Source organism: Scardinius erythrophthalmus (assembly GCF_964197995.2).
Source record: "Scardinius erythrophthalmus genome assembly, chromosome: 25".
Taxonomy (NCBI): Eukaryota; Metazoa; Chordata; class Actinopteri; order Cypriniformes; family Leuciscidae; genus Scardinius; species Scardinius erythrophthalmus.
In genome coordinates this window covers 30,319,954-30,464,132 of record NC_138245.1, presented here as the reverse complement: position 1 = coordinate 30,464,132, position 144,179 = coordinate 30,319,954, and the positions used below count along the sequence as shown (strand labels likewise).

Here is a 144,179-nt window from a genome sequence, read left to right as displayed (position 1 = left end):
TGTATACTACAAGCATACAGCTTACTACAATACTACTGCATACTACAAGCATACTGCTTACTACAATAACTCTGCATACTACATGCATAGTGCTTACTACAATACTACTGCATACTACAAGCATACTGCTTACTACAATAATACTGCATACTACAAGCATACTGCTTACTACAATACTACTGCATACTACATGCATACTACTTACTACAATACTACTGCATACTACAAGCATACTGCTTACTACAATAATACTGCATGCTACATGCATACTGTATACTACAAGCATACAGCTTACTGCACTACTACTGCATACTACAAGCATACTGCTTACTATTTTTTAGACTGTATGCGAAACAAAACAGTATGCAGTACGTAATGATAAATGTTTCAGTATGTTGTCACATGACCTCACTTCAGCGCATGATTAATTCAGTGAATGTCCAGTTGGCATCTCATAATAAAAATTTAATAATTAAAATTAAATATCTGTTCCAATTTCTGTAAAGTGTATTAAATGTATAAAAAAGTGAAAAATAAAATAAAAATCAATTTATTTAAAAAAAATAGAACATACTTATATTAATAATAATAATTATTATTAATTTCTAGAGAGCTGTGTTTTGCAGAGAAGATGATTCAGAATGATGGAAGCAAATTTTTATAATAATAAATAAAAGTGTAATTTAAAAATATCACAAGTATAATTAAAACATTATTATTATTATTATTAGTAGTTTCTAGAGGGCAGGGTTTTAGAGGGAATGAGAGCTAAAGTTATGGAGGTGGGGTAGTTATAATAATAATCAGTACAAAATCATAAATATAACTATAATAATAATAATAATAAGTATTATTATTATTACTATTATTTTTATTATTATTATTAGTGTAAGTTAGCAACACATCTAAAATCACTCATAGCATCTTTAACCTTTGGAAGTCTGACCCAAAGAGTGAGAGGTTAAATATTACTGGTGATATCAGTCCTGGATTATTCATCACAAATCAATCTGAGAGCATTGCATTGTGGGATAAACTACATCACTGAACATGAACAACACATTTTGCACACGAGCAGAAGTAGGTACTAGGTGTGAACAGAAAATTCACATAATAAACATGTATACTGCAGAAATATTAATAGTAAAGTATAGTAACATCACACCCCATACAAACACACACACACACACACACACACACACACAGAAGTTTGTGTCTCATCTAAACAGCTGACTGAAGCATGACATCATCATGACTCCTGGTGATGTCATCACCGCGCGCTGACAAACACACAGTCACACACTGAGAACACTCAGCACTTTTAAGGAGTCACAACACATCTAAAACACACTGATGGACGCGTTTCTGATAGAAAGACAATTCATATTCAGTAATATTATCAGATGCTATTCGATGAGACCTGAATAATGATACCATTGTCTTATGTAGAGCTGCTTCATAGCTGAAATTAAAACAGTGTAACAAATAACCAGACCTCTAGTTATAAGTTCAAATAAAATAGAGAAGAAATCAGAACATTCAGGAATATTGTGGTCTAATAGCAGTATATACACACACAGATGCTCATGCAGGCCAGCAGGGGGCAGAGCACTGAAGATAATGGTGTTACAAAGCAAGTTTGCACTCTAGTTATGCGTCACTTCCAGCTGAAATTGCAACTACAATTGCAAAGTCAATTGTAAATTAGTAAAATAATAAAATGGCTTTTAACGAGACTCAAACTTTTATAACAGACATTATATAACAGCTACACAAACATGATCCGGTTGAAAAATCGAAATCACAAATGATCAACACAGTCATATGAGTAAATGATCATCTCTGCATGCAGAACACGCGCTGATTAGACAGATTCTGTCCTGATCCTGTGATTTAAGGCCAGATTTCACCACAAACAGTGTTTGACGCCACACACTGATCATCCTGACTAATGATTCCTGAGCCTGTGATTCAGAAAATCGGCTGAAACCAAAGTGCAAAAACACATGTGACCTTTGACATAAAAAGTGACTGTGGCTTAAGAAACTGATGCCGTATTAAAGTCTGTAAGGAAGATCAACTACATAATCCTCATTAAGACCGAACGAGAGGAATGTGAGAAAAATTGTTACATAACCAAACGTTTTTCAATATTTATGGTGTAGCTCACAGAAAACTGATGGCAGACGAAAATATGGTTTTCGTTTTAGATTTAGTTATCAATAATAATCCTGATCTGACTAAAGATGCAAACGTAACAACAATAATGCATGATCTATAAACACTTCATTTATATAATACAGCATTTTTTATCATTACATTAATGAGAATTTGAAGATTAAATCTGCTTAATTGTCATGAAAACAGCCATAATGAAAAATAAAATAAAATAATGCAATGGTCCTAAATATAGTTTCCTTTAATTCAAAATATAATTTCATCATTTGATTTTGTGGTGAATCACCCAAACGCTTCCTTATCTGCATGTGTGCAGATGTTACAGTGCATTAACACATCAAAGAAAGTGATCTTACTCCCTCCTTTAAGGCAAAAACACACACAATATCTGATCAGCAATTCTCATTTCCCAGCCAAATTATTCTCTAACCTACTTTTAAAGTGTTTCACATGAAGTGACGAGTAGTTTGACCGACCAGAGGTAAAAAAAAAGTGTCCTATTTCAGCGGTGTGTCCAATCCAAAGCCGCTTATTTTTGCGCAGTAAGTGTGTGCGTGTGGGCTGAGTCCCACACACACTTTCACTCTTACGAAAAGCACACAAGACGCTGTAAACACACGCTCTCTTTCCTGAAACAGCGCAGAAAGACCATATTAAACTGCACAAACCTCCGTTAGATTTCATGGTGTCGGACATCTAATGCTGAGGTTGATGCCCGTCTCTGTCTGATTCACAAGCACAGGCGTCTATTCACCGCAGGCATGTTAATTGGCAGCTGAGAAATGCAGGACAAAAGCAACATTCAGCTGAAAACACAAACATCGGAGGAAACTGAGGCTCATTTTCTCTTCATTACAGTCACTGTTTATGAAGCACGAGACAAACTAATCGATTTTACTAACTATTGTTTTAAAACGGATTTTATTTCTGTGTTTGAAAAGTCAAGCATCACTACTAGTGCTAATTTTAATGCTAATAACTTTAGAGTTTAACTCGACTTGCATCTGGTATGAAGATCTGTCTCAGTTCATTAAATAGAATTGTTTGTGCCACTTTCGCTCATGGTGAAAACTATACATGAATTATTAAAATTTAATTGAAGATATTCATGACCAATTTTTCCAAATTCAATCTAAAACTACATTTCTATTAACTTGATTAAACAAAAAAAAACTTTTCAAGAACATTAGTAATTTCCTCAGACGAGTAGAAATTTGGCAATCCACTTGAGTTATTAAATTTGATAATGGATACTTAAAATATATTCAAGATTTAAAATTCTAAAACTAAATTTGGATTAATTTGAATAAAAAAACATTTTCACATTTTCTGAGAGAAGTAGAACTATTGCAATCCTATAAAATATCTAACCACAAGTGTGAAATGTTCAATTTGCATTATGTTAAGAATGTGTCTAGTCATCTTTTTGATCTAAAACTAGAAAAGTTTATGCAACTGACTTTAATAAAAGTTATGACCTTCAAGAAAAAAAATGAGATGATTAACTTGTAATACTAGTGTAAGCGGGTTATGCAACAGACGGTCAGAAATGCATGTGACCTGAGAAGCAATCACAGTATATTAGGGGATTTGTGCAAACTTTGCTGTGCATTTTTATTTTGTGCATTATATAAGTCACTACACTGATGCATGTTATGTTCGTCACAAAATCCGAGACCGTCCCCTCAAAGACAGAAACCTGATCACTAGTGGTCACATTTGAGATGTAAATCCCAGGTGTAAATGGTGCCAAAGGTGATAACGGGGCCATTTTCCTCTGAAAAGCCTGAATGTGAGAGCTGTGAACGCTATCAGAAACTCCCTAAACGTGAAGAAAAACACATCCCAGGACCCTGAAGTCGTGTGAAAGTAAGAGTATCAAATATTGAGTTGATGATCATGAATACTTCAGAGCACCTCAGATACCTGAGACGTGAAACTCACATGAACTGAGCCAGCAAACGAGCCGTTAAAACAGCATTAATACGCTAACGATGTTGATCCCAAGTAGCAGAGCTGAGGAAACATCCAGCTTAAGAGACACGAGATGAGCTCAAGACGTTCAGAAGATGCTAAAACTCGCACCTGAATAGAAACGAGGGTGACTATCGGACGAAACCCTGAAACATGCATTAGATCACAGAAACAAACCCTTGCAAACATCTTTAATGCACACTGGTAAACACACCCGGCGCTGCTGAACTAAATGCAGTAATGTTCATGAGATCTTACCGTCCCCTGCTGTCATGACGGAGGCTTGATTTGAAGAAGTGAAGCTCTGCTGTGTCTTGTGACTGAACACACACACACACACACACACTGCATCCGCAGCGACTCCCTCTCTACTGACCTCGCTCACATTTAAAGGAATAGTTCACACAAAAATTAAAAAAGTCTGTCAAATCTGTTATCTGAGCATGAATGACAATGACATCTCAGAACTTTGATGGAGTGAAAGAGCATCAGTGATTTAAAAAGTCTGTTTACAACAAGGACTGATAACTATTATGTTTAAGATTTAGCCTAGTATTAAATATCATTCTAAATATAAAAGAATAGGAGAGTTCACGCCACAACTATAACGATAACGGCAGAGAGGAACGACATGTTGGAATCACTTTCAGACTTTTTTTATAGATTCATTGACAATCTATCAAAAATCCATCGAGCATTTAAAGCGGCAGACGGCAAAACTGCAGAATATAATATATAATATAAAATAATTCAATAAATAAATGAAATCTCTTCTTCACAGAAAAGCATCATATGATTTCAGAACACTCTGAGTATAGTGCATGAGTCAAATGGAGTAACTTTATGATGCTTTTATTGTGTTTTTGTCCATTTTGGAGTCAGAATAAATCAACATCCATTTTCACTGTATGGAAAACAGCAGCTCAGACTTTCTGGTAAATAAAAATCAAAATACATATTCTTGAGAAGCAAAACGACATTAGATATTGAGTCTTGTTTTCTTAAAAATGCATCAAAATGAAGTGAGTTTATGCTTTATGCTGTAGACTGATTTTAATGTGAAGGACTCTATGTGACGTTTACGCCTGAGAGCCTCTCTTCCATTCAATGACACATGAAATGAACGAATGCTTATATAATGTTCAGGATAATATTCTGAAAGAGCCGTTCTGTACTGTAATGTTAATGTGTGTCATGGATTCATTCAAGCCAGATCTATATAGTCTATAGTCTCTAATAGGCCGTTACCTCAGAAATCTGATCACAAGAGGTCACATTTGAGATGTAAATCCCAGGTGTAAACGAGGCCAAAGGTGATAACGGGAACATTTTCCTCTTGAACAGCCTGAATCAAAATATAATCAAACTATCATAACAGTGTAATTTTAATGAGCTCGTCTGTCGACATGATGCCGGTGAATCTCAGATCTGCTGTAAACACACACATCACTATGATCAGATGCTTTCTGAACTGATGCTTTCTCATTTCTGTGTGTTTATTTAGTTATTGAGAGGAAAGATCAGCACATATTTACATATTCATCTAAAGACGCTCTCAGCAGTGGACGGCGTCGGGATGTTCGTTAACAGTATATCACTGCAAAGCTATTTACTAATTATTTTTACCCCTAAGAGAAGTACGAAAAACTAAGTGCTGCTGCAGTTCACTTAACGGCCACCGGTGTCACTAATAACACGGGTTTCTGAATTCTACATATAGCCCCTTTAAACCATAAACTCACTTCATTTTGCTTCAAGTAAATATATCTTGATTTAAGATTGTACTGGAAAACAAAACAAAAATACTGATGTGTATAAACGAAATACTGTTCAGGACGCGGCTCGTGTCTGTGATGGTTTGTATTCGGCTGAGGTCTCTTTGAAGTGTGTTTTGTTTTCAGGGGCCGCTGTGTGTCTGTAATGCCGTTAACCTTTAAAAAGGCCTGGAAATAAATGCCGATGGCATGTTTGGCCTTTTATTGTAATTCAGAGAGCAGTGAATGTTCAAAACCATAACGAACACATTTATACAGCATTGATGGGTGACACTGATTGTGAATATGAGCCGTACAGCTGCATAATACATCAAAATTACACAACCCGGAGATTCGGGACAAAGCGCTCCCTTTATAATCACTGAAGCTGTCAATCACTTACGTTCAGCGCCTGCTTACTCAGATCTATCTGAATCTCTTATTTACATTATGTTTACACTTTGTTGGCAATATTTGCAAGCATGAAGAACACTAAAGCACGCACCAACAAAAACTTACTAACAAAAACTAACTTAAACGCCTCTGATTGGCTATTGCGTTCATGCACTCAACAGATACGTCTGTGATTGGCTACAATGATCACCACATCAAAAGCATGTTGTAAAAAGAAACCGTTGACGCTCTTCACACATACACACCGGAGCGTTTGCCTATCAGCGGGTAACAAATATACCCGGTACTGCAGAAATGCTGACCTTGTCACATATTTAAAATTTCAGTATCCCGGTAGTAGATTTGACAACCCTATTTAGGACTATTCAGATGCTTGATTTTCACCTAACAGATGATAAAACACTAGGGCTGAGTAAAAAAAAAATCGATTTCCCGATTTTAATCGATTCTCATTTTTACGAACCGAAATCGACTCTTAAATCCCAAGAATCGATTAGTCATCCTGTTTTCAGTTGATGAATGAATAAGACATTTTAGCGCGCATCCCATCCAATAAATCGCAATAATCTTTGTGCTTTGTAACTATTGATATGAAACAAAGTCTCAGATTTGAACTTACGTCCATTTTCTTACGAAATTCAAAAACATAAATACGGTTTTGGCGCTGTGGCGTGAGATCGCTCTTGCTCAGCTCTAGAGAAGCACATGATCTTCTCTTCCGCATTAATAACACCAGTTACCGCGTGAAATAAACATGAGTGAGCATCTGAAAGTGTGTTAAAAGATAGAGTACAACTTATCGAAGTCCGTATCATGTGACATGAAATCAGTGTTTCAACCGTGGAAAGACGTCAGTAAAACAGCTTGTAAACAATGTCATGCATCGTCACATTTACCTCAGAAAAACCAGATCCAGTGACCATAAACTCGTTAGTCAGCGAGAAAAATTAACTCTAGAGAGGAGCATTCTGCTAAATATACGCACCATATTACATATTCATTATAATTTTTAATGTTCTTCAATATTTAATGCATGTTTGAATAAATCTGGCAAGTTTTTATGACAGCCACCATTTAAATGTTTATATTTCATATAACTTTATTATTATAAAAATAAATAAAAGTGTAATTTAAGTGTTTGTATACAAATCAGTTCATTTTTACCTTCAATATTATAGTGAATGAAGCCTAGAAGGCTACAACTGACTCGTTAGTTTACAGCATTAGTTAAGAGATTTGTTTTCCTTGAGGAAATTTTTCATGTATTGTACCTGATATCCAAAATAATCAATATCGAATCGAATCGGAATTGAATTGCAAGCTTGTGAATCAAAATCGAATCGATTTGTGAAATTTGTGTCAATACCCAGCCCTATAAAACAGGTTTAAAAAAACCAGACTCATGGAAGTGTAAAATACTGCTGTGTCACGACACTCTCATGCACAAACACGAGCAGTTTCTTCAATGTTAGTCTATCTCAGCCTAATGCACTAAACCAGGGTGCAAAAATAGGATGACTGACACGAAACACTGTGGGTGCTTGACACTTTTGAAACAGTCATCACTTCTGCCATTTATATGCTTTAGATTGAATCTGTCTCTAAATGCATATGGATGTATTTTTTCATATGCGTAATGTACTGTAGAAAGGGAAAACGCATTCCTGTTTTGTAAACTGTGCAATGCTGATGGGCGAAGTCTTTCCACATTCCACCGTCTCGAACGAAACCAAAACCACGGTCACAAAACACACACACAAAATCACACGCACAATGAAACTGGGGCAGCGAGGAAACAATAGCTGAACAATGGGAACAATCTCTCCAGCGAGCAATTCACACACACACACACGCACACACACACATAGAAGAAACCTCAGTTAATGTCCCAGTAAGTTCACATAGCACCTGAACACACTTTCATCCCTTTCATTTAAAGCCGACAGCATCTGTTCCTGCTCGCACATACATCACATCGAACACCAGATCACTCACCCGTGGACAGGATCATGTTCCCAGACCTCTGGACTTCATCAAACCTGCTGAAAATCACATTCAACCTGAACAAAACAAACAGGAGATGCTTAATCCAAGGTTGAACACATTATAAAAATTATTATTCAAACACAAATACACACTAACACTCCAAAATAAATCATAAAGGGATAAATAATTATTATACATTTTTAATAAATTAAATAAATCAATTGAAGAACATGTGTTTTGTAAAATGTTATGCAATGATTTTAATAATAGTTATATCTATATATCTAATAATAATCCAGCTTTTGATGTTGTTTATGTGTCTATGTGGTGTTTTTAATATGCTTTAAGATAAACCATGTGTAAATTCATAAGTCGACACATAAGTCAACGCCCGTTTCCTACTGTCACAAATATGTGACCAATCCCGTCACAAGGGGGCGGGGCTTTTCTCCACTTTCTATGACGATCGATGCTGATGTTTAGAAGACAGCTGTGTTCAAACATTTATGGCTAAATTTACATTAACATTAACATTAACACTTGGCATTGTGTCGCGTTTACTACAGTTGAGCGAGTGGATCAGGTAATCTGAGCTGCTGTGAGTGAGTGGAGGCGGGGCTAATTTGCATATTCATGAGTCCGCGTATACTAAACGAAGGGTGTCGAGTTACATTCAAGCTATTTTAATGCATGAAGAAATTTTTTTCACAGGAAAAAAAACACTTGAATATGTAATTTTGATTATCAAAGATGAGTTTTAAGGGATGGAGGACTGTAATGTGGTTTTATTACCGTGACTGTGGCAGTCCCTTTTTCCCCAGATCCATCCTCACTCTCTCTCCCACGTGTCTGTAAATCTCCACCAGACAGTTCATCGCTCCGTCTCGCACCTGAGGAGGAACGTATTTATTTATTCATTTAGAAGAAATTCATTTACCAAAAAAAAAAAACAGTATATTGCAAAAAAACAGAATAAAAACAAACGCCACATAGAGACACTGATCTTCCTATAACTATGTTAAAAAAACTGCTTAATGCACAGTATACAGCCCATGATTTTTTTTAATATAATGTGAAATAAGAGTCCTTTGTGGTAAATAATCACTGAATCCTCTCAACATAAACATACTGAATCAAACAAGCACAATATGTGACCACAAAACCAGTCACATGGGTCAATTTTTGAAATTGAGATTTATACATCATATACAAGCTGAATAAATAAGCTTTCCATTGATGTATGGTTTGTTAGGATAGGACAATATTTGGTCGAGATACTACTATTGATAATCTGGAATCTGAGGGTGTAAAAAAATCAAAACATTGAGAAAATCTCCTTTAAAGTTGTGCATTTATGTTCACGATTGTGCTGCATTCACTCACAAAAATACATGTTTTATATATTTACGGTAGGAAATTTACAAAATATCTTCATGGGACACGATCTTTACTTAATATCCTCATGATTTTTGGCATAAAAGAAAAATATAGAATTTTGACCCATACAATGTATTGTTGGTTATTGCCACAGATAAACCCGTGCGACTCGAGACTGGTGACGTGATCCAGGGTCACATATATCACACAAACAGCAGTTTTAGTCGTTCATCACTGTCACCATCACTGTGAACAGCAGCAGGACTGAAGGAAGCCATCGGCTGCAGAGTTAACGTTAACCTTCCTTGTCTGGGGGTGGATTGGGATGCTCAATGAACGTGTAGTGAGAACAGCCCTGCTAACACCTAACCAACACATCTCGCATCACCTGGACTACCCAGTTCAGGCTATGGTGCAATTTTTGGAACCCCTTAAAATATTTTAGTACCAAAAAAAGAAAATGTTTAAATTAAAGCGACAGCGTCCACCTTTCAGTATCTGAGCTTCACACTAACAACTATTTATTCTATACTGAACACATACATGCCATTACATGATCAGCAAATGTAAAAAATAAATAAAAGTAATTGTCAAAAAAACAATATAATAATGTAGTTATTTAGTAACACCCCACAACACAGGAAAACCCCATACATGGGATTTTTAAATAGTCTTTATCATTTCTGATCTATGTTCAAAAGTACTGTTTAATGCACAGTATAGCCCACGATTTTCTTTTTCAAATATTATGTGTAACTGTAAACAATTATGCAATACTAAACAATTGTTCATGACTTCACTATGCTGCATCAAATAATTAAAAAAACAGATGTTTAAATTCGGCCTGTTACAATCATGCATTTTATGCATACAATGAATTGTCATACAAATAATTGCGAATAACTCATTAATTCTGTGTTCATGTCACTTGCAGTGCAAGCCTAACACATTTTTATATATATATATATATAATATAGCAATAAAAAATAATAAAATAGACCTATATGATTTACTTTAATGCTGTGAAAATTAATATTCATATAATATAATATAATTTAAAATAATGTAATATAATAAAATATTATATTATATTATATTATATTATATTATACAGTCTTATTAAACCCGCAAACCTTCATATCCTTGTGAACAGTGTTTTTTTATAATCTTTGGTAAAAATGTGTTTAAAATTTAAATTGAACAATTAATACAGTTATCTAATTATAATTAGATTGAATATCACGATCAGATGACTAATCAGTAATCCAGACAGTCCTAGTTTAAATAGTGAAAGAATAGTTTGTTTATAGTTTATAGTTAGTTTTTTTAAAAAATAGTTTTGCTGCATTGGTCACACTGGAAACATTCATGAAATATAAACATAAAGCTCAAATAAAAAGCCTAAAGTTCAGTGCACAGCATTGCATTGTGGTTTTTCCATATATATCCTTTTTGAAGTAGCATGTAAATATGGTAACCATTCATCAGCAACATGTTATATAATCAAATGAGCATGGCTTTACCATCTCGTAGTCGTCTCAAAGTCAGTTGCAGTCCCTGTGATCACCAGCAGGAGGAGCCATAGACCACGATACTACAATCCCTGCCATCTCATGAAACCGAAAACAGAATAAAAGTCTGTCGATGTGAAGAAAAACACTCTCACCTGACTAGTGGGGTCTCCCAACAAATGACAAATGTGAGGAACAATCTTGCTAAGGGTTAAGCCGTGGGCTCCATATCTACAACACACAAAGGGAAAAGACATTTAAAATAAAATAGAATTTTAAAAAGAAACTAAATCTGATGGATACATACACATTAAGAGTGGAAATAAGGCAAAAGCAAACAGCTTCTCTGGTCCTGTTGTTTTTATGTCTGAAGCCGCCCAGCATTCGGTCCCAAACATACTGCAAAAAATATGTTTTATCAGTTTTAACCACAGTTTAAAAAGAGTTTAACTCTAAAGCAGGACGCAAAGTGTTTCACCTGCGGATTGGCCGCTTGGTCCATGATTTTTAACAGAAGTGACTGTGCTTGATCTCGAACCTGGTCCTTAGAATCACCTAAACGATCGATTAAACTGGGCAGAACTGAGAGAAGAAGAAACAAGACTTTATATCTGAGATTATTAGCATCTGCATTGTTCTGAGAATCAACAAACGTATGAAAATCAGTGGTCAAATGCATATTTTAATACATATTATGAAATTATTCACCTGTTCCTATTTGTGTTTTGAAGCGTTCCTGTAGTCTGGTCACTAGAGCGGACACTATGTCCATTCCCAGCAGAGCCACCTTAAAAAGACAAAACAATATTAATCTAAAAAATAAGATAAGATAAAAGTAGGATATTTTTATAAAAATATCAATAACTTGCATTACAAATGACATTCAGTAACATTTCCACACTGAAAACTCTTTTTTTGTAAGTCAGAGGGTGTATGCAAATTAAAAGAGCAAAGGATTATGGGTAATGCCAACTGTACTGCATTTTAATGTCAGATTATCACAAAAATAAAAGTCCTTTGTGGTAAATAATCACTGAATCCTTTCGACTAAAACATACTGAATCAAACAAACACAATATATCACATAAACAGCAGTTTTTGTCATTCATCACTGTCACCATCACTGTGAACAGCAGCAGGACTGAAGGAAGCCATTGGCTGTATATAATGTACTAACCTTCCTTGTCTGGGGGTGGATTGGGATGTTCAATGAACGTATAGTGAGAACAGCCCTGCTAACACCTAACCAACACATCTCGCATCACCTGGACTACCCAGTTCAGGCTATGGTGCAATTTTTGGAACCCCTTTAAATAATCTGTTATGAAAATATATATTACACAATACAGTTAATAGCACCCTCTAGCGTGCATCTGAACATCTGCACCAAATATATACATTTATTGACCACATGCATGGAAATACATGATCAGCAAATGTATGAAAAAGTTTAAAAACATAATATATTAAATTAATAACAACCACAACACAGGAAAAGCCTCTAATTAGGATTTTTAAAATCATTAATTAATCAAATAAAATAGAATATGTTGTGATTAATGGCACTGAAATGCATTGCATTGTTCACCAGCAATGTGTGCATGTTTTATTAAACTGTTTTGAGATATATACACATTTTAATGAATTTGTTTCTTCTTGAAAATCTTTGAATCTGTGTTTTTTACACATAGATTATAATTATATGCGACTCTATCTAAACTCTGGCGGCCCACCATAGTCTAATCTGTGCCACCACAGTTTCATAATGAACTGAAAGTATTAAAAAAAACTTCTCTAATGTTGTTTTGCGCCATTGCTTTGGTAAAGTATCTATCAAACGAACTAAAAATTGAAAATGCAATATAGCTTTGTGCCCTTTTCAAATCGCAACAGACTGTGATTTAAATAAAGTAACTTTAAGTTTACAGTATGTTTGCGCTGCGTGTTTCAAAGCGTAGTGAACACTTGTGATCCGGTGTTTTCCACATCTCAGAACGGCTCAATCTGCATGTGTTGAATTTAGTGTGTATTCAGTAATGTAGCTGGCACCAGTTATGCTTTATTTACACATTTGCATAATTTCCAACATTTTTGTAGGAAGATGATTACAGCACTTCTCTAGATTTGTAATGAGACGCGTTTTTAAAGGTGTTTTCCCGCCAAAATAAAAGCTCAACTGCAGTTTCCGTCAGAATTCCGTCAAAATAAAAGCTCAAATAAAATAAAAGCTCAATTAAAGTTTCCATCAAAATTCCATCAAAATAAAAGCTCAACTGCATTTTCCGTCAAAATAAAAGCTCAACTAAAGTTTCCATCAAAATTCCGTCAAAATAAAAGCTCAACTGCAGTTTCCATCAAAATAAAAGCTCAACTCCAGTTTCCATCAAAATTCCGTCAAAATAAAAGTTCAAATAAAATAAAAGCTCAATTAAAGTTTCCATCAAAATTCCATCAAAATAAAAGCTCAACTGCAGTTTACGACAAAATTCCGTCAAAATAAAAGCTCAACTGCAGTTTCCATCAAAATTCCGTCAAAATAAAAGCTCAACTGCAGTTTCCATCTAAATAAAAGCTCAACTGCATTTTCCGTCAAAATAAAAGCTCAAATAAAGTTTCCATCAAAATTCCGTCAAAATAAAAGCTCAACTGCAGTTTCCATCAAAATAAAAGCTCAACTCCAGTTTCCATCAAAATTCCATCAAAATAAAAGCTCAAATAAAATAAAAGCTCAATTAAAGTTACCATCAAAATTCCATCAAAATAAATGCTCAACTGCAGTTTACGACAAAATTACGTCAAAATAAAAGCTCAACTGCAGTTTCCATCAAAATTCCGTCAAAATAAAAGCTCAACTGCATTTTCCGTCAAAATAAAAGCTCAACTGCATTTTCCGTCAAAATAAAAGCTCAACTAAAGTTTCCATCGAAATTCCGTCAAAATAAAAGCTCAACTGCAGTTTCCATCAAAATAAAAGTTCAACTAAAGTTTCCATCAAAATTCCATCAAAACAAAAAGCTCAACAACAGTTTCCTTCAAAATAAAAGCTCAAAGGTTTTATCCCTTGCATTTAATTTTAAAATTATTGCATTTAAGAATTTTATCTCTTGCATTTGGAAGCTTTCCGCCACTGTATATTAAAAAAAAAAGGTAATTGCGAATTTTTATATTTTTATCTGGGGTTCATGTCCCCAGACCCCCAAGAGGAACAGAAGTCCATCCCCACAGTCTCACAAAATCCTGTAGGAAACACTGCTATATATAGGGTATCATGAACCAGATGAATGCTTTCCTCACAACATTAAGCAGATTACACACCACATTTAAATAACCACATGGGTTTATTACAACATTAGAATGTTTATTCCATCACATTCGTCCTAACTGTGACTTTGAGCATGTGTGCGGTAAAATAAGATGGCCCGGGTTGCAGTGGGACCCCTCGCTGTCCTCATTACGGAGAGTGGGGTGATTACTCTCGGCTGGGTTTCCAGGCCAGCTGTGGGACGAGCGCTCTGATTGGCTGCGGAGACTCAGGCGTTTGTGAGCTGTTAAACGTTTGCTAAAGGAGTCCAGAGGTGCGAAGAACACAATGTACATTAATTCATTTTTATTAAGAGATTATACTGCATCACAAATCTATCAAACTTAAGACAGAATATCAATTCGATTTATCTAATTAAAATTTATTTTATTCCCCATATGTCTCTGAGAGTGTCCTTACAGTAACATTAGTACAGCAGCGCTGCAATTACAAATTCATCACTCATGCTGAACTACATTCACTGTAGCCACGTCTTCTGATGACTGTGAGAGAAATCCGTGGGATGGATTTCAATATGTGCATTAAAGGGATAGTTCACCCAAAAATAACCTCAAGTTGTTTCAAAGCTGTATGCATTTCTTTCTTCTGCAGAACAGAAACTTGGGCTGCGAAATGGAAAAAGAGGCATCGACATATAAGCTGGCAGAGGCGCTGATTTCACTCTGCAGGTTTTATGAACTTTATGCGTCTGTACGTCAATGACACAGCTGGAGTTCAGGAGAGTACTCCGGATTCACTTTACTTTTGCACAATTGTGCGTCCACACTGAGACCTGAGCCATCGGGAGTGACACAAAACAGCGTACACACAAATGAGAAAATCATCCTCATCTTGACCAACTTAAAGGGATGGTTCTTCGGAGTAAAATCAACCTAGGGTCCTTTGCACCATGACCTCGAGCCAAAAAACCCCTCAGAAGCCTTTTCCCTTGGTCGAACATTATTAAAGTTAGAGCTCATTTAGAGATATCAGCCGAATGGCTTAGTGCAGGCGCTAATGGATCCAAGGTTGTATCTGGTAAATTACTCCACTAATAATGCCCAGAATGGACCAAACTAATACGGTAGTACAAATAGGTTCTGTACTCATAAAACGAGGCATTGGAAAGTTTGTAAGTACATCAGGAGTTTATTTAAATAACACTTGCCTGATGGCTAATGCTATCGCTAAGCCGATGCTAAGCGATGTATAAGGATGTAGTGTGTAACGACACCCAGTTCCAGGAATGCACTAGTATTTTGTTGGTAGGACCAGTTTATAACAATTATTAGTTAACACTAAGTTGTCAACCCTTCGGAAAAAATAATAATTCGTCATTACACTACATCCTTATGCATTTCTTTCTGCCAGGACTTTTACGGGCTTTTCTCAACTCACGGAAGTGACGTCGACGTCCGGGTTAGCAGTAGCATGAGCCGTCAGGCAAGTATTATTTAAATAAACTCCTGATGTACTTACAAACTTTCCAATGCCTCGTTTTACGAGTACAGAACCTATTTGTACTACTGTAGAAGTTTGGTGCCATTCTGGGCATTATTAGTGGGGTAATTTACCAGATACAACCTTGGATCCATTAGTGCCTGCACTAAGCCATTCGGCTGATATCTCTAAATAAGCTCTAACTTTAATAATATTCGAACAAGGGAAAGAAGGCTTCTGGGGGGGGTGTTTGGCTCGAGGTCATGGCGCAAAGGACCCTAGGTTGATTTTACTCCGAACCATCCCTTTAACACAGTCAACACATTTGTCTCATACAAACACACACAATCTCGACTTTAAAACACTCTTCAAGCACTCCTGCCATTGATCATAGAGATACAAAGAAACAAAAGAACACAGATAGCCCTGCCCCCAATCTCACACCATTGGCTGGCTAATCAAATAAACAAAAAATTATCCATCTCCTCCAGTTAGTCAACTGACAAAACCATTAGACAAACATCAGGTTGCAATCACTCTGCTCTTCACACAGTCAGTGAGCTATTTTAATATTCTCAGGCTGAATCATCATCACTCTTCTCCAGAAGGCCCTTGAAGCCCACGCAGATACATGATCTCTCTCGGTGTAGGAAGAAAGTTTAGTAATGTGAGAAGCGCTTACCAACAAAAGAGAAGCTTTCCTGCAGTTTTCTGTCAAAATAAAAGTTTAATGGTCTAACGTTTGAAAAGAAATTAAGACAGTCAGACATTTTATTATTGTAATTCTACAGTGTCAATATAAAAAATAAAATATTGTTTTTAAATAAAATATGTGACCCTGGACCACAAAACCAGTCACATGGGTCAATTTTTTGACATTGAGATTTATTCATCATATGAAAGCTGAATAAATAAGCTTTCCATTGATGTGTGGTTTGTTAGGATAGGACAATATTAGGAAATCTGGAATCTGAGGGTGCAAAAAAATCAAAACATTGAGAAAATCTCCTTTAAAGTTGTTCATTTATGTTCACGATTGTGCTGCATTCACTCATGTTTTATATATTTACAGTAGGAAATTTACAAAATAACTTCATGGAACATGATCTTTACTTAATATCCTAATGATTTTTGGCATAAAAGAAAAATCTATCATTTTGACCCATACAATATATTGTTGGCTATTGCCACAAATATACCCGTGCGACTCGTGACTGGTGATCCAGGGTCACATATAATAAATAAAGCTTAAATAAAGCTTAAATAAAGCCAAAAGTAAATTAATATAATAATAAAAATGACAAGAAAAATTATTTGATATGAAGGGATTTTCTCAAACAAAATTGTTTTCTGGCTAAAGTAATGAGAGTAACGACCATCAGAAAATAAAGCACTGAAAAACTCAAGGACACACTGAAAGCAACAAAAACCTCCAAACGTATTTAGAAGCTTTCTGTAAAACTCCCCAGACAGCGTCTAGACAGCATTTCAGCTTTCCTCCATCAGATCACTGAAATACACACAATGTCAGTAAATTATAAGCATAAACCACGTTTTTCATTTAATACAAACTGCCTGCCATCCAAAAATGCAGTCCTGTGAAATTATAAACCAGAGTTTCCACTCAAACTCAAGCTTCAGAAAAGACAAGCGCAAGCACAGTCCCACTGAACTGTTGAGAACGGGAGTGAGTCGCCCTTCCAGAAATGATAACAAATGCCTTTATCATCCTCAGCAATCATTTCCACCGATACAACACACAGCAATTCAATTCTGCAACAATGCTATGCAACTCCAATGCAACCTGAGACTATATCATAGTCGTCGTGCACACTTATAAAACATGTATAAAGGAACATGCATCAACCAAGGATGCAAAATAATGTTTAGGGAATTACAGTCTCTGCTCAGCTTCTGATGGGAAAAGGCTTTCAGCAAATTCACTTTCTCCCAAAATTAAAAGTTTAATTCATGTTTTTTCAGATAGATATCCATGTTTTTTTAAGCAAAGATTTAAAAATCTGTAATGTACTGTAGGAGCAAATCTAATGTGAACTGGTAACCTGTTCCAGAGTTTAGCAACAGCAAAAGCATGTTCTCCTCTTTGTTTTAAAGGGATGGTTGATGATGATTTGACTTTTCTGACTTTAGTTAGTGTGTAATGTTGCTGTTTGAGCATAATCAACATCTGCAAAGTTACAACGCTCAAAGTTCAAAGCAAAGGGAGATATTTGCTTTTAAAGAAATCGCTTTTTAAGGACTACAACAAACGGCTGGTAGAGACTTCCTCCCGGGTAAGTGACATCACCAACCCTACAATTTACATAAACCCCGCCCTCTGAACACAATCTATAGATTATCATGACAGAATATGCTAATCAATGACTAGAAGATAACTACACATCAGCTTCATAAATTCATCAACTAACCATTCAGAAATGTCCTGTTGCTTCTACATGTTGTCTCTTCTTCTTGAGTCTCTCCATCATTGTCTGACTCCGGTTTGAACATAAAAGGCTAAAAGTTTTTGAAATTTTCAGTGCATGTGTGTGTGAGGTAAAAGGACACAAGCTGTTGAAGCTCCGCCCCCTGTGCCGGGAGCAGCAGCTCATTTGCATTTAAAGGGACAGACACAAAAACGGTGTTTTTGCTCACCCTCAAAAAGTGACAATTTTAACATGCTATATAAAAATATCTGTGGGGTATTTTGAGCTAAAACTTCACACACACACACTGGGGACATCAAATACACATTGAAAAGGAGAAGAGACCGAGATGGGTTATGTAGAGATAGAAGTTCAGATAGATGAGAGGGATATAGATATACCAAACTCTCTCACCTTGAAATTGCTTGCGTTGACCCATGAGGTTGCCAGACTGTCCATCATCCTATCCAGCATGGTCTGATCGTTTTCCAGGTCATGTGACTTCTGTCTGTCCAGAATGTAGTCTATGATTTCCGGTCCAACTTGAAACCGACGTCCGACCTCTTTCTGCGTGACCTGCCCCACTATGTACTCCATGTTGGGCTCCATGACTTCGTCAAGACCGGCCGAGACTCAGGAAGACAACACATAAAAACACAAATACTGGCCTGAAAACAACCTGTGATCTTGTTAATCCAAAGACCGAATCCAAGAAGCCGCAGGAAGAATGAATGTGGGATTGCGGACGGCACCGGTGCAACATGTGTTGATATTATAACCGACGAATCAAACGGTGCTGGTGCAAATCTTTCTGCAGGGAAATCGTGTCAAACGGCCAGTCCATCATCGTAACGAAGTCCAGTTCCTCGTCTCAGGGTCAAGTTCTGCAATGCAAATTAAAATAGTTATTTATTCACAGGTCAAGTATTATAAAAAGTCTATCCAAAAACTTAATGATCAGTTTAAATCTATAAACCTTACTGTATCATCTCAATTAATGGACAAATTTAATCTTATTATCTTTATAAATTAAACAATAAATGATATGACATGGTTTCTTTAATACTTTAATACTGTTTTTTTATGATAAAAGATGTATGAATGTACAAATGTAAGAATAAATGGTTACACTTTATTTTACAGTAAGTTGTCCTTGTTACAGTGTTATTATACATTTAAGTACTGAGTAATAATATTTAACTGCATGTACTTTCCATAGGGTTTTGGCGTTTGGTTTAGGGTTAGTTGCATGTAATTAGTTATTAGATTACCATGGCTTGCTATTAAGTTTTTTTGCTCAGCAGAGACTGTGGCTAGCGGCTAGTTTCCAAAGTTACGAGCCACTCAGCATTTTCACTGGTCACAATTTTGACATCGATACCATGGGGAAAACTGCCATATATATTTTTTTGTATTATCTCATGATTTGGCAGCAGGTTTATTAGGCTGCTGTCACTTTAAGACCTGACGCACGTATCCATTATACTGTTACACATGCGTTTTTTTTTCTCAACTGTTTATGTTCACTTAAAACACAACTGACTGTGTTTACGTGAATACTCGCCAAGACCAGCATTTTGACATTATTTTGTGTGTATTTGACTGTTTAAGCGCATCAAGCAGCGAAAACAAACTCAATTTAACACTGAGAGGCGGCTTTATGTGTGCACACTTTGGGTATGTGCGAAAAATCTGCAGGAATGAGTAAAATTATGCGCAATAATCACAGCGTGTACAAATAACAAGTTCACATGATACACAGCCATCTTCTAACCGTATACATACTGGGAACTATATTCTCAGAAGGCGAAGCACTGCTACTTCTGCGTAGTGATTTACTCCAACTATTCTCAGGCGCTGCGAGCAAATCACTCCGCAGAAGTAGCAGTGCTTCGCCTTCTGAGAATATAGTTCCCAGTTTGTGTACTGTTAGAAGACCGGCTGTGTGTCATGTGACCTTGTTATTCGTACACGCTGTGACTATACAAATCACAACATGTAAATAGGAAAATGTAGGCGTTATTTTGTCATTTATTGGGAGCAGTATGCTAGCTGGAGCCATTTACCTCCAGTCTTTGTGCTAAGCTAGGCTAGCGGTGGGTGCGTCAGACAGAGTTACGGCACGCACGGAGAAGAGAAGGGTATGTGTGGACTTATCTAAATCTGGGAGATACGGTGAATAAGCTAAAGTCCCAAAGTGTTACCGAATAAACATGATGAACTGAGGGTAGGGGAACGTTAGAATAATGTTAGAATAACATTCTACAAACCAAAAATCAACATTCTATTTCTTTTAAGAAAACTTTCTAGGCTAACCAACAACACACCTCAAAAAAGAACGTTCTGGGAAACAAAAATTGTTAGCTGGGAATATAGCTACTTTTATTTTTCATTCTTGTTCTGTTCTTATTATCGTTAAACTGAAAGGATTTGTTGTGGGGAGAGAGGAACTAAAGCACCCTGTGTTTAGTGTTTATAATGTTTAATAAAATGCAACATACGTGAATTATGTTTTTTTCTCTATATATATATATATATAAATTGTTATCATCCCTGTAATAGGCTCAACCTTTCTTTTATTTGTCCTATGGTAAACACAATGATCAACTTATATGTAAACGCACAGTATTAGGCCTACTTTGAATTTTCAAATAACACAAAGTGCAATGGCAGTAATACTTTGTAATTACCATATTCAAACACCTTGATATTTATGACATTTTATGATATGATAACGCGGTATTTGCCATGGTAATTTCTTGTAAGTGATTCAAATGCAAAAGATGTCACATGCATCATGATGTGTCACGTGAGAACATAGATGTACCCTATATTTGAAGACATTAGCAGTCACAGTTCACCATTAAGCATTAATGAAGCAGCTGTTGTGATTGCTAACCTAACTTTAGCAGTGTTTAATTTCACCGAGCAGTTGTTTAGCAGCTGTCTGGCTAACAGATCTCAGTATAAACAGGACGGGCTGCATGACACTTACATGCTAAACAAACCCCGGGCCTTTCAGGGAGAACTCAACGAGTATTACGCGCTAAAAAACGATAAAAAAAACATACGGATAAAACATTAGCGACACTAGCAAGCGTCTGGATATCGTTGCTTGGTAACGGTGAAGAATGTTGGTTGTTATTAGTGCACGAGGCCCAAAAAGACGATGTTTACAACACGCGCGCGACCTTACATATTTTAAAATATAAAAACTTCACGTGCATTTTTTTACACACAAAATATAACAAGTGCATGCAAAAATATTCTTAACTGATATATTTAACCTGCTTAAACATCATTCAAATAAAATGCATTTACCTGCCAAGCAAAACCGAATAAGATATTAATACATGTTGCTAATATTAGTATGCATAATGTATATAGTAAACAGCATATAGATATATAAGTATCTATATAATGCAAGTGCATTTTTCACTTGTTTATGTTAAAATAAGTTCCAGAAGAAAACATTTGGTTTTAATGATGTGTAGATATTTTACTGGAGAAAAGATACAATAAGACATTTTGCATATCTTTATATGACTAACAAAAAAGTACCTTGGTTTTTCCCATGTCATTTTTTTAAGTAGCATAAATGCCACACAGAATTTCACTCGTTTAAATTATATTTTCTAATTTCCTTCTTGTTGCACGTGCATTCTTTCACATGGCATCAACTCATAGTTAAACTATATACTAGATTAATATAGTACAGTATTAATTGTACAGTAAAAGGTTTGGGGGTGACTTTTAAAAATGCAAAAGGAAGACCAACCCAACTGAGTGTACAGAATGACTAATGAATAAATTAATGCAAACAATGATCGAGATGGAAAGAAACAAGATGCAACTACAATGTCACAGTATAGCTAATGTTTGTTTTGCATGCATGCATGACAGTAAGAATGTATCCAGTGTGACATATGCTGTTGAATATTACTCTATGCATCAACTACTTCCCCTGATATTGCATGCAAAGCCAATGCTGAGTCAGAACGCAACTAGTGATAAAGGCTGTGAAAAGCTCGTTTGATAACGGACGTACCTGGCATATCTCGCTCTAAACCCTCTACATGGGAACCGTTTCCCGTGGGTTCTGGGTTGATCATCAGTTGATATTTGGAAGGAAACAGCAGAAATCTCCGCCCATTGTGCGGCTTCAAACATCAAGATGACACTGCGCATGCGCCAGATGCAGCCGAGATAGAGCGCCATCTGCTGTCTGATGAACTCAAAAATCTGCCAGTATGGCAAGCCATTTTGACATTTATTCATTCGCAGGATATGAACTCTTGATATCGACTATTCAGTTCTTGATATAAACAATTGAATTGCTACTAGTAAAAAATTTCACTTTTTATATCAATAATTTGATTGTCACTAGTGACAATGTTAATTTCTGATATCTGTAATGTGATTGTTACCATTAAGAAAAGTATTTTAGACATCTGAAATGACTCTCCTAATTATTGATATCAGAAATACATTTTCAGATATCAAAAATAACAGATGTAACATGGTGAAATACATTTACAGATATCAAGAATGAACATTTCAACTAGTGAAAATTGAGTTCTTGAAATCAGGAATTTATACATATTTTTATTTATATTATTTATACTTATGAATATTATATTTTACTAGTAAGAATTGTATTTCTGATATGTGAAATTAGAATTTCAACTAGAAAGAAAGAAATTCTTGACATCAACAATTGAATTCGAATGGCAGTCTATGGTGACATTTAGCTAGTGAAAATACAATTACAGATATCAAGAATTATAGTTTTTACTAGTTGAAATGTAATTCTTGATATCAACAATTCGTATTTCAGTAAGAGATGACGTCATTGTTGATATCAAGAATTAACATTTTTACTAGTGGAAATGTAATTCCTGATATCAAAAATTGCCATTAGTAGAAATCTAATTCCTGATGTCAATAATTAGCATTGTAACTAGTGTATAATTGTTGATATCAGGAGTTCATATCAGGGGCATGTTTTCACAGGATTGTAAATGTAACACAAATTTTTGTTCATTAATATTTATTAATATTAAGCATTTAGTAATTTATTTGTAATAAACCCTTTAAGTGGGCAATTTTAAAAGTGTTAGGACTATTTATGCTAAATTATGTTTTTTAAAACATATGCGCAGAGTGTGACATCATGATGTGTGTGCGTGTTTGTGTGTCGCCAGTGTTGTGTAAGGTAGCACTAGGCAGGTTTTTTGTGTTAATTTCTATTTCCTGTTGCTGTGCAGGCTCTTTTATTGTATATGACAGTGTAAACAGCCCAATAACCCTTTTATTTAAAGGCTTAATTTATGTCCAGTAGACCGGTCTGTTGCATTACGATTGAAGTATCAATAATGTCAAAAATGTGATGTCCAGTCAAGTTCGGGTGCATGTATGCTATTAAATAAGTGTTCTCATCGACACGCTTGTTGTGATTCGCTGAGTTTTGACGAGTTTTATAGACTTGGCATTGTTTCTTATTCAAAAGTGGTGAACCCCGAAATGAATAAATGTTAAATCGGCTTGCCATACTCCTTGCGTTTTCATTTTTATTTAAATAAATTATGAAATGCAGACTACCCAAATGCTTGTTAAAAATACATTTTCACCAACGTCAAGTAAAAAGTATAAAGTTTTATATCATGTTTGGCGCTCAACAACAGATGTTCATCATGTGTTCACGCGTTATGTATTTTACTCCTCCCATCATCATTATCCTCCTCCGACGACACACACGAATCCAAACGCGCTTTGATAACATGTCGTTTGGCATTGAATGCTGATTAAGTATTATTAAGTTATTATCGAAATATGCGTTATATTCTGTCTAAATCGTTGTCAAAAGGGAGAAAACAAGAACTGAAATGTCAAATGAAAGAACTGTCTGACTTCCTGAAGTGACTGTGACTCCTGCTGCTCGCGCTCAGGTGAGTTTATCAAGTTTCATAAATAATAAAAGTCACATAACGACGAGAAACTAATTTCATATTATTTTAGGGCATAACATGTAATTTCTGTTTTCATATATGCAAACCATCAGAATGTTGCCTGTTCCTCAAATATAGTAGCCTATAAAATAAAATATTGATCATACTTTTAACAAATATCCATACAAATTATTTTGTCATACCAAATATATTTCCTTGAAAAAAGTAATACATTTTTCTGTGATTTCATTACAGTTCATTACATCAAAATGTAATGCTTAAAATGTATGTTTCTGATGTCACCTTCTCCCTTTACACATCAGCTCAAGAATAACTTATGCAATTGTATATTGTTTATTTGAAAGAATTAAATTAAAGGATGACTATCCTTCTATTGTTGTTCAACTGGTTGAGGTAGATTTGGGACTTGTAAGTAATGCAATAGTTTTTAGAGAGAGTAATTAGTACAGTAATCAAATTACACTGTTAAAGATGTAAATAGTAACTTATCCAACACTATCTATTAATAAATATATAATTTTATTCCCCTCTTGGCTTATTTGTCAAGTGTCTGGAAACATTTGAATCAGATTATCAGTGATAAAGCACAAATACTCGTCTTTTCTTTATCAAACTGACTCTTCCTGCTGAATGATTTCTTCCTTTTGCCTCATTTTCATTGACTTTGCTTTGATTGAAAACTGATAAACCCCATTACCACTTCACTACATTTGTCACGCTTTAGTAAGACAGAATCATGGTCTATGTTGTATAAAGGTTGATCTTTTGTGTAACTGTATAAAGGTTGATCTTTTGTGTAACTGCTTGCATGGCAGAATCTCTCCGTCTTGTGGTCTGCACGGTTTTGCTTGAGCTGCAGAATCTTGGCACACAGATAAAGAGTCATAATGCAGTGTGTCCTATTTAGGGACGCTGCATGGGTGGATGTTACACTAAGGCCTATTTTTTTTTTCCAGTAGAAACAGTTCTGACCTCTTTCTTATGCCGCCATACCTGGTCACTGACAGCTTTCAGAAGTCATCTTGGTTTCTGTCTGTCTGTGAAGATTCACTGTTCATGCATGTGCAAACATGCGCTCGTGACTGAACATATGGATTAAAATAACTGCAGTCCCTTATTGTACGAGTAGCACTAATGCGTTATGTCAACTGTACTCTTCTCCACATGCTCTGTTTTACAAACATGTCACATGTAGACTCTTAAAATGGAGTCGGTATTTAACCAGTATACATACTTAAAATGCATACTCCTTGTTTGCCTACAACAAGAGTTTAATGTGAGCGTGGGAGTCAGGAGGACAAAACCTTGTTAGGCTTTTTTTCATCCAAAACAAAGAATTTCTAGAATACACTATGAACTTCTGTTATGATTCTTTAATTGGGTTTTTGTGTTGTTGCGCACACTGATCGGTTGTTGCAATTGAAAGTCAAGCATGTTTTGTTATATTTCACAGATAAAACAACAGCATAGGAATGTGGAGTGATAGAAAGCAGAATAAATGATTTTTTATTTATTAATTAATATTCATTCATTAAATCTCAAAACTATGAACCCCCAAAGGTTGGCATTGTGCTGAAAAAATTTTTGCACTTTGTGTAAAAACACTAAGAACCTGGAAGACCTTTGGGAAAATATAGGGCTGTGTCTAAAATCACACCCTATACCCTCATTCACTATTCCCTACATTAGTCCACTAATATAGAAGGAGTGAATGAAAACGAGGAGTGCTTGTTGTTTAATAGTCATTTGAAACTTAGCAATCTGGCAGCTCCAGTAGTATAAAAAGATTGATCTTGAACTCTGTCTTGTATAAACCTTATTTAAACAATTTAACAATCCATTAAAAAGGAATTTATACTTGTATGAAATTACGCTGTACCCACATTGGACCAGCGGTTTGGAAAATGAATCTTCTGACCATCGACTCTCACAGTGCATTATGGGTATTCTCTTGCCGTTGAGTGTACACCGGTTGTACACACAGTATAGCGGTGAATTGTGGGATTGAATGAGTGCACTATGGTTTCGGATACCACAAATGGCTGTTCCCTCAAATAGTGCCCTATTTAAGGCTATAGGGGGCAGTTTTGGACACAACCCTTGGAAACGGGAATAATTTTAGTTGTAAGAACACCTTTGATGGGGACTAAATGAGCTCCTACTTCAGAGTCAGGTCTAACCTAACACGACAAGACCTACCAGTGATGTAAGTGTACGCTGATTGACCGAATGCATTCGAAACACCGACACCCGCCATTAAAAAAAAAAGCGGTGTAAACATAATTTACATATACGAACTCCACGAACATGGAAAACCGCGATAGATGGACCGACGCCAAGGTCCAGGCACTTCTTAACCTTCATGCTATGGAGTTGTTGCATGCTACGTCGCTTTCTGAAGGCTTACGTCAGTTCAGAGTTCATACTGACCAGGAAAATGGCCCTAAGAGAACATTTAAGCTAGTTCGTCCGAAATGGCATACTCTCTTCTTGAGTAGGAACTATTTAGAACAAGTGATTACTTTGCGACCACTAAAAAAGTTTGTTCTATATAGTATGAATGTGTGTAGCATGAATATAATCTGGACGTACTACATTTGCCATATTGCCATTATCATGTGACCTGTCACTGCCATTCACAAATCATCTCCCAAGGCCTCATGGGATAGTAAAGTGTCCATCGTATACTAGGTCATCCAGGTACTTTTTAGCCTACTGTTTTATGAGTACTGCGAATCTTCTTTTGTTACACACTGTTTTTCGCCTACTATATAGTAGGGAAGTGTGCGATTTTGGCTGCAGCCACAGATTTGTCGAATCATACGTCATCAATAGCGGTTTACTTCCGTGATTTAGTATGATACCAGAGTTCACATGAACCGTACCCCAGTCCACCCTTTTTATGCATTCACATCATCCAAACGAACCGAACTCCAAAAGTCCTAGTGAAAGCACCCTATAACAACCCGGTGCGAAAGATAATAGGGACACTACACTGTAAAAAGCACAGATGAGACGTAAAAGTTCCTGACTCTCTGTGGTCTCCATAAATCCCATGGCACTTCTCATAAATAATGGCTTGCAAAACTATTGCATTCCCCTGAGAAACTTTACATTAGCTCGCAAGACATTCAATATTATTTCCATCACGAAAGATTTGTGAGTGAACGCAAAAGCATTGACATACAAATTTTCCTCCCATCTCATATTTTTTCCATCACCATGTTCCATTATAGCCTGGAAATCCAGACCTAAATCTGAGAGATTAATGGTCTGGCATCGACTAATGAAAATCGGCCGGCTCGAGGGGCGGCACCAAGCATGCATTTGAAAATCTCACTGCACGCAATTGGATAACACTACGACCAATCACAACAAGCCCCATATGCTTAGCTACCAGCGGAGCTAACTGGTAGATTAGACTTTTGCCGTATCCGTTCGGCAAAACAGCAAAAACGCCCTTCTTGCAAAGGAACGATTCGAGCACCGTCTTCTGTTCCTCTTTTAGATAAAAAGCCAACTAACTCGTTCATTGTAGCGGCCAAAGCCGTTTCACACAACTGGTGTTCATCCATAGCCATCTTGCAATGTTTACTAATGACTTCGACGTCACAGCGCTGTCGTCATCTCGCCTCTGGCCCGCCTATATCAGATAACCCGATGTGATTGGTGCAAGCGCATAGTTAAAGGGGTGGTTGATTATGATTTGACTTTTCTAACTTTAGTTAGTGTGTAATGTTGCTGTTTGAGCATAAACAACATCTGCAAAGTTACAACGCTCAAAGTTCAAAGCAAAGGGAGATATTTCCTTTTAAAGAAATCGCTTTTTAAGGACTACAACAAACGGCTGGTAGAGACTACACCACATTCCTCCCGGGTTAGTGACATCACCAACCCTACAATTTACATAAACCCCGCCCTCTGAACACGATTTATAGATTATCAAGACAGAATATGCTAATCAATGACTAGAAGATAACTACACATCAGCTTCATAAATTCATCAACTAACCATTCAGAAATGTCCTGTTGCTTCTACATGTTGTCTCTTCTTCTTGAGTCTCTCCATCATTGTCTGACTCCGGTTTGAATTTCCAGTGCATGTGTGTGTGAGGTAAAAGGACACAAGCTGTTGAAGCTCCGCCCCCTGTGCCGGGAGCAGCTGCTCATTTGCATTTAAAGGAACACACACAAAAACGGTGCGTTTTTGCTCACCCTCAAAAAGTGACAACTTTAACATGCTATATAAAAATATCTGTGGGGTATTTAGAGCTAAAACTTCACATACACACTCTGGGGAGATCAGAGAGACGCCAGAGTAAACTCGCTGAGCAAATTCAACTTGCGCTCTCGCGAGAACTTCCAGGGTAGTTCCGTTTGGAGCTCCGCACAAAACCACAGAAGAAATTAATGTGCTGTTTCTCATCTTTTATACAGACACCTGACCCACATGGCCCATCAGTACTCGTCTCTAAACTGTCCAGAGGAGAATGACGAAACCACGAGTGGAGATTTTGAGTCAGACCTGCACCCAGACGTCACCAATAACCGTTCCACAACCATGCAGATTATTCACCAGCATAACGCCGAGAGTTACGCTCACTCTTCAGCGTACGCCCATCAGACGCCCTTCCCCAGCTGGGACGATCACAAGGACTGGTTGTCCTCGGGTTCTCCTCACAGTCTTCCCTCCTGTCTTCCCTCTGCGATCTATCACACACTCTCAGAGAACAGCTCGTTTTTTCCCAGCAGGCCTCACTCTCTTCCAGGCAGTTGTAGCCCGAGTCTAGAGCATCCAGGATCTTTGCATTCGTTTCCTCCGTCTGTGAACACACACCACTATCCCTCACCCTCGAACCCCGGCGCTTACATGCAGTGTTGTGGTCAGTGTCGCCCTCCTCCACGTCACATGACCCCCGTTCATCATCACTGCGGCTCCAGACCGGGACATCAGCTGCCCTTCAGACCCTCAGGTGCGTTACAGGAGAAACTTAATATAGCGTTCGAAAGTTTGGGGTTGCTTTTATTCAGTAAGGATGCATTATGACAGTAAAGACATTTATAATGTAACAAAAGATGGTAACACTTAATTTTACAGTGTCCTTGTTACAGGTACTTACCGTAGCAATAACAGTAAATTATGCATAATTACATGCAAATAACTCTCAACCAAATCCTAATCCTACCCTAACCCTATAGTAAGTACAAGTAGTTGCTTAATGTTACTCTATACTTAAATATATAATTACATAACAAATTTGCAATTGCGTCAAATCATCATATTAGAGTGATTTCTGAAGGATCATGTGACACTGAAGACTGGAGTAATGATGCTGAAAAATTCAGCTTTGATCACAGGAATAAATTACATTTTACTATATATTCACATAGAAAACAGCTATTTTAAATTGTAATAATATTTCACTGTTTTACTGTATTTTTTATCAAATAAATGCAGCCTTTGTGAGCAGAAGAGACTTCTTTCAAAAACATAAAATATTACAGACCCCAAACCTTTGAATGGAAGTATTCCTCAACTGAAAGGTTTAAATGCAGCACTTTGTTAATCAAAGATGCCTTTTTTGTTGTTTTTATAGGGTTCTTGAGTTAGTATATGGTTCTTTTGGAGGTTAAAATATTGAAAATATGGCCTAATTGAAAATATAGGTTCTCCAGATGCATATTTTGATTTCTGGATAGTTTTCTAAAAAAAACTATGGATTACTAAAGCAAGCTGTAAAATGTGTTTGTTCTAATTGAGAGAAATGGAAAGAAATATGCTCCACTCATCATACTCACCTCTATGTTGTTCCAAAACTATATGACTTTCTTTCTTCTTTGGCCTTAAACTGAAAGTAAAAGCTGTTCAAAGTGCACAAAAAAGGGACAAAATGTTGATGCAGTTGAGTATGAGAACTTGCCATGTTGCATTTGTTCATGTGACACTATCAAACCTGACACAAGGCATCTAAATGCAATCATTTTGAATTGAACACAAGCGTTCATGTACAAAAACTGCCTAATAAGTGGGTCAGAAAAACAATGTTTTTTTTTTTTTTTGGATTTATTTGACAATAAAAGTTCAAACAAGTACAATCAAGCCCAAAAGACTAATTCATACACATTTTAAAAAACTGTCGAGGATATACACAATAAAGCCAAAGGCTTAAATGGCGAGTCATGGTGAGTAAATGACAGACTGACTGTACACGTTCATTCAACCATGAACTCTCAGAATCACTGCTATATGAGTGTATTCTATATGTCTACATTTTTGTTTGCTTTTATTTACAGGTCTGATGCAGTACAGACAAGTGGATACACGAAGTGGATATTCTGAAAAGTGAGTCCTGCCTATATCACAACAACCGAACACGTATGGTCCAGTCTTAAGAAAAGACATTGCTTTCAAATCAGAATTAATTCACAATTAATTTGCATTTCTTACGACTGCGAGTTTATCTCAAAAAGTCAGAATGGCAAGTTTTTGGAATTGCAAGAATTCAGAGTTTATATCAGGGTTGTCGAAAGTGCCTGTACTTCGGTACTGAAATTTAAAAAATGTGAGTATTCTGCAAAATCTGCAGTATTAGTAGGTAGTACCGATTACTGGGTGTATTTGTTACCCACCGATAAACACGGCTTTCAAAAGCTTCCGTGTGTACGGGCCAGGATTTGCTGTTAAAAACGGAAGACGTGATCAATGGAACGTAAAAAAAGCACACGTTTTTTATGAAGTTTAACCTTTAGCGCCGTGTGTTAGATCGCTGTGTCGTGCGAGAGATGCAGCAAAAGACGCGAGACCCGAGCACAACGGTTAAAGATGACCAACTAGCGTGTTTACATGGAAAAACAATGGAAAAGTAGTGCATTGAAATGGAAAAACACTTTCTGTGTGAATGCGTCAATGGTTTCTATTTACAACATGTTTTTAAAGTGATGATCATTGTAGCCAATCACAGGCGTATCTGTTGAGTGTGTGAACGCAGTGGCCAATCAGAGGCGTTTTAGTGTCAGAATCCACTCAAAAAACTGAATAGACCTGTCACTTGTTCTATGTAATATGTAGGTTTCTTTAAAATAATTTTATTACAAATTTTTCAATTGATCTTTTATAAACATTGTTTACTTATAAACATTTGAAGGCTAGATGCTGTTGTAGGCTATTATGTACTTATAAGTATTATCATCATCATCATAAATAACTAATTAATATTTTTCTTTTCAAATACAAAAAAAAAAAAGAGTAAAATGGTTCCAACAATGTTTGCAATGGTATTGAAATTGGTACTAAGAACCGCAATTCTACAAGCAATTCTGACTTTTTTTATTAGAATTATGAGATATAAATTCACAATTGTGAGATATATATATATCAACTAATGAAGCTTTCAAATTGTAAAAGTTTACAATCATGTCAATCTACTCATGCAGTGTTTGCTGAGGTGTAACTTCTGTATGTGTGTGTCTTCAGTGGTCATGCATCTCTGAACCCCAGACAGGCCAGTCAGTGTATCACACACCTGTCACAGGAACAGAGTGAGTTCTACTTCCTGTCAACACAACCAAATGACCTAGAATAACGGAAATACAGCCAGGTTAAATGCTGAAGCCTCACATTAGCACGTGTGCTCCTGTGTTTCGCTCTTTCACACGTGTGCAGTTTATTCTTCCCCACACAGGGAAAGTGTTTGTCACATACGAGGCCGACAGTGAAGAGCATCTGAAGGAGATCATTAAGTTTGTGGCTTTGCTCAGGAACAACGGCTTTGACACGCATGTACAGCGATAATCATTTAAAAACACAGTTTTCCAATGAATCTAGATATAGTTAAAGTGGGTTTGGACTGATTCTTGAGTCTTTGTGCACACAGATCGATGTTTTTGAGCAACAGCTGAACTGCATCAGTAAGATCGACTGCATGGAGAGATATCTCAACGAGGTAAATATACAAACACAGGAAGTGACATCATCAGTGGCGTCATTTAAACACCTACAATTATTGTCTCTCTCTCTCTCTCTCTGCAGAAAGATTACCTAATCATCATCATCATCAGCTTGAGGTATTACGAGACAATATCAGGCATTAATATCAATATGGACAGTGACGAGAGAATGTCAAACACAGTGTACATCCACAAACAGGTCAGAAAATAACGTTCACCCATAAAAATATATACGCTCTCCTCCACAACCTGCGAACAATCACAGCTGATTCCTGTAGATTAACGTGAGCATGCACTGTGATAAAGCACGAATGCATTGAGCACACAAACATTGATTGCATTAAAATAATATTAATTATTATTATTATTAATATTTTTGCTGATTCCAAGTTTAGTGTGAGCATGCAGTGTGATATTTAATAAGCACAAACATACATTGCACAGAGAAATAGTCAATGCATTCAAATAATAATAATAATAATAGCAATGATAATAATTATTATTATTATTGGTACTTTTGCTGATTCCAGTGGAGTTTAATGTGAGCATGCAATGTGATATTTTAATAATTACAAATGCACACACAAATATTGAATGCATTAAAATAATAACAATAAAAAAACTTTAATTTAATGATTAAATTAAATTATTTTAAAAGATGCTCTTAAGATCTGGAAGAAATATTTCACTGAGGTCATTACAATGCATTCTGGGTGTGCGTGAGCTGTGAAGAATACATGTGACAAAACAAGCCTGACAACATAATCGCGAGGGTTTGGTGAAGGGAGTGTGTTGCTCTGCTTTTGTCTGTTAAACACACTATACTAATATTTGTGTTCGATTCCCTCCATCAGCTGCAAAGCGAATTCATTCAGAACGGCTGCAGGAACTACAGGTTCATTCCTATTCTGTTCCCAGGGGCTAAAAAGGTTTGTGAAGTTCAACAGGTGCAGCTTACACCCGAAGCATTTCAGCAAATCAAAGCATGTTTGTAAGCCTCTTGTGCACTGAACCGGTTATAGTCCCACACGGGTTCTCTACTCTTCACCGTCTAATAGACTCACGAAGCAAAATATCAATGCAGCTTCTATTTGCAAACATAGCAAGGTTTCTCTGGACTGACACAAGACCTGTTGTCTTCTCGTCCTCAGAGTTACGTTCCCGCCTGGCTGCAGAACACACACGTCTACAGCTGGCCGACAGATCGGGACGATATTCTCCGCAGGTTAATGCGTTTGGAGAAATACAAACCTCCTCCGATCGGCCCTCTGCCGACGATAGTCTCGGTTCCCCTGAGTTAGAGCCGGAGACGAGAGCTTCCACGCTTCAGTCGCATACTTCTGTAACATACTAGTGTTTCTGTAGGACGCAGTGTGGATAGTGTGTACCTGGATGACCTGATGCACTCGACTTTACATTTCCACCATGATAAGTTAACTGGAACACATATGAGCCAAGATTATTAAAGGATTAGTTCACTTTCAAAAAAAAAATGTGCTGATAAATTACTCACCCCGATGTCATCCAAGATATCCATGTGTTTATATCTTCAGGTGAAAAAAATTTAAGGTTTTTGAGTCAAGTCATCTTCATTTATATAGCGCTTTTAACAATGTAGATTGTTTCAAAGCAGCTTTACAGAGATAAGCGTATAATTTAAGGTAACAGAGATTGTTTTGTCTTTATAGCGGTTCTTTAATAAAGTTATTTTCCAGCTAAAGTTAGTTTTGATTGATTCACTTCCGTCGCAACGATCATTAGTTATTAAATTAGAGACCACTAAGACGACACCATTCTCTCTACACAGACTTTAAGCGCGATCCTGTGAGAAATGCTGATGGCGCTCACATGCGCATCAAGAATTAATTCTATAGTTATGCGCATTTGAATATATTTTCGCAGGTTTGTAATTCCCTACAAACCAAGCCTTAAACTACTTGTCCGGCTTTAAAAAAATGTATACAGAATTTTATCACTTCGGGGTAGATACGCGAAACCGAAATTATCCCGACGACGCTTTATCTGTAGAGTGGTAAAGGGATCCTCCATAGGGAGAGGCTAGTTGGCACTTCAGCACTGCGTTATCATCGGGTCCAGGTGAAGGTCCTTCGTCAGATCTGGATACGGCCTGGATCCGAGGAATGTTGAGGAAAACATTCCAGGATTTTTCTACATAGAATGGACTTCAATGGCAACCAACTATACCAATGTTCAAAGAAGGTTCAAATGTCCGTCTCAGTGCAGCTTCAAAGTCTCTACACGATCCCAGTCGAGAAATAAGGGTCTTATCTAGCAAAAATGTCGGTCATTTTCTTTAAAATAAATAAATATATATATATATATACTTTTTAACCACAAATGCCCGTCTTGTACCATCTCTGAGATGCGCCACGTATTACGTCATCACGTTGGAAAGGTCACAAAAAAATAATAATAATAATAAATTATAACAAAGATGTCGGACGATTTTGAAGTTGGAGGAGAAAATGAGATAACATTTTTTGCTCTTCCCTACCTTTCTGAACTGGAGTACGCAACAAATAAGATGTGATGCGTGACCTTTCCAGCGTGATGACGCAATGCGTGGCGCATCTCAGAGATGATACACGACGAGCATTTGTGGTTAAAAAGTATATCATTTAAATTTCTTTTTTAGAAAATGACTGATTGTTTGGCGAGATAAGACCCTTATTTCTCGACTGGGATCGTGTAGAGACTTTGAAGCTGCATTGAGACGGACATTTGAACCTTCTTTGAACATTGGAATAGTTGGTTGCCATTGAAGTCCATTCTGTGGAGAAAAATCCTGGAATGTTTCCCTGTTTTCCTTGATTTATTTTCGACTGAAGAAAGAAAGACATGGATATCTTGGATGACATCGGGGTGAGTAAATTATCAGCAAAGTGAACTAATCCTTTAACATGTTTTTTGATTTATTTGATTATATATTATTTGAAAGATTAGTATAACAATTTTACTTCAAAAATGATAACTAGACGCCACTCACGTGACAATGTAGCATACTACTGTTTGAAATGTTTATCATTGCATACTGTATCCTTATCCTATATTTTATTAACGTTCTTTGGTAACACTTTACAATAAGGTCTCATTTTTAAACATTATTTAATGCATTATTTAACATGACCTTACTATAAGCAATATATTTTGATAGCATTTAATAATCTTTGCTAAAGGCATAGTTCACGTTAAAATGAAAATTTAGTCATAATTTACTCACCCTGGTGTTGTTCTTATGTGGTATGTTAAGCTGTCATATTAAGAGTTTTTCTATTAAACTGTGACCTGTAAAAGTTACTGTACAAAGAAACGCAGTAGAAGATTATTCTCTCTATTTTATAATAATAATAATCATCAGATGTTTTGGTACTTTAACATTCTTCTGCATTGAATACATAAATATATGCACATTTATGTATAGTGCTAAAGTTCTCAATTTTCAAAACGTTTTTATAGAATTCATATATTAACAAAAGTACAAAAGCATTTAACTCGCTGTGTCTTTTAAGTCATGTATCATTTTCATTGTACTTTGTGCAATATTTTTTTAATTAAAGAGTGTAATAAAATAATGCAATGACAATACTATTTATTAATAATATTTTTTATTATTATAACACCCTCAGTTTTATGTGCTGAACTGGAGTAGCAGTTGGACATTAATATCTGTAACAGATGCAGTGTTTCTTTAACAATGACAATATTCATGTTTCAATACAAGAGAGAAAAAAATATCACCATTGTTGATCAAAACTAACATTAACATTGAATGAATAAATAAGGACAAATCACATAAACTTAGTGTTGGAACGCTCACTATCATATTTACAGCGGATTAGGATTAGTGTTTGGATTATTTTTTCCATTTTGACCTTTAGCGTTGTGATATATTATTTAATAAACAAATATAATAAACTCACAAAAAAACTGACATACAAACGAAACAAACTTCATCTGCACACCTCGTGTCCTGTATAGCAGCTTTTGCTTCGAAAACACAGTAAAACCTGTCATAATGTCTTTGCATTTTCAATGCAAATCATCAGCTTGATCATCGGCTTACAGTAGTGCACGTTAAATATAAATATGGCAAAAGCAGCTGTAAAAAAAAATCAACAAAACAACAACAGAGGAAACCAACACTCATATCTACACTCCATCCTGTTTTGGCCACATGAACATGTGAGTTTAGTAACAACAGGATTGTGACGGTTCACTTTGTTCAGGTTCTGCTAGTTGAACATGATGGATTCAGGATCCTGGTTCATCATTTGTGCCATGTGACGCAGAACATCCTTCTTAGTAATGATTCCAAGCAAACGTCTGATGTAAGAGAAACAGTAGTTTAGTCATCAACCGTTTTATCTGATTAGAGATAGCTCATGCTTTTTAAGGTGATTTTATCACACCTGTTTTCATGCTAGCCTGATTTAATCTGTCAAAATGCATTTCAGCTTTAAGCCAGGAAGCTGAACAACATCATGTATATATAGTTTATATGACATGTAATAGTTTATATAGGTTATAATGACATATACACACTACTTTTCAAAAGTTTTGGGTTGGTAAGTTTTTTTTTAAAGAAATCTCTTCTGCTCACCAAGGCTGCTTTTATTTGATCATAAATACAGTAAAAAAGTGAAATATTATTACAATTTTAAATATCTGTATTCTATGTGAATATATAGTAAAGTGTAATTTATTCCAGTGATCAAAGCTGAATGTTCAGCATCATTACTCCAGTCTTCAGTGTCACATGATCCTTCAGAAATCACTCTAATATGATGATTTGATGCTCAAGAAACACTTCTGATAATGTTGAAAGCAGATTAATAATTTTGTGGAAACAGTGATACATTTGATTTTTCAGGATTCTTTGATTAATGGAAATGTTCAAAAGAACATCATTTATTTGAAACAGAAATCTTTTGTAAGATAAATGTCTTTTAAACACTTTGTGTCTTTGCAGAATAGAAGCATTAACTCCTCCTTTTTTTTTAATCTTAACCCAAAATTTTAAATGGAAGTGTATCAAGGTTTCCACAAAAGTATAACGCAGCGTTTTCAACATTGATAAATAATAATCATAAATGTTTCTAAATCGTCATATTAGAAAGATTTCTGAAGGATCATGTGACACTGAAGACTTTGGAATAGGAATAAATTACATTTCACAGTATATTCACATAGCAAAACTGTGATTTTAAATTGCAATAATATTTTTACTGCATTTTTGATTAAAAAAGGAGAAGAGACTTATTAAAAAGACTCTAATATGATGATTTGATGCTCAAGAAACTCTTCTGATAATGTTGAAAGCAGATTAATATTTTTGTGGAAACCGTGATACATTTGGTTTTTCAGGGTTCTTTGATGAACAGAAAGTTCAAAAGAAATATCTTTACTGTCACTTTTGATCAATTTAATGTGTCCTCACTGAATTAAAGGCTTAATTACTGACCTCAAACTTTTGAAAAGTAATTTATAACATTGCCAAATCAAGTAACTAGTTCATCCTCTAAACTAAAGCAATGGTTGCAACATGATGTCTATTTCTGAGGCAATGAGCTCGGAAGCCCCGCCCACTGCAAAATCTCATTGGCCACGCCTCGTGTATTTGAAAGGGAACCTATTATACCCCTTTTCACAAGATGTAAAATAAGTCTCAGGTGTCCCCAGAATGTGTCTCAAGTTTCAGCTAAAAATACCCCACAGATTTATTCATTAAAGCTTGTCAAATTTGCCCCAATTTGGGTGTGAGCAAAAACACGCCGTTTTTTTTTTTGTGTCCCTTTAAATGCAAATGAGCTGCTGCTCCCGAGCCCCTTTCCAGAAGAGGGCGGAGCCTTTACAGCTCGTGCTTCAGACACTCCAGCAACTACAAAACTGGAGAATCTCACGCAGCCAAAATTGTCAGTAGCATGTTCAGACTCAGAAAGAACTTATAACTTCTAGAATGCAACTAGACGTTTCTGAATGCTTTGTGGATACATTTATGTAGTTATTGTGGAGTTAAGTTGATTAAACTCATTGATTATTAAACGTGGAGTGGGTGGATTTTTTCCATTATAGGCTGGTTGTTTGCTGTGGACACACATCTTTATTCAAACACCTTATAAACGTGAATTTTGCGTAATAGGCCCCCTTTAAAGGGATGGTTCGAAGTAAAATCAACTTAGGGTCCTTTGCGCCATGACCTCGAGCCAAACACCCCCCAGAAGCTTTTTCCCCTTGGTCGAACATTATTAAAGTTAGAGCTTATTTAGAGATATCAGCCGAATGGTTTAGTGCAGGCGCTAATGGATCCAAGGCTATATCTGGTAAATTACCCCACTAATAATGCCCAGAATGGACCCAAACTTCTACAGTCGTACAAATAGGTTCTGTACTCATAAAATGAGGACTTGGAAAGTTTGCAAGTACATCAGGAGTTTATTTAAATAACACTTGCCTGATGGCTTATGTTACTGCTAACTCAATGCTAAGCGATGCATAAGGATGTAGTGTAACGACACCCAGTTCCAGGAATGCACTAATATTTTGTTGGTAGCACCAGTTTATATAACAATTATAAGTTAACACTAAGTTGTCAACACTTCGGAAAAAATAATAATTCGTCGTTACATTACATCCTTATGCATTGCTTTCTGCCAGGACTTTTATGTGCTTTTCCCAAACCACTGAAGTGATGTCGACGTCCAGGTTAGCGGTAACATTAGCCATCATGCAAATGTTATTTAAATAAACTCCTGATGTACTTACAAACTTTCCAATGCCTCGTTTTATGAGTGCAGAACCTATTTGTACTTCTGTAGAAGTTTGGTGCCATTATTAGTGGGGTAATTTACCAGAATACAGCCTTGGATCCATTAGCGCCTGCACTAAACCATCCGGCTGATATCTCTAAATAAGCTCTAACTTTAATAATGTTCGACCAAGGGAAAAAGGCTTCTGGGGGGGGTGTTTGGCTCGAGGTCATGGTGCAAAGGACCCTAGATTGATTTTACTCCGAGTCCGAACCATCCCTTTAAACATCACATATATACGTTCTGAGCAGGAATTGAAATTAACACCCACCAAATGCGGGTAAAAATCAACTGTGGCGAGTAACGCTGTCAAATCACTTATTATGTTTGATGAATGTATGAAATCCAAATTTATAATATACATACACACACACATATGACGTAGTTAATCTGGTTTATTTCTTTTTTCCTTTCTTATTTTTGGCTAGTAGAGTTTCTGAATGGCCGAAGTTAATTTCAAACCCCGGTTCTGAGTTAAACTAATCGAAACATGCATTTTTTTATTATTAGTTGCCTAAAAACAGTTATTCTCACCCGCTGCGTGTGACCAGACACTGGCGGAGACCCAGCTTGCGGAAGATGTCCACCACCGTCTCCATGGGCGTGTGATCGGTGACGGTGAAGGGACTCAGATTCAGGATGCGTCTCAGTTTCAGAGGCTGAGGGTTCGTTGCAGGAATCTGTGGAGCGTCTTCGGTGAAATACACCACAGAGTTACTCACCACACCGTCCTGCTTCTGACGCGCCGTTTCTGAGGAGAGGTCAAGCAGACGGCGATACATTTACGATTATTAACATCATACAGTATTTCATACTAGGACAGAGTATTCGCCACTTACATGTATATCATGTACCATATTCTTTTGTTTCTTGTTTTCATTCTTGTGAAGCAAAAATGCTGATTTTGAAACTGATTCAATGATTTCTCTTGAACCAGAATATTAAAAAAATATTATATTCTTAATGAATATTAATCAAAAATGTGTATTGATCATCAAATCCTCATATTAGAGTGATTTCTGAAGGATCATGTGACACTGAAGACTGGAGTAATGATGCTGAACATTCAGCTTTGATCACAGGAATAAATTATACTTTACTATATATTCACATAGAAAACAGGTAGTTTAAATTGTAATAATATCTCTCTATTTTTACTGTATTTTTTATTAAATAAACAAAGCCTTGGTGAGCAGAATAGACTTCTTTCAAAAGCGTTAAATAATCTTACCGACCCTGAACTTTAGACCGGTAGTGTATATAATTCATTAAATTAACACTAGGTCATTATTAACTAAAACTAAAACCTTTTTTTTTAAGTATCATGAAACAAAATAAAAATTAACTAAAATAAAATATAAAAAAATAGCCTCCAAGGCAACATTTCTCATTTTAGTTAAGTTTAACTTGAAGAACTAAAATAACTAAAACTAATAAAAAAACTGAATCAAAACTATATAGACAGTTAAAAAAAAACACATAAAAAAGTACTAAAATTAAAGAAAAAATATATAATTCAAAATATTAATAAAAACTATAAAAGTAGCCTATATCAATAATACTAAAATAGCACAGATGAACACCAAATGACACAATCATATTAAATGCACCAATATTGCCAATATTATTTAATATAAATGCCAATTATTTTACTTCTTGAATCTACTTAATTACAATGACTGTTTGAAATGATGATTCCTCTGTAATATCACAGCAAATGACACCAAATATTGTAAAAAAGCTAAAAATCAATCATTAAAAACACAATCCATGTAAACAGATGAAGCCCAGTGTCTTTAAGACCTGATATGAACATTATATTTGATTAGTTAAGGTACGTAAACTGAAAAATCAACAAGTGTGCAGCACATTCAAGCCAAAGTAGAGTTCAAACTAAAACAATCGGATATAAAGACACATCAGATTAGGTGATGGAGGAAGCGTAGGCTGGTATTCGTGGTCTTGTGTGCGTGTGTGTCTTACTGATGGCCAGGATAAGATCCCGTCTCTGCACGAAGCCGATGAGTCTCTCAGATTCCCTCGAGACGACCACAGGAAAGCCGTTGTAGTCGGTCTCCTTGATGAGCGTCTCCACGTCCTCCACGGTGGTGCTGTCCTGCGTGAGCACCGACAGCGGAGGCTCGTTTCGGCGCGGGCGCATCACGTCGGTGGCCAGCGTGCGGTGCGTGAACTCGTCCTGGTCCAGGTACGGGTAGCCGTTGAGCTGGATGTGAGCCTCATAAATGCCCTCCTTACCGAAAGCGTCGGCCACCCACTTGCTGGTGACGGCGGCCGCCATCAGAGGAACGATGTACTCCAGACCGCCGGTCAGCTCGAACATGATGACCACAAGAGAGACCGTCATGCGCGTCACGCCGCCTGGACAACAGACAAACACTTCACTTCTACACTTCTGCACTTCCACGGCTCGTGATCTACACTACCGGTCTCGTCTGCTCACCGTGCTCCATTTATTTGATCAAAAATACAGTAAAAAACGAACAAAATTAAAATAGCTGTTTTCTATGTGAATATATAGGAAAGCGTAATTTGTTCCTGTGATCAAAGCTGAATGTTCAGCATCATTACTCCAGTCTTCAGTGTCACATGATCCTTCAGAAATCATTATAATATGATGATTTGCTGCTCAAGAAACACTTCTGATTATTATCAGTGTTGAAAACAGCTTCATATCTTTGTGGAAACTGTGAAACATTTTGTTTTTTAGGATTTTTTGATTAAAGGAAACAGCATATATTTGAAACAGAAATCTTTTGTAACAAATGTCTTTTAAACACTGTCTTTGCTGAATAAAAGCATTAACTCCTTTTTAACCCAAAATTTTAAATGGAAGTGTATCAGGGTTTCCACAAAATTATGACGCAGCTGTTAAACGGTTTTCAACATTGATAATAATCATACATGTTTCTAAATCAGCACATTAGAATGATTTCTGAAGGATCATGTGACACTGAAGACTGGAGTAATGATGCTGAAAATCCAGCTTTGATCACAGGAATAAATTACATTTCACTGTATATTCACATAGAAAACTATGATTTTAAATTGCAATAATATTTTTAAAGCAGAAAATAAAGCAGAAGAGACTTCTTACAAAGACATTACAAACACTTTTGACCAGTAGTGTAAATCAGCAAAACTTTCACTCATAAACCACATCTTGATCTGAAGAAATTGTTATGTAATGTCTTACCTAAACATGCAGCGGCGCCGACCATGGCGTATAAACCCGGCGTCACACAATCAGCGCCCGGGCGGCACCAGTTCTTAAATATGATCCAGTCATGATGATGGTACGCCATCTGCTCCACTGCAATGCCCACGATACGCCCAGCGATGGCACCCACCGCCATACTGGGAATGAACAGACCCGAGGGGATCTGAGGGGGAACATCAGGTGACGAGGATGACATTAGTGCTGCTCGGTTATGGCCAAAATCATGACTATTTTGGTAAATATTTAACATGACTCATTGACTTTGGAAAAATCATGCATCTATTGAACTTTAAAGGAGCACTGTAACTTTTGGCCCTCTAACGGATCAAAAACTGCACGCATTTTGCAGAATAACACTGTTTGGTTGCGTGTCGATGAATATGATTCTTTCTCATAACTACAAGAGGGAGAGAGAGGAATTATCATACTGCTCATAAAACATCAGAGATATAACCAGTTTAGATGAAAGGATCTCAAGCTGATTAGCTGAAGATGTTACTGTAGTTTTACCCATTAATAGACACGGTACTTCAATGTATTTGTCATTGAATCAGTCATTCAAGAGATTTGTTCAAAAATGCTGATTCATCCAGTATTGAAACATGTAAAGTATTTATGAGTGAGTCGTTGAATTATTTATGCAAGAGATGTTCAAAAACGCTGATTCATCCAGTATTGAAACGTGAAGTATTTCTGAGTGAGTCATTGAATCATTCATTCAAGAGATTCATTCAAAAACGCTGATTCATCCAGTTTTGAAACATGTTAAGTATTTATGAGTCATTGAATCATTCATTCAAGAGATTTGTTCAAAAACACTGATTCATCCAGTATTGAAACGTTAAGTATTTCTGAGTGAGTCATTGAATCATTCATTCAAGAGATTCATTCAAAAACACTGATTCATCCAGTTTTGAAACATGTTAAGTATTTATGAGTCATTGAATCATTCATTCAAAAGATTTGTTCAAAAACACTGATTCATCCAGTATTGAAACGTTAAGTATTTCTGAGTGAGTCATTGAATCATTCATTCAAGAGATTCATTCAAAAACACTGATTCATCCAGTTTTGAAACATGTTAAGTATTTATGAGTCAATGAATCATTCATTCAAGAGATTTGTTCAGAAACACTGATTCATCCAGTATTGAAACGTTAAGTATTTCTGAGTGAGTCATTGAATCATTCATTCAAGAGATTCATTCAAAAACACTGATTCATCCAGTTTTGAAACATGTTAAGTATTTATGAGTCAATGAATCATTCATTCAAGAGATTTGTTCAGAAACACTGATTCATCCAGTATTGAAACGTTAAGTATTTCTGAGTGAGTCATTGAATCATTCATTCAAGAGATTCATTCAAAAACACTGATTCATCCAGTTTTGAAACATGTTAAGTATTTATGAGTCAATGAATCATTCATTCAAGAGATTTGTTCAAAAACACTGATTCATCCAGTATTGAAACGTTAAGTATTTCTGAGTGAGTCATTGAATCATTCATTCAAGAGATTCATTCAAAAACGCTGATTCATCCAGTTTTGAAACATGTTAAGTATTTATGAGTCATTGAATCATTCATTCAAGAGATTTGTTCAAAAACACTGATTCATCCAGTACTGAAACGTTAAGTATTTCTGAGTGAGTCATTGAATCATTCATTAAAGAGATTCATTCAAAAATGCTGATTCATCCAGTTTTGAAACATGTTAAGTATTTATGAGTGAGTCATTGAATTATTTATTCAAGAGATTTTTTCAAAAACGCTGATTCCTCCAGTATGAGTAAGTGATTGAATCAATCAATCAAACCAATTTCTTTTAAAAATTCATTCTAATTAATTAAACATTTTAAAATAGACTGCTTAATATTTTGTCCGAACCTCTGGTAATTTACATGTTATTTTATTTAGTTGTCTGTTCAGAATCTCTATTTGAAACAAAACGAAAACGTGATTCTCAGTTTTATTTATGTATTACGCATGTAATTGTATTATTGTTTATATATCATGCAGCTCTAAACGCATATAAATAACACCACTGCCTTTGAGACGTGAAAAAGCCATCACCCTCACCTTCATGCCGAATGTGAAGATGGTGATGACGATCTTGAAGACGAGCGCGAGCGTGAGCTGCCAGAGGGCGCTGTAAACGCCAGGCCCGGCGGGTCTGTCCGGGATGTCGTCCACGGGACGGGTCGTGTTGGGATTGTTGATGTAATCGCAGAGTTGTGACGACTCCAGCGCTCCGCAGTCGTTGAACAGCTCTGAGATCAGCTCGCTCGTGCTCCGCCGTGTGTACGGGTTCGGGAACGCCAGGACAGCCGTGATTCCCGTGACCACGATGACCTCCAGCACGGGATACTTGCCCAGTAGTGTGGTCTTCCGGCGCCGGCACCAGGCGATGTTCCCGCGGATGAACAGGGTCCCCCAGAGGCCCCCGAACACACCCAGCAGGATGAAGGGCACCAGCTCCGCCATGTACCAGGGTGTGTGATACTCCACGTAGAACAGGACCAGCCGGTTGTTGCCGAACGGGTTGATGGAGCGCAGAGTGAAGGCCGCCACCAGAGCAGCGAAGAAAGAGCGCCACAGTGTCTTCAGCGGGAAATAATAACTGACCTGCAGACACACAGCATCATGGGTAAACTCTGTGGCATTTCTGTGGATGTACAAGGATGTGTGTGTGTGTTTGTGTGAGTGTGTGTGTCTGAGTGAGTGAGTGTGTGTGTGTGAGTACAGGGGCGTAGCCATCATTTCAAAAGTGAGGGGGACAGAATGTCAAGTGTAATACCAGTTTTTTTTTTTCAGACTTTTGTTGACAGGTTTCTGCTTAATTGGCTTAATATGCTATTTATTTTTAAAGCAATAAAACAGAAAGAACAAAAGAAAGAAAGATGTTCAGTACTTTATATCACACATGCAGGGTTTTTCCTGGCTCCAAACTAGGCGGAGGTGGTAAAACCCTGATCATGTATTTTAATAATAAGATAATAAAATTTGTATTTGGCCATTATATAGCCTACTGTGTTTGTGGGTGGAACTCGGTACCTCTAGGGGGGTCCGGGGGCATGCCCCCCTGGAAGAACTTTTTTAACATTTTAAAGATAAATTCATTAATCTTATACACTTTGAGTCACCCGAATCTGCTGTTAAAAATAAAAAATACACCCGCCATCCGCCCAAACCTATGATATTTATCATCACAATTACAATTATTCAAATTCTCAGTGTTAAGCATGATAATATGGTAAAATGTCACACTGAAGTAGGCTGCTTCTATCTATCTATCTATCTATCTATCTATCTATCTATCTATCTATCTATCTTACTAAACTAAAACTTTCCAATTGAAAACCTTCAAACTTCAAGCTTTTAAAACTACTTCAAACTTTCTGGTTAGGCTTGTTTTTCAAGAGTTTTTTTGTCATGTTTGTCATCATGTATACGTTACAACGCTGCCTGATTCAAGCAGGCTGTTAATGCATTAAAATACAAATTCAGCATTAACAATCACCATGTTTATTCTAATTTGAAGAGCTTTGATAACATCTGTGAAAATAAAAGACATTACGAATAAAAAAAGATTGAAAATAAGTGCACGTTTCGCGGGTAGTGAATATTTTTAGTAGTAAACTTGTTAATTATTCAACAAGAGAAATATTCATCATTGTGCAACCCAATTCGGATACCACATGACAACTTACTTACAGTGCTTGACTTTTTTGTGAAAAAGGAGTGAAGAGTTTTTTTGCCGTTTTGAACTTATTGCAAGTTTGCGACGATCTCTATGAAAAAAATGGATTGGGCGCGGCCGCGCGGGTGCGAGCATGGGCGTGTCGTGATGCGCGAGTGACTGATTACCATGAAAACATGAAAGTCACGTATGTAGATAGACTATCCTTGACTCTTTGGATTTTAAATCTCGATGTATAGGCTATACACACCCGCGAAAACCTCAGCTTGTCGTGGACACACTTGCCCTATGAAAAAGTGCGGGGGACGAATTTACATTTTATAAAAAGACACGTCCCCCGCGTAATCTACGCCCATGTGTGAGTATATGTCTGAGCAAGTGTGTGCATGTGTGTGACAGTGTGGGTGTGTGTGACTGTGTGTGTGTGTGTGTGTGTGTGTGTGTGTGTGTGTGTGTGTGTGTGTGTGTGTGTGTGTGTGTGTGTGTGCGTGTATGTGTGAGACAGTGTGTGTGTGTGTGTGTGTGTGTGTGTGTGTGTGTGTGTGTGTGTGTGTGTGTGTGTGTGTGTGTGAGAGAGAGAGAGTGTCTGAGATAGTGTGTGTGTGTGTGTGTGTATGTGTGTGTGTGTGTGTGTGTGTGTACACCTCCTCCAGGCTGAAAAGCACTCCTCCGATTGGAGCTCCAAATGCTACAGACACTCCCGCCGCCGCGGCCGCAGACAAAACCTGGAACACACAAACACAAGCAGAGGATTTCAGGAGATCATATCTCACATCAGTAACATGTGTTCTGTCCTGCAGATCTGCGCACCTCTCTGCGCTTGCCCTCGTTCTTGCTGTATTTGGAGAACAGGCTGCAGAACAGATTCCCACAGCAACAGGCGACGTGAACGAGCGGCCCTTCCTTCCCCAGACTGAGGCCGGACGACACGGCTAGCACTAGCGTCACCGTCTTTATGAGCAGCGTCCACTTCCCCAGATACCCTCGGATGATGAACCCACTCAAGATCGTCTTGATCTGCACACACAAACACACACAAACACACACATGGACATCTAGATGAATACAATGGTGCGTTCAAGTCATCTCATGAAGGTCGTATTTACGAGTTGAACGCACATGAACGCCTCCACAATGATGTAAATACCAGTGGATTTTCTTTAAAGGTTTTTAGCAGTGATATTGTCAGGCTTTTCTATTTACAGTGAAGTTAACTTCCTGCACAGAATATGATGGCATTTTAATATAACAATATAGTAACAATAAAGCAGTGGCTTCAAAAACTAATTAAAGGGGTGGTTGATTATGATTTGACTTTTCTGACTTTAGTTAGTGTGTAATGTTGCTGTTTGAGCATAAACAACATCTGCAAAATTACAACGCTCAAAGTTCAAAGCAAAGGGAGATATTTGCTTTTAAAGAAATCGCTTTTTAAGGACTACAACAAACGGCTGGTAGAGACTACACCACATTCCTCCCGGATTAGTGACATCACCAACCCTAGAATTTACATAAACCCCGCCCCCTGAACACGATTTATAGATTATCAAGACAGAATATGCTAATCAATGACTAGAAGATAACTACACATCAGCTTCATAAATTCATCAACTAACCATTCAGAAATGTCCTGTTGCTTCTACATGTTGTCACTTCTTCTTGAGTGCTAAAAGTTTTGAAATTTTCAGTGCATGTGTGTGTGTGAGGTAAAAGGACACAATCTCATGAAGCTCCGCCCCCTGTGCCGGGAGCAGCAGCTCATTTGCATTTAAAGGGACAGACACAAAAACGATGCGTTTTTGCTCACCCTCAAAAAGTGACAATTTTAACATGCTATATAAAAATATCTGTGGGGTATTTTGAGCTAAACTTCACACACACACTCTGGGGACATCAGAGACTTATTTTACATCTTGTGAATAGGGCATTATACCACCTCTTTAAAAACATAAACAAGCAAGGCACACCTGATGCACATTTCTTTGTTCTTCATTTTCTAGAACTAAAGTTTAAGAACCTTGCTGTATCTTTGTGTAATTAATTAAGAGAAAGTAAACCACCATCTTACTCTGAGAAAGTGACTTGAACGCTCAATAACAGCTCATTTGCATAAGCTGCGCTCAGTTTGTGTACCTCAGGTATTCCTGATCCGCAGGCGTACGGCGCGAACACTCGCACCAGAGACACGGCCAGGAAGGAGAAGAAGAGCGCCCACAACACGTACAGGAAGTAGTTCAGCATGTACACTCCAGCGCCCTGAGCACACAATTACACAGAGATACGTATAAGAGAATATGAAGATGATTACAAACTTGGGTTGTGTCTGAAATTGCTCACTATACCCTTAGATAGGGCACTATTTGAGGAAACAGCAATTGCACCGCAATAACAAAACGTACAACCCTTGTACACTCAATGGCTAGAGAATACCCATAATGCACTGTGATAGTCACACGCCGAATGGGTCCGAACTCACTCACTCGATTTCATTCACTCCCTAAAAGTGAACTGTATTAATGAACTAATGTGGAGAATAGTGAATGAGGGTATAGGGGGCGATTTCAAACACAGCCGAGGACTGCACGATACGAGAGGAAAATAGAATTGAGATTGATAAATAAGTGCCACATAATTTGATAAATTTTTTTGTGATTAAATGTCAATATGGCTATAATAATAGCAAAAATAATAAAATAAAATAATAAAAATCATAAAAAATGATATATATATGTAATAAAAAATATTTATATTTATTTTTTAATTGTTATTTATATTTATACAAAAAATAATAAGATATAATTAATAATAAATATATCAGTATTAGAATTTACAAAATAAAAATCTGAAACAATATTTAATATTTATTTTTCAGATAAAAATTGCGATTGCGATTTGAAAAATAAAAGTTTTTGTTTTATTTACAAAATAAAAATGTTAAACAAAATAAGAAAATAAAAATATTTAAACTTTGTAAATATTATAACTTATTATAACAGTAAAATAAAAAAATCTAGTATTTAAGAAAAATAATATAATTAAATAATATGTTATTTATATAATAATAACAATAATCATAATTACAGTGCAACTTTATTTTGAGAACAGTGCAACTTTTATCTTTATTTAATTTCATTAAGCCACATGCAGCCTTGGGATAAATGCAAAAAGAATCATTGCTTAAGAATGAGTTTTAACTCATCCCTCACTCTACCTCAGTGTATCCCGTCATCAGTTCAGCCCACTTCTGCCACTGAGGACATTTGTCTCTGTCGGCGAAGGTCGTCTCGTTCGACGTCCAGCAACACTGCTCATGACTGTACCAGAACGCAGACAAACACACTCCTTCCTTCAGATCCGTCATCCAATCCACAGCCAGATCAATCACTCCGGCCAGCGTGCCTGCGTTAGACGAGACACACATGTTGAAAGTTAAGTGTTTTGGCCAGTGATGTCATCATAAGTGGGCGTGTCTCTTCACCTGACAGCAGGCCAATCAGAAGCATCACCAGCCATCCTGACCAGGCGTCCAGCAAACTCTTGATCAGCTCCCAGATGGACTCTTTACTCTTACTGGTGATCTGCAAACACACACAAAACCTGATGATTAACTGATTAATCAAATGCACGTTCAGTTATTGGTCCGGGAACATTAACAAAAATAGGAAGATACAGGATTTTTTGAGTTTAGAGGCTAAAATTCATTCAACATCCTAATTTATGGCATAGTAAGGATACAATAAGAGTCTGAAACCAACATTCAAAACCCCTGCTGCAAAAATAGAAATTGTGTATCACAATATCAGCGTCTGTCAGGGTGTTTTACCTTCCGGTGTCTGTCCGTGTCTCGGGATTTTTCTCTCAGCCAGTCGATGGTGTGAAAGTCCTCATAAGTGCCGACGTCTGGGAACGGCTCGTCCAGGAAGTCCATCAGGTTCCCGGCGCCGTTCATCTCCTCGGTGGGAGTCGCACTGCTGGTGCCTGCGCAGAACAACCAGATTATCAAGACTTATATTAGCAAACAAACACTCAACCTGGACCTTCACTCATCCAACTTCACGAGGTGCATTCTGGGATGCTACTGAAGGAATATGTACTTCATATGAGAAAACATTTATATACATTAGGAACAATTAATATATATTTTTTATAGATATGCATAAGTGTTTATTTAACATAAAATAAAACATTTATGAAAGTAAATATTGCAGTATATATTGCAACAACATGCAGCTGAAGAAATGCATATTCTTATAAAATACTGTAGCAGTACTATAGTACAGTAATGGCATTAATATATATATATATATGCCATTACTGTATATATATTAGTGCTGTCAAATAGATTAATCCCATCTAACGTAAAAGTTTGTATTTATATAAAATACTAATATATATATATATATACACACACACAAACATATATGTCTGCACAAAGATATAAATATATATGTGTGTGTGTGAGTGTGTGTATACACATACTATTTAATGTATAAATAAATATAATATATACACATATATTATATAAACACAAAGTATATTTGGTTACACTTTATTTTAAGGTGTCATTGTTACAGTGTAACTAGACATTTAAGTACTGAGTAATATTAAGCAACTACATGCACTTACTATAGGGTTAGTATTAGGATTATGGTTTGTAACATATGTAACAATGACACTGTAAAATAAAGTGTTACCGTATATATTTATATATTAATGAATGCTACCATGGTACATGTCGAGGTCTAGTTTTTGCAGTGTCGTTTAATAGTCATATGTTCCAGCAGAGGTTTAGCTGTATAATATTTGGGTTGGTCACAATGGACCTTTATTCACGCACGCAGAGGCCTGACAGTAATATCCCTCAGATGTCACAGGTGGTGTGACTGCGGAATGTTAAAACACACATGCTTGAATAAACTAAACAGAATTAAAGACCCTGCATGCATCAGAATACACCCATAATAACAACACGGATGTCTCACACACAGAGCAGGTGCACGATGATTCTGATCATACAAACATGAATCTCACCATCTGCCTCCGCCATGTCGCTGTACGTGTACTTAGATCAGAGATGCAGTGATGGTTTGAGGTGTTTATCCATCATAACATCAGATTAATCTGATGCAGCAGGACGGCGACATACAGTGATGACGTCACGGCGTCTATACAGCCAGCGCTCACTGCGCCTGCGCGAACGTCAGCGCGGCGCAACGACTGCGCAGAGACACAAGACAGGCGCTAGCAGATCCTCTATTAAACTGTATTCATATCTAAAGATGCTTTCTGATATGTTGCACAGTAGAAATCAAGTATCAAATATCAGAATTAAATCCAGCCGTCACAAACGACTGTAATTGGTCGATCATGATCCGCGCTGAGAAAAGTAACATGCACCATGTGACCACAACATAGGCCACAACAGTGGTTAGTGTCCTACATATCTTTATCTTAGCTACAGTTATTATTGTTACTACAGTAAACGTGTGTTGACTTGGTATTAACCATAATGTCCTTACAGAAGAATATATAGAATATAAATATATAGAAAGACTCCGAAAGCCAGTAAACTGGAGTGTGTATGATATAAATATGCGTGTTTGAAGCGCTTTTTTATTTTCAAAATGACATTTTGGAAGGTAAAGAACAATTCATTTTGCAAATCATTTTATTTGGAAAATACTATATACTACATAAGAAGAAACCAAAACCTTTTACATACTAAACAAACTAAAAACAATAAAAGCATTAAAACACCGAAAGTCACAAGCTTTATTTCTTCTGCTCCTTTATTTCAGATTTTTCAGATTCTTACTATTTATGACATTAATATTTTTTCAAATATGTGTTTTCGTTTATAATATATAGGCCTATATTTAAGTTAAGGGAATATTCCTGACCATTTTAAAACTCATTTTAAAGTGTAAGTGTAGCTGAGAAATGCAGGCGAAGACGAGGATCTAAACGCAGGGGGATTTAATAAAGTCACACAAAACACAGAACTCAAAGAACAAAGGAACAAAACCAGGGGAATCACAGAGACAGAGGCAACACAAGTGAAACACAAGGGCTTTAAATCCACAGGGACAAACAAGCTTTTAAGTAATGAGGAAACAAGATACACTTGGGAACAATCATGAACTGATCAAAAGGAAAAACTACAAAGGACTACAAAACCACAAAACAGGAAACACTAACAGTCCACACAAGACAAGGGGAACACAAAACAGCAATCATGACAGAAAGTCAATTGTCATTTAACTCATCAATTTTCATTTTTTCATCCTCCTAAATTTCTATCTGTTTTTTTCATTTCTATACATACATTTTTATTTATTTATTTGTTTGTTTGTTTTATCATTATTATTTTTGGAAATTAAATGTTGTTTCGGTGGAGCTTTTCCTTACAGGTTTTCCTCCTCTATTCTGCGCTGTATATTAATTGTTTATTTTAAAATAAACTTATTAGACCAAGAACATGAATTAGGTAAATGTAATCAACTCTCTAAATGTCTCTCACTGGCAAAGTGTGCATTGAATTAAACATGAGGTATAATATCATCTTTCTTACATTCACTTTCTCTCTTCAGTGTTTTAAAATATAAAAGCAGACTATGGAAATTTACATTGCTGCTGGTTTTCAAGTATTTGTATGAACATTGTCTTTCTTATAAATTACCTCATACTAGGGGTGGTTTGCCATAATATATGGCAAAAATATCACATCACGATTTTTTTCACGATTCTTTATCAAATTGGTTGTACTATTTTGCAAGTGACTGAGCATTACAGCCACACTAATGTCCCTATTTTAAAAACAAAGCCTTACAAGGTAACAACATATTAAATAAAAAAGAATGGCAGACATTAGGCCAAAGTGGCGAAGATAAAAATCTTTGTCATTATTTTCTCTGTTATTAAAAAAATAAGAACAAAGATACACATTACGAAACACAATTTATACAAATAAAATAAACAGAGCTTTATTTTTTCAGCTACAGTAGGTGTATTTAGCAGTGAAGAAAGTAATTAAATTAACAAATATAAAAATAAAACACTACATAGACTTCACTGTATAAATTATACATTGATTCTTATTAAAGCTACTATATTAAAGTTCTCAGTCAGTGAGTGATTTTCTCTTTGTGTTTTAAAGGGATAGTTCCCCTCAAAATGAAAATTTTCATAATTTACTCTCTCAAGTTGTTTTAAACACGAGTTTCTTTCTTCTGTTGAAAATAAAAGTTATTTTGGAGAATGTGGGTTTCCAAACATGTTGCTGTATTTTCCTACTATGGAAGTCAATGGGGACCAACATCTGTTTGGTTACCCACATTCTTCAAAATATTTTCTTTTACAAAAATACTAAATAAAAAGCATTATCAAACTAAAATATAGTAAAAATTACAATACATGACACGCGACGGTTTATTAATAAACTAATATGACCTTATTGTAAAGTGTTACCAAATGAATGATGTACTAATATAATCCAATCCACTCAAATCATTAGAGGTCAGTGACTTATTATCAGTGCAAAACAGAGTGTGTGTTTTCATTTGATCTGCACATGTGAATGATGTTGTTGTGCTGAGAGAGAGAGAGAGAGAGAGAGAGAGAGAGAGAGAGAGAGAGAGCGCTTCTGCCCACCCGACGCGAGAGATGACGCGCGGCGACTCCTCAGCAAACACTCATGCCACTCCTCAGTCACTGACTACTAGAGGAAGAGGAGGAGGAGGAGGAGAGGTGGTCATGGACCCCGGAGTGTGTGTTCTGGAGCTGCTGGGTGTGTGTTTGTCGCTGGCCGCCTGCTTGTGTTCGCTCCTCACCACCGCCATGCCCCGCTGGCTCACGCTCTCCACGGAGCTCCTGCCCACGGAGAGCTTCGAGCTGGGGTTGTGGGGAACATGTGTGGTGCAGGATCTCGGGGTCACCGAGTGCCGGCCGTACGACAGTCTGCTGGGTCTCCCTCCTGATATTCGCCTCGCCAGAATCCTGATGTGCGCGACGGTGGCTGCAGGTTTAATCGGCCTGTCCTTCTCCATCCCGGGCATCCACCTGGTGAACAGCTGCAGACGCACGGAGAACTTCGGGGCCAAGCGGACCCTGAAAATGCTCGGTGGGATCTTTGGCTTGATTGCAGGAGTGCTCGGGCTCGTGCCCGTGTCGTACGTGGCGCACCTGACGGTCCTGCGCTTCTTCGACGAGAGCGTGCCGAGCGTGGTCCCGCGCTGGGAGTTTGGAGACGCGCTCTTCTTCGGGTGGACCGCTGGGTGTTTGCATGTGGTGGCTGGCTTCTTGTTGGTCACCTCTTGCTGGTATCTGCGAGAGGAAACATGCCCACTACACCAGTCTATCCCGCTAAACAGAGCGCGCATTACGCGTCCGGAACGGTCTCCATCACGCAGGAGGACAGAGTATGTGTGAGAGATTAAACCTCTGGCCCGTCAAACACACAGTTTTGCTTCAACTAATGTTTTGCTGCACTGGTAATTATTCAATGGTCTCGATTGATCAGATATATGTGAGTTGATTGTAAATAAATGCTGCTACTTTCTGTTATTATTTTTTTTTTCAGATTGGTAACCCTTTACAATAAGGTCCTATTATTCAATAACATCAACTAACAATTGCTAAAGTATTTATTAATCTTTGTTAATGCTAGTTAATGGAAAAAAAATAGTTCGTGTCAGCTCAGGTCTATTAAATATAATATTAACTTTTGATTTTAATAATGTATTAGTAAATGTTATAATTAACATAATTCATGTTAAATGCAGTTAAAACGGAACCTTATTGTAAAGTGTTACCCTTAATTATGATTATAAATCATCAGTACTGTTGCAAGCTATTTATGAATCATGTTATAAGCTCTTTTGACACCCAGATCTGCACATGTGAATATGATTCTAATGAGAAACAGTTTACTAATCGTGAAAATGAAATATGCAAACTTTCCAAGAAAGTGCACTTTTATGACTATGAGGTCATTTATATATATCAAGACAATTTTATGCTAATTATCCAAATATTGCCAGAAAAACCAGCCTCAAGCTTGTCAGTTTGTCTGTTTTTATATATTTTAAAGCGCTGAAAGAGAGCGAGAGAGTGAGAGATTATATATTGTGTTCTCTGACATGTCAAAGTACCAAAGTTGTGATGATCAGTCAATAAATCACCTTAATGTTTTTGTCATGTGATGTGTGGAGAGATGGAGGTTCTCATTTTTTATTCAACTTTGTGAAATTGGCTTTAATTTATCAGTTTAAAGCAAATGTTTATGACAATATTGCTTGTGAGGTTCATAAATTAAGAAAGAATATTTTAAAATGCTTAATAAGCTAAATTGAGGTACAAAGGTCTGAGACTAGTAGAAAAAATCGCATTAAATTGTATATGTGTATATATATATATATATATATATATATATATATATGAAGAGTTCAGATGCAAAAGCCTCTAAGTGCCATCTGAATTTTCTTCTAGAATGATCATTTTTATCAAGCTCGTATATTTAAGTTCAGTAATTTCACTTAAATTACAATTAATAGGTAATTTGCATTGCCATTTAAGTGAAATTAATTTAAATATTCAAGCTTGATAAAAATGATCATTCTAGAAGAAAATTTCACAATGCACTTAGAGGCTTTTGCATCTGAACTCTTCATATATATATATATATATATATATATATAAACATTTTTCATGTAAATGTTGTATATGTATTCCATTTATATATAATTTCCAAGTTTAAAATAGATTTTCCAAGTTCCTCTCAGACTTTTGAATTCCCCTGCATATATTATCAATATATAAAAATTGTAGTAAAAATATCACATATAATGAGAGATTTATAGACAAACAGATCTAGATTTGATTTATGATGATGAAATGTGCAGAATAATTTCATCTACTTAGAATTACTTTTAATCTCGTTCTGCATAACTTGAAAGAAACAATGTTAACACATGGTGAAAGTGACGAGTGTGTTCAACATGACCCTCCGTTCTCTTCACTGAGACAAAATTGCACTATACATAAGACTACATCATAATATAAAAGATATCCATTTAAGTGTGTGATCTCTGATGTGTGTGTCCTGATTCAAGCCCAGTTCTGCTGGAGGAATGTGTGTTTGATCATGTACTTCTCTTCTGTGTTTGCGTGGATCGGATCTTCTCAGAGGTTCTGCCCGACCCGGGCTCATGCTGTCGGATGAAAGTTCTCATTGTTGTCTTTCCACAATGGACTCATTATAATGTTGCATGCTAATCTTGCCATCTTTTACATACAAAGGTTTGTTCACTATCAGGAGCACATGGTGCCGACGGCTTCATGCCCACTTCCTTTATGATAATGAGCCGTATGGATGAAACACATCCTCCAAGTCATGATCTCTGGAGTGAGAGTAAAGAATTACCAGTGCTATACACTAAAAAAAAAAACATTTGGCCTTAAATTTATTTGAATTACATATACATTTTGCATGTTAAAAAATATCTCTGTGAAACAAATTGAAACAAATTGGATATGATAAATATACAAATCATGGTTTGTGTATTTAAAACACTTTTACTTAACACTATTACGACTGACAAACATCACATTAATGTAGTATTAGATAGTATGATCTCTGTATAATATCAATCTTTAAATGCAAGATATTTAAAGAATACCTAAAGTATTCTTGCATTAGTTCCACTTTAGCACAATCATATATACTTCAGTATATCTTTAGTTGAACCTCAGCACTATTTCTGGATAACTAAAGTACATTAAGTACAAAATTAGTTGTTCCAATTTAGCAGACTTTAAGTATACAAATTTAGTATACCAAAAGGACAATTGCAGGGTATTTATATTAATAAGTACATAAATATTTAAAATACATCACTAGGGCAGATTAACTGTTTACAGTAAGATCTATACATGCATTTAGAAAATAGGGTGAATTTTCATTTCATGCTGACTTTAATGATGGTAATGCTGAATAATTAGGCTTGTGTGACGTGCATTCGAGGTGTACAGTTCATGCATTCCCTGGAAAACGAGTGCAGTGCATCCTTTTTGAGCTACAGGAATCTAAATTATTTGATTTGTGAGCAGAAACCTGGGTTTACTGCTTGTTGTTGGTTCTGACGTGCGTAAGAGAGGCCTTTTGTTCCGCTGCCATCGGTCTTGGCACAATGTGGACCTCAGAAAGAACTGCTTTGGCACAGACTGTACTTCCAGTCTAACAATTAGTGTAGTGATGTTCTGGAGAGCTTTCACGTGCCCTGCCACTGCCATCCTCCGCTCGAGTTCACATGAGCGGGTCTGCAGAGTACGGTGACCGGGAGGGGACATGTTCGGTTCACTTATTTTTGTTGTGGCCACAACATATAAACTCGTGGGAACGTGATATTAAGTCGTGGGAACGTCATAATATCTCGTGGGAACGTCATAATATCTCGTGGGAACGTCATATTAAGTCGTGGCCACGAGATCATTTTGTTGAGGTAACGACATCATTATGTCGTGGCCACGCGATGCAAAGTCGTGGCCTCGAGATCATATGTTGAGGGAACGATATATTTTTCTCGTGGCCACGAGATCATTTTGTTGAGGTAACGACATCATTATGTCGTGGCCACGCGTTGAGGGAGCCACAGCGGCCAATACTGTAACCGTACCATAGACTGGGCTACAGCAGAGATGGAGATGACAGAAGAAATAACATTTTACTTTAAATTAGGAATGTCATATAAAGATATAGTGCGGTCTTTGGCATTAAGACATGCGTACGTTATAAGTGAAAGACACATGAAGCGCATTCTTAGACTTTGTCGCACGCATATTTAGGGACCGTCTCAAAATTACATGCGATATTGGCATAAACATTTCTAACTTCAATAGCATTTGAAGACATTGACTTACAGTCATAAAACCAACTGTACACTGTTCACCCAGGTCTCATGTATGATGCACACCTTTTAGATTTTTGATATTTATGACAATAAACTGCTAAATCATATGCAAATATTGTAGGCCTATTTCACTACTGCCACATACCTGACACCTAGATGAACAATGTAGGCTACAGTTGGTTTTATGACTGTAAGTCATTGTCTTCAAATGCTATTGAGCTTTAAATGTGGTCATATTCTGTATATGATCCCACACAGTAGTGAAATACATAGCATTATTTGCATATGATTTAGCAGTTTACTGTCATACATATAAAAAATATTAAAGGTGTGCATCATACATGAGACCTATATGAACAATGTACAGTTGGTTTTATGACTGTAAGTCACTGTCTTCAAATGCTATTGAGCTTTAAATATTGTCATATTCTGTATATGATCCCATACAGTAGTGAAATACATAGCAATATTTGCATATGATTTAGCAGTTTATGTCATAAATATCAAAAATATTAAAGGTGTGCATCATACATGAGACCTATATGAACAATATACAGTTGGTTTTATGAGTCATTGTCTTCAAATGATATTGAGCTTTAAATATTGTCATATTTTGTGTATGATCCCATACAGTAGAGATGTGAAATAGGCCTACAATATTTGCATATGATTCAGCAGTTTATTGTCATAAATATCAAAAATCTAAAAGGTGTGCATCATACATGAGACCTGGGTGAACAATGTACAATTGGTTTTATGACTGTAAGTCATTGTCTTCAAATGCTATTGAAGTTAGAAACGTTTATGCCAATGTCGCATGTAATTTTGAGACGGTCCCTAAATATGCGTGCGACAAAAAAAGTCTAAGAATGCGCTTATCTTTATAACGTACCCATGTCTTAATGCCAAAGACCGCACTATATCTTTATATGACATTCCTAATTTAAAGTAAAATGTTATTTCTTCTGTCATCTCCATCTCTGCTGTAGCCCAGTCTATGGTACGGTTACAGTATTGGCCGCTGTGGCTCCCTCAACGCGTGGCCACGACATAATGATGTCGTTACCTCAACAAAATGATCTCGTGGCCACGAGAAAAATATATCGTTCCCTCAACATATGATCTTGAGGCCACGACTTTCCATCGCGTGGCCACGACATAATGATGTCGTTACCTCAACAAAATGATCTTGTGGCCACGACTTAATATGACGTTCCCACGAGATATTATGACGTTCCCACGACTTAATATCACGTTCCCACGAGTTTATATGTTGTGGCCACGACAAAAATAAGTGAACCGAACATGTCCCCTCCCGGTCACCGTAGTACAGAGGCCGAGAGGCCGAGAGGTCGAGATGTGAGATCCACACTACCAGACATGGCCCGGCGCCAGCGCCTCGATGACGCACGCTCAGGACTCTCACCATAACTCAAGATCTTCCAGAGTCTTAACCTTAACAACTATAATAATGCTATTTTACAATAAGGTCTCACTTGTTAACATTAATTAACTATAATGGATTAACAATGAGCAATACAGGTGAAACTCGAAAAATTTGAATATCGTGCAAAAGTTAGTGTATTTCAGTAATTCAAATTAAAAGGTGAAACTAATATATTTAGTATAAAATATGCATGATTATACTTTTCAGAGGGCCGACATTTCTGTTTTTTTTTTTTTTTTCAGGTAATATTCGAATTTTCGGAGATTGTGAATTTGGGGTTTTCATAAGCTGTAAGCCTTAATCATCAAAATTATAACTTTTGCACGATATTCTGATTTTTCAAGTTTAACCTGTATATTCTTAAAATTATTTATTAACGTGGTTAATGTTAGTTAGTAAAAATGTTAATGTTAGTTCACAGTGCATTAATGTTAACATATCTTTGATATTAAAAATGTATTAGTATATGAGATTACATTCAGAATAATAAATTCTGTAGAAGTATTGTTCATTGTTTGTTCATGTTAACTAATTTAACTAATTTATTTAACTAATGAAACCTTATTGTAAAGAATTCCTGTAAAGTGCTGCAATAGTAAAGTATAAAAAAAACATAAAAAAAACATGCAACAACAATTAATGACAATGAAATAAAAAAGAGGTTAATGCAAAACTTTCTAAACGAGCTAATTAAGGTTTTTTAATTAAATTTCAATTTGCACATTATCCATCTTAAATAGTGTGCAAAAGTAATATTAGCTTCCATTATCAAACTATGAGGGGAGCGTATGCTTTTTGACCCAACATTATCCACAATCCTTTGCACAATGAAAGGCATTTGTTACTGTTTTTCTTTAAATATAAATTATGAAATAATATTTTTTTTTGAGGTAGTGAAACATGTTAATGGGTTAATGCTTACATGCATTACAACACTAACAGTGCACTGAAAAGGCTATCTGTGACATTAAAACTGCTGTACTTTTTATCACCAAGTAGCTACATACTTTAAGCATTTACCCACAAAAATAAATAAATAAAGTACAGGCCAAAAGTTTGGAAACATTACTATTTTTAATGTTTTTGAAAGAAGTTTCTTCTGCTCATCAAGCCTGCATTTATTTGACCAAAAATACAGAAAAAAAAGTAATATTGTGATATATTATTACAATTTAAAATAATTGGTTTTCAATTTATTATACTGTAAATTATGATTTATTTCTGTGATGCAAAGCTGAATTTTCAGGATCATTACTCCAGTCTATCACATGATCCTTCAGAAATCATTCTAATATGATGATTCATTATCAAAGTTGAAAACAGTTCTGCTGCTTAATATTTTTTCATAACCTGTGATACTTTTTTAGGATACTTTGATGAGCAAAAAGTAAAAAAAAAAAAAGTTTTTAAAAAATAGAAATCTTTTGTAACAACAATATACACTACTGGTCAGTAATTTGGGGTCAGTAATTTTTTTTCTTTCTTTTTTTTGAAATAAATCAATACTTTTATTCAGCAAGAATGTGTTAAATTGATAAAAAGTGGATTTATATTTAATAATGAGATTTATATTATTAGAAAATATTTTTTTATTTTGAATAAATGCAGTTCTTTTTAACCTTTTATTCATCAAATATATTAGGCAGCAGAACTGTTTCCAACACTCATAATAAATCAGAATATTAGAGTGATTTCTAAAGGATCATGTGATAGACTGGAGTAATGATCCTGAAAATTCAGCTTTGCATCACAGGAATAAATTATAATTAAATTAAAAGTATATTCAAATAGAAAACTATTATTTTAAGTTGTAATAATATTTCACAATATTACTGTTTTTTTTTTCTGTATTTTTGATCAAATAAACGCAGCCTTGATATGTATTAGAGACTTCTTTCAAAAATATATAAAAAAGTAATGTTTCCTAACTTTTGACCTGTACTGTATATATATAAAACCTGTTCTCTCAGTGTGGACAAGCTTATGTCTACATGAAGCTTCTTACCCAACAATCACTGTACAAAAAAATCCCTTCAATCACAATGTTCCTGCAGGATCAGGCTAAGAAAGATAAAAGAAATAATCCCCTTAATTCCTTCATTGTCTTGATTATCAGGATTACAGCCGGTCTCATAAGTCCCTGTCCATGCTTTTATCTTCTTTCTACAGTAATGAACCGTGTTTTATAGTCGAACTGGGGTTTAATGCAGTTGTGCTCATGACTTTGGGATTATAATCAGATAATGACTTTATGAATTTCTTCCCTGGAAAATCAAAAGCATCAGAAATACAATTGTAAATGTACAACCTTTGACAATGTTTTATGATTCAGCCTCACCCCTCAAAAACAATGGCAGTGCTTTACAACTATAGAACAACAAGAGCTAAATCTACTTATCATTACATCTAAACCAACAACATGTTTATTAGATCCAATACCCACAAAACTTTCTTACAGAAAGAGTTCGTATGAGAAGAGCCTCTTCTCAACATTATCAACTCGTCTTCTCCAGGTCACGTCCCGAGACTTATTAAGCCTCTCATTAAGAAACCACAACTAGATCCAAATAAACGGGCAAATTACAGACCTATTTCAAATATTCCATTTATGTATAAAATACTTGAAAAAGTCTCCACTCAATTGTGCTCCTTCCTGCAAAATAATATCCATGAAAAAATGCATAGCACAGAAACTGCACTCGTTAAAATTGCAAATGACTTACTTCTAGCTTCTGACTGTCTCTCAACACTATCTTAATCTTAGACCGATAGACACTATAGATCATAAAATACTCTTAGATCGACTACAAAATTACCCTGGTACTCAGGGACAGGCTTTAAGGTATTGTACCGTATCAGACCGTTATCATTTTGTTTATTTGAGCAGTGAATTATCCGCGTTAACCAGTAAATTATGGAGTGCCTCAAGGCTCTGTTTTGGGACCTCTGCTATTTTCAAACATGAAATTAGTTTTTACTGTTATGTCGATGATACTGAGTTATATATTTCATAACGACCAGATGAAATCTCTAAATGATCCACGCTGACAGAGTGTGTTAAAGATATAAAATATTTTCTTCCTTTTCTTCTATTAAATTAATTTAAGACTGAGGTATTACTTATTGGACCAAAAACCTGTACACAGAATCTCTTAGAATAGAATTTTCATAAAAGGATGTACTGTAACTTCATCTTCTTGCTATATAAGACAGCAACTTGTCTTTCAAAAATTATATTTCATACGTGTATTGTGAGTGCTATACACATAAATGTGAGCTGAATAACTGAGAGATCTCTCAAACTGGGAAAAGTACATAAAAAGTATTTTTACTACTTCACATGTGTAACATCAATTATTCCATACTTCAATGTAATTTCAACAAATATTCCTGTAGCTCAAACAGTAGAGCTTGCCGTCAGCAACTCAAATAGTGTTTTGAACAATGAAAGACCCTTTAAACAATTCAAATACATTACACAGAAATGTCTTCTTAATAGGATACATGATGGCACATCCATTTTTGAATCCCTCAGTGCATTACCATGTTAAATCCATTGTTCTTCAGATGGAACCTTCATTTTTGGGGGATTTTTTATTTTATTTGTTATTTGCCTTTAAATGACTAGATTTGATCAATAAATAATAAATAAATAGTAATTCAAGCAAATTCCTCACATTCTTTCAACTTAAATTCAAAATAACACAATTTCATGCATAACCCTTTTAATTCAGTTTAAAATATCTTACATTAAGTGTCTTTGTCGACTCGCTCTTGTGGAAAACAAATAATATAACATGATATTTCACGACTCTTGCCACTAGATGGAGCAAATGAGCTGTTTCCGCTGGGTCCTAAAGTCAGTTTCACTTCAGTACAAATAGACATTATTAAATAATTTTCTTGGCAAACTTTTAGCATTTTTAGTTTGAATTTTGAGCAATTTTAGATTTTTCTATGTGTACTGAACAAGCGTCCCTCGCATTACACTTATTCCTAAGCGGGTCAAATTGACCCACGATTGAAGGATTTGTTACTTTTTTAAAATTTCAACCACAAAACTCCTCGAATCCATTTTGTGTGTGTGTGTGTGTGTGTGTGTGTGTGTGTGTGTGTGTGTGTGTGTGTGTGTGTTTTTGTTTATATTACATTGTGGGAACCAAATGGCCCCACAAGGATAGTAAAACCTGAGATCACCTCCATTGTGGGGACCAGCCAGCGGTCCCCATGAGGGAAATGGTTTAATAAACATACTAAATGATAATTTTTTGAAAATGTAAAAATGCAGAAAGTTTTCTGTGATGGGTAGGTTTAGGGGTAGGGTTGGTGTAAGGGGACAGAATATACAGTTTGTACTGTATAAAAACCATTACGTCTATGGAGAGTCCCCACAAAGATATGTGCGCTTGTTTGTGTGTGTGTGTGTGTGTGTGTGTGTGTGTATTCGTGGTTCAATTGCGACAAAAGTCCTAGGGTTTTGAACCCCTCTGATGAAGACACTCAAATTTTAACATAAAATAATAATAATAATTTTCGGTTCAAAATGACCCGAAGAAAAGGATGAGTTAACTTTTATTCTGCGTTTGGAAAGCTGGATTGTCAATTCCCTGGCGGTTCACACGGGTCCCCGAGGATCCTTCTCCAGGCCACGAGGGCCTCACTTTGGGCTCCAGCACGACCGGGACCCTGTAGGATAGAAACACCACCCCGCTACAGACCAGCAGGGTGGATGCAAAAATCCCTACGATGATCCCGGGTCCGATGTACTGCTTCACAGGAGCGGGAGGCATGAGGAACTCTGCTGGGAATATTATAGTCTGATTGTTTACGACTGAGTGGAGATTCCAGCACACGGGAACGAGCGCAGCAGCTCCGGTGAGGATGAACAGGAACCCGCCGGTGTAAAGCGCCAGTCTGATGGCTTTAAACTTGTTCAGTCCGAAGTAAATATTCCTGAGGCCGTAAACGACGCTAGCGTTTCCAATGAGCCCAAGAATCAGAGCCACTAGCAGGAGCACCTGAGCCGATGCGATCTCTGGCGGCGTGAACGACTCCACCAAACCAATCCTCTGACAGAACATGATCTGATTGTTGGATAAGATCAGAGTATGACTATAAAAACACACTCTCCAAATACCCACCCAAGCCAGACCGGAAGTGATGACTGACAGGTCAGATACTTCCCAAACGCGCCACTCCACCAGCCCGAGGGTCACTATGATGAGAATCCAGCCGACCGTCCCGAGCCAGAAAGCCGCGAACTGGGCATGAGCCGTGTGGACGAGATAAGCCATGCTTTAGACTTCAGATTCAGTCTCTTTAATGTGACAAACATCCATCCTGAAGAGCCTCGTCTTCTCTGAAACCGCTGATGGCTCTTAATGGAGTTCACAGCGACTCAGAGCAGGAAGGAGTGGTGTGGGTTTAACTAACCAATGTCTCCAAGTAACCTGGCAAACAAACCTCACATCCCTCTGAGACAGAGAGAGACAGACAGAGATCTAGTTTAGATCATAAACTTCCTGTTGCTTTGTTTCAGAAAACAAACAGAGAAATCTAATACTTCAGTTCAAGGCCATATGGTATTTTTTGTGACCAAATGCATAGACACTGCATAACACACATTAAAGAGTAATATTTGTACTGTATAGCAATTTAAAATTTAAAATAATAGTTTTTTTTTTAATATATTTTAAAATGTAATTTATTTTTGTAATGCAAAGCTGAATTTTCATCAGCAAGTTCTCCAGTCTTTGGTGTCTTATGATCCTTCAGAAATCATTCTAATATGATGATTTGATACTCAGTTATTATCAATGATGGAAACAGTTGTGCTGTTTAATATATTTTTTTGGAATACTTTTTTCAGGAATCATTGAGTAAAACGTTAACAGCATTTATTCATAAAAACAGCATTTATTCAAAATAAAAACATTTCTAACAATATAAATCATTACCATCACCTTTTATCAATTTAACGCATCCTTGTTGAGTTAAAGTACTAATTTCTTAAAAAAAAAAAGTTATTGTTCCCAAACTTTTGAACGTTAGTGTATATTGTTACAAAAGATTTCTATTCTAAATAAATAGTTCTTTTTAACTTTTTATTCATCAAATAATCCTGAAAAAAGTATCTCAGGTTATAAAAAAAATATTAAGCAGCACAACTGTTTCCAACATTGATCATAAATCATCATATTAGAATGATTTCTGAAGGATCATAAGACACCAAAGACTGGAGTACGTGCTGATGAAAATTCAGCTTTGCATCACAAAAATAAATTACATTTTAAAATATATTGAAAAAGAGAACCATTATTTTAAATTGTAATAATATTTCATAATATTCCTGTTTTATTTTTTTTTAATTTTTTTACTGCAGGCTTGATGAGCATAAGATACTTCTTTCAAAAACATTATAAATAGTAACGTTTCCAAACTTTTGACTGGTACTGTATATATATATATATATATATATATATATAATAGGTTTATTATTTATTTCTCTTTTGTCAAAACTAAATAGTAAATAGTTAACGATGATAAGCCTGGTGTTCAATGAATTATTTACACTGCCGGTCAGACGTCAGAAGTCTCTTCTGCTCACCAAGGCTGAATTTATTTGATCATAAATACAGTAAAAACAGTGAAATATTATTACAATTAAAAATTTCTGTTTTCTGTTAAAATGTAATTTATTCCTGTGATCAAAGCTGAATGTTCAGCATCATTACTCCAGTCTTCAGTGTCACATGATCCTTCAGAAATCACTCTAATATGATGATTTGATGCTCAAGAAACATTTCTGATTATTATCAGTTGAAAACAGTTGCTCATATTTTTGCTTAAACCATGAAACATTTTGTCAAGATTCTTAGATGAATAGAAAGTTCAAAAGAACAGCATTTGTTTTGAAATACAAATCGTTTGTAACATTATAAATGTCTTTACTGTCACTTTTAACTAATTTTAAAACATGGTTCTGAATCTGTGTCAATATGTTTGTGGATATTTTAAAATATATTTTCAATCAATACACATAAAATCGAATTAAAGTTACAAATAAATTATAATGAAAAACTGATGATCGTATTACCATATCAGCACACGTTCCCCTGATCCATGAATCTTTACTTCTTCTTCATGGACGCTCGGCGTTGGACTGGAAACGGTGTAAAACTCCACTTCCTTTAGCTCAGAAATCCAGTGTAAACAAGCCTGTGAATATGTTTCTGTGAATGATTGACCACGGCGCACCAATCATAAAATCAAACCAATGAGGAATTTGAAATCATTTGCATCATATTGGAAAACACAGCGACTCATAAAATCATAAAGTGTGGGTGAGGCTTCAGAATGAGTAATAAAACATTAAACAACTTATTAGTAAGGTACTGTAAATTCAATAAAACTACTGTGAATATGTTTGTGAATAAAACCAAATGGCAAGTGTGATATAAACCAGATCTGTCCATACAAGAACTTAACAGCAAATTTGCAGTATATAAATATTTCTATTTTTATTCCAAATGTATTTCAGCAGAAGTGCACTGAAAGCGCATCTATGATCGGTGTATCACCAGCCTGCAATAAAAGATCCTTCCGGTTAACAGTGAGATTGGAAAGCAGGGATATGGGCCACACATCAAGATGTTACATACGAGATGAGATATTCTGAAGCTCCATTCCTACCAATCATGCTTATTTCATTCAGTAAAAAAAACAAACAGGAAAGTTCAAAACATTTACACTGAAATAAGTCAAATGGTGCGGATCTAGTTGAGAACAAGCAGATCTAACCTTTCTGTTAATAGCACCATTAGCATTCAGTAGCAAAATTGATTAGTTAAACGTAAATACTGGTACAAAAACCTTAATACGGACTAAAAGAGATACTTTTAGACAGCATATCCCTGAAAACGTGAGTGGATATTCAACGCATGAATTCACCATTGCTAAACAAAACTGGAATCGTTTAAAAGTTCAAAGCATTTCTATGACTATCAGAATGATTTGAACATTATAAATCTATCCAATGCACACAAGCAGATCTGAAATCAATGCTCAATATCTGCTGTCTCGAGTCTTGCTGAACCCGTCTCGATCGGGTCAGTATAGAAGTCTCTGGTCCAGCGGTAGACTGTCCTTCAGACATTTGAGCTGCTCTTCCCCCAGTTTGATCTTATCTTCCAGTTTGCGCTGCTCAATAATGAGCGCTGACTTCATTTTGACGAAGTGCCGGTAGTCTGCCAGACGCTCCTCGCTGAGGTGACTGGCCAGAATCTCATAAACCAGACGTTCTCTTCGGTCCAAGTTCTCCTTCAGCTCTTTGGCATCTTCGTGCTGGCGAATCAGCAGTTTGCGTTTCTCGGTCAAAGTGTGCTGAAAGTACAACACATGAGTTTTTATTGTACAAGCATTCTTAAAATGTGTTTCTCTCTCTCTCTCTGGTAGAACTAATGTTATAATGCCCCAATTAAGCTATTCTAAAGATCCTAATTTTTTTTTTTTTTTTGTGGAGGTGTCCTTAAAATAGGTTTAACTGCATCTAAGGTCCAAAAACACTTTATTTGTCTCATAATATACAGTGCTACTGAAGCCCTGAACCGCAACGTAAAGAAATAAATCAATATTCGACTTTATTCTCGAAATATTTCGACTTTATTCTCGACACATTTCGACTTTATTCTCGACACATTTCGACTTTATTCTCGACACATTTCGACTTTATTCTCGACACATTTCGACTTTATTCTCGACACATTTCGACTTTATTCTCGACACATTTCGACTTTATTCTCGACACATTTCGACTTTATTCTCGACACATTTCGACTTTATTCTCGACACATTTCGACTTTATTCTCGACACATTTCGACTTTATTCTCGATATATTTCCACTTTATTCTCGATATATTTCCACTTTATTCTCGATATATTTCCACTTTATTTTTGATATATTTCCACTTTATTCTCGACATATTTCCACTTTATTCTCGATATATTTCCACTTTATTTTTGATATATTTCCACTTTATTCTCGACATATTTCCACTTTATTCTCGATATATTTCCACTTTATTTTTGATATATTTCCACTTTATTCTCGACATATTTCCACTTTATTTTTGATATATTTCCACTTTATTCTCGACATATTTCCACTTTATTCTCGAAATATTTCCACTTTATTCTCGAAATATTTCGACTTTATTCTCAAAATATTCTGACTTTATTCTCGAAATATTTCGACTTTATTCTCGAAATATTTCGACTTTATTCTTGAAATTTTTCTTTTCTTTTTTTACGTTGCGGTTCATGGCTTCCGTACATTGCACATCACTTCTTTTCTCACAGTGTCTGAAACGGTTAGATCAAGGATTCAGTCTCTCTAAACCCGCCTTTCCGAGAGCCTGCTCTGCTCTGATTGGTCAGATGGCCCAGTCTGTTGTGATTGGTCAACCAAATGCTTATTAGCAAATCTGAATTTCAGCTCTTTCGGCTTCCTCAGCACTTGATACACAGTGATAGATCAGTTTGACCGTATCATCAAAGTGGATGAAACAGCGTCTTCTCGACATGAACAACACGAACCAAACTCTTCCAGTGTCAGATACAACTACAGTGATTGAGGGCGGGGCTAAGCAGACGCTGTTCAGCCAATGAAGATCCCAGGCCGGGCATTATGCAAATTAGCAGGAAGTGAGACTGGAATTACTGATGACTCGTTTCAGGCAGTTCAGAATCGTTCTTTCTTTCGGGAGACAAAAACTCCATTCATTGTCCACTTTGTGTTTGTAACCTTTTACATTCACAAACAACTATATTAAACACTACATGAAAGGTCGAAAAAAGCATAATAGGGGGCACTTTTAATAAGGACTAGTTCAGTCAACTTAATAGCTCAAGTTTATTCAATCATATTAAATGCTGAGACTTTAATCTCACGTTCTTTGACAGAAACATTAACATGCATCTAACTGTTACCTTCTCGTCCGCTGACGTTCCCTCCTCCAGGTTATCGAGGGCGTTTTCCACGCGAGCCAGTCGGCCGGACAGAGACAGCAGGAGACTGACCACTTTATCCAGGTCTCCCACGAACATACGAAACTTCTCCAGCTCGTTGGGTTTGCAGATGGTCTGAACGGTGGCTTCAACGTCCTCTCCCAGAGCGTTATTATCCTGAACGTCCTCCTGAAGGCTCTCGCGCGCCTCTCGCAGAACCTGCAGCTTCTTACTTAAGCTGTCAATCAACTCTTGCTGCAGACACACAGACATTACAGAGAAATCAGATCATTTAATCGTCAACTGTCATATTTTACAGATTCATTCCTTCAAAAATGAAGACATAATGCAATTAATGTAATAGTAAAAAAGTACATGAGCTTAAGTTTATTTGTATAGCGCATTCACACACATAATGTGACTTATCTGTGTTTTTTTCTTTCAACAATGCAATTTTGACTTGTTGCTTTGACTCGTTATAATGAGTATATGATGAGAATCATCAATCAGAATGATTACAGCACAACAGGAGTAAAAACCAAGCAACAAAATAATGAATATAACCCTTGTACCTTCTTGTTGGACAGGTCATAATCAAGTTCGTCCTCTGAATCCTGTTCCTCCATGTGCTCCTGCATGTCCTTCATCTTTATGAGGAGCTCTGCTTTAGGTGCGGATGTGCTGTAATATGACGAACTGCTCACCAACGACGCTGACGAAGACAAACTGTCCTCCACCCTGCAGAAATCAAACATTCATGGGTCACTCGAAAGAAACAATCTGTGAAAAATCACCAGGTAAATGCAGTTTAAAAGTTCTCAAACGTAACAGATTTAGAGTGAAGTTTGTACTTGTTATACTTGTGTGTTCATTTGATAATTGAAAATATTGTGTGTGTGTGTGTCAGTAGAGGGCAGTAGTGTACAGGTTTTCACTCTAAAGATAACTGATCTAATGCTTCATGACTCCAATTAGTAAAAGAACAAACACTGCTGATGGCCAAAACATGTACGTATTGCAGCTAATGACGAACAAATGAGAAATGACAAAACAGGAATGTCTCATTTTGCTCCAAAAATTCCCACAAACCTGTGAAGAACATCATCTGGCTCATATTTCACCCCAAAATACAAAAAAAGGGAAAGAAATAAGAAATTACATTTTGAATTAAAAATTAACCTTAGGACTATTACGATTTTTTAAAGCAATTTTTATGACCATTTACCCTTCAGAAAATGCTCATTACCATAATACAAATATGCTAAATAATTAAATTTACATAGCATGAAGAAATTATGTATTATTTAAATCAGCACAAAATGTATTGTATTGAGAATCATCAATCAGAATGATTACAAAAAAACTCAAAAGTTAAGCGTTTAGATGCGTCACAGTAATGATGAGATTTTGCATTTCAGTATTTGAGGAAAAATTTAATGAAAAAGTCCCAATTAAACAATTCTTAAATTGTACCAAAATAGTTTTAATTGATTCAAAATCTAAATGATATTTTCTCTTTTGATTTTCAGGTGAAATGTGACCACGTTTTTGTGTACCGTTAAGTCGCTTTGGATAAAAGCGTCTGCCAAATGCATAAATGTAAATGTAAATGTGCCATTCACGTCTCTATCTCAGACGGTGTACCTCTGCGCTGTGTTTTGGGGAGACGTCTGTTTGTTGAAGGCTTTCCTCCTCTGCTGCACTCCCTCCAGGAGCTGCTCCCCCTGTGGGAATATTCCCTCCATCAGATCCATTGTAGTCTTCATTTTACTCTGATCCAAGATGTCCACCAGACTCTTGTCCTTCCCCATGATATCTCTGGCCAGCTCCTCTCGTTTCAGGTCTTCCTCTGAATGTTCGGTCAAACCGTTGCTTCTCGGCTCTGTGTTGTCTAGTACCGTCTGATGTTCTGTGTTTTTGATGGGATCTGGATGGGCGCAGGCAATAAACAGCGACTTGGATTTCTCTGGAGAATCTAGTTTTTTTAGCTGGCCAGTTTTCGGCACCTCAGGGCTTCCAGATGATTCAACATGTTGCATATAGTTTCTGTTTTCTCTCTCTGAACCGTTTTCTGCACAGACAATCTGTATGGGGACCTTCCGCCCAGCAGTGTTTGGCTCTGATGTTTCCTCTGTCTTACTCCTGCAATAGGGAACAAGTTCATCATAAGTCAAAATGTTTTAGCAGGGAAACTTCCAATAATGATGACCCTAAATGGCAGATTCATAATCCTGACAACAGTCTACTATCCTATCAGTATCTAAAGCCCTATTCGGACTGGACTAGTGTGACATGGAGAGGTGGAGTTAAAGTAATAATTATCAGAGCTTCTCTGTGATTTCAGTCCCGTCCGAATGTGCATCTCAGTAATCATTACGGACAATGTCAGTAAAGATTACAGCGACGTTCACCTTCATTAAAAAGGTCCGGAAAAATTCCCTCAGGTAATACTAATCCCGAAAAATAGACCTGCTGTAAATATGTACGGAAATATTTAGTCATTTCCTGTTTAAAAGTAGTTTTCCGCGTTTTTTCAAGTATGGAGACGCTTTAAAAAGCATCAGTCGCGTTCTAGACGCTGGAACGAGTCTGTGGCAAAACTCAAGTGTTTCACACACACCATTCAGATCAGAAAGAAGATCGAAAGCACTTGTTAGAGGCACGAATCATCTTTTAGTGTTATCTAAGTGCCTATTACCAACATATACAATCTGAAGTGAATTAATACATCGTTCGACCGGACATAACTGTTTTATATATATAAATATAGGTTTTATGTGTTTGCGCACGTGATATTAGGACACAACGTAATACACACATGATAACAGGAGTGACGGCGGTGTGTAAATCGAGTTACTCTCCCACTTCTGCTAGTTTTACTGAGATATCGTATCCCGTGCGAATTGGCCATTAATATTACAGACGTCCTGTGGTAAAATGACATTACTCCATCTACCCTTGTAAAGTTAATCCCGTCCGAATAGGGCTGAATACTTTAGTTACCTGCATGGATCCTTTTTCTGCACAGTTGCAGGCGGCTCATCTGTGAGCTTCTGTGGACAGAACTGAGGAGAAGGAGAACGCGAGCGTGTTCTGCTGGCTGAGGTTACCGGCAGATCAGTGTTCTGCTTGGGAGAGGAACGGCCTAAAAGACGTGGCGTACAAGATAGCGTTCTCTCTGTGTCTGATCTCTGGTCCTCCTCTGGTGCAGGAGTCCGGTGTACGTCTCTCTCCAGATGTTCTGGCGAAGTAATCAGTCTTTGGGGCTCTTGAGTTGGCTCAGGGGAAGAGGTCTGAACCCTAAATTCCTGGGAAGCTCTGGAAGGGAACATGGCATCCGGCTGTGTGGGTTGGGCGGACCTCTGCGGTTCAGAACCTTTGTTTTTAGGAAGCCGTTGCTTTGACATGGGAACCTGGAGATGATTTGAAGAGAGAGTTGCCGGCTGCCTGGTGTCAGGTTTGGGTCTCTGGTTAGAGGCAAGAGGCACAGCAACGCTTTCCAGAACGTTCTGTGTAATGGGCTCGGAGATGTTGAGTGGACTGTGCTCCCTTCCGGATACTCTGTAAAATAGAAATTACAATAAAACTATGCACACTATGTACACATAGGGATGTAACGGTACGTGTATTCGTACCGAACCGTTTCCGTACAGGGCTTTCGGTTCGGTGCACGTGTGTACCGAATGACTGAATGCAATATTTTGTGTGCGGAACATAGGTACATTTTCGTGTTTCCACACGAACATATTAAGTGGGGGAAGTCTCCGCGTTCAGCGCTCAGCGCAAATCCCGCCCTGCAGCTGATTCTAATGTTTTTTCCTATTAGACATTCTCTGGTTTTACCCGTGTTTTACCCGTCGTCACTGTAACAATGAAATAGACTGCAGGGCGAAAAAAAGCTTTTCCGCTTCGTGTGCGCCGCCGCACTCTCCGTTCCGTGGCGTGCGCGCGTGCGTGTGTGTGTGTGTGTCTGTCGACGACCCGCTGCGCTCTCTGCTCAATGTTCGAGTCCGTGTTTGCGCTGCGCGTTCTGCTCTGTCGTTAACGGCCCAAACACTCCAATCATGTACCGATCACGCACTGGAAAAGCAAAGTCCGCTCAAATAAGGTGAAATTTCTCAGTAGTAACTTAGATTTCTGTTTGCTGAGCTGGTATGTCATGCTGGCAACAATGGTAAAATGACCTGCTCTGATCACATGCTCTGGTAATAATAGCTTTGTACTATAGCTTTGGACTATATTTTATTTTGATAATTATTAAAAAAGTGGGAAAAAAAATCTTAAATTGATTATGTTGATTGATTATTGAAAAATAATAATACATTAATATATTTGTTTAATATTATTTTAATATAGGGCTATTTTCTGTTCCTGCACTGTAATCATAGTTATTTATTTATATTTTTCATTATATTTTATTACGTGATATTGGTTTGAGACTGAGAGTATTTTATTTAGTGGAGAACTTTGCAGCAGTATTTTATTTCTTATTCTTTTTTTATTTTATATCTATTTTATTATATTTTATTAAAAAGAGTTTAAAAAAGTGTAAACAACTTGTAAAAAAAAATTATAGTAATAAACAACCTGCAGTTTAATGTTTGCATTTCTTTCCCTTACTGTACCGAAAATAAACCGAACCGTGACTTTAAAACCGAGGTACGTACCGAACCGTGATTTTTGTGTACCGTTACACCCCTATGTACACAGTCAGACAATGAACACATAGGGCCCTATTTTAACGATCTGAAACGCAAGTATCAAATGCGAAACGCAAGTAACTTTGTGGGCGGATCTCAGGCGCTGTTGCTGTTATACCGGTGGGATAAATGACTCGGTGTGAAGTCGCTTCATTACTCATAGGTGTGGTTTGGGCGTAACGTGAAATAAACCAATCAGAGCGACATCTCACATTCCCTTTAAGAGCAGGCGTGCTTGTTCCATGGCGGATTGCTATTATAACGTTGGATTTGCCAGGAGCGGTTCACAGCCGAGGAGACCGGCATTCTCGTCAGGGCCGTAAAACACAGAGAAGTGACATTGGGGATGGAGAAACACACACAGATTAGCTTTGGTTAAACAGGCATATAATAATTTGGGTAAATGTGTAAGCTAGATTTATGCCTATTTTTCACATCTTCATGGACACAACAATGATTTCCCTCGTGTGGTAATATTTTTCCTTGTAATAATATAGCCTATGATTTGCAAAAATGAGAACTTCTGCATCTGTGTAGATGAGAGAATCAAAGTGTATGTGTGTTGTGCACAGGCTACATGATTTGCGCCGGAACACGCCTCCTCTTTTCGCTGAAGTTCATTCCCTAATTTATCGACGTGCGTCTGTGGAGTGAAAAGTCCTCTGTGGCGGGTACAAAAATAGGAATGATACATGCGTTGGTGTACAAAGTCAATTGCACTGGGTGCAAGATAGGGCCCATTCAGTCAAGGCAATCCCCACTCCAATCCAGAAGGGGCGGTGCAGTAATGCAACGATGTTTGCTAACAGCCATTATAGAAAAAAAACGCAGAAGAAGAAGAAACTATCTTTCCACCAACCCAAAACAAGAGTTCAGATGACTCACAATAGCTTGCCAGAAGCCTATACCCTGAGTTTCGATTCATTTCTGTGACACGCTCCACAAACTTCACGGAAAAGAAACCGGGACAGCAGAAATATTTTACAAAAGCAAAATGTTTTGTTTTTATTGTGAGTGTACACAAATAAAAGACCCTTTACAGTTTTGAATGATGTTTCCACTGTTATAATGAGACAAAATGAATCGTGGAATTCTCACTACAGTCCAGTTCTGAAATATGCATGTCCTGGAAATGGGAAGCCTTTGGTGCCGCTCCACTTGCTGTCTCTTCGTGGAGAGGTGGATGTTTCTTGAAAAAACTTACTATTGAACTTTGTGCATCTGCCATTGTCAGAAAATGACATTGTAGGCTAAACACAACACGTTAATCAAACCAATAAGTTGTAGTGCAGCCTTGGTCAACAAATCAACAACTCCTTAATTTTTTATTTTTAAGCAATCAGGAATTGGGGTTGGGGGGGGGGGGGGTTGCAGACATGTAAATGTACCAAACTTATCGAACCGGGACCCCAAAACCGAGGTACATACCGAACTGGGACTTCTGTGTACAGTTACACCCCTAATATGTCTATTATAGGCCCTTACTTGTATCTGAACACTTAGACGAGACAAGAATTCCTAACCTGATACGGGTCTCTTGTTGGCCATTGGCTTCAGGCTGAGATTCCACAGGAGACTTTCTGGGTGGCAGAGGGATTTTCTGAAAGGAATGTGGATCCGTTAACACAGATGCCAAAGATTCTTCTACCTGAAGGACAGACTGGCCTTTCTTAAAGATCATGTTATCATACTTTATCCACTGTGCCAGCAGCAAACACATTACAACTATTACCAAACAATGCATTGTGTATCTAATGAAATGTGGAGAATATTGAATTCTAAATATTTTGAAGGTGATGAATATTTTGATGTCTGGGCACCAAAAACATCATATCAAAACAAATAATCATCTTCTCACCTGTCCGTAGAAGTCAGCAGAAGGGGAGGAACGGGATCTTTCATGAACACACACTGTGCTGTTGGATTCCTCCGAGCCCGAGTCCAGGATGTTTTCAGCTGAACGGTATCTGCCCGTGGTTCTTCTTTCCACCGGCTTTTTCTGCATGTTCCACGTTGCCTCATATTCAGCAAACGTCCCGAGCCGTTGTTGCTCCTCTGCATTAAGGTCAGCGTGGCTCGATTTACTTTGTTTTAAGGGAGCTTGATGGAGGCTTTCACAGTCTCCAGTTAATCTAATCTTTCTCTCATTGTGTTCTTCATTGGGAATGAGCAGTGACTGCTTGGGAATGGGCTTTTGGAGAACTGGTTTGCAGGAACTTTCAAAGAACTTATATCGGTCCACAAAGGACCCAGCTGCTTTATCCTCAACTCCTATTTTATTGATCTTGTCCGGTTCAGAGAAGGAATGTATCTTTTTGTCCACGGGAAACCGTCTACGCCCGCCAATGCGGGTGAGCTGCCCATTAACAGGCCCAGATCTTTTGGGAGGTTGATCCGATGCAGATTCGTTCCCAGGAAGCTCCAGATCCCTCCTCATAAATGATGTGGCCTTCAGAACTTTGGCTTGGGCTTCCTTCAGATGATCTTTGTAAGTGTTGGTGAAGGAACCATCAGAAGACGACGTGGAGGTCTCATTAGACTTCCAGATGTCAGAGTCATCCTCAACTTCACTTGAGCAGGTCAAGGTAGCTGCACTCCTGCTTTTCTGAAGTTGATCCCTCTTCTGTTGGATCTCGTTGCGTAGAGTTGTGGCGTAGCGGTCACTCCTTCTTCCCTGTTTACCACCGATGGCATCAGTTGATTCTTGACCACCTGCTTTGGCTGTTACGGTAACCTTTTCAGCCATCTTGCTCTCTTGGGCCAGAGAATGCAACAAGGGGGTCTTGTGTGGACAGATCTTGAGATCCTGCTTGCTGATCCACGGATTGTCCAGGAGTTGAGTGGACATCTGGTTCTTCTGCTCCATCTGTTTTTTTGGTACGTGCCTGGAAGGCTGTGGCTTAACTCCATCTTTCTTCTTTTGAGTCTCTCTTTCCCCAGAGCTGGACTTTGAAATCACATGATTTGGTACAGGGGACGTGGCTTGAGATGGAGGACTGATGGCCTGTTTGCTGTAACCGTTGGAGCTCTTGTTCTCAGGTAGATTGAGTTGGGGATACTTTGTCTTCACAGGCTTTTGAGAACCAATCAAGCTTCTGTCTGTAGCACCTTGAACAGTTCCCATTTCAGACCTTCGTTCATCTCCTATCCAACCCTGCGTAGATGAGTTCAGGGATGGCTGCTGGGCAGTGATGCAGTAGTAGCGGAAATGAGCCTGGCCCTCATAATTGGGATCCAATGCCATGCTGGTTCTGGCTTTGTTTCGACTGCCAGCGTTGGTGGGTAAATCTTGAAGGCTTCGGTAGTAGCTCCCAACACTCTGGGTATTTGGTGAACTTGTAGCGTTAGGATGCACAGAAAAGGGACTATCATCACTATGCTGTCTCTGATGCTGAAGCTCGTAAGTAAATGGGTTCTGCCCTTGTCTTACATCAGTGCTTGACAGGGAAAAGGGTTTGGAAGGTTTTAGCTTATTTGGGTAGTCTTCAACCGAAAGATACGGCTGGAAGAAGTCCTTCTTTGGAGGTGGGTTGTAGCTGTGTCTCGCTTCAGCATCCAACTGTTGGTCCACAGCTCTGCAGTGAGGTTTCTGTTGTGGATATGCAGATATTCCTTCAGGGAACGATCCCACCAAGCTCTTCTCATGAACTCTGGTGGCTGTGAAACTATCACTACGCAAGGGAGGTGGAGGAGCAGGAGGATCTTGAATAGTGGTCATCTTGCTCTCAGGAATATGCCACACGGGTCTATGGTTGGATCTCCAAGTGGAGGAGAATTTGGAGCTAGCTTGCTCCTCCACACTGGGACTCACTCGTCCCCCGTTGCCCATGGGGATCTGCAGGTATCTGTGGCAGTCATTGGGAATGCCAGGATCATTGGGAACGCCTCTGTAAAAAATACCTTCAGTGGGAGCAACACCCCGAGGTGAACTGTGGTCAGTTGTGCCTGATAAAAACATTGGGTGATCTTCTCCACCATTGGGTTTGCTTGACGGCTGCTCTTTTGAGAAAGCGTGAGATGAGGGCTCTACACTTTCCATATCTCCCACTGAGCTGGACTGGCAGGACACTTGTCGCATATTGGTCTGTCCCCAACAGCTGGTGAATTCTTTTGTGGGTGACCTGGTAAAATACAAAGAAAATAAATGATGCTGGCTGAGATTCATTTATATTCATTGCATACACACCCTCAGAATCTCACCCCGCATCATATTTTGTCTGCCAAGTGGAGTCTGGTGCAGGGCTGGGTTCAGATTTAGGGCTGTCTGTGGGGGGGTTATCTGTGGATTTAGCCGAGTGCCACGAATGGGGTCTACATGATGATTCATTCCTCCTGAAATAAAAATTAAAAATTAATTGTTAAATTTTCAGAAAGGCTTATTCTAGAAATTGTAACAGTAGGCTACTTTGTACATAATTATAGCCAACAACGGGTTATAACTAAGGACAGATACGATTTTAAAAATAGTAATAAATAAATATGAACAATTAGAAAAAATAAATGAATAAAATAATTAATTTTATGTTTACATAACATAAAATATTCTAACGTAGACAGACGTTTATTTATTATACGTATATTTACAAATATACGTGTAATAAATAAACGTCTGTCTAAATGTTGGGTTGCTACAAGTCACCATTTTCACTTCAGACGTGCAAAATAATTTTTTGTATACATTATTAAAGAATAAAATGCACTAAAAAAAATTAAAACTTAAATAGAACACTACTAATTTTAAAGAAAACATCAATTATCATTCAGACTATCAGGGATATTTCTGCTCTAAGAGATCTACTTTAGAAACTGTGAATAACATGAAATTGTAACAGTAATTTGTACATAATTATAGCCAACAACGGGTTAGAACTAAGGACAGATACAATTTAAAAAATAGTAATAAATAAATAAATAAATATGAACAATTAGAAAAAATAAATGAATAAAATAATGAATTTTATGTAAATCTACGTATAATAAATAAACATGTCTGTCTAAATGTTGGGTTGCTACAAGTCACCATTTTCACTTCAGATGTGCAAAATAATTTTTTGTAAACATTATTAAAGAATAAAATGCACACAAAAAACACTACTAATGTTAAAGGTGTTAAAAAAACATCAGTTATCATTCAGACTATCAGGAATATTTCTGATCTACATTAGAAACTGTGAATAACATCATTTAATCCATTAGCAAAATATAATTTCATGATAACTCATTTAGCGGCACCAGACGTACCCTTTGAAGCGATTTCTCCTGAAATGCATGTGAGGTGGAAAAGGAGGGGATACAATCAGATCAAGACAAATTATGTAAGAATAATAACACAAGCAGAATATTTGTTCAAATGTTTTTGGCAAATGATCAGCACTCATCATCAAGACAACAGGAAACACTGGAGATTCTGCACTGACGCTCACAGGTTATAAACAAGCCAGTGAAATTGACAGCTCGATAATGAGCTTAAGCGTATAATCCCCATCTTGCACGTGAACAGCACAGCTACAGCTAAGACGCCACATGGCAGAGGATGTGATACTCGGGTCTGGCAGGGGTGGACGGGTCGATGGGTGAGAGCTACAGGAGCGTACAGGGCTGGGGGTCACGAGACACAGGCCAACAGCTCCACAATACCTCATAGAACTTCTCAAAATCTTCGTGAGAAAGTTCCTGGCCACGTGTACTTCACTTTCTGCAGGCATTGTTTGAGTTACAATATCCACCATTTTAATCTTCCTGCGCAACAAGGTAGAGAAAACACAGTGTATACTGTAGATCAACTGGAGCATAAAACATATGAATTGCTCAATGTTGTAAAAAAAACATTCATTTTTGTTGAAAAGATTATAAAATAAAATAAATATATAAATATTTAATAATAAAAATATATAAATTATATATAAAAAAATTATAAATAAAAATAATATATATAAAAATATATGTGTGTAGTTAATACTTAATTTACTTTAGTGAAAAATAAATTGTAGATTCACTCAAAATGATGTTAAAGTTGAGTAAAATGACTAAAAATTTAAAGGTAAAATTTAGTTGTTTTTACATGAAAATGATTACAATCATGCTAATTTATACTAAAAATTATTGATCCAAATCATTAACCAAAAACAGGATTTGAGAGATTGATTATCCATCCTACTGTATTAGTTTAACTAAAACTAAAGCCAAAACCATAAAAAAAACTAAACTAAAATAAACCTTAACTGGAATTAATAAAAATTTTAGAAAACCTAAACTTATTTTATTTCAGCTTAGTTAGCCAAGGCAACATTTCAAATTTTGGAATAAATAAATAAACAATTATTTAAAAAAAATAAAAATTAACAATTAATATTTAGTTTAAGTTGCAGCACTAAAATAACTAAACAAAACCTAAATAAACTAAAACGATATAGATCTAAAAAAAAAATTAAAAATCAAATCTAATTCAAAATATTAACAAAAACTATAATATATTATATAAATGATACTAAAATTACACCGATTAGTCATCATAAAGTCAGTTAGTCAATATTTATTATTTTGCTGTATTACACAATGTAATGAATGTGTACTATCATCACTCCTACTGTATTGATAACATAAAACCAGAATGCTTCGCTCCGAACTCATTTACAGTCGGCTCAGGGTAACCGGGATAAAGCCATGTTTCCGGATGGACGGGGTCACCATATGCCCACCGAACAACAGAGCGGCGACTGCATGCGACAAATGGGAGCTTAGCCATTCAATCTGTCACAAAGGGAGATGAGCAGCTACACATTCTTCTCAATCTGGTGTCTGTCTGAGAGGCCAATTCATCATATCAGTTCACTGCCATTCACAATAATGACCGATATGCAGGATCAACAGTGTTTTAAAGTTCATTATTGCATCATTATTCAATATTGGTTTATCCAATCAGATCAAACTGAGGCGACAAAGACAAGAATGACTCCATCAGCGCAATTAAAAACACGTCTAAAGTTGTATCTTTTGGTTGCTAGTCACTATACACACTGAAAAAAATGATTAGTTGAATTTAATAAAAAAAAATATGGTAAGTGGTTGCACACAATTGATTTTAGCTACATTTAAACAAATGCATTAAGTTGAACTTAATCAATTTTAGTTCAACTTAATGCATTTGTTTAAATGTAGCTAAAATCAATTGTGTGCAACCACTTACCATAAAAAAAGATTAAATTCAACGAATATTTTTTTCAGTGCAAATGCAAATGACCAATGCTTAAATTGTTAAGGAGACAGAAAAAGCTGCAAGAACATCCTTAAGCCGAACGAAACGTCTTAAAAAAACACTTTAAAAGAAGTGTATCCATCTGCAAAACTGACTATAACGCCAAGTCAAAGGTAAAACAAAAGACTAATCTTGTGTCATATCAAGCTAAATTCCTATACAAACCATTAAAATGTGCATATAGGAATCGATAAGCGGTATAGAAATGCGTGTGTCTTATCGAATTCATGGTTCACGGAAATTTGGACCATATACCTGAGATCCAGTTTCTATTCATTGACCTTCCCGATGTTATCAAATGACGTTAGAAAAACGTCAGCGCATCGTTGTGACGCGATCGGATCTCGGATGTCATTGCTTTAGCAAAGCAGCACGTAAACGAGGATTATCTTAAGATCTGTGCGTCGTGTTATATTGTGTTTGGGCTCGTTTGAATCGAGAACACCTGCTTTAAATAAATGTATGGTTTGCTAAAACACTTCAATGGTTTCCTAATGTTTAATGAAGCTACAAACCAAACCGTGGTCCATAAGCTGCATGTGAATACTATTAACATGTACTTGGTGTTGTTTGGTCTCTCCCTGAAACGATTATGCTTGTTGTATTCTGCTACTTGAGACCTTTCAACACTTTATGACACAAGACTGTTTTGTTGTGTATGATGCATAACAACAGATCAAATTTTCATTTTCAATTTAGCTTGTATTTTTGACCAATAATTACTTTTTTTAGCTGTCGAAACTTGCATCCCTCACATGATTACGTATCTCACATTACTTGTAATGCATTACCCCCCAACACTTAGAGATAAAATGCATTACCACAAACAGTATGACAAATAAAGCTCAAAACATTATATGCTGACAAATAGTCAAACTTAACTTACCCCGGTTTCTTGCCCTGCTTTAAACCAGAAAAAGCGTTTGGTTCGACATCAGGAGCTTCATTACTGCATTGACTTTGCTTGGCTGCATATTTTTCATTTCTCCAATGCTTTTTAAGACGTGTGGACACATCTTTATCCTCTAGGCATGTGTCTACAACTAAAAGCTAATGTAGGTTAAGCGTCTGGCCTTTAACCCATGTATGATGAAAACACCAAGTATGATGCAACCGCACAGCCTGAAACAACACAAACAGTGAGTATCTGTCTTATGGCACGTCCCATCGCAGATTTCCTTGAGGGATTACAGACGTTTGAGACAGGGCAGGGCGAGGAGTATTATAGTAACATGCTACGAAATCTGCTTATCTAATTGGCTGAAGGTCTATCAAATATCATGGGCAAATAAAAGCAGGACTAATGACTAATAAAATGAGGACAAATGGACTAAAATATGGACAAATAAACATGTTTAAATAGATAAATTGTAATAAAATTACAATAAATAAATAACAATTAATAAATATATGCTAAGTAAAAAATTATAAACACAGCATTTTACCGTATTAAAAACTAGCCCTCTGTCTAAATGTTGAAATATATGTCACCATGTTCAGAAATGCAAAAAAACTTAATTTCTTTGTATTATTAAAACTTTCTGTGAAATAAAATCAATGCTAATAATTAGTTAAAGGGGTTGAGAAAGCACCAGTTATTATTCAGATTTCAGAATATCAAGAATATTTCTGCTGTAAGAGATCTGTTTTTTCCTTTAATTAGAGAGATGGCTGATATATTATTATTAATATTGGATATTATTTTTAATATTGGAAAAGCCTGCTGACGTTGATTTGTTTCACTGAGTAACACTGGGTCTCTTTCACCAATGATTGCGTGGATTATTTCGTATTTGTACGCAACTCCTCACGAAAAGGTACACGAAAAAACGTCTCCGCCTAATTCACAACATGTTCACACACACATTAATTTGTTCTTAACATCGGTCTGATGTTAGTGAATTTGGAGTATTCTAAATGTAATTCTAATAATTTTATAAATGTATTATATAACACAATTAATGCAACATGGTTCAATATAATTTTAGTCGTATTAGGATGAACTATAACTTCTTAACACGATTATAAGGCCGTACAAAGTGCTTTAGCACACGTGTGGTTTCAGTTGTTCCTATATTTTTTTGTACATTTAGAATAAATTTTATTACGAATTTTTTGTTGAATCGTGATTTGTTCTTAAAATCATTCGTACGCACATTTCACGCACAAATATGTGCATATACGCATGTTTAGTGAATTAGACTCATTGTTTTTTGCTGTTTCACAGAAGCAAGAGCTGTTGTTGTTGCCTAAAAAAAGTCAAACACTTACTCATGACAACTCTCAGGGCCCTATTTTAATGATCTGAAACGCAAGTATCAAACGCGAAACGCAAGTAACTTTGTGGGCGGATCTCGGGCGCTGTTGCTGTTATACCGGCGGGATAAATGACTCTTGCGCCCGACGCAAATCTAAAATGTGTTGGTCTGAAGCAGCTTCATTACTCATAGGTGTGGTTTGGGCGTAACGTGAAATAAACCAATCAGAGCGTCATCTCACATTCCCTTTAAGAGCAGGCGTGCTTGTTCCATGGCGGATTGCTATTGTAAAGACGGATTTGCAGGAGCGGTTCACAGCCGAGGAGACCGACGTTCTCGTCAAGGCCGTAAAACACAGAGAAGTGACATTGGGGATGGAGAAACACACACAGATCAGCTTCAGTTAAACAGGCGTATAATAATTTTGGCAAATGTGTAAGCTAGATTTATGCCTATTTTTCACATCTTCATGGACACCACAATGATTTCCCTCGTGTGGAATATTGTTCCTTGTAATAATGTATGGTTTTCTAAAAATGTCAACTGATGCATCTGTGTAGATGAGAGAAGCAAAGTGTATGCGTGTTGTGCTCACGCTACATTATGGCCAAGCATGCGCCCTTAAAATAGCATATGAACGCGCCGCTGACTTTAGACGAGGTTTCTCCTGGTCTGAGGCGGGATTGTTTTCTGAAACTGCAAAATAGCACCAGGGAACGTTTGCGCCGGAACACGCCTCCTCTTTTCACTGAACCGCCCCCTGGGAGCGCAAGTTCATTCCCTAATTTACCGACGTGCGTCTGTGGAGGGAAAAGTCCGCTGTGTGTCGGGTGAGAAATAGGAATGATACATGCGTCGCTGTACAAAGTCAGTTGCGCTGGGTGCAAGATAGGGCCCATGGAGTGTTTGGCATGGAAATGTATATGACAATGTTGATATGCTTGGTCTTGGCGGGACAGATCTGCTACGCTGCTGTTATTGCTGAGCATGTACAGGACTTGCTACTGCCAATACACACACGACACACTGATGTGAGGAAGTAAGACATGCTTATAGCGTACATGAATGACCCGTAGCAGATCTATACAGGTGGAGCTGGGGAAGGTGGAGGGCTTCTGAAAGATGCTGACGAAGTATTTGAAGGTTGAGCAGCGAGCTCATTGGCTACTGATACAGCAGGAACCAATCAGCTGTGCCCTATAGATAACGATGTGATTGCAAGTAGATTGAGCTCAGGACCAATCAGCATGCGCCATCTAGAGTTTCATGACAGAACTTTGCATTACATAAATCGCTTACTGCATCTTTATCAGCTCGCTGAATCGTCCGTTAGCTGAGTCACCGTTCAGAACCCAGTGATTAACCTGGACTGAGGCCTGAATAGAGCCAGACAGACACACAACAATAGAAAATGCCGTGATGATCATCAGCAGGATTACGGCTCACACAGGCCACAGAGAGCCGGCGAGAGAGCGGATACATCCATACTATAAACAATACAATCATTTCAATGCACACACTGTAAAAACTACTGTAATTTTAACTGTAAAAGACTGGGAAAATGCAACCAGTCAAGTGGTCATTTCATTACAGTTTTTGGAACTGTTATCTTATAATTTACAGGGAAAAACATAAATTAACATTTCTGGGATTTTCCATTGAAATAACTAGTTATTTTACCCAAATGACACACTACACACTATGCATTTATACACTATGTACTTATGCACTTATGTCCTCAACGGTGTAGTATTTTTTATTCTTTATAAGGTAATTTTTTTCATTAATTTGCATGAAGTGCATGAAGTGTCCAACATGCCACACTTCGTTTTTTGGTTAATTAAGTGCATCATCCAGGTATTTAAAGTGCACTTTTTTGGGGGGAAATTTCAGTGTGACAGTGAACACACACTAATCTCACTATTTATAATACAAAACGACATAGAACAGTGCATAAGTGCACACGTTTCTTCTTAAACTTATTAGTTATGTACATTGTGTTCCATATTATGTTGTTAAATGAATGTTTAATGCAGTATTTTAGAGTTGTGTTTGTTACCATAATGGTGTTTTGTATGTGTGGTTATTATGACACTGTGAATCTTTATTTACTTCAGCTTGTGGAAAAGATACTGTTTCTTTCTCTTTATGTCTTTCTGTTTTTAAGGTGTTTCTCAATATTATATAAAAGTAAAAAACTGATTTTAATAATGTAGTATATTAAGATTATTTCAGTTAAGGACATGTTTTTACTGTAATTTAAGTTCTAGCTAATGTGTTTTTTTTACAGTAAAGTTCTGGTAACTGTTTTTTTTTTTTGCTGTAATTTTTACAGATTTTTTACTGTATATTTCTGATGATCTGCAGCCAGTTTTAACTAATAAATACACCTATACTCTTGAACCTTGAGTCTCTGCAAAAGTCAGAGATACTAATTAGATCCTTTCGTATCTAAATCTTCTGAGCTCCACCTTCATATTACAGCTCTATACTCTTACTGTATTGTCAACTATTGTGTCTATTTTTATATATATTCTTCCCTAAAGCATTTTAGGAGAACAAATTGAGCCAAAAGTGAATGAATAAATAAATAAATAAATAAACATAACCAGGAACTCCAAGTCATGAACTCCTTTAATGTCGTCTTCCAACAGCTTCTCTGACTAACTCCTGAAAACGAAACCTCCAAATCTTCACATGAGATCAGCTCCTGCAGTTTCTCTAAATATGGCTGCGTCTCAAATCCCTGAGCTTCCCCAGCCCTCGTCAAACCCGCTCATGATGCAACAGGTGTCACGGCAAACGAGGACAGTCCGAGACGACGGGACACGAGACCACGATCAAACACGTACAGTCCAGGGCTCTTATTCTTCACTAAAACTAAAACCAAAATAACTAATAATTCATCAACTGAAATTAAGTAAACATTAACTGAAATAAAATAAAATATTTAATATATATATATACTTATTTTATCTCAAGCCTGTCATTTTCACTTAGTTTTACTTGATAAAATAACTAAAACTGAAAAAAAAAAAAAAACAATAATAATAATTATAAAAGCTAAATAGACATATTTAAAAGCCACAAAAGACAAAAACTTATTTTTTCTTTCTATTGAAATAAATGTTTTATCATTTTCAATTAGTTTAACTTGATGTAATTAAAAAAACTACTAAAAGTACTAAACAGACATTTTAAAAACACTACAAATAAAATAAAAAAACCACAGGATTAATAAAACTAAAACCGTGAAAATTGGAAACCTAAAAATAAAAACAACTACAAAATATTAATAAAAACTATAATAATATCTTCTCAAATTTACTAAAATAACACTGGTCTAGTCTTTAAAATGTCATTCTGACATCAAGCTTTCTATTATTTTGTCGAACTTATAGTTAAATAAAGTTTCAGCTGTAATTCATATGGATAATACTATTTTAAGGTGGCGTAGTTACACGTTACTACATGTACTTACTATTAATAACAGTAAATTACAAGTAACTAACCCTGAGCCAAACCCTAACCGTAACCCTATAGTAAGTACATGTAGTTATTTAATTTTAATACTTATATGAGTAAGTACAATGTAACTATGTCACCTTAAAATAGTGTAAACATATTATGTGTCAAAAAACACACTGTACCTTCATGTGTACATAAAATACTTACTATATTGTTTGTGGCCATCACAAATCAATATGTAGATATCATAAACGTCAATGTATACATGTTACAAACAAATGTAAACTATAAACCAAACATATCATTCCAAACAGACATTGAGATGTAAAAGAGCAGATACCTGTCGATCTGAATCTAGCAGTGTGTCCATCTTCATAGTGGAACGTGTTCAGAGTTCAGTCTGTGTGCTTTACTATGAGCCCAGGGCTCACGGCCAGCAGCCAATCACAGCGCGCCAAACAAACTCACCTAGGCGATGGACTCATCCATCTCTCCAACCACAGGGGGAGATTATCATTATAGTGAAGAACACAGACATCAGGACTGAAACATGAATTTGGACTGGAATGACGTCAGTAGTCTCATATGCAGCACATCTCTAGAATTAAAGTGTGCAAAAATTTTTAAAAATAATCAAACATAGTTTTATCTGGTTGTGGGTGTGTAATGTGTGTGTGTTGTTGTTTTCCTCCTGGTAAACTTCTGCTGTGAGTAATTGGATTCAGGGATCAGGCGTCATCGGCTCAGAGCTGGACAGAACTGTAGTGTTGTAGTATTGATCAAATTGATTTAAATTTTTATTTTATTTTATAAAATGCTTAATGACTTTTGCATCACTGTACAGTTAGTAATATCCAATAGCAGTTTGGCCCACCTCAAAAAGTCTGACTAAGACACTACAAGTTTCAAATATATTAGTCAAGTCATTTTAAGCCAAAATGGGGGTCAACCTTGAACAAATTGCAACAGAAGCAAACTCAACTGATTTTGTATCCTCAATATGTCCTGAGTAAGGAAAAAAAAAAGCCCCGAAAAATCCCATTAGGGGGAAGTTTCGAAAAAGACCCAAATATAGCTATTCTTACGCCTAGTCATTCTTTTTCTTACGTGAATAGGGTAAAAAATGTAACTTTTAGATATCACCATGAAAATTACTGAGTTGATTACTTGCATCAAGACAAACAAAAAATGTATTACAAGTTTTTTAAAATTGTTTGTTAACATGGACAAACGATGCATAATCTAATATCGTATGAGCTAATTTGCATAAATACCACAACATATCTAAACATCTAAAGGTTAAAAATTTTACCCTATTCACGTGAGAAAAATAATGAATAGGCGTATGAATAGGCTGTATTTGGGTCTTTTCGAAACTTTCCCCAATGGGATTCATCTGGGCTTTTTTTCTTACTCAGGACATATTGAGGATACAAAATCAGGCGAGTTTGCTTCTGTTGCAATTTGTTCAACCTTTTTTCATAAAATGACTGGACTATATACCCTGAAACAAACTGCAATAAAAATAAATAGGTGCTATAAAGCCGGAATAAAAATTGTGCACAAGTTGTTTCAGTCGTGTTTTTGTAATTTGATCATATTTGATTAAAATTGTTTTAAATAAAGTTGACATGTATTTCGCAAACTCTTAATATCTATGTGCATACAATAGCCTCAAAAATAATTGGGATAATTAAGACACATAAAAATGCCTGAATTGTTTAGATGCAACATATAAAAACAAATTTAATTTATTGTATTGAAAGACGCACAAAACGTTTGACATTTTTGTCAGTTTTGTTGAAAGTCAAAATGTTTATAAATTGGTTAAATAACTAAACTAAAACCACACACACACACACAAAAACATTTTCATTACTTAAAATAACCATAACTGAAATTTAAAATTAAACTTATTGTATTTCAGCTCATTCATTTTTTACGTATGTTTTTAACTTGATGCACTAAAACAACTCTAAAACTGAAAGAAAAAATTATAAAAACTAGGCTATATAGAACTGACAAAAACAACAAAATGACTAAAACTAAGTAAAATTAAAATGAAAACGGAAAATATGAAAATAAAAACTAATTCAAAATATTAATAATAATCATAATAGTATCTCAATTATTCTAAAATAGTGGAACATGTCCATTGTTAAGCTGTTTGTGCGCTGATAAAAGACACATGGCTACTATATAGCTATATAGTAGGCGAAAAACAGTGTGTGACAAAAGAAGATTCACAGTACTCATAAAACAGAACAGTAGGCTAAAAGTACCTGGATGTCCTAGTATATGATGGCCACTTTACTATCCCATGAGGCCACGGGAGAGGATTTATGAATAATAAATGATAAATGACTGACATCATGGCGGATGTAGTACGTCTGGATTACATTCATACTAAACACATTCATACTATATAGAACATACTTTTTTAGCGGCGGTGAAGTAATTACTTATTCAAAATAAGAATGCACTTTCAGAAGCAGCCATGATCTGATGCAATGATTTTCAGTGATTTTAAACACCACTAGATGGCGCTGTAGGGCCTTAAATGCTCTGATGGGGCGACAAAGGGAATGTACAGTAACACTGACCAATAACTGATGTGTTTGTGTACAGTATGCATGAATAAAACCGACCAAATAAAGTTGCTCCACTACAGTAACATGCTCTAAATAGTATTGAGTGGATCTCCGTCCTGTACAACATTTTAGGAAGCATTGCACAAACACAGGATTGTGGGTGAGGATTTTTTAAGTCTCATCGCCTCATCATACATATATAACTCCCTCAAGAAGAGAAACACTGACCCAAAGGCCCCAGTGCTGCACATGAAGCCCAGCAGAGCCGTGTCGACACACAATGGCCGGCTCTCGGGCCTCTTTTGTGGGACGGCGTGCACCAGCACACAATGATGACGCCACTTTTGTTCCACACAGTCAAATAATGGTGTCACCCATTCACAAACGTCATGCTGATTTCTGCCGTAACGCCTGGGATAAACACAGGCTGGAGACCAAAGCTCTTCTGCTCGTTCCTGTCTCATTGTGCTTCAGTTTTAACCAAACACTACATACAAAATACAACAAACTAAGCATGACAAAGATAAATCAATAAACATTATCAGGTCTCATGAATACTTTTTAAAAAAAGTAGTATTTTCTCTGGCTGGGTGTTGCTATGCATTTACTAGGATGCTACAATGCTCTGGGTGGTTGCCAGAGTGTTGCTATGCAGTTGTCAGGATGCTCTGGGTGGTTGCCAGGGTGTTGCAATGCAATTAATTTGCTAGGATGCTCTTTTGGTTGCCAGGGTGTTGCTATGCATTTGCTAGGATGCTCTGTGTGGTTGCCAGGGCGTTACTATATAGTTGCTAGGATGCTCTGTATGGTTGCTAGGGTGTTGCTATGCTTTTACTAGGATGCTAGAATGCTCTGGGTGGTTGTCGGGTTGTTGCTTTTTTTGCATTTGCATTGGCTAGGATGCTCTTGTGGTTGCCAGGGTGTTGCTAAGCATTTGCTAGGATTCTCTTTTGGTTGCCAGGGTGTTGCTATGCATTTGCTAGGATGCTCTTGTGGTTGCCAGGGTGTTGCTATGCATTTCCTAGGATGCTCTGGTGGTTGCCTGGGCGTTGCTAGGCATTTTCTAGGATGCTCTGTGTGGTTGCCAGGGTTTTGCTATATAGTTGCTAGGATGCTCTGGATGGTTGCTAGGGTGTTGCCATGCATTTTCTGGGATGCTAGAATGTTGCTAAGCAGTTGTCAGGATTCTCTTGGTAGTTTTCAGGGTGTTGCTATGCAGTTGCTAGGATGTTCAGTGCGGTTGACAGTATGTTGCAATACATTTGCCAAGATGCTCTATGTAGTTGTCAGGTTGTTGCTATGAATTTGCTAGGATGCTAGAATGCTCTGTGTTGCATTTATATGATGTTCTTGTGGTTGCCAGGGTGTTGCTATGCATTTATAGGATGCTCTGGTGGTTGCCAGGGTGTTGCTATGCATTTATAGGATGATCTGTGTGGTTGCCAAAGTGTTGTAATGCAGTTGGTAGGATGGGTGGTTGCCTGGGTGTTTCTATGCAATTGTATGATATCCTCAGTGGTTACTAGGGTGTTGCTATGCAGTTGCTAGGGTGTTCTGGGTGGATTCACCCTGCCCGTGCAAAAAGTCAAAATTGATTTTTAATAGTGTAATTTATGGGCAGAATTCTTGGCTGAAAACTTGTTTACACCAGGTTAAGAAACACACTCAGGCCTAAATGTTGTCCTTGAAGAGGATACAAATGTAACTACCATATTAACCCAACTACTTGCTGACTAAAGCACTCCAGTCAGAGAGGAACATCTTAAAAATATCAGTAAGGTTGTGTGATATTCACAGTGTGAACCCCTTCCGTCAGACGCTGAGGCGAAACTCAACTCCACGGCTCAGCAACAATAAACACAGAGCACATATTGTGGTTTGGCAAAAGTATCAATCATAAACATGTCAGCATAACTACGAAATCTCAGAGGAAAACCAGAATGCTTCAGTTCAGATCCAGATCTAAATTCATAGATAATGTGTGAATCAAATGTATGTTACTTTCTTAAATACGTAATGAAATCGTGCATGTCATTGGTCTTATTATGAACAATTCATCAGTGCATTATTATTTTTTTAAGTACATTTTTGACCTCGTAATCTTTAATCAAAATGCAACACTTACTTTTCACAATAAAATCAACAGCCGACAGATAAAGTCTCACCCTGTGTTTTTTCACCCTGTGTTTTGTCATTTCATTGTCACAACACGATAGCAAAGCCACTAGCGTATGCATTTCATGCCGACGAAGAGCTTTTCTCTGGGATTGAAGAACAAAATTCACGGTCAAAATCTCCTGCTCATCGACTGGATCTTTATTTAAACAGAAAATCACATGAAAAAGAAAGTTTGTGTGTGAAAAAGTGCATGTGTACGAGTGTGTCTGTGTGAGTGTGTGTGTGTGTGTGTGTGTGTGTGTGTGTGTGTGTGTGTGAGAGAGAGTGTGTGTACGAGTGTGTCTGTGTGAGGGTGTGTGTGTGTGTGTGTGAGAGAGAGTGTGTGTGTGTGTGTGTGTGTGAGAGAGTATGTTTGAGTGAGTGAGTGAGTGAGTGAGTGTGTGTGTGTGTGCGTGAATGAGTGTGTGTGCAATGTGTATAAGTGTGTGTGTGTGTGTGTGTGTGTGTGTGTGTGTGTGTGAGTGAGTGTGTGTAATGTGTATATGTGTGTGTTAGTGTGAGTGTGTATGAGTGTGTATTTGTGTAATGTGAGTGACTGAGTGAGTGAGTGTGTGTGTATAAGTGTGAGTGAGTGTGTGTGTGTGTGTGTGTGTGTGTGTGTGTGTGTGTGTGTGTGTGTGTGTGTGTGTGTGTGAGAGAAAGTGTATGTGTGTGCGTGTCTGTGTAAGTGTGTGTGTGTGTGTGTGTGTGTGTGTGTGTGTGTGTGTATCCACACACGCACAGGTCCGAGGCCTTTATGTTTGCAAGCACACACATAAATATGTGAACATGATGAACACACTCCTGAACACTAAATTAATGTTTCTCTTATTTCTGTTCTCTCTCATTCATTTTTGACCAACAGAAGCTCAGATCATGAGGCCTACGATCAGTTTCAAACATACAAAACCGGTCCTAACTGAAAACAAGTTGACAAAATGATTGATTACAATATTTGGTGATAATATAGCATAAAGAGAGATTTAAAAAATAAAATAATTGTAGGTCAGTCATTTTTAACAGGAACACCACAAGTGTACCAAGTTTGGGGGAAAAAAATCCCAAAAAAGTACATAAATTATCCCACAATTTTTGGGAAGTGTTAACCCCTGTGTGAGCGAAGTCAGTAAGTTTTAGTCGGTGTGAAAACATCCTCTCCAAACACAACGTAAGGGTTACTTCTGTAATGTGACGTATTTCCAGTTAAAATAGGATATTAAAAAAGGAAACTTGGGGAAGTGATTGCATGGTTTCTGAATGTGAAATCACACACTAGACGTACTCAGATTAATCTGATTGATTTCAGTATCGTAAAATCGTATCTGTTTGCATCTTATAATCCAACAGTGTACAAAACAAAAACAATACAAATTTTAAAGCTTTTCAAATACATATGACTGCCCTGATATTATAAACTTTTATTTTTGTATTTATTATTTATTTTTATTATTATTATTATTATTATGTACATTTATACTTTAGTTGTTGTTATTCTTTGGTTTATATATTTTGAATTGTATTTACAATGCCTTGTATTCATTTTTTTTTTTTGCATTGTACTTGAAATGTTTGCAATTTAACTAAAAAAAAAAAAAAACGTACAAAACAATAGTCACAAAATGGCAGCAGCGTTTGTATGAAACAAGAGAGACCGAGTCCACGATACTGGATGGCATAATTAAATAACTGTACACAAAATATTAATTCGACTAAGTTTTAATATTTCATTAGCTCACCAAACGCAAAACTTCCACAAAGGAAAATCGTTCCTAGCGAGTGTATAGCGCTGATGACTTCAGGGACCCGGATGAGCCTGTGTTTCTGTTTCAGCGGCTGTTATCTGGGAATAACACTCCGCTGGATGGAGCGATTGACCAATCAGAATCAAGTATTCCACAGAGCCGTGTAATAATTATGTATATTCTGCCAGTGTCTCTATGACAGGTGGCTGGAGGAGACGTCAATTAATTAGCAAAAGCAAATGAACCATCAAACCGGGTCAGTGTTGATGTTACGTGGACTTTGACAGGGAATCCTACCGTTTTATTCCCAGAGTGAGCGTCTTATGTGAGCTTTTCACCAGACAAATGGCCTCCCGTCTGTAACCGCTGAGAAGAACCGAGTTAACGCTGACTATCTGATCCCCGATCTGGACTCGACCCAGCGCCGCTCCACTTCCGTCCTCCACCTAAACAAACAAAACACACGAGTTTAAAACAAACACAAACATCTACATCTGCTTCACGGCGAGAGTCAAACCCCTGATAACAGAACCAGGAATAGAGAAAACCACCAGCGCTTTTCCTGCTCATCTCGGACACAACCACGCTTATTTATGGGATATCTGTTTGCAGTTTCCATGATGGGAAGGATGTGGTTTGTGTTTCTGCTGATTGGAGATCTGCTGGAAGTTCTGCTTAGGAATGATACGTGACAGGAAAAATGTAGTCAACAACATTTATTCCCCCCAAAAAATTCAAAATTTTAATGGATTAATTTAATGTAATAAAATAATAAACAATACAAATCATATATATTTTACCAAAAAATTCACAGTGTTAATACTTTAATAATTAATAAAATGTATGAATTCAACTCTTTTTGATTATATTTGTATTATATTTCAATATTTTGTTATTTATTATGTTTAATTAAACCATTAAAACGGAATCCATAAAATTTAAAACAGAAAATACAGTTTTTTGGGAAATAAATAAACCAGATTTCATACGTCAAGACAAATGTAATGTTAATAAATGTTTAAAAAGTATTAATTCAGCTGATTAGACATGCTTTTTATTATATTTTTCATATATTATTATTTATAATTTTTATTAAATTTAATAAAACAAATTAAAAAGTATTAAAAAAAATACATACACTTATTTTGATTAAAATAAATAAATAATACAATATATTAAAATAATTAAATAATACTATTTGATGAAATACAACAAATATTAATTAATTAAATAATTAAAAAATAAATATTACATCTAGCAGTACTGGTAGAAAAATGTTAAAAAATGTGTGTAAGTGATATTTACATATACAAATGATAATAATATTAATAAAGATTAAAATAAATAAATAAAATGAGTAAAAAGTATATCAAATTATATAAACACTTAGATTAAAAGAAATACAATAAATTAAATGTATATCTTTAAAATAAAATAAAATAATAAAACAAAAACTAAGCACAAAATACATAAATAATACTTCTAACAGTACAGTACTATATTGAGTAGAAAAAAAAAACTTAATGTAAACAAATAGAAACTAAGAATTTTCCAAGTGATATTTGACGCATATCTATCATGTTAATTCTTCAGTCTTTAGTTAAACCATTAAAACAGAAATCATAGATTAGAAAATACAAAATCTGGGATATAATTAAAAATATTTCATAGAGTTCTATTTTAGGCATGTTATGTTTATATGTGACTCAGAAAGTCAATCCATAGTTTGGTTGAGAAAACACTATTAGACGAGACCAACATCAACCCTACAGGACCATGATGAGGACAGGACATGGACAAAGACCTCATCACTCAAACACACTGAGATCTGATGCCATCAGCTGGACACCCGAGCGCTGCACTTAAATATTCAGGAGCTTGAAACTCTAGATTACAGCTCGTTTCACATCCATAAAGTCCAAAGCAGCTGATTTCAGATCAGTTTGTAATCTTGATTTGTAAGGTTTCAGATCGTCCACACTCAGTAGTGCTCACACACACACACACACACACACACACACACACACACACACACACACACACGTGACCTCGGTGGTTTTGAAGTGCGGTAACGCAGTGAAAGCGGCTCAGGATTCACAAACACTCCAGATTATCTTTATAATTCACATTAAAGCAATGCTGAAGAATTACACAAGAATATGGCTACAGGAAATTACAGAAAAACAAGTTAGGAATTTTAATTAGATCTTTTGTTTGTTTGTTTAGGGTCATGCAGTTTAATCCACAGGGGCCAAAACTCCAAAAACAGAAACATGAAATCAACAAATGCTGTAATGGCACAACATGGGTGAAAGATATAAATTGTGATTATAACAATTTTGAGATTAAGAGTCAATCTCAAAATAAGAGTTAATTAAATCCCTTAAAATTAAGAGTTTAAGGTTTGCTGTGCTTTTTTATGGGGCTGCACAATTTGGCAAAAAAAAATCATAGTGATTATCAATATGAGCATAAAAAAATAATAATAACTGTTATTTTTGTTATTTATTATATATTTATAATTCATAATATTTAATATAATTAATAATAATATATATTATTGTTATTATATTAAATTAAAATATTACTAGTAAAATAAAAACATAGTATTTAATAAAAATAATATACATTTTATTTTACAGTATATTTATCAATTTACAATACTAATATTTAGTCTCAATTTCTTCATTGTCAAACGTTAAACACCATCAAACAGACATTTTGGTGGAGATCCACAGGAAATGTATGTGTGAGTGTTAAATGTCAAGTGTGTTTCTAACACTTCTAATGCAATGATGTTGTGCAATGAAGTGTGACTATAGAGTTCATGTACCTTTCAGTGACCCTGTATAATTTACATTTACAGACGACAAAACGACATAAACATCATGTGTTTGCTAAAGTCAGCATGAGATTTTGTAAATGCATGTTACAGATCTACCGTCAGCAATTCATCCTTGCATATGTTTTATTTATAAAAAAATGTTTTGAACTCATAATATTTAATCAAAATGTCTTAACTGGACCTTGTTGATTCCCATGTTGATGACATAGGCAGGATTGACCAATCATTTAGTGTGCTTAAGCCCTGCCCCCTCATCTGCATACACCTGAGTGCCACACCCACATCTCAACATCCAATCAACCGTGGTGTATATGGTTTTGGTGGTGTATCATATGATGGGGTCATATTTTTAACCCAAACACACAGTAAAGAGAAGGGATGTTCAGTAACAAAGAACATTGACATGAAAATGTTGAGATTTCCACAACTTTGCACCAAATTTTCAATCAACATCTACATATCCAAAAAGTCTACAGTGTTCAAATTGTAAGCACAATAAATCCAGTATTTCAGAATACTAATGACTCTAACTGAAAATACTGTGGTAATACCGTGGTACAGAATCAGATGGTAATACTATGGTGATTAAATGCAGAGGCTTTCAAACTTGGTCCAACTTGGTCCATTGGAATTTTTTTTTAGAAAAACACTGAACAAAAATGGTATAATAATACTAATAATAATAATAACAACAACAAATACTGTAATTAAATACATAAATAACTATTTATATATATATATATATATATATATATATATATATATATATATATATATATATATATATATATATATATGAAAATATGATACAATAAATTAATATATAAATAATCATTTAAAAAAATAGTTATAACTAAAATAATACTAACTAAAATAAATAATAGGCTACATTAGTAGTGAGTAGAAACTTAATGCAACTTAATAGAAACTAAATATTTATAAGTAATATTTACACGTAAATAATTAATTAAAATAAAAAATAATGAAAAGTAGCCTATATAAAATGATTAAAAAAATACATAATTCGATTAAAAGAAATACAATATATTAAAATAAATTAAAATGATATATGAATATATTATTACATTTCATATATTAAACCTATATAATTAAATTCATTAATAAAACACAACACATAAAACACATTATACTTCTAACAGTTTTTTTATTATTATTTTTTTCAATGTAACTTAATAGAAACTAAATATTTTCCAAGTTATGTTTTACACAGTGGCCTTTCTGTCATATTATTTTCCCACAGCATTCACTTGGTCTTCATTCATGAAAATAACATCGCTGCCTTTCAAATTTAAGGAATTGATTATCATATTAATGCACAAAATTACTCGTTATTTCCCTGAAATATCATCATAGGTGTGTGTGTGTGTGTGTGTGTGTGTGTGTGTGTGTGTGTGTGTGTACCTTAGTAATGATGAGCGGCTCGTGATACTCCAGTCCTCCTCTGAGAGTGAAACCCCACGGCGATCCTCCACTCAGCTGTAACTCCATCAGCTCAACATCTTCATCCTCCTCCTCATCCTCTTCTAGATGATCTCCTGCTGAAACTTCACAGTCTCCTCTGGTGTTCACGACCTCTTCCATGACGCCTCCAGAAACTCTTCACTCGCCTGTGGGACACACACTCTCAGGTAAAGCGGACAGGAGCCGCAGCTCTCGCGCATCTTCTGTAATCTCGGCTTTAAAATGTGTTTTCAGCGACAATAAACACGAGAATTCACACACACACCCGAGCTCAAGACACCCTGCGTGAATCCAGCGGCGTGTTTCATGAATGTAGTTTGAGCTCAAACTGTTGAACATGATCAAACTCCATTAGGATCAGAGGAACAGCGCCACCTGTCGATTATCCGAGGCGAGATTGTCAAACACATCAACTTCCCTTATTCTTACATCGTTTTATTGTTCAATTTTTAATTTTTATTTTAAATAATATCATTTAACATTCAATGTACATTCAAACATTCAATATATTCAATATTTATTGAATATATTTTATTTAGGCCTATTTATTTGAGCAAACCTACAACAACAGATACATAAATATAGAGGTGCATACATACAAATACATATAAAGATGCAAATTCTTTTAAATACTTAACATTTATTACATATATTTTATTTGTTTATTTGACCAAACCAGCAAAAAATAAATAAATAAATAAATAAATAATAATAATACACTTATTTAAAAATGTTGAATATATATATATATATATAGCCTATATATAGATTTTTTTTTTGACCAAACCTACAACTATAAATAAATATATAGAGGTACATACATATAAATACATATACAGGTGCAAATTCCGTTAAATATTTGACATTTATTGAATGTATTTTATTTGTTTATTTGACCAAATAGCAATGAATAAAATTAAATAAACATTGAAATAAAGTTGGAGGTTTTATAAGTAGAAGAAGCAGTTCCGTCTGGTGTAGAAATGACCAAATGAATCACAGACCATTCAGTTATTCTCAAGTTTCTGCTCAAATAAAGGATCATGTTAATCGAAACTCTATTGAGTGATGTCACAGAAGTCCACTGCTCATTTCCAGTTCCCAAGAATGAGGAAATGATTTCGTATGATTGACCAGAACTGAAATTAATCTGTTAATTCTGCTGTAAAATATGTAAAACGGCAGATTCCTCATTTTGAGTTGAGTCACTTTTTTGGGTGTTTCCCATGTTCTTTATAATCATCATTCAGCTTTTAAAATGAGGCGTGTCTAATGTGGAGACGTCAATGAAGAATTCCTGGCATTTTAAACTCAAACACCAAATCATACCGATAGATAATATTGAGTAAATCTGCCATGAATCACGAATATAGTGTCAGAGTGACTCGTTCATTCACTGTTCTTTACTTCGAATCTTCAGTGCTGTAAAACTACCTAACTGCCTAGCCTAGCAACCACCCAGAACACCCTAGCAACTGCCTAGCAACGCCCTAGCAACCACCCACAATACCATAGCAACTGCCTAACAACACCATAGCAACCGCCTAACACCATAGCAACCACCCAGAACACCCTAGCAACCCCCTAGCAATACCATAGCAACCACCCTAAACACCCTAGCAACCGCCTAGCAACACCATAGTAACCACCCAGAACACCCTAGTAACCACCTAGCAACCGCATCTTGCTAAAAACATGCTAATAGCATGCTAATCATGTTAGCATCATGCTACCAACATGCTAATCATGCTAGCATCATACTAATCATGCTAGCATCATGCTAATCATGTTAGCTTCTAGCTAAAAACATGCTAGCAAAATGCTACTCATTCTAGCATCTTGTTAAAAACATGTTAGCAACATGCTAATCATGCTAGCAACATACTAATCATGCAAGCATCATGCTACCAAAATGCTAATCATGCTAACAACATGCTAATCATGCTAGCATCATTCTAACAACATACTAATCATAGTAAATCATGCTAGAATGTGGTAAATCGTAGTAAATCATCTTAGAAACATGGTAAATCATGTTAAATCATACTAAAACGTGGCATATCATGGTATCACAACATGTCATTTTGTTTAAGCATCTGCCCAGTGGCGAGTTTTGCCACTGCAAGGACCACTCACATATTCTTCTGGAAATGTACATTCTAGTTCACTTTTCAAATTGTGTTTCAGGTTTATTTGTACAGTGAGTTTTCGTAATGGATCAGTTTGTTCTCCTACAGGATCATCTTTGACTCTACGGTCCAGATGTTAATATCCTGATGGATATATATATATATTTCAGTCGATGGAAATACAGATCAAAGAATAGAGAAATGGTTGCAGATCACAGTACGAACGATTAAGACTTTCACTTGATTTGAATCTTCTCATTTTCATAATATATAGAGAGAATGAAGACTATAGAGACAGACTCACGTGTGTTTCATTAGATCTTCAGCAGGTGACTGTCGCCTCTGAGTGTGTGACTGAAGGTCAGAGGTCACACTGACCGGTAAGACCAGCAAACGCTCCTTCATCTGGTGGAAGAACGAGAGGCGTTTGGGATCGTCATCATTCCAGCGATGCGCTAAACAGAAGGAAAAAAACGACAATCCCTTAAAAGACTTGAAGGAAAAGGAAAATAACACAGGTAAACCTTAAACATGAATAAATAATACATTTTTATCTAATAGAATGTGTCAAAAAAGGCTTGCATTAAATCTTCAGAATGACACTGTGAATGCAAAGGACTCAACGCTGGCTGTGACCTTTGACCTGGAGGAGAAAGGAAAGTCAGTTCAGCGGGAGGAAGTTCAATACTCTCATGTGCATGTCCAAGATTATTCTTTTTTATTATTGTTCATATATTGTTGAACATTATCAGAAATGCATTAATAACTGAAAGTTTTACAAACAAGACTGAGCTTACACACAGTCATCACATCACAGTATACATACCATTCCCAACAGTAAGTTAAAGACAAGGTGAGAGAGAGAGAGAGAGAGAGAGAGAGAGAGAGAGAGAGAGAGAGAGAGAGAGAGAGAGAGAGAGAGAGAGAGAGAGAGAGAGAGGAAAGTAGTGGAGTGGGACGTTTTACAAATGTAATGCTTTGAGACTTTTCATCCCTTTCATTGTCTCCAAATATACTAGAAATTCATCCTTAAAAACCAATAATCATGGAGGATTTTTTTTTTTTTTTTTTTACATTTGTGTTTGTAAAATTTCAGCAAAAGCAACACATTATTTATTACATAATATACCTTTTTAACTTCACAGTTTCCATGATGTTCAGTTCTGAACCTTTAATGTGTTATATTGACAAACTGTAATACTGTATTGATTTGTGTAGCCTATCTCAATCTCTTTTGATGTCCATATACCCCCCTTGTTTTATTATTATTCTCTGCTCACTGTTAATGTATGTATCTTTAAATGTGCAAAAAAAATGATGTTCAGTTCTGTGAGAGCGCAGTGCTGCCCCCTACTGAGCGACTGCAGGATAGAAGACCAGCTTCAGACACCCTCATATATACAGCCTGACATATGAAGAAAAATATGTCGTTGCCCCCCCCCCCCCCCCCCATACAGTATGTGTTTTTGTTGAGCATCATAATTGATTGGGCCATTTTTAATAATTGTAAGTAGGTAAGAGTTGTATATGATATGCATGTTTATATATCATGTTTATATATTTTATTTTATTTATTTATTTATTTGAGGTAGTGTAGTATGTACATTTTACGGGTAAATTTCACAGGTAAATTTTATTGTGTATAAAGGCCCAACCAGGGACAGGAGTTGTTTATATATCATGTTTATATTGTTTTAAATTGAAATAGTGAAGTATGTAAATTCTATTTGTGTCTAAAAGCCCAACCAGGGACAGGAGTTGAAAATTAGCATTTGCTATAAACTTTTTATGCAGCACTTCAGTGACAAGCTTGCTTTGAAACTATGTTTGTTTGCATTGTCCCTGTCAAATAAATAAATAAATAAATACATCAGGCTTTTATGGCTCATATAGTCTTATATAATGAGAATATGGAGGAAAGAAATCACCTTAATTTCATTCAGAGGCTCAAACTGAGCAGAAATATTAAATTTTGGAGCAGATGCTGATATTTAGGGCCAAAAAGCTCGTAATGTAAATCAATGATTTTTATAACAGTATAGCAGATACTGACATAAAATGCATATTATAATATCAGTGTGTATATATATATATATATATATGCATATCATTCTATCTGCCAATAATTTGCTTTAGTAAGATGATTTAAAAGTTTATTTTTATGTGTTTTTAAAATATATAATGCAATGCAGGACAATGATGATTGAGGTATGAACAAATAAACCTTCCTCAAAGCATGGTAATGATATTTGAAACTCACATTTGAACATTATTTTTTATTTATTTTAAATATGCATGGATAATCAAGCAAACCTGAGTGACTTCAGTCCAGATTTTTTACAATTATAAAGTAAATAAATTATCCATTACTTTTTACATAATTTAAAGTGTAAATTATTACACGTGCTAATCATGATAGCAGATTGTGTGCAACAGGTTTTTCAGCAAAGTTTTGATCATTCAGAGGCCTTAGAAATGTGTGGAATAACATATAATACATCTAGGCTTTGGGTTTGACTGATGCTATATTAAAGATGCTCATGATGCGTCATATCTTGTTTTGCATGCATTACTTTTTCACTCTCATGTATAGCACTCATTTATCTTTCATATGAATGTACAGTTAGGCGTAATGTAATGCTCCTCTCTGTGGAGTCCCTCCTCGCCTGACGTCAGTCGCCATTTGTGACGGTTGCCATGGCAACCACTAGCCTCCCCTAGAGATATATGTAGTGATGAATTCAGCTTTTTGCATTTGCACTGTACATCACATATATCCCTCTATATATAGCTCTAACAATGCACCGCTGTCCAAAATGTATTTTGTAGATATTCTCTGGTATTTGTTTGTGTATACAGCTACGATTTTCCACTCAAATGTTTTTTTTTTTTTTTGGTATTTCATGCTATAACCAGTGATATAATTTTTTTAAAAATATTCATTTACTTAGAATGTTCTTGACTATTTTAGAAGAAAGATTTTCAGTTCCACATTTGGATACGTGCCTGTGTTTGAGACAACAAAAGCAGGGTATCCTCTCCATATTAACACTTCTATTTATAGCCATGCTGCATCTTTTTTTAGAAGGCATGTTACTGATGCTCCTCTGCAGATCCTCAGCCGTCACGAGGGACTGCTTTCCCAACGGCTGCCCGAGACACTTATTTTCCTCATACATGTAGTATATATGCCATATATGTGTCACTAATATGATTCTGATTTTAATGAGAACAATAACTGAGGAGCTGTGACCCCATCTGGAAGCCTTTTAAAGAGGTTAAAGCCCTGAAAGACCCCATACCATCTCTGACAGAGAACAGATCGCTTTCAACTCACGCCATTGATTCTTCTCCCACTGTTCGCTTTCATTGATGCCATTAAATATTCAACATTTCCAAATGCGAGTGCATTTATCATAAATTTTGAAATAGTGTAATTGAATTGCTCTTAGCATTTAACACAATATACAATAGCCTACACCCCAAAATTATATATGTACAATAAGATGATAATGTATACAAAATACATTTCTATCTGTGCAATACATCTTTGTTTTTGTTTATGAGTGCATGTGCAAAAATTGTGTATATAGTATACTTTATTATGGTACATGCTTTCTTTCTATCTATCTATCTATCTATCTATCTTTTTCATTCTATGTCTATTTTTTGTGTGCATGTGCAAAAATTGTGTTTAATGCACTTTATTATGGTACATGCTATCTATCTATCCATCCATATGTCTATCTATCTATCTATCTATCTATCTATCTATCTATCTATCTAACACAACGTACTGTTACAGTGCATTGCACAAAAGTCGCAGAATAACAACAATGGAACTTTAAATCAGACCAACGTGTAAATGTTTCCGAACATTCATACATTAAAGTTTAAATGTAACTTTTACTACGACAGAAACAATCTTTCAAGTTTCCCTGCGAGACTCAAACACGTAGCGGATACGTTTCCTGTTTCTCCTACAGGCGCTTTGTTGAGGCAGCGGACGGACTGTACCATTCATCCGTAGGGGAACACAACAGCACCAACAACTACAGTTCCGAGTGTGTTCACACGATAAACACAAAGTTTGGAGGTATAGTGTAGTATTATGTCTATTGAGGTTATATAAATCATATTTATGCTTTTAAACAGCGATTTTAGGCTTTTATAGATACGCGGTGTCTGACGGGCCACCCCTCCGCCGAGTCTGTTGCCATGTTCCCGGTTCCCTTATGGGTGTGGTGACAAGATTGCTGGTGAAAATTGACTCTCAGCTCGCGTGAGGGCTGCGTGGCCCTTTAAATGTGTTTAAAATTGAGTTCCAGTTAATTAAGCCGCTTTGAAATTTATCTGTGCGCTTATCAACATGCCAGGGATCTGAAAGGAGCTGAATTTGCCCAAACCAGCCTGATCAGGTGAGGGGGAAAAAACAATCGTACGCTGTGTTTCTCTTCTCTCGTCTATTTCCTGCTTGTAAAATGCTCGTAAATGGACCTGCTGGGTGATTTAAACGCATTGCTGAACTTGTTTCGACTGTTTTAGGGGTGAATGAGGGGTTGAATCATGACTTCGTATAGCTAATTAGTTAAATTATAATCTGCTGGTTGTTCTGTTTAAAGAAGAAGCAACAGGAGGCCTGATACACACATAAGAGTTGAGTCTGAACTCCAACCGTTATAATCTGTTAAGTGTTTCCTGGCAGGAGTTAATCATCTTAATGGACAGTGTGGTGTAGTGGTTAAATATCTGTGGTGATGAGTGAAAGATTGCAGGTTCAACCCTCAGCTGGGATGACAGTATTATTGTGTCCTTGATAAAGACACTTCAGGTTACTACAGTAAACATGAGCTGCCCGTTGTTTTTAATAAAAGTCTTCGTTATATGAACGAACTCCATAAGTCATTTTACTTAGTGGTTATATCTTCCAGCTTGGTTAAACTGAATAAAATGTTAATAAAAATCCCCTTATTAAAAATTAAATCTAAAGTGTTTTGTGAGGACGGCAATCACTGAGATTCTTCGAGCTGGTAGTTTTACTTTCACTTTACCTTTGGTGAAATCCGTTTGATCCACCTTAAGTTTGTTTTTGTCAGATCCAGAGACTTTAAACTCTGCCAGCATGAATATTTGTGATATTTACTGGCTTAATTTGCCGTCTTACTCTATGCAGTTCTGGGACAGTCATGTGTGTTCTTTAATATTGTAGGTTATTGTGTAATTTTATTATTTTAAGGATTTAGAAATGCCCTCGCAGACATTATTTTCAAACAAAATCGTTTCAGATTTCAGTATTTATTAGGTACATGAAGATGTTCACCTGTAAAAAGAGAAAAAAAAAAAAATATATATATATATATATATATATGAAGAGTTCAGATGCAAAATCCTCTAAGTGCCATCTGAAATTTTCTTCTAGAATGATCATTTTTATCAAGCTTGTATATTTAAGTTCAGTAATTTCACTTAAATGACAATTAATAGGTAATTTTCATTGCCATTTAAGTGAAATTACATAACTTAAATATACAAGCTTGATAAAAATGATCATTCTAGAAGAAAATTTCAGATGGCACTTAGAGGCTTTTGCATCTGAACTCTTCATATATATATATATATATATATATATATATATATATATATATATATATATATATATATATATATATATATATATAATATATATATATTTGTAATTTTGTGAATGTGTGGAATATAGTTATTTTTTCCCCCTTTTGCTTCCTGGAATTGATTTTCAGTTGCAGTTTTTCTCTTTATGGGGTTATTAAATAAAAGCACACAGCTTGTCATATTTGTATTGCTGTAAAAGGAGGGTGAAGATACTCATGTCCTCTGTCATAGTGTCAGGTATGGGGCTCAGCAGTGTATTTTGTCATCATTAATGGAGCAAAAAACCAGCATGGCATATCTGTGCCCACTGAGAGCGTGCCAAGCTGATCTGACACACATCCTGAAACCTTCCCGAATCCCGACAGGCATCACCTGGAGTCAGAGTGTTTTAGTGTTATGGTGCACACTTGAATAAAACTTGCATTTGAATTGAATCCATAACAGACATCACCGGATAGTTTGGTTCGCATCATCATCATCATCATCATGTCTGAAATAGGGCTGCACGATTCAGGGGGAAAACAGTGTTATTGCAATTTTTCTTTTTAAAAATTCAGAATTTATTTGAACAATTTGACATTTTCTTTGATTTTTATACATTTTATCATTTTTATTTAGATATTATTTATGTTTAATTATTAACATTTAATTAAATGTTTAATTATTTAGGATATTAAACAAAATAAGAAGTTTTACTGTAGTAATGTTTTATCGTATTATAAATAAAGTGTGTATTTTAGTAAAAATACTACTAATGGCTGTCTTAAAATCTTTATATATCAAACGTTAAATCATATTAAAAAACACAATGCCGTACTTCACTCTAAAACAGCCTATTTATTTAAAGTATAGCCTAACTTTGCCGATTTTCAACCAGCTTTTTATTGTTTACTTAAAATGTTGGTTATATATCTAAATGAACAATGTTTACTCGGTTTTCTGTGTTACCTGGACCGAGAAAGTCACGTTTATTAGTCAACAAAAGTCTTTTGACGGCTTTTTGTGAAAACTACAGATTATACTTCAGCATTTCTGTATCACATAGCCTAGACCGTCGGATCGGCAGAGGGTTATTAACAGAACATTGTGAGGGTTGGTTTATCACTGAAAACTTAACAGCATTATGGTACAAAATGTTACTATGGCAGCAGCTTTCTTACTTGTATGCGTCACGTTTTGCACGTTGTATCCTCTACGTTCGGCCTAAAAGACATTGATATGTTGACAACAAACTGAGGTTTGTGCGGCATTCTTTCCATATTTACAATTTTTTTGCAGCCTTTTAGCCGCTGCCTACGACTCGCTGGATCCTTCACTGGAAACTCTAAACTCTTAACATTTACTCTTTGAATTCTTGCACCCGAGAAAAAGACGATAGATACCATTATGGCTAAAAGTTTGCTAAGAAGTATTTCCTACTAAAGCCAGGCGGTATTTGACTCTGGTCAAGTGTATTCATAACAGACTGGCGGGAGTGGCCTTGGACATGCACAGTGCATTATAGGTGTTAAAGTTTTCCCACCTATTTGACAAAAGGCAAGTCAACAGCCTTTTTTCTCTGTGTTTTCTCTAGTCAGGTAGCACAGATTTATTTTTTAAACCTTGTTTCTAATGCATACGCCAAGTTTAATTGAAAGCCCATTTTGCCAGGGATGAAGTACTCCCTTTAATCATATCACTAGGCGCGTTTCCTTTACAGATTTGCGCAAAACTTTCTTCTTTTTTTCTAAATGTCGACAAAAAAGTATTGAGAAATGACGCCGTTTCCATTAACCGATGTTATACGACTAAAACGTAATCTTTTCCCCTCGCAATAAATCATTCCAAAAATCATGGCGACGGATGTTGGTAAGTTTACGTACATCCCAGCCACCGCATTAACCATTATTATTAATCAAAGGAGATGTATGTGTGTTATCCAAGCGTTAATGTTAAGGAAAGACCCTTATTATACTTGGAGCGGCACATATGAGTAGTTTCTGGGTGTTTCTCCCTCATTTCTGCTTCGAGGTCTTGATTGTGGCATTTATTTGAGGTTTAGAATCCAGTATTCCTATAATTCTTCTGTCTTTTATGAATTTAATAAAGAACTCTGTCTCGTATTCTGTCCAAACACACCGCGTCATCTACGTCAGCTGACCTGTAAATGCGCAAAAACTGTTTGCATTGCAGTTTTGCGAATTTTTATTTTTCGAATTGCCTGAAAAATCCCCTCATGCGAGCGTAAAAACTTTTTTGCGATAAATGGGAGTTTTTGCGAAATTGACGTGTTTCCATTGGGCGTATTTTCAATTTGCGCAATTTGAAGGGTGATGGAAACACGGCTACAGACTTCGCAACTTGATAATCTCACTAAGCCATATCGAGATTTAGTTTTATTTCGATTAATTGCACTACCCTAGTCTGAAGGAGAGCGACGTGGATTATGTGAAGGTTGAGGCTGTAGTTGCCGCATGACGTCATCTTTGCACTGATGTGAGGTTGAATCCATAGGGTCTTAAACCACTACAGACGGTCCAAAGATAAACTAATGCCAGACTCAGGAAACATTATCTGTGTCTGATCACTTTTAAAATCATGCATGCAGCATTACATAAAGGTCAAAACCCAAATTATAAACATTGTTTGAAGACAGAACTATTTCAAAAATGTCTTTATCGTTGTAGTCCTTGGTATTATGAATAAGTTGTGTGATGCTGTCTGGTAGAGGTTGGGCAGTATGACCTAATAGAATGAGTAATATCAGTATATATCATAATTAGTTTTTTTATTTTATTGGAAATTCAATGGAATATTATTTTTTTCCTAGTTTTTAATAACCATGTGGTAAATGCCTATCTTTGTACAATCGAATGAACTGGTAACACTTTATAATAAGGTTTCATTTGTGAACTATATTAGTTAACATAGTAACAACTAAATTACTTTTACAGCATTTATTAATCTTAAAGACCCCCTGTGGTGCAAATCAAGCTTTTAATGTTGTTTATATGTCTAGTATGTGGTGTTTTTAATGTGCTTTAAGACAAAACATGAGTAATTTCATCAGTCCAACTCCATTGCTGAGTATTTTCTCCTCAAAACTGCAGTGAAAAAAAGATTAGGTTAAAATTAGGTGCTTTATCTCATTTGATTTTGTTTTGAACTTGATGGACGCAAGTCACATTATTTGTTTATAATCATAAAAAAACAAGCTAGCCTCCAGTTTAGGTTGGGCCAGATGAGTTTGAGAGACGCTGGACTAGTAACCAAACCATGTGCTGTTAACGCACAGATGTGTTTGAGTTTGTAGTAGATCTTCTAACTCTTAACACATTCGTATGCAATCAAAGGTGAGGGAGACATTGAGACGCGGTCGCTTGATTTGACGGAAAGGTCAGTGAACATATGGGTGGCATTTGGCAGCAGTTGGCGGGGTTTTGAAGACCCTCTGAGCTCACCGTCATTTCCCACTGCTCTCAGATCAGTTTGTGCGTTTAATTAAAGTTGCTGAAATGGATTTGCTCAAAGGAAGCTGGTCCTTTGACCATTTGTAATTGCAGTTTAAAGGGGTGGTTGATTATGATTTCACTTTTCTAACTTTAGTTAGTGTGTAATGTTGCTGTTTGAGCATAAACAACATCTGCAAAGTTACAACCCTCAAAGTTCAAAGCAAAGGGAGATATTTGCTTTTAAAGAAATTGCTTTTTAAGGACTACAACAAACGGCTGGTAGAGACTACACCACATTCCTCCCGGGCTAGTGACATCACCAACCCTAGAATTTACATAAACCCCGCCCCCTGAACATGATTTATAGATTATCATGATATAATATGCTAATCAGTGACTAGAAGATAACTACACATCAGCTTCATAAATTCATCAACTAACCATTCAGAAATGTCCTGTTGCTTCTACATGTTGTCACTTCTTCTTGAGTCTCTCCATCACTGTCTGACTCCGGTTTGAACATAAAAGGCTAAAAGTTTTAGAAATTTCCAGTGCATGTGTGAGGTAAAAGGACACGAGCTGTTGAAGCTCCTCCCCCTGTGCCGGGAGCAGCAGCTCATTTGCATTTAAAGGGACAGACACAAAAACAGCGTTTTTGCTCACCCTCAAAAAGTGAAACTTCACACACACTCTGAAGACATCAGAGACTTATTTTATATCTTGTTAAAAGGGCATTATACCACCCCTTTAAGGGATTTCATAACCGCATGCATCACTAGTGCAATGTTTGATTGACAGATGAGCGCATGCAATGCAAGAATGTTGTCATAATACTGTAAAATTGCACATTTCTTGCAGGTCCAGCACGTTGTCGTCTCGGGCGTAGGTCAAACAGGAACAATGAGTGAGTTGGAACAGTTGCGTCAGGAAGCGGAACAGCTTCGCAACCAGATCCGGGTAAGAGGAATTGTTCATCAGCGCTTGTGTTTGGACTGAGGCAACAAAAGGAAACGTTCATATGAGAGGAATCGCATGTAAACAATATATTTCCTTTGTCGAGTGTTTTGATTGGGAAGTTTTGTGTCATGAATTATTGTTGTTTTTCAGGATGCTAGAAAAGCCTGCAGTGACTCCACACTTTCGCAGGTACGAAACAAATCATTGATTGGTTGAGATCAACCAGGTCATCTACAAACTGCTGTGGAGATGTACACTATCTGTCAAAAGTTTAGAATAATTAATAATGCAATTGATTTTTTACACTATCTGTCAAAAGTAGATTAAAAAAAAGGATTTCTTTAATGCTTTTGATAGAAGCCTCTTCTTACACTCACCATTATTTTGATCAAATACAGTAAAAACTGTGAAATATTATTAGTTTAAATTTAGTGTTCTACGTGAATGTATTAGTGTAATTTATTCCTGTGATAAAAGCTGAATTTTCAGCATCATTTCGAGTCTTCAGTGTCACATGATCCTTCAAAAATCATTTGCATCAGTTATTATTGGTTTTCTATTATTAATAATGGTTTTGATTATTATCATTTGAAAACATTTTTTACTGCTTAATATTTTTGTGGAAACAATATTTATTTAGCATTCTTTTATGAATAGAAAGTTAAAAAAACAGCATTTAATAGAATTCTTTTGTAATATCATAACTTTCATAGTCTTTTCATAGTCAATATCATAGTCTTTTTCTGTCACTTTTGATAAATTGAATGCGTCTTACTGAATAAAAGTATTCATTTCTTTTTCTTGCCCCAAACATTTGAATGGTAGAGTTTACAAAAATATGACGTAACACAACTGTTATCAACATTTATAATAATGAGAAATATTTCTTGATTAGCACATTAGAATGATTTCTGAAGGATCATGTGACACTGAAGACCGTGATGATAAATTCAGCTTTGATCACAGGAATAAATTATATTTTACAATATTATAAACAGTTATTTTAAATGTTATAATATTTCACAATATTATTTTATTTTACTGTATTTTGATCAAATAAATGCATCATTGGTGAGCAGAAGAAACTTCAAAAAAATGTTTCGCATTTTTAGTGTAAATACTCTGTAAATGAGCATTGAAATGCTATAGAAGATGATGCTGTAAGATCTCTGATGTGCCATTGCTTCATGGGAGCTGATGATGTTGTGTGATCTTTAATCTCTTGCTGTTCTGGGCTCATATGGCAGATGACAGCGAGCCTGGACTCAGTGGGGCGGATCCAGATGAGAACGAGACGCACACTCAGAGGTCATCTCGCCAAAATCTACGCCATGCACTGGGGCAGCGACTCCAGGTGTGTGTTTGATTGACAGACACGTTCTCAGAGGGTCACGATTGGTTTTATACACACAGAAAATGCTGCTTTAAACACTCTGGGCCTCCTTTCAACTGTGTGATTAATATTACATGAAGAAACGCTTGGGACCCTGGTGTTCGTTTTCCATGGAGCTGTAATAAGGCCTTTCCCACCATGTTACTCAAATCCCATCTGTGCCCCATATTAATTACATTTCATTATGGATATGCTGCAATGTGGATGAATATAATTTCTTTGGCTTTTTTTTAGGTTACTTGTCAGTGCCTCCCAAGATGGCAAACTGATCATATGGGATGGTTATACGACAAACAAGGTAATGAGATACTAAAGCCATGTAGGCTACACTGAAAAAAAAAAAAAACTTATTTTATTCAAATCAAAAGATGTTAAGCATCACCAAATCATCCTAAATACATTTATACCAACAAAACAACTTTTCATTGGTTAAATCTGCTTTTTAAGTTAACAATAGCTATGTTTCCATCCACCTATTTTTCTTTCGCATTTTGGGATATCGCATAAAAACTGCACACAGAAACGCCAAGATGCATATAAATTAAAAAAATGTGCATAACTTTATCCAATAAGACTTTTTAACTTTTTTTATCCAATAAGAGAACATGTGCATAAACTACAATGGAAACATGTTTACCGAATATGCCTGAGCAAAGTCCAGTATAACACGTGCATTTATAAAAACTTTATGCAATAAGACTTTAACTTTTTTTTTTATTGGCTATTTTAAAAATGTTTGAATCTATTAGTAGCTCTAATATTTACTGAGATTTTAAGTTAATATTTCAATATTTTAACAACATATTTGCGGTTCTGTGATAATTAATGTTAACATGACATGCAGGCGCACAAATTAAATATTTCAAGTGTTTTATTTTGATTTGTTTTTATTTTAATATTTACATATTATTTTATATAATTGAGTTGTTTTTGTTTGTTTGTTTTGAAATAAGTCTCTTTTGCTCACCATGACTGCATTTATTCGATCCGCTGAAAATTCAGCTTTTCCATCACAGGAATGAATTACATTTTAAAATATATTAAAATAGGAAACCTATAGTGTATTTTTTTTAATAGTTTAATTCATTGTGTTTCATCTGCGCGCTCTGAGATGCAAGTACTTCATTATATAAGCAAATTACTACACAGTGGTTATATACTTTAAAAAAAAATATATATATATATTTTTTTTTTTGCACCAGTCTATCAGGAAGATTTTGTTCTCTTTGACTTAAAGGATTGAAACACTGCTTTGTTCGCAAATATTTTATGCAGTATTCTTATTTTGCGCACAAATTAAATTTGCAACTTTTGATGAAAGCATGGCTGATTGCACCACTATTTACAGTGTAGCCCAGTCCTGCTGGGGATTGTTTTCTGTTTATCTTCAGTTTTTGCTTATTGTATTACTGAAGGCTGTTGTATGTTTTTAACTCAGATGCACGCCATCCCCCTGCGCTCCTCCTGGGTCATGACCTGTGCGTACGCCCCGTCCGGGAACTACGTGGCCTGTGGAGGCCTGGACAACATCTGCTCCACCTACAGCCTTAAGACCCGCGAGGGCAACGTCAGGGTGAACCGAGAACTGGCCGGACACACAGGTAGAGTCGCCTTTATTCATCTCCTCTCTTCTAAAACGAGGATTAACAAGCTTTTTTTGTCAGCCGAACCCCTTTGACCTAAAATATGTACTAGGGCTGTCAACATTTACACATTAACGAACGCGATTAAGTCAAAATTCTTAAATCTGCGAATTACGTTTCTCGGCTGGATAAAGCAAACAAGTGTCTCGCTAGTAAAGTTTTGATGGACGCGGATTGTAATCAAGGTAAAGACGATGGTGGTGACGTACAGGAGTCGTACAGTAAGAACGCGTGAGTCTGTTATTATTGGTGCGCAACCAAAACCGTGTTATATTTAGGCTATGCACAGACACATTTCAGCGTTGTTTCCACACACAATCAGGATCATGTTTTTATCTGTCCTGTGTATCTTGCTGTGTTTAGTAATTCTGATTAGATCCTTGTACTGCATTTATATATATATATATATATATATATATATATATATTACACACACACACACATACACAGTCAGGTCAAGGCAATGGCCATGACATTCACTCAGTATTGCAACTTGGCATGTCTAAAATGTAAATAAGCTCTGAAACACACTGTGGATTCTGAAAAGTTTATGAATGATATGGGCTCTTTATATCATTTGGTTATTTGGTGTCCTTTTTGAGTCTCCAAGTGTTTTTTTTTTTTTAGAAAGATCTAAATTTACCTTGAAAAAAGCCTGCAGAAAATACAGTTCTGTGAGAATCATCCTTCAATCTGATGGTTTACTGGGCTTTTATTTGTTTTTATTTTAATATCTTTACATATTATTTGATATAATTAAGTTGTTTTTGTTTGGTTGTTTTGAAATGAGTCTCTCACCAAGACTGCATTTATTTGATCCTTTTCCATCACAGGAATGAATTAAATTTTTAAATATATTAAAATAGGAAACCTGTAGGGTATTATATCCAAATTTGACACTTTTTTTTATAGTTTAATTAACACATGAATAATTATTAGCTTAGCTAACTCACAAACTTGTTTGGGAAACTCTGCTCTTCTTCAACTCTTTCTGTATGCCATTTTATACAATGCATAATTAATGAATGCAATGCATAATTAATTCTTTTTTTTTTTATGAACAACCCTGTAGGTTATCTGTCTTGCTGTCGTTTTCTTGATGACAATCAGATCATCACCAGCTCTGGCGACACCACATGGTGAGTTCATGTGCCATACAATAACTCAAGTAAAGAATTATTTTTCAATAAGAATTAATTTTCCTATTTCATTTTAGAATTTTTTGACTTTTCAAACCTATGACTTAGTCATTGTTAGTGCCATGCTGTTTTAGCTACATTGCATATTGCACACCCAAATATGCAACAACAACAAAAAAAAGTTTTGTTCCATGTTGCTTTGAATTAAGTGTTTGGTGTCTTTTGTTGCAGTGCATTGTGGGACATTGAGACGGGCCAACAAACAACCAGTTTCACAGGACACACGGGTGATGTCATGAGTCTGTCGGTCAGTCCCGACTCTAAGACGTTCGTGTCAGGGGCCTGCGACGCCTCTGCCAAACTATGGGACATCAGAGACGGGATGTGCAGGCAGTCGTTCACTGGCCACGTCTCGGATATAAACGCCGTCTGCGTGAGTGTTTAGACCTACCTTTGAAATCATGCTTGCTGTTTGGTTCAATTATTAAAATATAAACTACTAGTCAAAAGTTTGGAATAATTAAAGGGGTGATGAACTGAGAAATCAAATATTTTCCTTGAGCTTTTGACATATAAGAGGTCATTATACTATAAGAATATCCTGTGAGTTTCAGAGCTGAAAACGTCCTTGTTAGTCCAATAAAAGCTTTTACTGACACCAGGCACAACGAACGACAGGTTTTTCAAAGTGGGGATCTCTGACGTCAAAGGGTATCAAACCCCGCCTCCGCAGAAGATGATCAACGCCTACTTCAGCACTGCCTGTTTAGCCCTGCCCACCGATTCACATTACATGAAGCTCATTATAATATGCAAATCTGTTATCCAATCATAGCAGTGGGCGTTTACTTCCAAGTCTTCAGTGCGGCACGCCCATAAAAACCGAGCGTTTCAGGAGCTAGGCTCAAAACCAGGGTAGAAAATAGCCTATTACTTATTCATTTAGATGTTTTTGTGAATGTAAAAAACAAGCGAACGTCATAAGTTGACCTCAGACAACAATATAAAAAAATATGACCCCTTTAAGATTTTTTTTATGTTTTTGAAAGAACCAAGGCAGCATTTATTTGATCAATATATATATATATATATATATATATATATATATATTTTATATTATTATTTAAAAAGGCTATTTTCTATGTAAAAAAAAAAAAAAATTATATATATATATATATATATATATATATCATCAGTAGTCAACATTTAAAGTGGATAATAACCTTTCATCAAAGATATACATGAATTATGAACAATACCCGTTCTTGTCTTGTCTTAGGACAACTTTGATGAACTTTTTTGATCCACTTCAAATGTTGACTACTGTAGTAAAATGTAATTTATTCCTGTGATCAAAACTGAATGTTCAGCATCATTACTCCAGTCTTCAGTGTCACATGATCCTTCAGAAATCATTCTAATATGATGATTTGCTTTTTCAACATTGATAATAATCAGAAATGTTTCTTGAGCAGCAAATCAGCATATTAGAATGATTTCTGAAGGATCATTCAGGATCAGTAATAGTTCACAATATTTCTGTATTTTTGATCTAATATTTGCAGTCTTAGTGAGCGTTAGATACAAGAGCATTCATAAATCTTAATTATACCAAACTTTTATACTACTAACTGGGTGGTTTTTGTTATGTTCTGGAAGCTTCTCTTGTGTAACACGGCATGAGTCGATGAATTTGAGTTTTTTTGTTGTTTACTCCTGCAGTTCTTTCCGAACGGAAATGCCTTCACAACCGGTTCAGACGACGCCACCTGCAGGCTGTTCGACCTGCGCGCGGATCAGGAGCTGATGATGTATTCTCACGACAACATCATCTGCGGCATCACCTCCGTGGCCTTTTCCAAGAGCGGACGCCTCCTGCTGGCCGGTTACGACGACTTCAACTGCAACGTCTGGGACACTTTAAAAGGCGAACGTGCAGGTGAGAGCAAATGCCCTTCAGAGGCATTCTTTTTTATATATATTTAATAGGGCTGGGTAAAAAAAAATGTGATTTCTCAATTTTAATCAATTCTCCTTTTTACGAACCGATATCGATTAGTCATCCTGTTTTCAGTTGATGAATGAATGGAACATTGTAGCGTGCATCCAATCCAATAAATCGCAATAATCTTTGTGCTTTGTTACTATTGATATGAAACAAAGTCTCAGTCTTGAACCGTTAACACCGTTAATGGATTTGCATTATAATAATCTGCACCGCTCCCTCTGTCAGGTGTCCTGGCCGGTCACGACAACCGGGTGAGCTGTTTAGGAGTAAATGATGATGGAATGGCTGTGGCCACGGGATCATGGGACAGTTTCCTTCGGATCTGGAACTGAGAGCGGTATTAAACAAAATCTCCAGGTCCAGTTTCCTTCCGTCCCATTTCTACGTCTTTCCACAGCAAGTCCTCTGCATTCCAGTTATTACACATGATTTTCAGTATGTAGTTCAATCCCGTGGGAAAGCCAATCGTCACCGGCCGGCCACAGGAATCATAAGAGATTATTAAAGTGTCATTGTGTAATATGTAAATATACATGTATATGAATATAGATATGGTATATATGTACAGCATTATGTGTATGTATATACCATATAGTATATACATACATAGTGTTCATGTATATATTTTTCTAGTTGATCATTGGCCCATGACATTTTTATTAATCTTTCTCTTTTTTGTTTTGTATTTTACTTTGTTTTGTGTACATAGAAAACAACGCTAAACTAGTCGGAACGTTGCGTACTGCAGTCTGTATTACAAAAAGTTCGTGAATTTATGGAGGTTTTCATGCATTGGACAACAAAAGCGTAAAACATGCATATGACCTCTGAATTTTTTTTTTTTCTTTACACGCCACTAAATCAATCATTTATTGGTGTTTGGAACGAAGGCACTGAATTTTCTCAGCCTTGAGATTGAATGTTTAATTCGAAGCATTACGACACCTTGTTTTTAGGAGTTTTGCTTTTGATTGATAATGAAATTTATAATGTCTCTGCCCTTGAACTTTAGCCTTAAAATACTAGTGATCACAACAGAACTAATCCTAGTATATCAATTCTTATTTTTTTGGTGCTTACAAAGGAAATCTGTGCTTTGAATTAATTCATAACACTTGCTTTTTTTCTTTTTTTTTTGGATTAGAAATGGCCACAAACCCTTCTCTTAAATTAGTTTTAACGTTGCAGTGTTACAAAAATGGAGCATATTGAAAGAAGTATATATAATATTTTTGTGCACGTCATAGTTGATTAGGAGTCATTTGAATGCTGAGACTGTTTTTCCTTCAATCTCTCAGTTTTAGCATGTAAATGTGTGCAAACAGGTGGAAATGAAGAACACTACCTGGTCAGGATGATTTAACTGCTCACTCAGTCACTATATTCGGCTTTTTTTTTTCTGTGGAAAAAAAAAAAAATTGTAGATCAGAGCAATGAAGCTGTTTACTCACTTTCGCCATATTTATAAGTGCCATCGGTTCTGACAGTACGTCTCTGTGTTTGTTGTGGTTGCCGGATCGAGGCTGTTTGAGATGTGTGTCAGTAACCAGCTTGATATTCTTTCACCTTAACAAGCCTGATTAAAAATGATATCTGTGCCATTGTTAATGCTCTTAACACCTCATATAACTGTGAATAGAATTTAAAATCTTTCTCTTCACCTTTTTTGTATAAAAGGGAATTGGAAAGTGGCTTGAAATTATGTTGAGGTATTAAAGTGTATTTACAGTATGAAAATGCTTTTTAGCATAAATAAAACCATTTCACCGTTCAAAATAGTTAATTTAGGGTTTAAAGTTTTTTTTTCTTTTTTTTTCTGAGTTTTAAGATGATTAACTGTGAAAAGGGATGTCTTTATAGTTGCAATGTCTCATTTAGAAGTCACTTTGAATTCTACAATTTAAACAGGAAATTTGTCTGCTGGTATTATTTGTATTGGTTAGAATTTAAGTCAGATTTCTATTCTTGGTAATGTAGAGGTTGAAAGATTGCCAATCAGTGATTCTTTTTGTGGTTGTTTTATTATGATCATGTTGAAGATTTGAGTGGTTGATTCTGAATCAGCTGAATTGGACAGTTTTAACATCTAACTGTCTTTATCCTTGGCTTATATAGTCATGTAGTCTTTTGGGCTTTAATGAAAAACATTGATGACTTTTTCAAACGAGTTTAGTTTTTATTTCGCATTATTTCCAAATATGCCGAACCACTCAAACTCCGCAACAAGAGTATTTTACAGGTTAGAACCCCAATGCTTTAAGTATTCATAATATACTTTTGGCTCATTTGTATCCTACATTACCTTCTTCTTTGAGCCAATAAAGCCAGGACTGTGGTGCCTGGTATAGACTTTCACAGTGCCATATTTTCAAATAATCAATTTTAATAACATTTTGTTCCTCAAATTTTTTTTTTTTGGTATTTGTAAAGTAACATGGTGATAAAGCTGCCATACACTGATATTGTAACCAATAAAAAGACTTTTAACCATATGTTAAGATGTTTCTTTTTGATTGTCTCAATTTGCTAATTTAAATGTGGATATTTGGGCTATACTATTTTCTCCTAAACGTAATTAAAAATATTGTGAGCGATGGAGAAAATATAGGGACAGATTCATTGCCTGATTCATATGATCCAACGATTTCTTTTGTTTTACTTGCAAGTACTATCCAACAAATTAAAATTGTGTTGCAATTACGATTATTTGTCGTGAAAACTCACCTCAGAAATTCGCGCCACTTCTTCTCAGAATTCCGGCGCACGCGCTGACTTGTAAAAAGCGCGCGATTTTCCAAGCGAAAGTCGACAAAAAGACTTTTGACTTGACACAATGTTTATAAATAAACGATACTATATTGCCATTTCACCTTTAATAGAAACCGTAGTTAAACAAACGCACATTACAGCAAACCTACCACGTCTCCGTCACGAATAATGTCGAAAAAGCGTGTCATGTCCAATGTCAACGTCATCGAAATTAACTCACAATAGGCCCAAGTATTATTATATCGTTGGGGATTATTAACTCGAACTATAAAATTTGGACAAAGGTGTAGAAAGAATATCTCGCGTCAAGTCACTATATTGCCCAGACACGATCCTCCCACCCCATACAAAATAACACATAAAAAAAGATATTTGCGAAACAAAACGACTTACCTGTTAGTTACAGAACGAGCCGAAGTTGCTGATGGACGGGTGTAATAATGAGCTTTTTTCTAAAAGTATTTTTTTAATAGAATTTTGAATATCCCTGGTGTTTTTCTAACATTTTCTGCAAATTAACTGAATGGGCGAACACACACACGAACTCACAGGTGCAAAATGGCTGATAACACGCTAATTGTTTTAAAACAGATGTCAATCAAACATTCATCATTCATCAAGCATTATCCAAAAACAAATTTTTTTAAATTAAGGATTATAATGTTGTAATTTTTGTGATTATATTAAAATAAATGAAACAACAATACTTTAATAAATAAAATGTTGTATAATAAATGGGTGATTCTATTCAACACAGTGGGCGGATCTGACAGGCTTAGACCCGCCCATTATGTTTAATAGACCCGCCCATTGATTATACAGAAATTTCATCTATTAATAAAACCTTACATCTCAATATGAAGATTTTTTTCTTTGGGATTGATAGCGTTAAATCTAAACATCAAAACGTCAGAGTTTGGTTTCCCACAGTAATGGAATGCATATAACAATTCAGTAATATTCTATTTATTACATATGAGGAGCTTTTACATTGGATTACATTATTTTACATATATTTAGAAACAACAGGAAATTCATGAAGAGAATTTTAATACCGACTTAGATTCATTGAAACTACTACCAAGGAACGTATAGAAAATAGGCTTTGTGTTCAAAAGGCAAATCTACAAAATCAGATTTCCTTGTCTGATGGCATGAACTCTGTTTCGGAAGAAAAAGGCTCGGTGAAAAAGGCTTGGTACAAGTAAGTTTGTTCTAGGAAAAAAGTTTTACAGAACCTCTATTGCAAAATTCCATCTGTTTTTTCCCTCATGTTTTGCTTCATATTGCAGTTTCACAGTTTACAAAATAGTGTTTTTTAGTTTCAAGTGAGACGATCTCTGTACAGAAAAACTTCAACCAAAATACCGCACTGAGCCAGCTTTAATCTTACAGTTAAACTAAAAGTAACATTTTTCCCCTCCACATTCCTTGCAACATCTGTTGAGCTGAGAATTCCCTAAACAGCAGGGCGTACAGTCTTCACGAGCTACGTCACTCTCTGAGAGGAGCTGAGCGTCCGTGTGAACTCGGATTCAGGGCTGAGGACGCAGATACTGGGAGCTGAAATCCTCCAACTGCTTTTCCAGAGCTGTGGCTTTATGTCTGTCAAAAAGTAAACATGTCTATTATTACAAACAGCTCAAAATAACCAATATTACAGATGTGGAAAACTTTTCTTAGATGAAACTTAAAGCACAAGATGCATTTTTTAAAGAAGGCCTATTTTGTTACATGTTCATCTTTCTTTAGTGTAATGTTGCTGTTTATGCATGAAAAAGCTATTAGTTCTTCTTTATATCAGCGTCAGTGTTTCTGAACTCCATGAACACTGTAGTCTTGAGTTTCTTCCGGGAACGAACACGTCACAATATTCCTCATTTAAATAATGAATATGCAGAATAAAGGGGCGGGGCCTGGTTGAGTTAGTTAGTAGTGTGTTAAACTAGCAGTTATGGAAAGGGGCGGGACATTCCCCAAACACATTCGAAGTGCTTGACCAATCACAACACACTGCTCCAGCCGACCAATCAGAGCACAGTGTGCTTTTCAGAAGGAGGGGCTTCATAGAGACAGGAACTAAACAGAGTGTTACTGACAGACTGGGAAGAGAGGAGCCGCAACAATGGAGAATATGAGGAAAATAATGTTTAAAATAAATTAAAATAAAGTTTTTGAACATTTAAGCATGAAAAACAATTTTATTAGAGCCTTAAAACAAAATCAAGACTGATAATAGGTCCTCTTCAACATCACATCTCACATAAAACAAATGGACATCACTACCGAGGCCTGATTTTTTTAATTAAGTCTTTTAAACGTGGTTTACTTGCATTGTCAAGTTATTGTATTACATGTAAACTGGGACAACGGCTAATTCAATAAGCATATTTTGGGAGTTATCAGTGTACTGGCATGTATGTAAACATGCTCAGTGATAGCTCAAAAACTGTTTCAAGATCTGTGGCCTGACCTGAGCACTTTAGATCGGTTCTGTACAGTTTCCAGCTTCTGGATCTTGTCAGTGAGGCGTTGGATTTCATTCTCCAGGTCCTTCTGGGTGATGTCAACTTGCTGGCAGAGTCGGGCGAATGTGCTGGCAATTTCCCTGTATCCGAAAAACAAGAACATTTTAACATACAGGAACTAAATTATTTTTTATTTGCATGCACAAAAAAGGACTTAAAGTACAATTTAAAAAAACTTGCAATGAACTCAATTTCTGAGCAGCAATGAAAAAAATGTATTATACTGCTATACTATTACCAGCAAATGATCAATAGTAGTTCACTTATGCACATGAAGCCATATTAAACAACTTGTTAACTGCATTGTCTACATGGACACCATAACCTAGACATTAATTTCACCCGAAGTGAAATCAAACAGCTTCCTCACGGACTAAACTCTAATTTCAAATGGAGTCGGGTGTGAATATCCAGATGAACTCGTACTGTTGCACTTGGTGGCTGCAGTTTGAGCTGGTGAAACTGATGATCATTTGAAGTTTCTCGGTGGCGTATTCCACAAACTGTCTCTTCAGGGCTCTCTCCTTGGCTTTGGTTGTCCAGGTGAGTTTCTCAAACAGGTACAGCATGCCATACAGACTCATGGAGAGAGCGATCAGACGCCAGCCGACTGTTCGCCACACCTAAACAAAAGGTATCGAGATGAACTTCAATGCATTCATTTCCACCCAGGAAAGTTAAGTTCACATTTGGTTAATTTTGTGGGCAAAATCCAGTCATTTCAATAGGAATTCACACGATTGGGCCAAAAAAATTCCCTAACGCAGGTTTCGCAACATATCAAGTTAGTCTTGCGAATTCACAGATGCTTGATTTTAAAGATCTGCGTACAATTAACCAATTTTGCTGAAGTTTCATTAATGTGACCACACTTTTACACTACAGCTACTGATAATGACAAGTATCTCAATTTATGATTCAAACACATTACAATTCAGATATTGGGTGTCTTAAGGTGCGTCACATTTGCACTTTCATGGGTAAAATTCAGTCATTTCAATAGGAATTAAAGTGATTGGGAATTTCTCATGAGGATGAAATATTTCCCCATGCAGATTTCCGCATCAGTTCAGTTGGTCACAGATTCGCCACGTTGAACAAAAGAAAGCTGCTTGGTTCGAAAGTGACATCTGTGCTTCATACATCGCTTTTTTTCATGACGAAATTTCACTAATATGATCACATCTTTTGACTTTTGAAAGCTGGGCCACGTTTCAGCTTTTTCTGGCCAAGAAACTCTTCTGACAGTCACACAAACTGAGACCCTGGACCACAAAACCAGTCACATGGGTCAATTTTTTTAAATTGAGATGTATACATCATATGAAAGCTGAATAAATAAGCTTTCCATTGATGTGTGGTTTGCTAGGATAGGACAATATTTGGTCGAGATACAACTATTGAAAATCTGGAATCTGGGAGTGCAAAAAAATCAAAACATTAAGAAAAATCTCTTAAAGTTGTGCATTTAACATTAACACATAATTTTAAGCCATTTGACAACGTAATCTTGAAGCAGAGATGGGAAAGAGACCTTGACTGTAAATATGATCTGATGGAGTGGGAATGTCTTATGGAAAGAATGCAAACTATGTTAACATCTACCAAACATAGACAAATCCAATTTAATATCCTGCATCGAACATATTATACTCCTCAGAAACTTCACATGTTAAATACTGATATATCTGCAAAATGTCAAAGGTGTAAAACGTCTGAAGGAGATTTACTCCATATGCTTTGGAATTGTCTTGTTTTGAATGATTTTTGGGAATATATAATTGATGTATCTTCAAAGGTTATAGGTATCCTAATTAGTAACAACCCTAGATTTTGGTCGTTATAAACTCATTTCATATTGCACCCCTGAGAAAATCCTTTACAATGTAAGGAAATCATCGAAAACTTTTGAAAAAATTTGGGGACCTTTTCTGGAGCATTTACCTTCTCTTATTGCAAATTAATTGCAATAACATTCTGTATGTTTTAGATTTTATGTTAATGATAAGTACAGCCGATTAAGTGAGGTCTGAATTGCTGTTGTGCTTTTTAATGTAATGTAATTTAATTTTTTTTAGTCTGATTTTGTAAAAGAAAAATGACAAATGTAATGTCATGTATATATGTTTTGTTTCATGTATCATAACTTACAAATAAAACTATGAAAAAAAATAAAAGTAGTGCATTTATGTTCACGATTGTGCTGCATTCACTCACAAAAATAAATGTTTTATATATTTACAGTAGGAAATGTACAAAATATCTTAATGGAATATGATCTTTACTTAATACCCTAATGATTTTTGGCATAAAAGAAAAATTGATAAATTTGACCCATACGATGTATTGTTGGCTATTGCCACAGATAAACCCGTGCGACTCGAGACTGGTGACGTGATCCAGGGTCACATATATAAAATATAGGGAATTCTGTAAAGCATTAATAAGGAAGCACTGGGATAATTCTCACCACTCCTCCGACGATGACCACGCTCATAGATGTGCGTGAGGTGAGAGAGGCCAGGTTGTTCACCATTGACATCATGAGTTCCTCCTGCGCCATTGAAGCCTGAATCTGACCTTGACCTCCAGGAGCTCTGGGGATCTGAGACTGAACCACCGCTGGTGCTGAAGGGGTGAGCGGTGCCGTCAGCTTAAAAGACAATATAATACACAATTAAAAATTTAAATAGAGTCTGTTTCGCTTGCATTTTAGACTAAAAACAAATCAAAAGGCATCTAATTGTCCACCAATGCTAATGCAGATTTCACTTTAGCTGATGCATGTACCGTCAAACCAAAATTTATTTCAACATTTCTCACATTATCACAGTTTATTTGCTACAGTTTAGAAAATGGTAATAAAATAGGTCAAGAACTCAGTTGATATTTCTCTGGTTTTGTCCGTCCTTCTGTTAGACTGTCTCACAAATGAATTATATTGAATATCTGTCAGCGGTTAAATTTAAATACACAATTAGATAATACCAGTTTAGCTCAACCAACTACAAAGCAATGCTTAATTTTGATCAGTCTGTGTGTGTAAAAAGGTCTCATTAGCAATTAAAGAAAAACACTTCTGCAAAACATGATCAGCTCAAAGTGTCTGAATAAGTTATGAAGAATATTTTGGTATAATATGTCGCAGTTTAATTTATTATGCTATCCTTACTTGCATAAAATAACTACAGTGTCCTGCACCCACTAGTAAAAAAAATATGAAAAATGATATCTGAATAATGTTTGGTTTGACTGTACCTGCAATTTTTGATCCACCAGCATCAAGGCCCGTCTGCCGTTGACAGGACCGAGGAAGCGGTGGACCAGGGCGGTCCAGCCCAAAGAGAACTGGAACTCGATGTTTTCCTGGAAGTCTGAGCAGAGAGTGGCGCAGTTCAGGTCGTAGCTGAGCTCAAACTTCCGGCAGGGAATGAGCATGTGGAGCTGGTTCTGCACAGCGGAGGGCAGCAGAGGCTTCAGACACTCTGGAGAGAGAATAGGCAGGTCGATTACTGAACTCGCTCATTTATCATACTCATACCATGAGCATCTTCAGGGAACTGCTACATACATGAGGGATAACGCAAGGCTCGACAGTGTGTGAGCATTTAATTTGCGACAAAATAGATGTAAACGAACTGTAAGATGCATTAAGAAGCATGTGTGCAAATAAAAAAATGCTATAATTTTATTAGTGATTTCAAAGTAATTTCACATTTCAAAGTAAAGTCAAGCAGTCGAGACAAAAAAGTATGCATAATGCAGGACTTTTAATTATGAACATGCCAAAATACTCTGTCAATGAATCAATGAATACATTTCGTTTATGCCAATAGATTGCTAGATTGATGAATTATGACAATGTTTACTTTATGGGATTTATATTATATGTTGAAAGCATATTTTTTCTCCCTCATTCTTTTGAATGAGCAGCTGGGAAAAGTAATGCATAAACATTTCAAAATAAGAGTCCTGGTGTATTTTGGCATATTCATAATTAAAAGTTCCATACATTTTTCCTGGTTTTTACTGGTATTTTGGTTACTGTATCTGGCATCTCATTCAAAGTAAACTCTTGTAGCTTGTCTCGACTGCCCTGTCACAGGAAGAAAAGACTAAGAAAATTATTTAACATTATTCAACATATAGATTTTACTTACTACTGTTTAGCGTCGTTACAGTAGATTTGCACCACTGAGCAACCATAATTAAGTATTCCAGAGAGCCAGATAACACAGTAATGTTTGTAAAGAACTAAATAAGCAACACTTCACCGGTTATCAGGCATTATCTATTAATAGGACTGTCACCTACTGCCGTTTAAATATCAAACACAGGTCATTGTGTCTGTCCGGGACCTGGTGTTCTCACATACCGATCATGTCTTTCTGAGAGGACTGCACAGAGTCGTTTACAGCATCGGAACAGCGGAAGGCCAGATTCTTGCCCATGCCCTGCTCGATATGGCTGAGAAGATCCTGAAAATACAAGTGAAAATCACAGGTCAACTCTGCTCATCCATTTACAAAACATGAAACCGTTGATAAATGTCTATTCTGATTTTGACTTTGAAGAGGCGAGGGCGAACTCACAGATTTGTAGATTTTAAGCACATTTTGAGACGGGTGAAAATCCGAATGAAACTCGTCTATGAGCACAGATAGACGGCAGATCTCCTCTGCCATGGCATTCGACACCTGAGACACACAAACACAGGAAGACGTTCACACAACATTAAATCTGCTGTGGATTCTAAGTCGAAAGACTGGTCAGATTACACATAAACAGCAGTGGGTCACATGACAGCAAGACTAACTAACAAGGAAGAATAAAAACAACTTGAAATTAGGCTAACCTAACCCTTATGCCAAAATTTGAATTAAATGAAATTCTGATGTTTAAAAACAGAATATTCTGCTTAGGAAGTTAAATGCATGTTGTAAAAAGTAGTTTTATCATCAAGGTGAACAGTTAGTGGATTCCTCTGGTTTACCTTGTTTTCTACCTCCTTTGTGATGGCCTCTATTTTTTTCTTGATGTCCTGGATGAGCAGGTTTAGTTGATTGCGGACAAAATCCAGTCGGTCAATTAGATACTCTCTGTCCTCCAGAGAGACGACCCTGCGATCAGACACAACACGTGTGACTACATGAGCGATGACAATGAAGCTTTGAGATTAGACATGTGAGGGATAACCCACGGCTAGCTGTGCATTAAACGATTTTAATGCACAACTTGGAGGCAAAGAAATGCCCGATGCAAAGCGAAGGGTGTTTGCCTCCACGAAGTGCATTAAAATCGCTATCCCGCTTACACCACGGTCTTTTGCCATCATTGAGAACTTAAAGATGTTATTAATGTTTGTGATTTGACTGGAAGGGTAAAATTGATGGTTATGTTCGTCAGGTACGGCTCGTTAGATCCAGCATTCTGCCTGCTTTGAATCACACATGAGATAAAGTAGTGTGTTAGATTACATTTATTTAAATTTAATTTAAAATATTAAACAGACTTGGAACTACCTGTGCATTAAACCGTTTATTCCAGCCAATCAGAATTGAGTATTCAGACGGACCATGGTATAATGGTACTTATACCATGGTGATTGCTAATTAAATTAAAAAAAAAAAAAAAAAAAAATTTTCAATTATTTTTTAGTTTTAGTTTTAATTTATTTCCAGTTAATAATCTTAGTGCCTTAACTTAAACTTTTATTTAAACGTAAGCGTCGTCCTCCTAACAGGCCTAATAACTTTGTTCTTTGAACCAGGGTTATCATCGTTAAATAAAACTATTAAAACATTTTTGTTTGAAATAAAGCTGAAATAAAATAAAATATAAATATTAGTTGAAAAACTTAAACTAAATGAAATTCAGAAATTTTGCCTCAAATCTCAAACTCAATTCAAAATTTCTGAATTTCATTTAAAGTTTTTCAAATAATATTTATTTTTTATTTTATTTCAGCTTTATTTCAAACAAAAATGTTTTAATAGTTTTATTTAACGATGATAACCCTGGTTCGAAGTTTTTTTTTGTTATAAGAACAAAAAGTTATTAGGCCTGTTAGGAGGACAACGCTTAAGTTTTGCAAGTTAATTCAATACCGTGATAAAAGCTTAATCAGCTATCGTAATATGAAAATTTTCTCCCGACACTTGAGATATTTTATCAACACTGGATTTTATCAATTTTTTTAAACTCATTTCAGAGACGAATCGCTCCAAAATAATCTGCTCTCTTGCTGTAGATTACCAGACCTTCTGGTACATTATTCCTGTGACATAAAGAGAAAAGAAGACAGAAGAACAGGACGCACCTCTTGTCCGCGGCGGCGATGTTGATTTGATCCATGATGTCTTTGACCGTTTCAGTGATCTGCTTTGCTCTGATTGTGTGGTGCTCAAACTTTGTTTTCACTGCTGAATGCGAGATACACTCCTGCGAGGTCATGCACACACACACACACACACACACACGCTACTGTGACAGGAGCCGACTTTATGACTTTAAAGGGTTAAAGGTTCAAACCTGCTGCAGCCGTAAACTAAATCGTCCGAAATTAAAATAAAAAACTGCAGCAAATCTAAACCCTATACGTCAACGGCTCTCCAATTCATCTCACAGCAGCATGAACATAAAAGTAAACCATCAATAAACAAACCGATGCAATGAACGCAAAAGACATGAAAACACAACCGTTGTCCCAAAGGAATTACAGTAAGGTCAAAAAGTCTCAGAGCACCACATTTTTTTATTACTATTTTGACTAGACACAAGATGTAAAATAAGTCTTTGATGTCCCCAGAGTGTACATGTGAAGTTTTAGCTCAAAATACCCCACAGATATTTTTATATAGCATGTTAAAATTGTCTATTTTTGAGGGTGAGCAAAAAACGCAGTTTTGTGTCTGTCCCTTTAAATGCAAATGAGCTGCTGCTCCCGGCACAGGGGGCGGAGCTACAACAGCTTGCACTCACACAGAAAAGTCCTAGATTTAAATGTGGTGTCAGATTCTTTTTTTGATCACTGTATTTCTGGGATTCTTCTAAAAAAATAATATCAACAAAAGTATATTTGTTTCAACACAAAAAAACTGAAATATACTGTAAAATAACTCCATCCACACCGAACGAACAGAAAGAAGAGGGTGAAACAGAAATTCAAACTGAACTAAAGAAACAAAATGTCCTCGCCTCAGTAAATCTAGACTTCAGCAATGACGACACAGATTGAAGATTACATGTGCACAGAGACGCTCACAGTGGAGAGACAGACCAGCGTAAACACTGACCGCACGCAATCATATCAAAAGAAGAAGTGAGCTTCTCTAGAAATCGTCTTAAAATGTAATATCAATATGAAGAATTAATATGTAAATGTAGATTGTGACTATCAAGAACATCATCCCAAAATTGATGTAAAAAATAAGATTTTTTTTTTTTTAATAGAAAATAAAGCACATTTTAGGACTGTTATGATGTTTTACATCTCAATGTTCCTAATAATAGGCTTCATTTCCATTATGAACAATATAACTTTAATTTTGAAGTGTGTTTGTGATATTCATTATCATGTAGTCTCTGTGTGAAGAGCTGGACTCTCTTAAATAACTAGTGCTGGTTAACAAATCTCTAGTGATGCAATGGTTCTAGCTAAAATAAGGCATATAGGGATTGCACATTTAGCACTTACATTTTTTCTATCTCACATTTGATTGATGATGGTTCTTTATCTGACACACACCGAAGTCTTCAAACAGGTATCATCTGACCTGGACTGAGATTATCTGTAAACTGTTTCACCCACTGCTTACTGTAAACATGAGTTAATCATCCAAATCTGTCCACATGTTATAATGCAACAAACGCTAAAGCAACTAAATAATCAGTAGAGATAGAATTTCCATCGTAGTTTGCATTGCTAAGGCAGCTATCAAATACAAATTTAATTTCAACTACGAGACGTGACAAAATCCCAAAAAGAAAAAAATCAGAGCCAATCAGAAGAGTGTGTGGGCGGAGTCTCTCTGCAAACGCAGTGCACTCGCAACCAAATCAATCAAGAATCACAGCCAATCAGAAGAGCGTGTGGGCGGAGTATCTCTGCAAACGCAGTGCACTCGCAACCAAATCAATCAAGAATCACAGCCAATCAGAAGAGCGTGTGGGCGGAGTCTCTCTGCAAACACACTGCTCTCACAACAGAATGGATAAATACATAAACAGGTAACACAAAATGATATTCAAACGCACGATAAATTATTTTAACATTAAATAATGCGCATAATCAGTACCTGAGATTATCGTTATCATTCTTTGTATTAGGGCTTGCGGGTAGTCGACTACTTCAACCACTAGTCGGCACTGTCGGAAGCCATCGAGTACTTGAACGCTCGTTAAACATCACAACACGCTTGTTTTTTCTTAACACAAACCAGCGACAGTGACAGGAGGATGATGACAGCGAATAGACAACATAAAAATTGTGTCTTATTCTACAATAAACTATTTTGAACAAGTTTTATGAGGATCTAAGCGATCTATGTATGCATATATTGTTTGCAGACGCAGATGTTACGTTTATAATGTTGTGTGTCGAAAATATAATCTCATGTTGCTCGTCGTGAATCGCTGTTTAGAACAAAAACTCTGATTAATCCAGATAAAAACACATCTGGCTATAACAGGTGTTAGTCTTGTTTTTGTGTTATCATGTAACCTAAAACAGCCAGAGCTCTCCTATCTAGCAAACGCAGTATCTGCTCCTACTTGCCTCGAACAATCTCTCAAACTTCTGGAACTCCTTCAGTCGTTCCGGAAACCCCTCAGCGAGAGCGCCACCTGTGAACACACACAAGCATCTTTATCAAGCTCTAAACACACTTCCAGGTTTAACAGAGTAACTCATAGGGAACACACTTGGACCTTGTAGCACTACAGTGCAACCCACCAATAACGTCAGGGGAACCCACAGTAGGAACGGATACTAGTATGACCAACAATTCAACCACGTGCAGCAATACAATCACAGTCAGTCTGAATGGCCAGTTTGCAAATGTGGCTTTTGTGATACAAAAAAATGCCATGACAGATAATTTTTTTAAATACCCAAATCTATGATTCCCATCCACTAGATGTCATGCGGGCAGTGAGTATCTGGCTCTGCCACGTGATCCCCCTTTAAGATCCCACTCTTACCAGTCTCTGGCATACCCTGCGCCCGCTGCATCCGCGAGTTCAGCACCTCCTTCGCCGACACGAAGAAAATACGGTTAGGCGCCTGAGCTCGATCCACGACCTTCAGCTCCTCCACCAGGAAGTTCACACACCTGTCCGTGTGCTGCTTACGCACCTGTGACCGTTAACACAACCCCACATCAGTGACATATCCGAGACAGAGATACATTTCATTTTGCTTCAGGAACATCCATAGTGATTAGGGCTGTTTTCTCCCAGTCGATTAGTCGATTATTTGGTCGATACGGTCTGGCTCGACCAAAATTCTGATTGGTCGATTTTGTTCATTAATGTAATGTTCATTTCATTAGTTTTGTTGCGTTCATTTACCGGTAATCAGTTTTGCCGCGTTCATTTCATCAGTTTTGCCGCGTTCATTTCATCAGGTGGAAAGCACTAATTGGTAATGGGGGTGTTTTCAGAGCACCGCTGTTTCACAGGTAACAGTCTGTCTTCAGAACACCCCCCTTGTTTTCACTTCTTTTGGATTAGCCCAACTCACCGGAGAAGACGGACAGATTGAAGAAAGTAGGCTACTAGAAGGTTTGCTGAATATTACTTGATCTGGTTTGTTTAATAAATATTATTTTTTTATTAAAGTGGACGTGCCTTTTGTGTTTAAGAGTAAAAGCTTTAAGTTAATAGTCTATTCGTGTCTCAGCCGCGAAGCTGAGCTCCTATGTTCAGCCCATAGACTGTAAAAAATAGCAGCTAATTAATTTAAAGTTTTTTTTCTAACGTCATTTTTAGTCGATTTTAGTCGATTTTTAGTCGAAAACTTCAGGACTTCAGTCGACCAAGATTTTCTTTGGTTGAGTACAGCCCTAGTAGTGATCCACATAAACTCACGTCCTCCATGTACTCCGGTTCGTTAGCAGAAGCATCCCAGCGATTGTTCAGGATGAAGATGTTGGGCTTTGAGAGCCGTTCGTTGACTTTGTGGAAGAAATGCTTCTCCTTTAAAAAGAAATAACAAAGAGGTTGATGAGGTTGAGTTCACTAGTGGTCATTTGATGGAAACACTGTAAAGGACAAACACACACCCACACACACACACCCACACACCCACTGGCAGTGTAAAGACAACACATGTGTTCACTCTTATCAAATCAGCTGTTGAGCAGCAATAAACTACTGCATTAAATCAGTCGGGAACATGAAGAATGTGCACTTGAACACAGAACTACAGGAACACCTGAAAATAATGAGAAAAAATATCCAAAACATTGGCTATCTCAGATGGGAATAATTATATATATATATATATATATAGGGATGTAACAGACTAAATTATGAAAGAAGAAATAAGGCGTTAAATACATTTTGTTAATGTAAAATGAAAAGGGATGTAAAATACAAAATGAAATGCTATTTTATTCAGTTCTTTCATGTTATCCTCAACATTTTATCTCAAAGTGTATTTCATTTCGTGTTTCACATTCTTTGATGTGTAATTTATTTATCTATGCTTACATTTCATTATACTTTTGATCTTATATAATTTAGTTCATATGTTCATATGTTCCATATGTTTACAGTATGCCACCATAAATGTTTCAGGTCATACACGGTTACATTGTTTTCATTTTAATCTTTAATTAAAAAGGCCTTTTTGCCATTTTTATTGTTTTTGTTTTTTAATAGGTTTACATAGTTTTTATTCATTTTTATTTCAGTTTGAATTATTTAGTACATCAAGATAAATAATAACAAGTTGTTTTTTTATAGTTCATTTCAGTTCATGTTTATTTTATTTGAAGTATCTAAAATGTTTTAATGGTTTTAGTTTTATAAAAACCCTGGTACAAATAATATAAATTTAGATTTCTTCATGTTTTTCCATGAGTAATGCCGCCTGAACGTTAGGGGAGATGTCATTTATAATGGAGTGTTTATCTGCCCTTTATGAAAATCCCCCGAGAGAGGCCCTGAAATCAACTGAAGCATCCTGGGATAGCAGGCATGCCTCCGTCTGTGCGTGATCTAAAGCCAGCACTGCATTCCTCTGAACCAAACACTGAGCAACGCCTCCTCCTCCTCTGCATACTTTCCCATATTAGCACACACTTCACACCATGTGACACCACATGCCAGTCAGATTAATGTTTGACAGTTTAATAATCCAGCGTTTTTAACCCACCGTGTTCATGAGTGTAGATTCAGAGTTGGCCACCAACACAAACACATCCGCATCCAGACAGAACTTGTCGATCCAGCTGTCCAGCTGTGTGGTGACGTCAGTTCCAGGGCTGTAAGAACAGTCAAACATACACACTTTACTCTTCATACGATGCTACAACGGGACATATCAACAGCATCTTGGGCTCATGGAAGCGTACCTGTCCACCAGAACCAGGTCGTCTCGGAGCAGGGCACACTTCGTCTTGGGCCAGAACACTTTCACGAGACAGCCAGCATCCAAACTCTCATCCATGTGTAGCGCGTGAGCCAACTGATTTACTGTCTGCAGAGAAAGAGTGTATCTGGCCTTCATCATATGCACTTTAAGAGGCCGTTTTATGACTATAAACACTATTATATGTGCAACTCATTATTTTTTTTTTTCATTAAGTATTTGACGTAGTGTAAAGTCTAGTGTGAAGGCACATGATTCGCAGTCGCTTTGCTGAGAGCGCTGTGTTTCTCACACACACACGCAGAGAGAGAGAGAGAGAGAAAGAGAGAGACTTACATGCTACGCAGAATCGATGCGTTAGATGTAAACGATATTCTTTATTGTATTTCCTGTCAAAATAACAGTTCATTTGGAATTATTCAGCTTTTAAGAACAAGCAGAAGATATGCCGGTTTCTCCTGTAGTGGGCGGGACTTATACGCAAACGGCAATCTCATTGGCTGACGCTTATCCCTGTTTTGATTTCAGCAAATCAGTTCGAGCGAACGTTGACAGCATGATTAATATTCATGAACCCAGCAGCTCATCAATCCTTAGTGCGTTGTATATTGTTATTAGTGGTAGATTTATTATTATCTTTTAATAATAATAACTATTATTTTTTTACGGAAACGCTGAATGACCAACAATATCTTAAGCACCAGTCCTAAGTTCAGTTAAAATGACAAATATGCATTCATGCATGGTTACCAAGTTTTAGTTATAATTACTAAAGTTCTATCATTAAATAGTGCTTGATTATCATATCATAATATAATGCTTGATTGACTGATGTAAGAGTGTACGTTCAGATTTTAAAAAAGCTGTGCCATTTTTCAAAAGATAAGCTGATTTGGTGGAATCATATATATATACACACATACACATACACACACACGTTTACATTTATTCATTTAGACACTTTTATACAAAACGACTTACAAATGAGAACAATAGAAGCAGTTAAACTAACAATAGGACAACAATATGCAAGTGCTATGACACTTCCCAGTGTCATCTAACGCAGTACATGTACTTTTATTTTATTTTTTATAAACAGATATAGAATAGAAGCGAAAGTGTTAGTATTAATGGATCAAGTGTTGCCGAAAAAGATGCGTCTTCAGCCGCTTCTTGAAAATGGCCACGGACTCTGGTTGAGTTTGGCGGATCATTCCACCAGCAGGGAATAGTCCAGGTGAAGGTCCGAGAAAGAGATTTTGTGCCTCTTTGAGATGGCACCACAAGACGACGTTCACTTGCAGAGCGCAAATTTCTGGATAGGCACTTATCTAACGCTAAAAGATGTTTCTGCCTCTAACAAGTGCTTTCGATCTTCTCTCTGATCTGAATGGTGTGTGGAAAACACTTGAGTTTTGCCACAGACTCGTCCCAGCATCTAGAACGCAACTGATGCTTTTTCAAGCGTCTCCATACTTGAAAAACTGCGGAAAACTACTTTTAAACAGGAAATGACGAAATATTTAGGAACATATTTACAGCGGGTCTATTCGCACGGGATTAGTGTTACCTGTGGTAATTTTTCCAGACCTTTTTACTGAAGGTAAAAGTCGCCTTCAGTAAAATGATTACTGAGATGCACATTCGGACAGGACTAAAATCACAGAGAAGCTCTGGTAATTATTACTTTACACCAGCTCTCCATGTTAAACTAATCCCGTCGGGACTAACAACTAACAACTAAGATTAACTTTTTTGATCCACTTCAAATGTTGACTACTGCATATAAAATAGTATATCAGTCTGGCGAGTAAACCAAAAATATGTACTAGCCAATGGCGATTCTATTTTGCATATATCTATATCTATTGTGTGTTTATTGAATAGGAGAAAACCTGCACTTGTCTTTACCTTGATGCTCTTCTCCTCCTCGGACCCCTCGGTCTTCAGAAAGGCCTTGTCCTCGTCCGTTCCCTCCACGCTGAGGAAGCAGTTGGTGGTGTGACCGATGCCGCTGGGAAGCACGCGGTCATGCAGCATGGCGTTCACGACCGTGCTCTTACCATTGCTCGTTCTGATGAAACAACGAACAGAGGGTGTTTGTAACATTTACTGAAGCGAAACACATGTGGAACTTCTGCTCAAACACGAAACTCACCTGCCGAAAAAGGCCACCTTCATATGATTGCGAGATAACACTCCTTTAATGTCGGACAGTTTGCTTGTGTACGTCTCTATGTCATTCAACTGGCTCCTGTTTGCAATATTCTCCAGCGACTCATTATTAGAGGTTTCTGTTGACGAATACAAGAGAATAAACAAAACACATGCAAATACTACAATAGTTATTAACCCTTCGCAACGAACAAACCAATCCTACTTTGGCAACTGTTGCTGTCTGCTGTATTAGACCAACATTTGCACATTTCTGATCTAATCAAGTCAGTGGAGAATCTGTGTGATTGGATATTTTCAGTCAAATCAAAGATTACCTTTCACAAACTCTGAGCCCTCCTGAACGTAATCTAAGAGCTGCTCGAAAACCTCGCCGATCTTCTTTTTGGCCAGCACAAAACGCTTCAGCGGAGAACGATCTGACTGCTCCATTTCCACACCTGTACTGGGAATACTTCAGAAACATCAGGAAATTCAGGAGAAGCTACTTTGGATTATCGCTTTATCATTTATAAATGATTTTTACTCACTCTTATCTTCAAGACTTTCACATCAGAGCTGTCGAAACTGGGAAATAAAACATATAAATTTGATTTTGAGGATAATTAATATGGAAACTCTTCTCATCAACTAATATGTAATATAGCATTACCATGTTTTGTGTGCTATGATAATACCATGGTTTTCTTTTAAGTAACATGGAGCATGTAAAAAAACAATCATGGTACAGTTTACAATTACGTTATGTCAGGAATACAAAAGTGAAAGTAACTCATGATGTAATATTAGACACAGACAAAATTATTAACAGCCTGATGGCTAATAGAGTAAAATGCAAATATATGATTAAATGTTTATATTCAAACAATGAGCATAATAAAACGCAAGAGTAATGTATTTTAAAAGATAGTCATAAAAGTTACATTTTATAAACTCTATGCTGTTAACTTGAATATTTACTAATCTGAATCCTGTAAGACGATTAATTTGCTCTCTGGCTGTATAAATACTAAATAGCCTATTTAATCGCCTGTCAGTAACTTAACGTTAGTTGAATTGTTAAATGTTTGTAGAGGTGACATGAGCTTTTAGCGTTAGCGCACGAGACACATGATTTGCTAATCAGGAAATAATACCTGATTAAAATACTTTACTTTCCTTCTTTATGTATCGATATCCTCGCATAATCAGTATAAATGTTATAAAACACATGAATCACATATCTCACCCTATCTCAGGGATGTTAAATCTGCTCCTGTCATGACAAACACACCGCCTGACAGACCGACACTGAACCTTTAAGACTTCAAAATAAAAGTCCCAGAAGAGAATACTACTTTCAAAATAAAGGTCCCAGAAGAGAATGCTACTTTCAAAATAAAAGTCCCAGAAGGGAAACCGACTTTTAAAATAAATGTCACAGGAGAACAGATAACTCAACAATTTCTTTATTTTTAACTTGATAAAATGCAATTATGTACAAAGTTAAATAAGCATGATACATTATACAGGAATCAAAACCATACTTTCCTGATACATTACATTAGCAGTAATTACTTTATATTATGATGAAATTTATAATGTAAAGTAATATATATATATATATATATATATATATATATATATATATATATATATATATATATATATATATATATATATATATATATATATATATATATATATATATATATATATATATTATAGCCTGTATATTTGATATTATACAACAATATCAGATATTAATTAAAAAATAGCCTAGGCTTATTCATATAGCACATTTCATACACTGGTAATTCAAAATGCTTTACACAGAAAGGAATTAAAATAATCACAAAATAAAAGCAAGGAAAATTAAAACAGTTATAAAAGGAGTTAAAAGAGATATAAAAGATGATACCTAGATACACTTCTTATCTGGCAAAACACTGTATCACATTTTTCACAGCTGCTTGTTTTACTCTAAGATTTTCCCATGTGGATTGTACTGTGTCTGTGCTCTTTTGGCGAAATATTTGACGTCTCCAATAGATCCGATTTTTCCGTAAAATCGGACAGGAAGAGCTCTAGGAACTCAAACATATTAATAACTAGAAAAACACATATTTAACAAATAATTGCAAATTAAATTGGTTTTAAAACCAATGCAAACTGGTTTTTAGGCATGCATTGTTTGAAGTTTGGATGCATTATCTGACATCTCTGGATTTTGTGGATCTTCTACTTGATCACTGAGTTCTGAGTTTGTTTCATATCCTGATGTTTTAGATGTGCTGTATTCCTCACATTTCTGAAGCCATCTTGTCACCATTGCATTTCTACTTGGACTCATTTCACCTGTATGTCATGAATATGAAAAAATAAATGGCAGAGAATGAATTTTGGCATGTTGTTAAACTAAAAAAAAATGTTTTAAGCAATGTGATTCATCATGTAAATCTACAATAACTCACCATATGATGCTTCAGGATTCAGATTGTTCAACATCACATCCAATATAATTGCATCCCATCTTCTTACTTCTCTCCTTATCTTCTCCTTGAGTTTGTCATTATCCGACACTAGAAGATGACACAGAAAAATGCTCAAATGCAACATTAAGACAACATTTATAGAAGTCCTTTGCTGTTTGCAGCTATAATATGTCTATGGAAATTAGACAGAATTGCCAATTTACCGTCTGGAGGCTGTTCTATGCTCAACCGTCTTCTCTTGTTGTCTGCTATACATCCACTGACATCCATCCCTGATTCTTCTAGCTTAATTTCTATCCTTCTCTCCTCATTGGGTTTATCATTTTCCGACACTAGAAGAGGAAGATGACAGAAAATTGCTCAAATTCAACATTAAGACAACATTTATAGAAGTCCTTTGCTGTTTGCAGCTATAATATGTCTATGGAAATTAGACAGAATTGCCAATTTACCATTTGGAGGCTGTCCTATGCTCCCGTCATCTGCTTTACATCCACTGAAATCCATCCCTGATTCTTCTAGCTTCATTTTGATCTCTTTACGCCTGTTTTGCACCTCCAGGTATATCAGTTTCATTAACTGGTCACTGTCCAGACTTATTTCCTCGTCGTCTGCTGTGTCACACACATGAACGCTTTCTTCTTCAACGCTTTTGAGACTGAACAGACTGTTTTCTGCCGCCATCTCGTCGATCTTCTGGAGCAGCTCTGTGACTTGAGCTCGATTCTTGTCTGTGTTGTCAAACACATGATATCTGTTCCTGCATTTCTCAATCAGCCACTGAATGGCTTCACCTTCACTCTCGATGTGCTGCTCGATCGATATATCTGGAAACCTGTCACGCCACGTGAACAGAACTATAGTGTGTCTCCAGACGTCTTCTCCAAGAATGGCCATACGCTCTGCAATGATTCTTCTCTGTTCATTCTTGAATGAAGTATCAATAGGAATCACCAAGATCATGGCGTGAGGGAACTGCATGTGTTGTGATTGGCCCATGCTCTCCAGGGTTGTAGCCTGAGAAAACTTCGGGTTGAATTTCGAGGAGAAATACTTCCACCAGCTTGGGGTGTCCAACACAGTTATTTTTCTGCCATTTACATCACCTGTATAAGTTGTGCCCGTTTGTGATTTTTCCATCTGAAATATATTATTGAAGATGGTGTTTGCAGTTGCACTCTTCCCAGACAGAATCCAACCCAGCAGAACGATTCTCAGTTTACAGAGCGGAGCCACAGCTTCTTCTCCAAAAACAAACAAACAAAAAATAGAATTATAATTTTAGAATTTTATTAGATGTTTAAAGGCCCTTTTCACAAGATGTAAAAAAAAATTTGATGTCCCCAGACTGTGTACAGTATGTGAAGTTTTAGCACAAAATACCTATTTTATAGATATTTTATATGGCATGTTAAAGTTGTCAATTTTTGAGGGTGAGCAAAAACACAGTTTTTGTGTCTGTCCCTTTAAATGCAAATGAGCTTCTGCTCCCAGCACAGAGGGCGGAGCTTCAACAGCTTGTATAGAGCTGGTGAGTCCCGCCCCTTCCGCTAACCCCACTGGACCTCTAGATTGAAAAATCGTCAATGCAAGTGAATGTGAGAAAATAATTATTTTCTGGTCCCGTTTGAATTTTGCCATGAATGTGAACATATGTTGTTTGTGAATTTTTTATATAATTTTTCATGTGAAGAATGCTACAATTTAGCGGGTAGAAGTTTGATACGGTTAGACTTTGTGTGAGAGCACTCTTGGACTACAGCATCCGTTTTATCCAGTGATTCCTAGTTTTTACATCAGACGGGAATCTGAAGAAAGAACAGCCCATTTTGTTTGAATGGTAACATTTGGGTACAAAACACACAGGCATCTCGTTCTGTCTCCATAGATTATCGCAGCATTAGCACCGTGATTTGACAAGTGGAGGGAAAATGTGTTATGGGGTGACGTCACATAGGCGACATGTAGTCTTTCTCGTTATGTCTTCTCCACAACTGCTAGCCAAAGAATCATACAATATACTGTCAAACTCATAACATGAAAAGTTATATAAAAAATTCACAGACAACATATGTTCACATTCATGGCACAATTCAAACGGGACCAGAAAATAATTATTTTCTCCCATTCACTTGCATTGACGATTTTTCAAACTAGAGGTCCACTTGGGGTTTTACGGATGGGCGGGACTTACCAGCTCTATCCTTTTACCTCACACACACATGCACTGAAAATTTCAAACACTTTTAGGCTTTTATGTTCAAACCGGAGTCAGAAAGATGGAAAGACCCTAGAAGAGACAACATGTAGAAGCAACAGGACATTTCTGAATGGTTAGTTGATTAATTTATGAAGCTGATGTGTAGTTATCCTCTAGTCATTGATTAGCATATTCTGTCTTGATAATTTATAAATCATGTTCAGGGGGCGGGGTTTATGTAAATTCTAGGGTTGGTGATGTCACTAACCCGGGAGGATTGTGGTGTAGTCTCTACCAGCCGTTTGTTGTAGTCCTTAAAAAGCGATTTCATTAAAAGCAAATATCTCCCTTTGCTTTGAACTTTGAGCGTTGTAACTTTGCAGATGTTGTTTATGCTCAAACAGCAACATTACACACTAACTAAAGTTAGCAAAGTGAAATCATATTCAACCACCCATTTAAACATATTGAGGGCTTTACACGCTTGAAATAATTAACCCCGGGTCATTCGAAGACTCCAGTAAACGGAATCCTGGATTATCTTGCTTCATGTTTGCTCATAATTTACCCAGGGTTAACAATTAATCCCGGGTATTCTGTTTCACGCTACATTCCTAAACCCTGGGTAAACATCCTTTATTTGCATATTTACAGTGAACATTGATTGGATGACGGCGCATGCGATTTGTTAAAGGTCCCATTGCATGGATTATTTTATTATTTTAGAATGTTTCCTGGGGTGCCCTTATAATGTTAGTAGGTTTTTTAGATCAAAATTTGTTATAATTTAGAAATAAAAGGCATTTTTCCTAGCCTGATTTTAGCCTCTGATTTGAACGCTCTGTTTGAAGGGGCGTGTCTGCTGTGAGACTTCAGTGTAAACGCCCACTGCTGTGATTGGCTGCTGTGAGACTTCAATGTAAACGCCCTCTGCTGTGATTGGCTGACATGCTTGCATATGAAATATCTAGCATTACATGTGGAACTCTCTCGAACACTTTTACTATTACAGCTATTATACGTTTTTACTATTACAGCTATCGGGATTAACGAATTGTGAGAAGTTTTTTAAGTATTTAGATCTATTCCCATCACATAAAAGGTTGCAGTGATGAGCATTGAGCAGATGACAGTCTGTTGATTGCGTGAATGAAGATCTTATCATTGCAACGCAGTTTCTGCACTCTCACTAATGATTTCACCAATGCAAATATGAGGTAAGTACAGTAAGAGCTTCGCTGTGCAGTGTAACAGCGTCATTGATTTCATAACGAGTTTTGGCAAGTGTCCAGATAAACTCGCGCTGTGTGATTGACAGCTTGGGCGACTGTAAAGGGATTGTTCTTTGATCGCTATCTGTATATTTATCAGTTTAAATAAGATTATTTTCATCCTACTAAGAGAAACGACGTGAAGTTAATCTTATGATGACATAAGGGGAAGATTTCTACATTCGCCCATCTGAGCTTTCATTTTCTCAAAAATACCCAGGGCTTGGTTTACACCCATCAAAACGTCTAGCCACTGGGGGACCATAGGCAGGCTAGGGGAACTCATATTAAGGTTAAAAAACCTCATAAAGTGACATTTTCATGCAATGGGACCTTTAACATGAGCCAGCTCTCAGATTTCATCAAAAAAATCTTAATTTGTGTTCCGAAGATGAACGAAAGTCTTACGGGGTTGGGGCAACATGATGGAGAGTAATTACTGACAGAATTTTCATTTTTGGGTGAACTAACCCTTTAACAGCACAAAAGCGGTGTTGAATTAGAAGTGTGTTTACAGGGGTTTACTTCGATAATAAGGGGTTAAGCTGTGTTAAAAGCCCTTAAGATAGCCAAACTTTTGACTTGTGTGCATGTGCTTTACTTACCCATTTCTTTCAGCCGATTTCTTTTATCCTGCAACATTTTTTGTCTGGCTTCTGCTCTTCCTTCATTTTCATTTCTCTTTCTCTTCATCTCTAGAAGCATGTCATCATGTGTTTCAAAATGCTTGCCATTGTTTTCTGCCACGAGATCATTAATCTTGATAAGCAGTTCATGAACGACAGCACTTTTGTTTTTGAAATTAAAGAAGTGATATTTGTCTCCACATCTCTGTATGATCTTCTGCAGATCTGGATTCTTCATGCGCTGATCACTGTATTTGTCCTTCAGTGAATCGGCTCGTGTGAAGAGCACAATAGTGTGTCTCCAGATTCTCTCACCAAACAGACTGAAGTGCTTCTCAATGCTCAGTCTGTTTTCTTCAGTGAAAGGCAAACTGAGATTAATGACCTGCAGAAACACATGAGGTCCCGGTGGACACTTGAAAACACTGCAAACCAGTTCCTGTTTGACGACTTCTGGGGAATCTTGCAAACCAAAGTTCTCCCACCAGCATGGAGTGTTAATCAGAGTTATCTTCCTTCCATTCGCTTCTCCGTCATTCCTCACAGACTTCACAAAGTGTTTGTCAGACGCGACTTCACCACCTAAAATGCTGTTTATCACTGAGGCTTTGTCAGATTTCTTCATCCCCAGAACAACGGCTCTTACTTCTGTCAGAAAAAAAACATGACATCTTTTTTTTTTACATTTTATTGTGATTATTTTAATAAAGCAAAGTTTTAAAAAATAGTATCAAAATGATGATTCACACTCAAGTTAATTTTTAGTTGTAAAATAAACAACTTAACTTTTTGACTTTGAGTTTTGATTCTTGTTTTAAATTAATCATACACACAAAAACATGTTAGAAACATCAAACTATCCGTGAATCGGATTTTTGGAAATGCATCTAAACAGTAAAATCAAATTTCCAGTTGTTTTTCTTTCTTATTTTTACTGCCAGTCGTGTCTAAACATGTCTGATTTCAGTTTAAGCTCATGTGGTTTTATTAAAACATGCCAAGCAAAGTTTTCATGAAATAAAAACCTGTTAAACTAGAAAATAAATGTAGTTAATTCTAGCCTATATGTTAATTCTATATACACATTTAGGTAAGTTTACAGATAAAGAACTAAACAGTTTTATTTAGAGTACACAATGTATTTATATGGGAAAAGCAAATGACAATTTGACATCTTAAACTTCTTACCTTCTTCCATCTGCTCTGCCTCCTTTTTTTATCCAAACAAAAATCTGCATAAAACTAGCATAAACTATCGGTGGAAATCATTCAAGTAAAAAACTAGAGCAAAAATTCAAACTACGAGTTAGAAAAATCAAATAAAATGTACAAGAGCATACGCACTTGACATTCAGGTGCTCAGAATAGAGGCAAATGATTAAGGGCGTCTTAAACCGGTGTCTTTCAAACCAGAATATCAGGTCTGATCAGTCATGTGGTGGTAAAAGATTGATGGTTATTTGAGTGGAAGAAAACAGAAACTCTGTACAACAAAAGCTGTACATCATTCAAAGGTACATATTGATACCAAAAGTGCACATATTAGTACCTAAATGGTAGGCTACATATTAGAACCCTTTTGAAGGGAACTGTCCCAGTGACAGCTTTTGTACCTTTTTTTCTGAGACTGAATAAATGAGAGCAGGTTCACAGAACATGTACAATTACTGATAAAGACCTTATTTTCCTCATCAACAAGTTCTGACGGAAACTTTTCTTCGATTTAACTGACAGCTTAATCATTTTTAGTTCAACCTGTTGACTTTAAAGCTTTCCTTTTATTTAAAGTTTAAAGTGAGTTAACCCTTGGATGTTTTACATGTTTACATGATACTACTGTGGGTCATTTACAGCCATGCAGCAGCCAATCACAACACAGAATCACGTGACAGGTTATGAATGCTGCTAATCTGCATTTTGGCGCTCGACACCATCAGATCTGACATTCTTTTCCAATGTCTTCATAATTGTCTCCTTCCTCTTCTTCTTTTTAAATCTTCTAAATATCTTCAGCACATGTTCAGTATTTCTCTACAACCAAATACAAAACAAATGACAAGAAAAATAAATATAGAATAGAATTAAAATAAAGTGCCATGTAATTAATAAAATAAGATAATAATAGCCTAATAAATTCATTCGATATATAATCTTTATCCAGACATGAACAGAACTCTCTCTCTGTCTCCCCCTTCTGGTGGTGTTGTCAAATATAATTATTTCTTACTCATTTACAATAACAGCGTTTCTTTTTTCATCCATCATCATCAAACTTTAGTTTATTTCTAGTTTCATGTATTACAGTTTTTCT

The 144,179-nt window shown here is 36.3% G+C and overlaps 9 protein-coding genes across 14 annotated transcripts in view; 3 read left to right on the top strand and 6 right to left on the bottom strand.

Moving 5' to 3' along the window:
* The window catches only part of LOC308685634 (CLIP-associating protein 1-B), a 72,695-nt gene extending 50,187 nt beyond the window's left edge, over nucleotides 1-22,508 (bottom strand). Inside the window, exons 1-8 of the mRNA XM_081357553.1 lie at nucleotides 22,410-22,508; nucleotides 18,776-19,245; nucleotides 11,903-11,981; nucleotides 11,673-11,776; nucleotides 11,502-11,593; nucleotides 11,350-11,425; nucleotides 9,099-9,196; nucleotides 8,316-8,380 (exon numbers count right to left, since the gene is read on the bottom strand). Coding sequence (XP_081213679.1) covers nucleotides 8,316-8,380; nucleotides 9,099-9,196; nucleotides 11,350-11,425; nucleotides 11,502-11,593; nucleotides 11,673-11,776; nucleotides 11,903-11,981; nucleotides 18,776-18,970 — 709 coding nt within the window. The 5' untranslated portion in view covers nucleotides 18,971-19,245; nucleotides 22,410-22,508. The remainder of the gene's footprint in view (nucleotides 1-8,315; nucleotides 8,381-9,098; nucleotides 9,197-11,349; nucleotides 11,426-11,501; nucleotides 11,594-11,672; nucleotides 11,777-11,902; nucleotides 11,982-18,775; nucleotides 19,246-22,409) is intronic.
* Nucleotides 22,509-24,109: 1,601 nt separating this feature from the next.
* Nucleotides 24,110-33,760, top strand: traf3ip2b (TRAF3 interacting protein 2b). Of its 2 annotated transcripts, XM_081358614.1 has the most exons (8): nucleotides 24,110-24,309; nucleotides 28,768-29,303; nucleotides 30,625-30,673; nucleotides 31,805-32,110; nucleotides 32,205-32,273; nucleotides 32,360-32,476; nucleotides 33,132-33,206; nucleotides 33,429-33,760. In XM_081358614.1, exons 4-8 carry the CDS (start codon nucleotides 31,934-31,936, stop codon nucleotides 33,576-33,578), a joined length of 588 nt encoding a protein of 195 aa, XP_081214740.1. In that variant the 5' UTR covers nucleotides 24,110-24,309; nucleotides 28,768-29,303; nucleotides 30,625-30,673; nucleotides 31,805-31,933; the 3' UTR covers nucleotides 33,579-33,760. The 2 variants fall into 2 exon arrangements, with proteins under 2 accessions (XP_081214740.1, XP_081214739.1); XM_081358613.1 differs by lacking the exons at nucleotides 32,205-32,273; nucleotides 32,360-32,476; nucleotides 33,132-33,206; nucleotides 33,429-33,760 and having other exon boundaries at nucleotides 24,171-24,309; nucleotides 31,805-31,925.
* A 2,132-nt stretch (nucleotides 33,761-35,892) lies between these two features.
* On the bottom strand, nucleotides 35,893-51,228 carry clcn4 (chloride channel, voltage-sensitive 4). Its single transcript, XM_081358612.1, has 12 exons — nucleotides 51,073-51,228; nucleotides 49,865-50,019; nucleotides 49,520-49,619; nucleotides 49,253-49,440; nucleotides 48,175-48,297; nucleotides 46,852-47,058; nucleotides 46,686-46,766; nucleotides 44,421-44,966; nucleotides 42,319-42,505; nucleotides 41,088-41,483; nucleotides 39,639-39,855; nucleotides 35,893-36,621 (listed from the first exon to the last, which is right to left on the bottom strand). The coding sequence occupies exons 1-12, from the start codon at nucleotides 51,086-51,088 to the stop codon at nucleotides 36,531-36,533; spliced, it is 2,307 nt and encodes a 768-aa protein (XP_081214738.1). The 5' UTR covers nucleotides 51,089-51,228; the 3' UTR covers nucleotides 35,893-36,530.
* A 2,565-nt stretch (nucleotides 51,229-53,793) lies between these two features.
* On the top strand, nucleotides 53,794-54,610 carry LOC308685581 (putative claudin-24; the record flags this gene model as incomplete). The annotated part of the gene is made up of 1 exon (XM_081357455.1): nucleotides 53,794-54,610. The coding sequence occupies one exon, from the start codon at nucleotides 53,794-53,796 to the stop codon at nucleotides 54,466-54,468; it is 675 nt and encodes a 224-aa protein (XP_081213581.1). The 3' UTR covers nucleotides 54,469-54,610.
* A 9,349-nt stretch (nucleotides 54,611-63,959) lies between these two features.
* Nucleotides 63,960-64,688, bottom strand: LOC308685747 (claudin-34-like; the record flags this gene model as incomplete). The annotated part of the gene is made up of 1 exon (XM_081357705.1): nucleotides 63,960-64,688. One exon carries the CDS (start codon nucleotides 64,686-64,688, stop codon nucleotides 63,960-63,962), a length of 729 nt encoding a protein of 242 aa, XP_081213831.1.
* A 1,710-nt stretch (nucleotides 64,689-66,398) lies between these two features.
* Nucleotides 66,399-98,223, bottom strand: shroom2b (shroom family member 2b). Of its 2 annotated transcripts, XM_081357583.1 has the most exons (10): nucleotides 97,839-98,223; nucleotides 93,869-94,017; nucleotides 78,301-78,432; nucleotides 75,959-78,221; nucleotides 75,624-75,700; nucleotides 72,404-72,961; nucleotides 71,045-71,542; nucleotides 69,973-70,138; nucleotides 69,383-69,655; nucleotides 66,399-67,776 (listed from the first exon to the last, which is right to left on the bottom strand). In XM_081357583.1, exons 1-10 carry the CDS (start codon nucleotides 98,016-98,018, stop codon nucleotides 67,504-67,506), a joined length of 4,569 nt encoding a protein of 1,522 aa, XP_081213709.1. In that variant the 5' UTR covers nucleotides 98,019-98,223; the 3' UTR covers nucleotides 66,399-67,503. The 2 variants fall into 2 exon arrangements, with proteins under 2 accessions (XP_081213709.1, XP_081213710.1); XM_081357584.1 differs by lacking the exons at nucleotides 93,869-94,017; nucleotides 97,839-98,223 and adding an exon at nucleotides 87,422-87,471.
* Nucleotides 98,224-104,253: 6,030 nt separating this feature from the next.
* gnb4b (guanine nucleotide binding protein (G protein), beta polypeptide 4b) lies at nucleotides 104,254-118,721 on the top strand. Of its 2 annotated transcripts, XM_081357159.1 has the most exons (11): nucleotides 104,254-104,445; nucleotides 109,948-110,046; nucleotides 110,197-110,235; nucleotides 111,294-111,400; nucleotides 111,674-111,737; nucleotides 112,878-113,040; nucleotides 114,155-114,221; nucleotides 114,453-114,654; nucleotides 115,944-116,160; nucleotides 116,455-116,538; nucleotides 116,593-118,721. In XM_081357159.1, exons 2-11 carry the CDS (start codon nucleotides 109,990-109,992, stop codon nucleotides 116,670-116,672), a joined length of 1,080 nt encoding a protein of 359 aa, XP_081213285.1. In that variant the 5' UTR covers nucleotides 104,254-104,445; nucleotides 109,948-109,989; the 3' UTR covers nucleotides 116,673-118,721. The 2 variants fall into 2 exon arrangements, with proteins under 2 accessions (XP_081213285.1, XP_081213286.1); XM_081357160.1 differs by having other exon boundaries at nucleotides 116,455-116,700.
* A 1,227-nt stretch (nucleotides 118,722-119,948) lies between these two features.
* mfn1b (mitofusin 1b) lies at nucleotides 119,949-136,617 on the bottom strand. 3 transcript variants are annotated; one of them, XM_081357376.1, is made up of 19 exons: nucleotides 136,526-136,617; nucleotides 135,828-135,864; nucleotides 135,615-135,751; nucleotides 135,281-135,416; nucleotides 135,034-135,196; nucleotides 133,106-133,230; nucleotides 132,907-133,015; nucleotides 131,616-131,723; nucleotides 130,728-130,881; nucleotides 130,303-130,370; nucleotides 127,846-127,967; nucleotides 126,520-126,646; nucleotides 126,119-126,223; nucleotides 125,902-126,004; nucleotides 124,785-125,011; nucleotides 123,997-124,179; nucleotides 121,953-122,149; nucleotides 121,472-121,606; nucleotides 119,949-120,603 (listed from the first exon to the last, which is right to left on the bottom strand). In XM_081357376.1, the coding sequence occupies exons 3-19, from the start codon at nucleotides 135,727-135,729 to the stop codon at nucleotides 120,534-120,536; spliced, it is 2,247 nt and encodes a 748-aa protein (XP_081213502.1). In that variant the 5' UTR covers nucleotides 135,730-135,751; nucleotides 135,828-135,864; nucleotides 136,526-136,617; the 3' UTR covers nucleotides 119,949-120,533. The 3 variants fall into 3 exon arrangements, with proteins under 3 accessions (XP_081213502.1, XP_081213503.1, XP_081213504.1); XM_081357377.1 differs by having other exon boundaries at nucleotides 136,434-136,580; XM_081357378.1 differs by lacking the exon at nucleotides 136,526-136,617 and adding an exon at nucleotides 135,950-135,983.
* A 444-nt stretch (nucleotides 136,618-137,061) lies between these two features.
* LOC308685746 (GTPase IMAP family member 8) lies at nucleotides 137,062-143,203 on the bottom strand. Its single transcript, XM_081357704.1, has 6 exons — nucleotides 143,057-143,203; nucleotides 141,848-142,516; nucleotides 138,224-139,015; nucleotides 137,975-138,103; nucleotides 137,751-137,858; nucleotides 137,062-137,634 (listed from the first exon to the last, which is right to left on the bottom strand). Exons 1-6 carry the CDS (start codon nucleotides 143,064-143,066, stop codon nucleotides 137,456-137,458), a joined length of 1,887 nt encoding a protein of 628 aa, XP_081213830.1. The 5' UTR covers nucleotides 143,067-143,203; the 3' UTR covers nucleotides 137,062-137,455.
* Between the last annotated feature and the right edge of the window lie 976 nt (nucleotides 143,204-144,179).

What these genes read in the sequence shown, in the direction of transcription:
- gnb4b (XM_081357159.1), top strand. Translation starts at nt 109,990, where the DNA reads ATGAGTGAGTTGGAACAGTTGCGTCAGGAAGCGGAACAGCTTCGCAAC. An exon ending in ATGGTTATACGACAAACAAG is followed by an intron (nt 111,738 to 112,877) that starts GTAATGAGATAC and finishes TTTTTAACTCAG; the next exon opens with ATGCACGCCATCCCCCTGCG. An exon ending in TTTAAAAGGCGAACGTGCAG is followed by an intron (nt 116,161 to 116,454) that starts GTGAGAGCAAAT and finishes TCCCTCTGTCAG; the next exon opens with GTGTCCTGGCCGGTCACGAC.
- clcn4 (XM_081358612.1), bottom strand. An exon ending in TCTGATTGGCCTGCTGTCAG is followed by an intron (nt 49,441 to 49,519) that starts GTGAAGAGACAC and finishes CGTCTAACGCAG; the next exon opens with GCACGCTGGCCGGAGTGATT. An exon ending in GGATCTTATCCTGGCCATCA is followed by an intron (nt 39,856 to 41,087) that starts GTAAGACACACA and finishes ACCTCTCCTCAG; the next exon opens with AAACGGCGCGTCAGAAGCAG.
- traf3ip2b (XM_081358613.1), top strand. Translation starts at nt 28,781, where the DNA reads ATGGCCCATCAGTACTCGTCTCTAAACTGTCCAGAGGAGAATGACGAA. An exon ending in GCTGCCCTTCAGACCCTCAG is followed by an intron (nt 29,304 to 30,624) that starts GTGCGTTACAGG and finishes TTTTATTTACAG; the next exon opens with GTCTGATGCAGTACAGACAA. An exon ending in CGAAGTGGATATTCTGAAAA is followed by an intron (nt 30,674 to 31,804) that starts GTGAGTCCTGCC and finishes GTGTGTCTTCAG; the next exon opens with TGGTCATGCATCTCTGAACC.
- LOC308685746 (XM_081357704.1), bottom strand. An exon ending in CATAGGACAGCCTCCAAATG is followed by an intron (nt 138,104 to 138,223) that starts GTAAATTGGCAA and finishes TTCCTCTTCTAG; the next exon opens with TGTCGGAAAATGATAAACCC. An exon ending in CATAGAACAGCCTCCAGACG is followed by an intron (nt 137,859 to 137,974) that starts GTAAATTGGCAA and finishes GTCATCTTCTAG; the next exon opens with TGTCGGATAATGACAAACTC.
- shroom2b (XM_081357583.1), bottom strand. Translation starts at nt 98,018, where the DNA reads ATGGAAGAGGTCGTGAACACCAGAGGAGACTGTGAAGTTTCAGCAGGA. An exon ending in AGCCGCTCATCATTACTAAG is followed by an intron (nt 94,018 to 97,838) that starts GTACACACACAC and finishes TTGTTTGTTTAG; the next exon opens with GTGGAGGACGGAAGTGGAGC. An exon ending in CTGCTGACTTCTACGGACAG is followed by an intron (nt 75,701 to 75,958) that starts GTGAGAAGATGA and finishes CATTCCTTTCAG; the next exon opens with AAAATCCCTCTGCCACCCAG.
- mfn1b (XM_081357376.1), bottom strand. Translation starts at nt 135,729, where the DNA reads ATGGAGCAGTCAGATCGTTCTCCGCTGAAGCGTTTTGTGCTGGCCAAA. An exon ending in TGCTTAAAATCTACAAATCT is followed by an intron (nt 126,005 to 126,118) that starts GTGAGTTCGCCC and finishes TTGTATTTTCAG; the next exon opens with GATCTTCTCAGCCATATCGA. An exon ending in TGGTGGATCAAAAATTGCAG is followed by an intron (nt 124,180 to 124,784) that starts GTACAGTCAAAC and finishes TTGTCTTTTAAG; the next exon opens with CTGACGGCACCGCTCACCCC.